At 38.8% G+C, this 128,130-nt stretch overlaps 8 protein-coding genes and 1 pseudogene across 9 annotated transcripts in view; all 9 read left to right on the plus strand.

Moving 5' to 3' along the window:
• Positions 1-2,035, plus strand: part of LOC118800608 (H-2 class II histocompatibility antigen, A-Q alpha chain-like) — a 4,883-nt gene extending 2,848 nt beyond the window's left edge. The window contains exons 2-4 of the mRNA XM_036560871.1: positions 1-114; positions 583-864; positions 1,500-2,035. The exon at positions 1-114 is cut by the window's left edge and continues 135 nt beyond it. Coding sequence (XP_036416764.1) covers positions 1-114; positions 583-864; positions 1,500-1,750 — 647 coding nt within the window. The 3' untranslated portion in view covers positions 1,751-2,035. The remainder of the gene's footprint in view (positions 115-582; positions 865-1,499) is intronic.
• LOC118800609 (DLA class II histocompatibility antigen, DR-1 beta chain-like) overlaps positions 1-8,924 on the plus strand; it is an 18,959-nt gene extending 10,035 nt beyond the window's left edge. The window contains exons 2-6 of one of the 2 annotated variants that reach the window (XM_036560873.1): positions 4,737-5,006; positions 7,419-7,700; positions 7,860-7,973; positions 8,068-8,090; positions 8,181-8,924. In XM_036560873.1, the coding sequence (XP_036416766.1) occupies positions 4,737-5,006; positions 7,419-7,700; positions 7,860-7,973; positions 8,068-8,078 (677 nt within the window). In that variant the 3' untranslated portion in view covers positions 8,079-8,090; positions 8,181-8,924. The remainder of the gene's footprint in view (positions 1-4,736; positions 5,007-7,418; positions 7,701-7,859; positions 7,974-8,067; positions 8,091-8,180) is intronic. The other variant, XM_036560874.1, reaches the window with a different exon arrangement.
• Positions 8,925-18,292: 9,368 nt separating this feature from the next.
• On the plus strand, positions 18,293-22,149 carry LOC118800610 (annotated as a pseudogene).
• A 7,617-nt stretch (positions 22,150-29,766) lies between these two features.
• LOC118800611 (H-2 class II histocompatibility antigen, A-Q alpha chain-like) lies at positions 29,767-39,627 on the plus strand. The gene is made up of 4 exons (XM_036560875.1): positions 29,767-29,821; positions 34,148-34,390; positions 37,791-38,072; positions 39,506-39,627. Exons 1-4 carry the CDS (start codon positions 29,767-29,769, stop codon positions 39,625-39,627), a joined length of 702 nt encoding a protein of 233 aa, XP_036416768.1.
• Positions 39,628-42,565: 2,938 nt separating this feature from the next.
• Positions 42,566-59,729, plus strand: LOC118800606 (H-2 class II histocompatibility antigen, E-S beta chain-like). Its single transcript, XM_036560869.1, has 7 exons — positions 42,566-42,617; positions 43,339-43,608; positions 48,544-48,825; positions 49,262-49,384; positions 51,983-52,001; positions 57,079-57,391; positions 59,718-59,729. Exons 1-7 carry the CDS (start codon positions 42,566-42,568, stop codon positions 59,727-59,729), a joined length of 1,071 nt encoding a protein of 356 aa, XP_036416762.1.
• Positions 59,730-67,956: 8,227 nt separating this feature from the next.
• Positions 67,957-73,697, plus strand: LOC118800602 (H-2 class II histocompatibility antigen, A-Q alpha chain-like). The gene is made up of 4 exons (XM_036560865.1): positions 67,957-68,026; positions 70,182-70,430; positions 72,941-73,222; positions 73,576-73,697. The coding sequence occupies exons 1-4, from the start codon at positions 67,972-67,974 to the stop codon at positions 73,695-73,697; spliced, it is 708 nt and encodes a 235-aa protein (XP_036416758.1). The 5' UTR covers positions 67,957-67,971.
• Positions 73,698-78,393: 4,696 nt separating this feature from the next.
• LOC118800604 (beta-2-microglobulin-like) lies at positions 78,394-83,750 on the plus strand. Its single transcript, XM_036560867.1, has 4 exons — positions 78,394-78,496; positions 83,007-83,288; positions 83,485-83,598; positions 83,685-83,750. The coding sequence occupies exons 1-4, from the start codon at positions 78,394-78,396 to the stop codon at positions 83,693-83,695; spliced, it is 510 nt and encodes a 169-aa protein (XP_036416760.1). The 3' UTR covers positions 83,696-83,750.
• A 12,115-nt stretch (positions 83,751-95,865) lies between these two features.
• Positions 95,866-104,489, plus strand: LOC118800603 (H-2 class II histocompatibility antigen, A-U alpha chain-like). The gene is made up of 4 exons (XM_036560866.1): positions 95,866-95,920; positions 98,931-99,179; positions 102,555-102,836; positions 104,368-104,489. Exons 1-4 carry the CDS (start codon positions 95,866-95,868, stop codon positions 104,487-104,489), a joined length of 708 nt encoding a protein of 235 aa, XP_036416759.1.
• A 5,166-nt stretch (positions 104,490-109,655) lies between these two features.
• On the plus strand, positions 109,656-120,642 carry LOC118800607 (SLA class II histocompatibility antigen, DQ haplotype C beta chain-like). Its single transcript, XM_036560870.1, has 6 exons — positions 109,656-109,707; positions 109,977-110,255; positions 117,418-117,699; positions 119,209-119,322; positions 119,421-119,449; positions 120,572-120,642. The coding sequence occupies exons 1-5, from the start codon at positions 109,656-109,658 to the stop codon at positions 119,441-119,443; spliced, it is 750 nt and encodes a 249-aa protein (XP_036416763.1). The 3' UTR covers positions 119,444-119,449; positions 120,572-120,642.
• Positions 120,643-128,130: the final 7,488 nt, after the last annotated feature.

Genomic DNA, 128,130 nt, shown 5'->3' on the forward strand with positions numbered 1-128,130 from the left:
ATCCTTTCACCTATCCAGAAGGATCCTATGAGGCGGCTGTTGCTAATGAGGAATTCTGTAAACAAAACTTGGCTGTTTTTGAAAAAGCTTACAGATACCCTGCCGAACCAAAGGGTGAGACACGAGAGACACTGTAGCACAGAATTAATAACAAGAAAATAAAACACAGAAGAGAGATGGTGCAGAAAAAAAAAATATTTACCTAAAATAATAAATCATATGTATTAAGAACTGCAGATGTTATGGCTGCATCATGTCAGTTTAGGGAAAAAGATAGCACCAGATACAGACATGGTAAATTTTTCTGGTAGTATCTGGTGCTCATCTGATAGTTGCAGGTGCTCACCAAACAGTAGCAGGTGGTCACCTGATAGTAATGGGCACTCACCTGATCAGATCTGATCTGAATCAGATGCTCACTTGATAATATTGGATGCTCACCTGATAGTATCAAGTTCTGATCACATAGTATCGGGTTCTCAGTATCACAATATTAACATAAATAATGTAAACATTAAAAGTTGCTTCTTACGAACAAATATTCTTGATGATTAATGTTGAAATTGTGTCTTTATCCACAAGATGCTCCTCAAAGCTCACTCTACTCAGAGGACAATGTGGAGCTGGGCTCTAATAACACCCTCATCTGTTACATCACTGGATTCTACCCACCACATGTTGGAGTTTCCTGGACCAAGAACAACATCAATGTGACAGATGAAGCTTCTCTCAGCAGATATTATGTTACTGATGATGGAACCTTCAACCTGATCTCTCGTCTGAGCTTCATCCCAAAGAAGGACGATGTTTACGCCTGCACTGTGAACCACGCGGCCCTGGACAGACCACTGACCAAAACATGGGGTGAGATTTAAACCTGCTTATAGACCTGATTCTGTTAGTGGGCTTCATTAATGAATCTCTGCTTATCACAGTGAAAGCTGCTGATGGCAGTTCAGATGTAGTGTGATAGAAATCTGCAGATTTATTTATTTTCTGCCAAAAAATGTGTGATATAGATCATTATGGGTTCAATAATTACCTGATGAGCTGGATCAGGTGTGTTGTGGTAGGAAATAATTAAGAGTTTGCAAGACAGTCAGTAAGAACAGGATTGGACCCTTATATGATTATCGCTGCTGTCGGAACAAAACCTCATATCTCCATAATGGTAACTTTACAGGAGGAAAAAAAAACCTACTTTACTTTTAATGTAAGTCAATGGAACCAGACATTTTTCCAAGTCATTTTGGGTCATTTCTTTTGGGCCATTCTTCATGAAATTTACATACAATGTAAAGAGGAACAGGCATTTTCAAATTATGTCAAAAACTGAAAAACGACAAAAAAGGAGATACGAGGTTTTGTTCCGACAGGAGCGATATAATGGAGTAAACAGGGCCATTGAGTCTATATTGTGAATTAAGCTAAAAAGTGGTGAAAGACTGGGACTCCAATCTGTGTATGAGCATATTTTGTGTGTTTTCTGTGTTGTTCAGATATGCAGGTCACTCCTCCCAGTGTGGGTCCGACTGTGTTCTGTGTAGCGGGTCTGGCTGCAGGACTGCTGGGAACCGCTGTTGGAATCTTCTTCTTCATCAAAGGAGGCCACAAAGGAAGCAGCAAAGGAAACTGCGGGAAACAGACTCCTGACTTCGTGCGGTGGGGTTTACTTTCAGAACAGAAATTACTTGAGCTCCTCGGGAAAAAGAAGCTGGTTCAGAAAACGACGCCTCTGACTTTTAAATGATTATTTCAGGTTTTACAGGGAGACTCGCAGCAGCGCACGCTCATCATATTTCAGCCTGTTTTTATTCTCCTCACTCTGTAATGATGCTTTTTACAGCTTTAACAAAATCTCATAGTGCTACTTGAATAGAAAACCAATTTGGTTCCAGATGATTAATCACTGCTGGATGATAAGACATGAAGCGTATGATAACAGATGATTTGAACACATGAACTTTGTTTGGAATCAGTGTTTTCAAAAATAAAAAGCCTGTGGAAAAAACACAGCATCAGTTTTATAATAACACTTGATGACTGTATGTTTTCATGCCTTGAAGAAATCCTGCTGTCTTAACTGAAAAATAAATGACATCATATGCTCACTCAATTTATTAGGTACACTTCGCTGTGTCTACATTTTTTGTCCATTTTATCAGCTCCACTGACCATATAGGAGCCCTTTGTAATTTTTCAATTGCAGACTGTAGTCCATCGGTTACCTTGTTAGCCCTGGTATTGACCACTGAATAACAGGCTGAAAACAAAATATGCATGGAATCAAATGGACTACAGTCTGTAATTGTAGAACTACACCCAAGAGATTTGAGTAAATTTTACCCAAGATCTCAGACCTTAATTAGCTTGTTAGGGCTGTGGCTTCTTCTCAGTCATCACTAGGAAAGGCCAGTTGATGGAATTTTCACAGCTTTATAAACTTTCTGACTCTCTGACCTCTTCCCAACAATCAGCAGCCTCACACTCCTCTAAGCAGCTGCCCAGCACTCTGAAAATTAAAATAATTGAAAGGAGGAAAAGGTTATAATAAGTTAGCAAAGCAGTTTTAGATTTACATTTTCTCAGTTTGTAAAGTAATTAAGAAATAGCAGTTGAACGTCATCATGTTTAGCAGACTCCGGAGTGGTGGTGCACTGAGCAAAGGTTAAGAAAAAGGGTGCAGAATTTCATGATAAGCACACAACTCCAACTATTAAACATGGGGTGGATCGGTCATGCTTTGCGCTTGTGTTGCAGCCAGTGGCACACGGAATATTTCACTGGTAGAGAGAAGAATGGATTCAGTTAAATACCAGCAAATTCTGGAAGCACACCTGACTGTAAAAAAGCTGAAGATGAAAAGAGGATGGTTTTACAGCAGGATAATGATCCTAAACACACCTCAAAATCCACAATGAACTACCTCAAGAGGCTCAAGCTGAAGGTTTGGACACCCAACCAAAACATAATTCAAAATCTGCGGATAGACCTCAAAAGAGCAGTACATGCAAGATGGCCCAAGACTAGTTCACAGAACTAGAAGCTTTTGTGAGGAAGAATCTGTGAAAATCCCACAAACAAGAACAGAAAGACTCTTAACTGGCTACAAAAAGGGCTCACAAGCTGTGATATTTGCCAAAGGGGGTGTTAGTAAGTACTGACCATGCAAGGTAAGGTTTTATTTTGGCATCTACATTGATTTACCTGCCATTACCAAATGAATGGAAGCTGATGTGGGCCCAAGAACAATAGCACCACCAAAAAGTAAGAAATATGTAAATTGGCTAAGATGCAGTTGAAATACATCCAGTCCATATAGTAGATTCACTCAGTCTCTCTGTGATTCTGTGCCAAACGTCCAGCTCCACCTTCCTGCAGTCTGGAATCAGTACTCAGTGGGGAGGACAGATCTGGTTCTGAAATCTGATTGGCTGAGACATGCTCAAAGTGGATGTGAAATAATTTTTTAGAAATTTTATTCATGAGAAGACTGCATTTTTATGATTTTACACCACTGCAATAATGATAATTTTTAAATGGCACCTTGTTGGATTGACAGTATCATGTTAGCTCCATGATAAAGGGCTGCTAGATTACTGCTTGTAACAGAAATCCAGGTAAGATGTATTTTTTAATGAGTTGAACTTAAACCTCATCATGTTCTGTTCATATCGTATTTGATAAAAAGTGCAACGCTGCTGTGAATCATACTGTGATTGTGCTTGACCACGAATCACTGCTGTTGGCTGTATGATGCACTGCTAACTATAAACTGCTTGGACATTTGGAAATCCATGAAAAAAGAAAACAGATTTAAGTCTTAATTTTACTTTTTAAAGTAAATGTGTCCCAAAATCTGAAAATCAGTCTGGAACATTATGAATTGTCATTACTGAAACACAGATTTTCTGCAGTTAAGTACATTTTTTGTGTTTTGATGAAAAATATGATGATTTTATGTGTGTTCAGCTCTTTAATCTGTTTTGCTGGTCATGCACTGGCTGCGTTTTTTTAGTTCCATTCAAAATGAGCTAAAATTGAAACGGTCACTACAGAAGCTTTTGGTAGTTTTAGTAGTGTTAGAACTGTTTTGTTAGCGACAAAATGAAATGTTCAGTTATTTATTTTAATAAAATAAACATAATTAAGGTAAAGGGTCACTCAAAGCTAAAGGGTTTTAAAGCCAGTTAAAAGTCCGAAATGTGTTTGAATTCAGAACCAGTTTAGTAGAATGAATCATATACACAGTCTACAGATAAACGCTTTGGCTTAAGAATTTAACGCTTTTTAAAACATTTACATGAAAATGTACTCGTATCTGCTTAGTAACATGTGATGCAGTAGTTTAGCAGATCCTGATTGGTCAGTGAGTCTGTATGATCAGGAAGTCACTCTCTTAAACTCTCACAGTTGTTGTTGGATGTCAAGACAAGATGATCCTGATTCTGCAGCTGCTGCTCGCTCTGAGTCTGAGTTGGAGAGCAGGTCTGTTTACATTTACAATCATATTATCAGCTTTTTAATTGGAATTAAGTAGATTTCCTGTTAGATTCTTTATTCTGTAATGACTGTTAGAGAGGAAGTATTGCATTTTATTTTTACATACAAATTAGAGGTTCATATATTTATAAAATGTTTATTTCTTACTCTGTTTATAAAAATCATATATTTATTTATTTGCTTGTCTTAAAACACACAACTTTATTTGTAACTATTCTTCAAATAATTTCCAGATGGATATGATTCGTATCAAGTTGTAGATTGCGTCTTCAGTTCATCAGATCTCTCAGATCTGGAATACATTGACACATTTTATTTCAATAAGGATCCAGTGATACGGTTTAACAGCACGGTGGGCGAATTTGTAGGGTTCACTGAGTTCGGCGTGAAGAGTGCAGAGCGCTGGAACAAGGGACCTATTCTACAGCAGGAGAGAGCTCAGCTGGACAGATACTGCAAACCTAATGTAAAATTAGACTTCACTCATGTACTGGAGAAAACAGGTGAGACACAAATGTGGCCTACACTGATAAAAAGAAGATACACGAGAGCTTTAAAAGCAGCGGAGAGCTGATCTGTATAGACAATGTAAAAATAACAGGGACACTCCTGTATTTTGAAGAAGGCCAGTAAGCAGTGCAAAACGGCGATGGAAGTGAGGGGTCCTAAACTATTAAATCATACAGCTGATTACATGCAGATAAATACTGATGATCACTTTTAACATGCATGAATTTACTGTTTTAGTAACTATACAGCTAGTTGCTATATTAGCTAGCTGCTATTACACATGCTATATTTTATGCTTCCAATGTGGTTTCTATAGATAAAATTATCCAATATTAACATGAGCAATTTAGTAGATGCAGTGTGATACAAACTGAACTGTTATTTAAAGAAATTTTATATTTAAAAGATGCTTTTTTTTAGCTCTATTAATGTCTACACACATACTTTTTCATTTTTGTAATGCAACAGCTCTGTGCATGACACTAAAGGCCCTCTGAATGACCATGCCTCCAAAGCCTCTATAGCTGCATTCACATTACAAGCCTCGTTGCTCAAATCCGATTTTTTGCTCAAATCCGATCTCTCTGACACGATGGTTCACACTCATTTAGGTAAGTGACTCAAATCTGTCATTAATGTGACGAACCGGCGTCCTGAAATGACCCTCGTGAGCTCATCCTACTCAGTAACGTCACGTGAATGAATCACGTCCATCATCAGCACAAACTAACGAGCAGAACGAGCTTCGCTGAGAAGATCATTAACTCTGATCAGCTCTCAGCTTCATTATTAGAGCGAGACGAAGGAGAAAAAGGTGAGATGTGTTGCTTTTCCACCGTTTACAGGCTTCTGTTCGGCGCTGTTGCCATGGTAACACTCAATGATGGCGCACGTGCAGTGGAAAAAAAAGCACATGAATTCTGATCTGAGCGTCACATTAAGGTCACATGGCCACAAATGTATCCAATCTAGCACCATATATGAAAATGTCTCAGGTCGGATTTGAAAAGATCGGATTTGTGCCACTTCAACCTGGTAATGTGAACATAGCCTATGAGCCAGTAGCAGGATGATACATAGTCGCCCCTCCCCCTGAAAGAGGGTGAAGCACCAGCTCGTGCCACGCCTGCACAAACACCACTGTGCACTCTCTCCTCAGCGGTAAGTCCCCTCAATCCTTGCCTGGGGCTGTGTCCTTGGCATTGCAGCTCCTCCTGCCTGTGGCAGAACTCGCCACAGTGTGCTGCGTCAAGTTATGCACAGCTGGGGGGTAATAGCAGCAATAATGGCGCTCCAACCAGCCGCCATCTGCTTTCTCCACTTCCCACCGCGCCATTGACGATGGTGTGAGCATCGTTGTGCGTTCTGGGGTCCCAATTCCGGAGACCGACCTAAGCTGGAATATGGTCACCTTCTAGCCATCTGCTGTCCACTCTGCACTCAACCCACAGCCTGCGGTCACTGCTGATTCTTCCAGCCAGCATCTGTTTACCCGCCAACTCAGGCTCCCAGCACTTCCTCTCTCTCCGCCACATCAGCTCACCATTGGTTTCCCAGCTTGCTTTGGCACTTCCACATTGTGGCTTTTGAGGTTCTGCTTTTGCTTTCACTGGCCTCCCTCTTGCCAGCACGGTCATTGTGCCTTGCTGCGCTGCCTCCAGCATCAGGCCTTCTCATGCCAGCACCATCGTTAGGTTGGCTCTGTCATTGAGCCTCGCCATACCATCTTTCCTTTGATGTCCCTGACATCACAATTTCTTGCCAGGCTCTGCTTCTATCACCATTTGCCTTGAAGTTCTTTAAAGTGATGCTCTACTCTAGACCACTGGGGCACTATCCCACTTCTGACCCCACTGTGGCATTGGCATAGAGCAAGGATGTCCAGTCTTACTGGTGTGGCTGCAGGTTTTCACTCCAAAGCAGGATGTCATCTGATGAAACGTCTGAAGTCTAAGACCAGCTGATTAAACAAGTGGAGTCATGTGTGCTCCACTTGTTTGGAGTGAAAACCTGCAGCCACACCGGTCCTTTGCGGGTAAGATGGACAACCCTGGCTAACTAACCCCACTGACCAACACGAAGTTACACAACAAATACCAACACACACCTTCAAAAGACTGAACAACAACATAAACAACATAAAATGTCCCTTTTTATGAGGAGTGAATGCCTCTTTGCATGGCCCTTGACATGACCACTCCTCCAGAGCCTCCATAGCAGTGTGAGACAGTAGTGGAATACTATGATATTTATGAATTCTGTATGGTATATTTGATATTTGGTATATAATTGGTATAAATCTCCATATTCCATTATCAAAGTTTACTTTATTAATATTAAATGATTAAAAATTGTTGCTTTAAATATTATTTTATGAATGCACTAATAATATTTGATATTTGCAGTGAAGCCAAAGGTGCGTCTTACATCAGAAAAGCAGGCCAGTGAGGGTCGTCCAGCTCTGCTGATGTGCAGCGCGTATGGCTTCTACCCCCCAATCATCGATGTGTACTGGCTGAGAGACGGTAAAAAGGTGACCTCTGATGTGGTGTCCACTGAGGAGATGGCTAATGGAAACTGGTACTACCAGGTCCACTCCCACCTGGAGTACACGCCCACATTTGGAGAGAATATCTCCTGTGTGGTGGAGCACGCCAGCTCCAAGGAGCCCATCATCATTGACTGGGGTGAGAATAAACACACATCCATACAGACCATGCTTGTCAGTAAATATCAATAAAGAATAAACAGAACTCAAAGTCAGTTTATAATAAGGCTGTAAAACTGGTTTTATATTCATAACAGTATGTTTATCACATTAATGAAATGGTGTTTTTGTCCCACAGGAGGTTCTTTTCGTGATTCTGATAGGGACAAGATTATCATTGGAGCTTCAGGGTTTGTGTTGGGGATCATCCTGTCCACTGCTGGATTCCTCTACTACAAGAAGAAATCTCCAGGTCAGATTCGAGAGAGTTCAGCTGACATTGATCCATCTGGAGTATTGATGAATGACTGTAATGTCTGTAATACACTTCTTCTCTTGTTTTGCAGAATTCGTGTGAAGTTCACTGCTGGTAAGTTTTATACTGGTATATTTTATACTCTTTTTTTGATGGCTCACTTCTGTTATAAAACCTTTTACACATGTATTTGAATTCTTGCAGCTTCTTCTGAAGATATAGAGGAGTCATCTTTAATATCAGGAGGTGAAGCAGTGAAGTCTATAATACAGCTTTAATTACCTGCATTATGTTTACAGAATTAATGTTAGATATCTGTTTCATTTTTAATAATTTGTGACAAAACTAAAGATCAATGTTTGCTTAAACATAAGCTGATATTTTGCTTTGTGGAAGTCTTTCTGTTACACTGATGATGAGAGAAACGTGTTTGATTTGGTTGCTGGGTAGGTTTTGTAAAAAAGAGCCCATTTTAAAGCACATATTGAAGTTTTAAATATTCAGTTGGTATATTAAAAAGTAGACCAAGCAGTGTTTGAACTGGATCTATGTACTTTTAGACATTGGTCCCTCTTTTACTTTGTTTTTGGAAGTAATGCCTTTTTAAATAAATGAAGTATCCATGATTTAGGATATGTATGAGATTACATTTCTCATTTTTATACAAACAGGTCAAAGGAAAACGCAAGCACACGTACATCACTACACCAATAGTTACAAAGGTCCAGAGTGGGTTATCCAGGATACCTCTTTATGCGGCTAATATAAAGTCCTTAAGAGCCAGTGTATTAGCAGTCCATGCCATTTTAGTAGCAGGTTTAGCTTTATTAATCACTGCAGCAGCTTTTTACTTTCTATTGTGATCAGTATATATAACATTATTGAATAAGCTGTAAATTGGCTATTGACTTTATATGTATTTTACTGCTTTTAATAAAAACATTTCTTAATAATTTCTTTGTGAAGCGTCAGTGTTTTAAGTCTCTCTGTGAAAGTCGATTACGCTGATTATATGAGTTGACAGAAGCAAACGTTTTATTAATGTAAACTTCAGGGTCACAATTACTCATTTGTAAACAACTTGTTTACCAGTTTATCTGATGACACATACAGATACATTAGCATTATTTTCCTCAAGAATCTGAGACTTGTTTGGCAACCTATCCAAAGCAAACAGCAGATTATTTTCTCAGTGTCATCAAAGAAAGGCTGGTGCTAAACTGCTCAGTGCTAAAGCAGAAACAAACCAGCAACACACTTGATTTGACTCATTAAACTAGTATTTGATTAAAAAAATCCTGACCTATACTAAGCAGTCTTCCCACCATGGGTGGGGGTGGGCAGTCAGTCCTCAGTAGGAATACTGTGCCTCTCAGATATGAGCTCTCAGTTGATATTGCCTGATGCGGCTTCCAGATGTTGTTACAAGCTACTGTTTAAAATGGATCTTGCTGAAACATCAACATTAAGACTTAAGTAATAACGTCATTTTTTTACAGTCTACACGTCTTTGTTTTGTTGTTCCTTTATTGTTGCTCCAAAGTGGAGCTCAAAATATGCCTTGATGCTACTGCAGTATGTCCTCATAATGTAGAGAGAACATAATCTCACTGGCAAAATACACTGACAATGCAATTTACTATCAAAACAGCCTCAAGTCTTCATGGCATGGATTCCACAAGATTCTGGTCCATGTTGACCTGATTGCATCATGGAATTTCTGAAATTCAAACTTTTTTTGAGTGTGTTGCAGGCGTGAAATTCAGAATTTGTTTATATTTACAACAATACAAATCAAGTTTGTCAGCCAAACTATTAAAAGCCATTTCTTTTTACTTTTGTCAGTTGAATAAACGTTCAAGAGCATCAACAAAACCACAGATTCTTGTTTTTATTGCATTTTTTTCAAAAACAGGGTTTGTAAATCCGTGTCGTGCCGTCTGGTAGTCAGGAAAACATCTTCCATGTTATGACCCTGAAGCCTGTCTGCGGGTTTGTATGGAGCTTTTTCTGTTCTAAAATGTCAGAACAGTCTTTAGTCTTTTACTTTCAATTCCTGTTTTCTTCACTGTTGTGGGTTTTAGGTGCAGATATGCAAAACAGACAAAGCTGTTTAATTTAGGCAGTGTGTGATCATCAGAGCTTTACCTGAGTGTGTTCAGAGTAACACTGCAGTACATGTAATAAAAGAGGAATGACTTCAAACTGTAATCTGTTCTGTAAGAGTTTCAAAAGTAGTGGCAGAGTTACAGTTTAATCTTTTACTGACCAATTAAAGAGATTTTTTAAACTTTTTTTAAAAACTTGTTTTTGTGTAATGACTACAGTGTTGGAGTAAGTTTCAGTATTACTCATATTGAACATTGGTTGTGTGGTTTCACTAGTCAGTGGTTTAGACTCAGCAGTTCGGAAAGTCTGAAGCTTCCAATTTTAGTGAGATTTTGAAAAATCATATGACAGAAAAAAAGTGCAAATGCGCACATTCAAATGCTGAAGCATATTAATCTATGTTGAAACTAATGTTTCTGAAGGTCGTGGCTCATCAGACGTCTAATTTATACAGATCTGATTATGACAGTGATGTAATATCACTGCTGCACTTCTATGCATTTAAAATGAATTTCACAATAGGACGGTGTACAATTCTTACTCTGCCATTCTGGTGTCATATAAGCATCTTCTATAACAGCTGCACTGTTATAATTAAATAAAGCAGTTTGCAGATTCTTAAAGACTAAACGTGGGCTACATCACCTTTACATTGATACATACATACATACATACATACATACATAAATAATTTAGCCTCTGAATAAAAAAACATTGTCAGTTAAGACAAACATCTGCGGTGTATCAGGAAAAGAGGAAGTGTGTGATTGTATCTTTATGGGAATAAGTTTAGTTTTACCTCTGAAAGCAGAAAGAAAACTGCTCATGTGGTCACTGATTATGGTAGCTGAACTGAAATGAGTCCTGCTGTCTGGGGGATTCAGATCTCTGATCATCACAGGCCTCTTACAGATGTGTTCCTGATCTCCACATTTCACACAGATCAACCCTAACTGTAATTAAGAGTTGGCTGGTCATGCATATTTCTGTGAAATCAAGCAGCATCTTCAGCTTTCACTTTTAAGATCCTTTTTCCGAACCACAAAACTAGGGAAATTCTATACAAATGCTCTTTTGCTAAAAGTACTTGTGAAAAAAATCTTAATTTTCTGATTTTTCCAAAGCTGCAAATTCTTTCATTCATGACCATTATTAAAAGAAATACTCATTAAAAATTCAGTACTGCAATCAAATTTTAAATGTTCCATATTTTAATAATGTGTGATATTTTTGTTTGCTGTCCTACAGTGGATAAAAAATAAATTTCAATAAATGTCACTGTTTGCCATTGTTCATCATTGTTTGTCTCATGTCAGTGTTCATATATAATAAAATAACTGTAATTAAGAGTCAGCTGTTCATGCATATTTCTGAGCGATCAAGCAGTATCTTCAGCTTTCACTTTTAAGATCCTTTTCCAAGCAATTCTTGGGAAGTTCTATGCAAACACTCTTTACTAATAGTACATGTGAAAAATATCTATTTCCTGATTTTTGCAGCGTTCAGATACAAACAAATGAAAAAGAGGAGTCAGGAGCTCCACATTACAACAAGGGTTCTGTCAAAGACCATCCCTAGTTCTTCTATCTGTGCCTGTTTTTGCCCCTGTGTCGTAGCCATGTCTTCTCTAGCCACACGCTTTTGTTTTGGTCCTTGTCTCTGTTCTGTTCCCAACTTACTATTAGTGCCACCACCTTAACATCCATGTGTCATTCATTTCTCCTCCTTCTCCCAGGTGATTATTGTTTCAAAGCCTTGTCGTATGTTATTCTGGTATCATTCTCAGTGTTTGTTTTGTTTTTTTGTCAAGAAAACCTGCTCTCAACTACACCCAGCCTCATCACTCAGCACATGTGATTAAAAGAGACCTTTAGAGACTCTTTGCTCTAAACGAGTGGCTGAAAAGGTGGACTGAGGTCAATAACTTGGATTTTATTGACAATCGCAACACTGGAAAGGACGCCTGTTTATCACAGAGACAGACTGCACCTAAGTAGTTGTGGCTCTATGTTTTTATCATCGAACTACAAGAAGGCAATGAGTAAAATGTGACAGGAAAATAGAGAAGTAAATAAAATAAAACAGTAACTTATCTGGCACTAGCGGTTACTTACCTATTCAAACTATATCGCAAAACAGCTCTTACTACAGGAGCTAAAAGGAATTAATATTGAATAGAGAAGTCAGTCCAGATACCCAAATGTATGAGCACAAACACTGAAAAAAGGATGTTATTATGAAACCTCTAGTGGTGAGAACCCCCCCCCCCGTTTATGGTGGTTGTCATGGTTTCTGCTGTCACCTCAATTTTACGGTTACTTTTCTATTGAAGCCATAGTGAACAATCACAATACAGCACATCCTGCAGGAACTAAAAGGAATAGCAAGCAAGTTTATTTATATAGCGCTTTTTATAACAGGTGATGTCACAAAGCAGCTTTACAAAGAAATCAGCATTACAGAAAAATCCCGGTCCGAGCCCCCATGAGCGAAACCTTGAGAGGAACCGAGACTCAGAAGGGGAACCCATCCTCCTCTGGTCGACACCGGATAGTAAACAGTCAGTATAAAGTGTTATACATTACAAAATGGGGAAAAACAGGTGAAGCAGTGGTTAATTAGATTAGATTAGATTTAGTTCATGCAGCAGCAGCATTATCGGGAGGGTCAGTTCATGAGGGTGAGGTTTGCACAGCATTGTTCAGCATGAAGCTCAAATGGTGGTCAAGCCGGTCCAGAAGGCTGGCGAGCAGTGGCACCTGATCAAGGCAGAAGAAGCAACAGCATCAGACGCACAGGATGGGCAGCTGTTCAACTCGGCAAAGTAAAACACAGAGAGTCAGTTCTGTAAACAGTGACTGATCACAGATTACAGTGTAACAGAGCAGCAGAGACTCCAGCAGGTCTGGATCTGACAGGGAAAACTAATTACCAAAGGCTTGACTATACAAGTAAGTTTTTAGCCTAGACTTAAACACTGAGGCTGTGTCTAAGTCCCGAACATTGATAGGAAGACTACTCCAAAGCTGGGGGGCTTTGTAAGAGAATAAATATTTGCAGGCCAGTTGAAGTTTGTTAGCCTATTTATTGCTCTGTAACAAAGCCAGATTTTAGAAATTTTAGAATAGCCCTGATGAATATAAGAGCACTAACAAAACCAGCACCGTCAATGATCTTATTTCTGAACAGAAACTGGATTTTATGATCCTTAATGAAACCTGGCTCAGTTCAGATGGAGCAGTTTTCCTGATTGAAACTGCTCCAGAATTATGATTTGATCCATACTGTACAGGAAGGTGAGAAGGGAGGTGGTGTAGCTGTTGTTTTTTCCAATATTGTTAATTGTAAAAACATTTCATTTGAAACAGGTTCTTCATTTGAATATCTTGCTGTTCTAAAGGTCAGGAACCAGTTTTGCTGGTCTTTGTTTATCGTCCACCCAAATACACTCCCTCCTTCTTACTTGAATCGTCTGAACTGCTATCCATCTGTGTAACTAATCATGATGGGATTCTTCTAATTGGTGATTTCAATTTTCCTGTTGATGAAGCCTCAGACAAAACAGCTACTGAACTCATGCAGCTTTTAAACATTTCATTTTACTCACCACATCTGACACATATTCATGGTCACACTTTAGATTTACTCATGTTACCAGGTTTAATTATTAACATAAATGCAATTTTGGATTTCACCATCTCAGATCACTACTGTTCACATGAAAGATAGTAACAAAAATGAAGAAAAGAAAACAGTATTTAACACTACAGCAGCTGATTTTAGTAACGTTCTACATTACAAACCTCCTCTACATATTAACTCAACAGTGCATGATGTGGTCAGCAACTTTAACTATAAGCTAAGATCTATTTCATATAGTGTTGCACCAGAAAACTAAAAAGAAGTACTTAACAGATTAACCAGCTGAAAAGGGACTGAAACAGAACAGCAATGGAGGAAAACTATTCGCTATGAAGTTTTTAAAAATCATTCTCAAACAAAACTTAAACAAAAAAAAAGGCAAATAAGAAGTTGGATTTCAGAGCCAGAATGTAGCTTCTGCACCATTTAATGTGGAACAGGAAATTATGAACAAGCAGGTGAATAATAAGCCATATTTTTAATGCTTGTAGAATATCCTTCCTGGAGTTTTACATATGGAGCTACCAATAAATACACCGATCAGGCATAACATTATGACCACCTCCTTGTTTCTATGCTCATTGTCCATTTTATCAGCCTCACTTACTATATAGGTGCACTTTGTAGTTCTACAGTTACAGACTGTAGTCCATCTGTTTCTCTGATACTTTGTTAGCCCCCTTTTACCCTGTTCTTCAGTGGTCAGGACCCCCATGGACCCTCACAGAGCAGGTACTATTTGGGAGGTGGATCATTCTCAGCACTGCAGTGACACTGACGTGGTGGTGGTGTGTTAGTGTGTGTTGCGCTGGTGCAAGTGGATCAGACACAGCAGTGCTGCTGGAGTCCACTGTGTCCACTCACTGTCCACTCTACTAGACACTCCTACCTTGTCAGTCCACCTTGTAGACGTAAAGTCAGAGACAACAGCTCATCTGCTGCTGCACAGTTTGTGTTGGTCATCCTCTAGTCCTTCATCAGTGGTCACAGGACGCTGCCCACCGGACGCTGTTGGCTGGATATTTTTGGTTGGTGGACTATTCAGTCCAGCAGCGACACTGAGGTGTTTAAAACTCCAGTAGCACTGCTGTTGTTGTTCTGATAGTCTGTTTGTTTGAAGGAAAAGTGAGGATTAACCGTTATTTGCACACAAAAATGACCAACGTCGCTAACCTGTAGTGTCCATATGCCCGTGAGACGCGTGTGCACGTGAGTCAGGATTGTGCACAACACCGACAAACAAGCCTGATTTCACCAGATTCTGCACCTTTATTTTTAATTAAAGTGACAGGATCAGTTTATGTGAATCAATTAAATATGACTCTTTATTTCCTTGTTCTTTGATTGTATGATAAGTTTGTGAAACTGTAAATGAAGCTATTTCTTGATTTTTCCAGCAACAATAACAACAAGAACTGACCCATTTTCCTGTTTTTGAAATGAAAATCGAGTGACCAAAAGATAGACGGACCCCTAAACCCCCCGAAATCTGGCCCAGCGACGTTCCCGACTGTTTCTTCCAGACACTGCAGAGAAAAGCATCCTCAATGGACAGTTTTCCCCCTTTTAACCCTCTCGTTTCCAACCAAAACTAAAAAAGAAAGACGAGCATTCCTACAATACGGGCAGAATCTGAATGCAGCAAGTAAAACTGAATAAACTACAAATCACAGAATGGCTATTTATTTTTTATTACTCCACAAATCATTAGACCTATAGCTCTGGAGTTTCCTGATGCGAGTGGACGCAGGGGTTTCTAATAAAGTGGACAGGGGCTGTATCAGCAGACAGTGCAGAGACTCAGCCCCTTTAGAGGAGAACGAATCATTGAGGTTCAATTCACTGAACCAAACAGTTTGTTCGTAAGAACCGAATCAGTGGAATGAAGTGAACTCTCCAGCGCTGTTAGCGCGGGAACATCGCCGTCTAGCGTCTGACTGAGGAACTGCACAGGCTTTCTTTTGAGAAACTGAGTTTTATTCAGCTCTCATTATTTAAATGTGTGACTTTGTGTTTACATTCATGAGCTTAATACTTTTCTTGTGGGTTTGATTATTTTATAACCATTTTATAACCGTTGGCACAAAATTAACTGCTTTATGACAACATTGCTCCGGAAATCTATAAATAGGGGTGAAAAACCTCCACTTTCCATCATTGCACTTCAGCTCTCTGTGAGATCTAAGAGAAAAGTGCTTTGTTCAGTGATTTACTCGAACCAGTGTATATAAAATAGTATGGAAGCCCTAAAACCTGATATTCATGATGTGCTACAGAGCACAGCTCATGTGCAGACATGCCGTGCAGCATACAGTCAAACCCTGGAGAAACTGGAGAAGGTCCAGGCAGAAGTGTGCCAAGAGAGAAAGCTGCTCGAGATCGCTCAAACTGTGGAGAGAAAACAGCGCCTCCTGCTGGTGGATCTGGTGGAACCGACAGCCGTGCAGGAGCAGGTGCATGAGAAGACTCAACGAGTAGGAGAAGTCGACCTCCTGACAGACCACCAGGACCTGGAGAGAGAAAACAGTCAGCTGAAAGACAGATGTTCAGGATGGAGAAGGAGAGACAGGAGGAACGAAAGCGGTGGGGAGCAAAGAAGGGGGAGATGAAGAGGACAGCACAGGAGGTCCTGGAGATACTGAGCAGATCAGAGGAACACATGAAGGCCATGTCCAGCAACAGGGTCATGATGGAGGTGAGAGATCTGGAGAGTGAAAAAACGCCAGATGAAAGACTGTCCAGGGTGGAGATGGAGATGCAGGAGGAACGAGAGAGGTGGAGAGCAGAGAAGGAGGAGATGAGGAGGACGACAGCACAGGAGGTCATGGAGGCCATGTGCAGCTACAGGGCCACGATGGAGCAGAAGATGAGGGTCCTGGAGGGTGAAAAGGAGAATAGAACAAAGAACCGAAGGAAAGTAAGAAGGAGCTGAAAAAGCAGATGAAGGAGGAGGAGAAGAGGGTGAGGAATTTGGAGTGTGAAAGGGAGAAAGAAAGGAAGAAGGAGCAGAAAAAGAAGGGTAAGGAGCTGAAAAAGCAGATGAAGGAGGAGGAGAAGAAGGAGCTGCAGGAGGAAAAGAACTCAGGAAAGAGGAGCTTCTGGAGAAGGAGACCATGAAAGAATGGATATGAGTGAGATTTTTCACTGAAATGAGCCAATAAAAACATATCTAGAACCATTGTGTTGTGTTTGAGTGGTTTCTGTACTCAGAAGTGCACCCGGCACCATGTGTGCACTGTGTCTGATTAATAACATTAATGGGTCATTCTACAGAAATGTCCATTTACAGCGTTTACAAATATTACACTTGAAAAACATGTTAGGGTTATAATTTATTTATATTTTAATATAAAACAATGTTATTTTAACAATTACACCTTCTTGAGCCTCAATTTAGCAATATTGGTTTTTAAACCAATCATATACAAGTCCAGGCACCACAGAAGAGCTCGTTCCCACAGTCATGTGTAAAAGCTGAGGCCATATTTTGAAGAAATCTGCAATTTTAACTACAATAATCTATGCATGACTATGGAATATATAAATTAAATGACAAAGAAAACAAAGGCCAAATAAATATTACAAAATATATAATTAAAGTTGTGGTCCCTAGGAGTGGTGTCACTGGTGTTCCTGCACAATAAAAAAACTCTTTATTTTGAAATAAAAGTCACGCTGATGGCATCACTTGACTTCCTTTTACTGGTTTTCTGAGGATCTCTGAAAAAGCTCATGGTGAGTCCACTGTGTCTTTCAGTTATCAGAGATTCTCATTTAGCTGTGAAGCTTTTAGTTGACGTCACTGGTGTGTGTGTGTGTGTGTGTGTGTGTGTGTGTGTGTGATGAGATATATATATATATACACACACACACACACATATACATACACACACACACACACACACACACCTAACCTTAACCCTACATTTTTTTTCATTGTTTTTTTTTTAAATAACTTTTTGATTTTAAAGTAAAAAAATTCATTTAAAAAAAATCCCAAATTTTCTTATTACTACAGAAATAGAGTTTTAGTAGGTTGTGAGCAGTTAGATCCCATTGTTTTGAAGTAAAAGTGTCCCAAAGTCTGAAACTCAGTGTGGAACATTAAGGATTGTCACTACCGAAACACAGATTTTCTGCAGTTAAGTAAACTTTGTGTTTGAATGAAAAATATTATGATTTTATGTGCCCACAACTTTTCAACGCTGCGTTTGCAGGTCATGTACTGGACAGTGATTGAGTTCTGCTCAAAATGAGGCAAAATCGCAGCAGTCACTACAGACGCGTTTGGTAGTTTCGGTATGTTTCAGTCCTGTTATAACGGTTTTGTTAGTGACAAAATGAAATGTTCAGGTATTAATTTTAATGGAATAAACATCATTAAGCAATAGGGTCACTCAAACCAAAAAGATTTTGAAATTTATATACTTTTAATATTTACATTAAACTGCATGACTGCTTAGTAACATGTGATGCAGTAGGTCAGGAGATTCTGATTGGTCAGCGAGTCTGTATGATCAGGAAGTCACTCTCTTAAACTTTCTCAGTTGTTGTTGGATGTCGAGACAAGATGATCCTGATTCTGCAGCTGCTGCTCGCTCTGTGTTTGAGAGCAGGTCTGTTTACATTTACAGTCATATTATCAGTTTGTTTTTTTTATTGGAATTAAATAGATTTCCTGTTAGATTCTCTATCCTGTATTGACTGTTAAACAGAAGCATTGCATTTCATTTTTACATACAAATTAGAGGTTTAAATATTTTCAAGAATGTTTTTTTGTTTCTCACTGCGATAAAAAAAATCTAAATTCAAAAATTCAGTTATTTACTTTGAGACTAAATGGTTACTGTGTTTAACAGCAGTTATATTTTTTGTTGTTTGACACATTACTGCTTTTGTAACAAATTTATTTCCTCTCTTCATATTATTTCCAGATGGATATGACGTGTACAGAGTAGTAGACTGTATCACCAGTTCACCAGATCAGTCTGATGTTGAATTAATAGATTATTATTATTTTAATAAGGGCCCAATAATACAGTTTAACAGCACGGTGAGGGAGTATGTAGGGTTCACTGAGCTGTAGTGAAGAATGCAGAGCTCTGGAACAGCGGGAGAGAGGAGAGCTGGAGAGATACTGCAAACCCAACCTACAAATAGACTACAGTCATATTCTGAATAAAGCAGGTAAGAAACAAATATAGTCACCACTGATAAAAAGAAAATACACCAGAGCTTTAAAAGCAGTACAGAGCTGATCTGTACAGACTTACATAACAGGGATAAATATTCCTGTATTTTGGAGTAAGCAGTGCTCAGAGAGGTGAGGGGTCCTAAAATGTCCTCAATCATGCCTCAAAATGTTTATTCCCAGATTTTTAATGTCTACACAGGGACTTTATTAATGCAAAAGCACTGAGGATGACACTAAAGCTAATTTATAAGCATTTCTATCTTATGCATGGCATCCTTTTGAAAAGGCAACATAAACTTTAAGTATATTGTTCCCTCGTGCATTTTAGATCATTTCCACCTCTAAAAATGTCATGAATGCATAATGTTCAAACGATGTCAACACTAACAGTTTATATTATGTAGATAGTAAAACAGTATTGACAGATCAGAATTAGTTGTTTTAAACTGATTAAGAAATAATAAATGTTTCCAGTCATAGATAAACTCATCTAAGAGTCAAAACCGCTATTAATACTCTGTAGTTTGACCCTCCAGTGTCAAAAGCTTGGGGTTCTTACTGGACAACATATGACCTGATTAAAAAACCTATAAATGTCTGGCAAAGTGTTAACTATCTTGACTTGAAGACACAGGTAAACCAGTTTTCTGCTGTGAGAAGTGCTCTTTTAGTAAACGCCAGGCAGAAATGCACATAACACAGCACAAATAGTAGGGAAGTCATCGTCATACATCTCTGCTTCATGGTAGACACTCAACCCAAGTACCTAAGCCCACTGCCTGACACACAATAACACAGGCAACATGTACACTTCATTTAAGCTAACAAGCAAATACATATGAAAAATGTAAGTGAGCGCATGCCATGCCATGGCCATGCCTCCAGAGCCACTATGGCAGCATAAGCCAGTAGCAAGAGGCTAGTAGCTGGGCGTGCTCAGCCCTAGCCTGCACAAACGTTGCCGGGCCCTCTCTCCTCAGCAGCGAGTCCTTGCCTGGGACTGAGTCCTTGCCATTGTGGCTCCTCTTGCGGGTGGCAGAACTCCCTAGTATGCCGCATCTGCCATATGCTTTCTCTGCCACCCACTGTGCCATCAACACTGGTGTGAGTGCCGCTTATGCATTCTGGGGCACTGACTCCAGTGGCTGACCCGAGCTGGATGATGGTCACCATTCAGGCTTTTGTGAGCACACTTGGTTGCAGTAGGGCTGTCGTTGATCCCGGCACCACCCAGAACAGTGGCCTCTCTCCACAATGTCGGCTCACTACCCTTTCCCCTGCTCACCTTGGCATCTCCACACTGAGGCCTGTGATGGTTTCACTTTTGCTTTCAACAGCCTCCCTCAGACAGGCAGCAGCATTGTGCCTTGCTGCACCACCTCTAGCATCAAGTCTTGCCATGCCGGCACCATCATCAGATTGGCTCTGCCGTTGAGCCTGGCTATGCCATCTTTGCCGTTGACCTATCCCACTTCTGACACCACTGTAGTGTCAGCATAGAGTAAGACACAGAAGAGGGAATGATTCTTCTGAGATAAGTGCTCTTTTCACACCCACAGAAAGGCAAATAACATGGCAGAGGACAGCAGGCACGATCGCTGCTAGCCATAGTTCTTCACTCCATGATGCTACAGAGTCGACCAAACTCCACTGGCCAACACAAAATGACACAGTAAACACATACACACATCTTTAAATGCAGGAACAAGAACAAACAACATAAATGTTTCTTTATGTGGGAAATGCATGCCTCTCATGAACCTCTTTGCATGGCCCTCTGCATGAGCACTCCTCCAGAGCATCTACAGCTGTACGAACCAGTAGCGGGATGCTACAATATTTATGCATTCATCATTTTTGGTAGATTTACGTATACACTAATATTGTTCTTAGGTTAAGTAGGTAAATTTTCAGGTGCTGTTAAATCAGTGACTAAACAAACTGGCTGTTTTAAAAATGCTTTTATGAATGCACTAAAAATATTTGATATTTGCAGTGAAGCCAAAGGTCCGACTCAGGTCAGAAAAGCACGCCAGTGCTGGTCATCCAGCCCTGCTGATGTGCAGCGCGTATGGCTACTGCCATCGATGTGTACTGGCTGAGAGACGGTAAAAAGGTGATCAGTGATGTGGTGTCCACTGAGGAGATGGCTGATGGAAACTGGTACTACCAGGTCCACTCCCACCTGGAGTACACGCCCACATCTGGAGAGAAGATCTCCTGTGTGGTGGAGCACGTCAGCTCCAAGGAGCCCATCATCATTGACTGGGGTGAGAATAAAACACACATTATTATATTAATAGTATTATAAAGCTGTGAAAATGGCATCATATTCATAACAGTATGTTTATCACATTAATGAAATGGTGTTCTTGTCCTGCAGGAGGTTCTTTTACTGATTCTGACAGGGACAAGATTATCATCGGAGCTTCAGGGTTTGTGTTGGGGATCATCCTGTCCACTGCTGGATTCCTCTACTACAAGAAGAAATCTCCAGGTCAGATTCGAGAGAGTTCAGCTGACATTGATCCATCTGGAGTATTGATGAATGACTAATGTCTATAATACACTTCTTCTCTTGTTTTACAGAGTTCCTGTGAAGTTCACTGCTGGTAAGTTTTATACTGGTCTGGTGAAGGTTTATACTGGTCTTACTCTTTTTTTGATGGCTCACTTCTCTTATAAAACCTTTTACACATTTATCTGATTCTTGCAGGTTCTTCTGATGATACAGAGGAGTCATCTTTAATGTCAGGTGGTGAAGCACTGAAGTCTATATTACAGCTTCAATTACCTGCATTATGTTTACAGAATTCATGTTAGATATCTGTTTCATTTTTAAGAATCCTTTACAAACGGAATATCAATGTTCGCTTAAGCGTGAGCTGATATTTTGCTTTTTGGGAGTCTTTGTTACATTGATGATGAAAGACATGTTTGATTTTGGTTGAAAGATAATAATATGTCTGGTACCATGTAAGTTAAATGTTTACGTACATTAACCTCTTAAAATCCCAGGCTTATTACACACTACTGCTTATTATTCAGTAACTCCAGGGACTTTACGGCAAACTTGTTGAGCTATTGTTAGATTATAGAAGTGTGTAATAAAACTTTGGGGCTGCCGGCTGGCCCTGGCCATGTAAGGGGTTAAATGTTTTCGATGAAAACTGACCCTTAGGCCTTCTACATGTTTTGTAAAAAGAGACTAGACCAAGTATAACGAAACCAAAATGTATTTAAATGAGATCTCTGTACTGTCAGTGACTGGTTTAATTTTAATGCTCCCTCTTGTACTTTGTTTAGGAATCAATGCCTATATTTTGAATAAATATAGTATCCATAATATAGAAAATGTAGGAGATTTGTCTCATGTTTAGACAAACAGATCATAGAAAAATGCAAGCATGCATACACTATACAGAGAAAAGTATAGGGACACACCACCTAATGTAAAACTGGACCCTGGAGCAGTGGAAACATATTCTGTGAAGTGACTAATCACACTTCTCTCAGTCTGATGGACGAGTCTGGGTTTGGCGAATGCCAGGAGAACGTTACCTGCCTGACTGCACTGTGCCAGCTGTAAAGTTTGGTGGAGGAGGGATGATGATATAATGCTATGGGGTTGTTTTTCAGTGGTTGGCCTCGGAACCTTAGTTCCAGTAAATAGTTCCATCTTAATGCTCGTAAGGGGAATTGTAAGGGTCAATGTTTTTGCAGTCCATGCCATTTCAGTCGCAGGTTTAGCATTAATTACCATTGCAGCAGACTGCTTTATAGTTTTGTTGTGATCAGGGCCTCAATATGGGTAACAGTATTTAATTAGCTGTTGAATTAGCTATTGATTTTGTATGTGTTTTGCTGCTATTAATAAACACATTTCTTGATGATTGAATATAATATTTCAATGAGCATTCTCTCTCACACACACGAAGAAAAAAAAATAAATAAAAAAAATCTAGGCCGCTTATCCTCCTGGGTTGTAAAGGGGTGCTGGGACCTATCCTAGCTGTCATCAGGAGGAAGGCAGGAAACTCAAATGACATTTTGAAAAACCATATTCAAAACCTGAAGTCTGTTCTTGACTTCACTAGATGCCACAAAATGCATTATGTTGATACTTGTGTTCTTTTAACACATGCAATTATTAATTATCACCCACCCCAATTCTTCTCTGATATGAAGCTGAAGTCAGATATTCACCAGCTTCTTGTTCAGATTTTCCCATTCCACCTTAAATGAAACAAACATTTAAGGTGGAACGGGATATTTAGCTGGCTAGGTATTGAGATTTTCTATGCTTGTTATGAAGAAAAGGACCATAATACAGTTTAATGGCCTTAAACTAAAATAATACAATGGTTATCATTTGGAGTGCCTCTGAAAAATCTCTGTTTGGAGGGCCATGTAGTCCTAACACTTCGCCCTACCCCTCTATCTCAACAACGATCAGGACACACTACCCCTAGACGTAAACGTGCAAAACGGAGGGCTAAGGGTTCAGTGGTAGGGGCGAGGGGTGAAATGGGATTAGGCCTAATCACTTTTACATTGACTGTAACTAGACTGACAGAAGCTCTAACAGTTTGTGATTTTACAACAATTTAGCATTTGAAAAAACACACACACCACTGTCAGTTAAGACAAACATCTGCGATGTATCAGGAAAGAGAAACCGTGATTGTATCTTTATGGGAATAAGTTTAATTTTACCTTTGAAATCAGAAAGAAAACTGCTCATGTGATCACTGTAGCAGAATTGAAATGAGAGAGATTCAGATCTCTGCTCATCACAGGCCTCTCAGATGTGTTCACATTAATTACGGGTCAGCTGGTCATGCACATTTCTGAGAAATCAAGCAGTCCTCTTCAGCTTTCACTTTTAAGGTACTTTTCCAAACTATTTTAGAGGAATTCTATACTACCTATAACAGTGGACGGCTCACCAGACAGAGCCAGGCCGTCTGAATTACATCCCAAGCCTACCAGGTGAACCACCACAGGTTTTAGGAAGACAGGACCCAAATGCCAAGCGAACGTACAACAGCAGTATAATAGAACTCAGAACCATTAGCCAACTGTGTTTGTACACAGAGGAATTAGACCTCCACATTTAACCCATCCGTGTAGTAAAACACCCACATGCATGCACACTAGTGAGCACAAACACTAGGGGGCAGTGAGCACACTTGCCCGGAGTGGTGAGCAAGGCGTCTTGCTCAAGGGCACTTGAATCACATACTGTCGGCTGAAGGTATCGAACCAACAACCTTCTGGTCACAAGGCTGGTTCCCTAACCTCCAGCCCATAACTGCCTCCAAGAGCTTATCTAAAGAACTCAAAACCATGATGAGTCCAGGGATTGAACCCAGACCCTATTGATGCCACTTCACCACTAAAGCCTTGGAGAAGACCACTGAAAGGAGCACCCCCTGCTTCTATTGGGCAGGAAAAAAGAACAAAGGATGCCAGGGGAAAACTGTCTTTCTCAGAAGTTGAGAGAGAAATTAGTAACTAAAAGAGACAAATGACTTTCCAAACAGAAACAGGACCAAGACTGAACAGAAGGAAGAAGAACTCCTTCACATTTGTTTTTTTATGAGACAGAGAACAGAGAAGGAACCTCGAGTCGAGGCTGGAGAACTCTAGAAGTGAGGGGGAGTGCAAAACTCTCAGCCCTCTTACCCAAATTACCAGCTGTTTCTGGTGACTCAAGATGAGACAAAGACACAGCAATGTGTGTCTCCTTCTCTGGCCTTATGAAGCCCTCTGCTCAGGTGTAGGACGTTGGGCTTGATTGGACCTGGGAGGTGCACGTTGTCTCCCTCAAGTGGCTGGGAGTGCCGCAGCCCTGGAGCCAGCCCATACACAGACTCTCATTTCCTAAAATTCATGTGAAAAATATGTTTATTTTCTGATTCCTCCAGTGCTCAGATAAAGGTTAGCCATTGAAAAGCCACACATGTTAGCCCTGTGATCACTGTGGAGCTCTCGGCACTTTTCCTTTTACAGTTTTACCCCACTGCTCCCAGTTTACTACAGCTTGTAAATAATAGATTTGTCCAGCTCAGAAGTTCCTCATTGCTTTCATTTAAAGAAATAACCTTGTAATTTAGCAGAGCTGCCCAAACTGAGGCCTACAGCTCATGTTCCAGATCAACTCTACATGAGAAATGGTTCAAACAATATAACAGTCAAGATCTTCACTGTACATGTTCTGATGCCTGCATCCTCACACTGAGCACTGCTGCTGTCCTCTTCAACTCCTTGAGACCATCGGTGGTTCCAAAATGCACTTCGTCATATTCTTCATAACTTTCATATTTCATAAGCTACATTCAAAAGATGGGGGTCATATGAGGCTGTAACTGTCTTCTTTCCAGTCAAATAGATGGGTGATGTAATTATAAACCCTGAACTTATAAAGCTGAACTCACATTTTTTTTTCTACTGAAAGTCGACCCATTTTTCCACAAATCTGGGCTATAAACTATAAACAGATGGCGTCTCTTCAGTGATCTGCTCTGTAAACATTATTTTTATAAAATAATACAAAGAGCGTCTAAGATTTTTGGCTTTCAGCAGTAAATTGTAAGCATATAGCAATATGTGTGATCATAAAACTGTTCTGTTAATTTGAGGAGAGCTTTTAAAAAAAAATAAATAAATAAAATAAAAATGTACATTTATTTCATGCAGTTACTGAATAATTTGCCTCACAATTTGGTCACGTATATTCAGATGGAAAAACCAAAATATACCATGGAGTCCTCAATTGCCACACATTAGATAAATACAAGTGAATGAGTGTTGTGACCTGGTCTAGGGTCAGGCCATAAAAGAACAGTGTGATGTGAAATGTGCACTTTGTGAATGTGTGTAAAATGGCAAATGGCTCTTAATAACAAATCCAAAGTGTATTATACAACAGGTACAGTCTTCAGGTTTGGCCAGGAGAGACAGGAACCCCAACCAAACAAAAATAATAAACAAAATACAAACAACTCACCTCACTGCTATTATGCTCTGTGTGCTGCAATGTGGTTTCCCTCTGCACCTCAACTTTAAGAGCAATTCAGAAGAAAATTGAGTTTCATGGTCAAATACTGTACAAATAAAGTTTAGAAGTTGTTACCCAACCAGACACACAGATCACTTTTTGCAGCAGGGGCTGAAATGTGGAGCCAATAAATAGAAATGAGTGACATCTAGTGGCTGTGAATGTATATTACAATTTATATTGACGATGCTTTGCAAAAGAAACTCATGTTAAAGAACATAAAACAATGAAAAAGAAAGCTCAAATGAGAAAAGAACAGTAAGATAGCTTGACTGCATAATACTGAACACTTTAAAGTCACAAACTAAAAGCTTTTCTTCAGAGGTACAGAGAGGCCATGAGCTGTTGTTAGAATTTTCTGGATTGTTTTCTTGAGATAACGAGTTAATTTTCTTGTGATTTCAAGATGACAACTTTGTTATCTTGAGATCACAAGACAGTTAACTTGTTATCTCAAGATAACAATCCAGAAAATTATAACTACCTCTCTGGACTTTCGTACTTTTCTACTAAACATAAAAGTCTGTTGAAAATGCTCTGAAAAATAGCTTACAGTAGGATTATGTGTCTATAAAATGTCCACGTGGCACCTCAGTCCATTTGGAGTCAGCTATGTCCAGTTAGATGGAAATCTAATTATCTGTTTTTTCCTTGGTGAAACAAAGATTTTTGAAAAAAACGACAATTTTCTGTAAACATATCGAAAAGACGTCTAGCTCAAAGTTTTTAAAACCAGTGAATGTTAGTGGCATCACTGAACTTTGCGCCATACGAGGAAGTTTTGTATGAGTTTTGTAAGTACGATGAAAAAACAGTAAATGTGATATTTTATACACCTTTTTTTACACATTTCTGTTATTTTACAGTATGAACAGTTTATTTTATGTATTTTCACAGAGTTCCTGTCATTGGAGTTGTCAATATGTATGTTAAAATCACCAGCAATAACAAAATGATCAGTGGAAATGAAAGCTACATATCTGTAAATTCATCAATAAAATTAGCATTGTACTTCAGAGGCCTGTAGACAATTACTAGGAATATTTTGTGCCCCTTTCAGAACCACACAAAGAAACTCAAAGGATGTGAGATCACCAAATGATAACCGCTTTCACTGGAAAGAATCCATAAAAAGAGCAGCTACACCTCCACCTTTCCTGACAGCATGTGAGACATTTATAAAGCTAAAGTTTGGTGGAGCCGACTCGGTTCATACGGCTTTAGCGCTGCATTCAGGTAACCATGTTTCTGTTAAAAGCATAAAATCAAGCCCATGTAATAAAATCATTAATCAAACTGGACTTGTTTGTGGAAGATCTAATATTAAGAAGAACTAACTTCATTTCAGAAGCTGTGACTCACATTTTACATACTGCAGATTGGATAAGTTCCCATTATCGGACATGTACTCCCTGTTCTTTCTGTCTTTGAGAAGTACTGGAATGGGAGAGATTTCTGGGACACAGGGTCCGAGCTTGTTTTGAAACCTCTTCCCTTTCAGCATGGGAGGGTGGGTGGAGCTCCTGTTGACAATGAGGAAGAGAGCGATGCTGCCTTTTTATTGCTACATTACAGATACATTACATCAAATTTCTCAGATGAAACATTTTTCCCACACTTCAATTCATTGCTTTCAATTCATAAGATGGAATAATCATTTTGTATTTCCACAAAAGTCCTGAAGGACGCAGCAGTGCTGGTGGTCAGAGGGCCCTGGATACGTCGGCCCACACATGAAACGTTCCAGCTGTCCAGGTCTGGAAAACCACTGCTGGAAAAAACACAGTCATAAAGTAAATCAGAATCAGAATCAGAATCAGAATCAAGCTTTATTGGCCAGGTTTGCTTACACATACAAGGAATTTGGTTTTGGTTACAGGAGCTCACAGTGCACGGTATCAGACAGACATTTACATGTAGTGAATAAAATAAATATAAAATAAAATACAATAAAATACAATAAAATAAAATAAAATACAATACAAAAAAAATAAAAATAAAACATGCATTCCTACCATCACTCACTCATACACACACACACAGTCATACCTGTGACCTTTAAACCATCAAACATAACCACAAGAGGGCGATATCCACCCACAACCAAACCCACCTCAGTTTAGAGACACATTATATGACCAAAAGTCTGCAGATGTCCCTCCTTATTAGTGAATTCAGCTGCATAAGGTCGACACACAGCTTGTATAATCTCCATAGAAAAGCCACAAGAGCATTAGTGAGGTCAGGTACTGATGTTGGATGGTCAGTTCTGGCCACTCCAACTCATCCCAAAGATATTGGATGAAGCTCCATCAGTCCAGAGAACACAGTTCCACTGCTCCACAGCCCAATGCTGGGGGCTTTTTCCCCCCTTAGCCCACGCTGGGCATTGCCCACAGTGACCTAAGGCTCATGCACAGCTGCTGCAGAGCGCCTCATCCTATTGGTCAGTGCTTTTCTTGCGAGATTATACAAGTGTATAGTGTACAGTGTATATTCATGTAGTTTGCTCTATTTAGTACAGATTTATGGAGGGATCTGTCCAAACAACCTTCTGAACTTCAATAAACAGCAACCAACATATACAGTTATCTCTTCTCTTCAACTGTGTTTGGTAAATAGCAAGTTTGAATAATAAACTGCACAGAATTTCTCACTGGTTCCGATTCCCAAGTGCCTACTGTAATAAGTCAGAGATAATATGCTACATTAGATTAGACTATATTACAGGCTAGCAGTTTCAAAGCAGTTGAAATTCGCCGGCTGTTCAAATCATTAATTGAACTGCAGACGTTTTTAATCTAAAAATTAATGCAATTGTAATTTTGAACAAGTGAATTCTAACTGATGGACACATGAGGTTGCAATGTAACTATTTATTTGCCTTGCTAAGTGAGTACATAGCTAATAAGATATATTGCTGTTGTCGGAAGAAAACCTTGTATCCCCAAAATGGTAACTTTACAGGAGAAGTAAAAAACATACTTTAGTTCTAATGTGAGTCAATGGAACCAGACTTTTTTCCAAGTAATTTTGCACTGTTTCTTTTAGTCCATTCGTCATGAAATTAACACACAATGTAAAGGACAACAAGCATTTTCATCTTATGTCAAAAACTGAAAAACGACAAAAATAGAGATACAAGGTTTTCTTCCTACAGCAGCAATATGCTTGTGTGAACATCTCAAATAACTGTTTCTGAGCTACTGTATGTGCAATGGTGTTGTGATGCAATATGATATTAAATGCAGTAAACATTTTTTCAGGTGAAACTTAACGCAGAAGCAGCTACTGTATCCATCTGTTCTCTCGCTCCTCCAACGACTGCCCTGCAGTGTGGCGTTATGAGTGGTCCCAGCTGGAAAGGGTCTTGTGTGCACATAGAGGTGTCTTGATTTCTTCCGAGGATGATCTATAAATAACAGACATACTTTTTACATCATTTCATGAGTTTTGAGACTCCTTATGCTGTGGAATGGGGGTAGTAAGTGGGGTGTCTGAGGAAGGGGTGGCAGCCTCCATCCCATAGATGCACCCCTGACACCCCTAAGTCCTCTGACTTTTAATCCAGAAGTGTCCTGTATTATGTATATGAATTAAATGAATATCAAGGTCTCTGAGAAGCCAAAAACTAAACCTACCCAGAAACTGCAGTGTCACTGAAGCAATAATCCTATTGGATGATTTACTATGAGGTCATAGTGAGAGAGAGGGAAACAGAGAGATCGCGTTCTGTCAGCTCTCACTCATGCATGAGCTTGTTTTGCTCCTACGGTGACAAAATGAAGCTGTGTTTGATTCTCGTCTGGGCAGCTTTTCTCTCCACAGAGGCTAAAAGTAAGAAACTGCTTTAGTGTTTAATAGTGAACTGAGCTGTTGGACTGTAGTTAGTGTATTATGTATTATTGTAATGTTGTACAGAGCTCTGAGACAGATAAAGATAAAGAGAACAGTATCTGGTTTAGGGCTTTTGCTGCATAATGTTAATATACCATACCTTATGAATATTAATCAGCCTCATTAAATACTCAGTCTTATAATTTAGTATATCAGTCTCATATATAATCAGATAGAATTCCACAGTCTCTAATTTCTAACTAAAGAAATAATGTCAGTGGGCCTCATTCACCAATATATTCTGAAGTTTCTTTAAAAATGTGTTCTTAAGAAAAGTCGGTAACACTTTCTATGAATGTCACCTTTGTACGCATCTATAAACACGTTCATAACATGTTATAATGCGTTCATAAGGCATTATGAACATGGCTATAAATATTTATAAAAATGCATTACATGTTATAGCCATGTTTATTATGCATTATGAATTGTTAACATAATACATTATAAGTAGTGTTCATACCAAATTATAAGAGCTCATAAGTGGTATTTGTCCGCTCTAAGTAAAGTGAAGCGTACTGTACTAAAGCCTCCTCCAGTGTTCAGAGTGAGGCTTCAAGTTGAAGTATTTACTGAAGGATTTACTGAAACACTAAAACATTCACAGTAAAGCACATTACAGGCTTCAAATGTCAGAGTTTAAACTAGAGCTGCCATCAGTGTTTTACCCAATGTGGGAAAGGTAATGTTCACCACCGTTAGCTTGGTATTTGTCTTTACTTTACGCTCTCCAAGCTGGGACTGACTTCTTTGGCACTGACATTATAACATGTTATCAACACTACTTATAATGCATTATATTAACAATTCATAATGTATAATAAACATGGCTATAAAGTGTAATTCAATTTTATACATGTTTATAATCATGTTTATAATGCCATATGAATGCATTATAACATGTTATAAATGTGTTTATAGATGCTTACAAACGTGACATTCATAGAAAGTGTTACTGAAAAGTCTTAGGATAGACACTATGTCAGAGTCATCATATTAAACCGCAGAATTGTTCATACCTTTGTTCATTATCTTGAGCCTAAGAACAAATCCTGAATAAGAAACAGCATGAAAGGGAATTTTCTTCTTAAGAATGGTTAGTGAACGAGGCCCGATGATCTGATTTCTGAAAGTTTTAATAAGTGTAATTTCTTTGATAGAGATATTGACAGGAACCAGTGTTTGATATCAAGGTAGACAACTTAGTTGTCAGCTAACTTAGAAAATAAATGAAACCTTTATTAACACATTATCTGTTCTTAGACAGAAATAAAAGAATCACCAACAAACATCAGTGCATTTACAGTGAATTTGAGCTAAATGGTGTTTAAACTAGTGTGTGTGTGTGAGAGAGAGAGAGAGAGAGAGAGAGAGAGAGAGAGAAATTTAGAGAGGGAGCGCATGTGTGTGTGCATGACTACTTCAGGGGAGAACTAGGCTGCATCCAGAAGCTTGTTCTGCTGCTCCTGCCCTCACTTCTTACCAGACATAAAAACAAGTCACTAAGTTGCAAGTAACAAGTAAGGCCCAACCCTGTTTCACCCCTCACCCCTACCACTGAGCCCTTAGCCCTCCGTTTTCGTGTTCACGTCTAGGAGTAGGGTGGCCCAATTTTTGTTGAGATAGAGGGGTAGGGCAAATTATTATGGCTACATGCCATCCCCAAATGGAGGTTTTTCAGAGGCACACTCCAAACAGAGTGTTATAAGAAAAAAACAAAAACGACAAGATGGAGCGCAAATGACCAAAGAAACCCACAAATGTGAGTATTTTCTTCGTTAAAAAGTATGATGACTATCCAAAAAGTTTCAATATATTATGGTCCTTTTCTTCATAACAAGCAAAAAAAGAAATTAATAATAGTATGCTAATGGCTCAGTAGCTAGCTAAATTTCTTGTTCCACCTTAAATAGTCCAGCAATACCTACACCTGAAGCACCAGAATGTAGCCACTGCTCCATTTAAGGTGCAACGGGTAAATTCGAATATTGAAAAATTGAAGCTGGTGAACTTCAGCTTCATATCACTGAAGAATTAGGGGTGGGTGATAATAAATAGTTGCCCCCCTCTTTGAAGGCATATGATGCCCTAAATGTAACTAAAGCCCAGCAGTGAGGAGCTGAACTTTACCCTCCTCTGCCGTCACTGCAGACTGGCAGGGTCGCCTACAGAGCAGCGCTGGTAGCTGTTAATGAAGTGATGCTCTTTTTATTTAAGGGTCCCATTTCAGAGGGAAGATTTCAACCACTACAACTTGTTACTCAGTTCCAAGGGGCAAGGAGACACTCGAAAACAAGGGGTAGGGGTAAAAATAAGAAATGGGATTGGGCTACAGTCTCAAGTCTTGACACTCGAGTCCCGAGTCAAGTCCCATATCAAGAAAGTCAAGTCTAGATTTAAGTCCCATGTCAGTACAGGTAAGTCTCAAGTTGAGTCCCAAGTCCTAAACAAGTCAGTTGGCATTCTTCAGGTTATATGAAGGCTTCAACACTGAACACCAAAAATGGTAGTAATACAGTCTTTTAATGACAGCATGTTAGTAGTGTGTAGCTGTATATTATTTACCCTTAAAATTAAAACACAAAATCCATGGTACACAGATAACCATGACAGACATCCTGCTATACACAAAGAGTAGTGCAACCACACACAAGAAGAATTTTCAAAGTACTATTAAACCTAATTAAAAATTTATATTTGAGATTTGTTTGTGATTTTTAGGAGCACTGTGAGCATAAGATTCAAATAAAAACTAAAACTAGCTCAGCAAACTAAAAACAACTGCTAGTTTCAATTAAGTTTAGACGACAAAAGAAGTTAAAATGTTCAAGCTGAGCAAAGTTTACAGAAAAGACAGCAAACGATGCTAATGAGAAAACTTGGTGGTAAACTGTGCAGTTGGCCTTGTATATATTCTCTCTCATGCATTTCAGGCAATAGTAGTGATATTTTTATATTTTCCTATTCTCTTCAGTATTTTTGTAAACTTCTTTTTTTCACCAGTGATCATGACTCACGACCAATGAGAAGCGCATTCTCTGTTTTGGCAGAGGTGTGGACTTGAGTCATATGACTCAAATCCGACTCGAGTCGCAAATTTGATGACTTGAGACTTGACTCAAAAAAATTGAGACTCAACTTTGTCTTAAACACCAATGACTCAGACTTAGGACTCAGAAAGACTCGAAGGAAGAAGAAGCGTGGAGAGAGTCTGACTGCGGACGGCTACACAGTTGGTCACTTTTCATTACCTTTACATTTATGGCATTTGGCAGACACAGGTAGGCAAAGGTAGTGTTAGGAGTCTTGCCCAAGGACTCTTACTGGAATAATGTAGGGTGCTTACCCAGGCAGGGATTGAACCCCAGGCTATAGCATAGAAGGCAGAGGTGTTACCCACCACACTATACCAACCACATTTTCGTGTGAATGTATTCGTTTCCCGCCGTAAATCTGATATATAGCACCATCGTCAGATGTCTGTCACTGTGCTTATGCTCGGCCTATTTTATTTTGGGAAAAAAGTGAAGCATTTAGAGTTCAAGTTTACCTCCATAACTTGGAAACAAATGAAGCATCAACAGCATCAACGTGGCCTCGCTCAGCACTTAAACTTCTACTGGAGAAACTAAAACTTCTATTAGCAGATGAATGCATACTGACTTGTTTAGGACTGGAAGATTAAGACTATTGACTTGGGACTTGACACTCGCCTGTACTGACTCTGGGCTTGAATTGAGACTCGACTCTCTTGACCTGGGGCTTGACTCGGGACTTGAGTGTCAAGACTGGAGACTTACTTGTTCCTTGCAACTTAGGGACTCGTTCCCATCTCTGCTGATTGGTTCTGGAACATAACATGACAGACACGCTGATGGAGAACAGTAGGGTTTCCTTCTGTCTCATACAAACCACCCTGTCTTAATAATGTAACCTGTAATATTTCTCTCAAATAGATTTGCAATGAATTCATCTCAAATATATGGAACAAAGCACGTTCCATGTCTGTTCAATGCGGTTTCCATTCCGTATTTGTTGGTAACCCCAATAAGATGCAACCAAAGAGTGAAGTTTATTCCCACAAGGATGAAGTTTGCAGGGGCAGTTTGGGTCAAAAACCTATGAATGCTCACTTTTGGCAGGTCCTGTTACTTAAGAAAGAGAAAAAGAGAAGAGATGAATATGTTTTGTCCAGATAACGAGGGTTAAACCAATAAAACAGTGTTTCTGAATGCAGGCACTGACATGCTGTTCTCTCTTCCTCAGCTCGGCACAGGGTCGTAGGACTAATCCTGTGCTCTGATACAGAGCGAGAGGTCATGTATGGAGATAATGAAGAAGAAATGTACCACATTGACTTCAGCAAGGGTAAAGGAGTGATGACACTGCCGAGGTTTTCAGAGCCCATTTCCTATCCAATAGCTTATGAGTCAAGTATGGGTAGAATGGAAGTTTGCAAAAGCAGCTTGAAGATTTGGACAAAAAATTACAGCAATCCTGAACCGCTGGGTAAGACACCGGCATCACTACATCACACGTTTACTTTTTCACAACTAATTGAAACATATGCTGTTAGAAATAAAGGTCCAGTTTTGGACCTTAAATAAGTTTATCCAGGTGAAAAGTTTGTATTTGTACCTTTTCATAACCGAATGTTTTAAAACAGAGCAATAAAATCAAAAGCCTGGAGACGAGACGGGGGGTGTGGAGTCAACTTCAATGGATTATGGTTCAGTTATGTTCCCTGATTAAAGGTACTAAGATGTACCCTTGAGGGTTCCACCCCAGTGACAAGAGGGGCACTGCCCCAGTGAGAGTTTAGTACCTTTATTTCTGAGAGTGTAGACGTGGAACCATGTGGAGAAAACCAAAAGTAGTAAATACATACATATACAGTCTTATGCAAATATTTGGGCACCGCTGCTCAAATTACACATGCTGATTTTCATTTCAGTGAAAGGAGGTTAACACATCCTCAGAGAACACACTGAAGTATGTCATTTTCTGCTAACTGTAGTGAGAGTTTCTGTTTTCTTGCTGAGTTTATCAAATTGATCAAATCAAAATGTGCAGTAACTTTTGCACAGAGGTTACATGTTAAATTCAGCAAATAAACAATAATTGTGTATTAAAGTGTGCAGAAGTGTGTTCTCTTAGTGTTAACTCATTTACCCTTAGAAAATCCAGACAACATGTTCTGTGACTCTGGTGCCCGCAAACTTTTGCATATGACTGCATCTCAAAAAGTCTTGTATGATGAGATTGAATGCCTTTACATGCACTCAATAATCTGATCATAATCAGATTTCTGCAGTTATCTGATTATTCAAATGGTCATGTAAACAGCACACTTTGATTTCTTAGATCAGGTCTAGAAATCTGATACAGAGGCTGGATTTTAGTTCAGTAATCAGATTTCTCAGTGCATGTGAAACACTTTTGGAGAAACACTAAAACCGACTACACGCTTAACCAAATGAAGGATTTAAAAATGTCTGTTCATATTTTTAGGTAAAGTGGCCCAATTAAAAAAAAAGCCATGAAGTTTGAGATTTTTATGTCACGTCTTCTTCTGTGAATTTATTGGCTGGTTGCAAAGCAGAAATCCGATTACTGTCTGACTCACGAGTTTCCCCATTGTCTGATTACTCAAGTGCATGTAAACGCATTTAACGGATTACTGACAAAATCTGATTTTCTGGAGTCATCGGATTGTTAAGTGAATGTAAACACACTCATTGTCTTGTATGAATTGTGACAGTTCTATGAAGAAGTTACTGTGCAAGTTTATACACTGAGTTCTTTTCAGTATCAGATCATTTTATTGAAGTTAAATTATTTTTGTCTGAAGTGGTCAAGTATACATCTAAACACACACACCACAATGGTCACCTCAAGAAAAGAAAAAAAACAAGCGTTTTAAAAGTTTTAGACTGAAAATATGGGATTTTTTTTTATTTACATCTGTAAATAAACAACAAACCATTTTAGAATTTTTAAAAAGAGAAAAGCAATTAAAGGGCATGAGAAGACTATTAAAATTTAAGCCAAATTGTGACAGTGACCATGATCAAAAAGGTCAGATTGTTTTATTCTTTCCAGTGAAGCTTTTGGTCAGACCATGAGATTTAGGCCCAATCCTATTTCACCCCTCGCCCCTACCACTTATCCCTTAGCCCTCTGTTTTGCGCATTCACATCTAGGGGTAGGGTGTCCCATTTGTTGAGATAGAGGGGTAGGGTGAAGTGTTAGGGCTACACTGCCCTCCAAACTGAGGTTTTTCAGACACTCCAAACAGAGAGATATGAGAAAAAAAGAAAAACCGGCAAGATGGAGAACAAGAGACCAAAGAAACCCACAAATGTGAGAATTTTCTCTGTTAAAAATTGTGATAACCACTGTATTATCTTAGTTTAATGTCATTTCAACGTATTATGATAGTTTTCTTCACAACAAGCATAAAAATAGCTAATAGGATGCTAATGTCTTGGTAGCTAGCTAGCTAATTTTAAATAGTCTAGGAGTATTGACGCACCATTTAAGGTGGAACGGGAAAATTCGACCAAGAAGCTCGTGAATATCTGACTTCAGTTTTATATCACTGAATAATCACTGTGCTGATAATTCAGATGTCACAGAAGAACTGGTAACTGGTGACTGGAGTCAAGTGCAGGTTTATTACACACTCATGGTCAAAGATAGATGAGGTCAGTACCGGGTAATCAGGCAGTGGATCCAAGTATGCAGTACATAAACATAAAATCAAACAAAGATGAGGTTCATAACCAGAAAATAAGAACCAGTTGAATACCACTCAGAATCATAAGGCATGGCGGAAACAAGACTTTGCAAAGAACTAAAGCAAAGCAACGTCCGTTTATACAAAACGGCTACCAATGAGTAACAAGTGCCTAGGCTAGAATTCTAGTGAAAGAGACCTCTGGTGGCATGGAGGGCAATCATCAGTGGCAGACGTGACAGCAGTCGCCTACTCAGGAGCCACAGGTAGGCCAGTTTAAGCCAAGGCCTACCCAAACTGACCACAGTCCTACCCAATCAAATAGGGAAAAATATTTATTGAGCTACATTTTTGAGGTAATGCAGTTTGATTTTGTTTTCCATGAGTGTGATCACTGTATTATGGCCAGTAGAATCATTACACTTTCCCCCAAGCTTCACCTTATTTTCTCAGCCCTCCAATCACTGCTAAGTGCAATAAATGCCATGAATGTAAATGCTAAGCAACAGTTGCTATCTGCCATTGCCTCAAGCCTTTGGTTTGTTATCAGTGCTCGTTGTGCTTCTTGACAGTTTCGGAAGACTTTTATGAGATTCAGCGTGGAAGCAGTGACAAAGTTATCCAATCAGCACTGACTCCTTCTTAGTCTCAGAACAGCTGTAGCCATAGACTTATCAAGACAATATGCTACCTAGAGCGACTGACTTCTTGTGATGTCCAGATATGCAGCATATGTAGTATAGGATAGATAACAATATAGCTATATTAACCTGACAGGTTTTGAGGTTTATTACAGATTATGCTCATAAAATGCAAACCCCATAATTTATAGCTTTTGGATGGACCACTTATAATATTGCTAGCTAAATCAAAATGCTTCAGCTTTTAGTCTAGCTTCAGTAGGCGCTCAGTTCAGGGTACAAGCTCCACAGCTGCTTGATTTTATTTAAATTGTAATGTGAAACATTATTTGTAATTTTAAAAAGTTTAAACAATAAAGTATAAATGCAAGTGTAATGTAAAGTAGAAGCATTTTCACTGGTCATCTCAGACATTTGGAGCCCACTGTACGTCTCACAAAGTCATTTTTACAGTCTTCTAAATTTGATTATTCCATTTTGAAGTCTAAATGTTGCAACATGAGTAACAACTGAATAACTTTATCCACAGATGCTCCACAAAGCTCCATCTACTCCAAGAATGAAGTGGAGGTGGGCTTTGAAAACACCCTCATCTGTTACATCACTGGATTCTACCCACCTCATGTTAAAGTGTCGTGGACTAGGAACAACGTCAATGTGACGGATGAAGTCAGTCTCAGCAGATATTATCCAACCAATGATGGAAGTTTCAATGTGGTCTCCTTTCTGAAGTTCATTCCAGAGAAGGGTGACATCTACACCTGCACTGTGGAGCACACAGCGCTGGACAGACCACTGACCAGAACATGGGGTGAGATTTATACCTGCTTTGGGGGTTATTGGGTGAATTATTATGTATTCTGTATTAGAAATTACGCCGTCTGACCACTTCCTTGTTTCTACGCTCATTGTCCATTTTATCAGCTCCACTTACTATATAGGTGCACTTTGTAGTTCTACAGTTACAGACTGTAGTCCATCTGTTTCTCTGATACTTTGTTAGCCCCCTTTTACCCTGTTCTTCAGTGGTCAGGACCCCCATGCACCCACACAGAGCAGGTAGTTAATGTGTGTTGTGCTGGTATGAGTGGATCAGACACAGCAGTGCTGCTGGAGTTTTTAAACAATGTGTCCACTCACTGTCCACTCTATTAGGCACTCCTACCTTGTCAGTCCACCTTGTAGATGTCAAGTCAGAGATGATAGCTCATCTGCTGCTGCACAGTTTGTGTTGGTCATCCTCAGGTGTCACTGGGGGACTGATAGTAAGTGGAGCTGATGAAATGGACAATGAGCATAGAAACAAGGAGGTGGTCATAATGTTATGCCTGATCAGTGTATTAGTATTGTTAATAACAATAATATTACCTAGTTATCAGGGCACTGGTCCAACAAGAAAACCAAGTTAGATGTTAGATGTGAGGAAACAGGAGGTGTAGTGACATTATATATTTTAGTAATATTATTATTATTATTATTGTTATTATTATTAGTAGTAGTAGTATGCATGTATTAACACAGCTTTTTTTGCATATCTACACAGCTGGTATACCATATAAATCATAATTTAATAAAGATTGTACAAAAACCATAAATCAGATCAAACAGCTGTCTACAACCACTTGATTCCCGATCAGGCTGAACATCCCAGAGCTGGAACGTTGTCGATATCTCAAAAACTGTTAACGGACAAAAATCTGGTAGAAAAATTAAAATATCCTGTATATATTTCAGCAGGAAAAAAATAAATAAATAATAATAATACGTTTTCCTAGTGAGCTAAATGTGAATATTTCTGGTTAAATAAAGTGTAAATAATATTACATTGTCACTGAAATGATTTAATAGGACATTTATCAGAATTAGGTCAGACTTGAATATATGTTACATTTGTATAATTAAAATCAGATCTACACACAGAACAACCACTCAAAACAGGAAGAACTTTATAACAATAGTACCCCCCCCCCCAATAACAGCTGGGATAGGCTCCAGCTCTGCCCACGACCCAGAAGAATAAGTGGTTTAGATGCTGTGTGTGTTTGTGTGTGTGTGTGTGTGTGTGTGTGTGTGTGTGTTTGTGTGTGTGCGTGTGTAATGCTAGTTTCACATACTACAAAACTCCTATTAGTACCTCATCAAACACCCTGTTGAAACACCTCAGCCTTGCCCTCCACAAAGTCTGTGCACACCACTGTAAATTAGCAGAATATTCATGCTTTTATTTTTCTGTGTGTTCCACAGATGTGCAGGTCACTCTGCCCAGTGTGGGTCTGTCCGTGTACTGTGGAGTGGGTCTGACTGCAGGCATGATGGGAGTCGCTGTTGGAGTTTTCTTCTTCATCAAAGGAAACAACTGCAAATGAGAATCTGACTGTAAACATTCGAGAAAACTATGTGTGGTCACCTTCAGCTCATTGGTGTTTTTTCTTTTGCTGTCTACTTTGTGCAGGGAACAATTTTTGTTTAAACGTTTTAGCAGTTTGTTTAATGTAAACATTATTCTGTACTATGCAGGGGTGGAAATGACCAGGTTTTACTGGGGGAGCCCTTTTAAAGGCATAAAACTTTAGATAATTGTTCTTATGTTGAAATGTACCTTAAAATCAACCTTTATTTTCAGCCATAAAATCCTTTATCTATTGCACTTCCTGCATTAAGATTTAAGATTAAGATGTATTATCCTGAAATATGGTTATAGTTAACTGTACATTACTTGTAATTAATTATATGTATTTAATATGTATAATACAAAATAGTACTTTATAACATATTTTATAAAATGTAGCATTAACCATTGTGTGGTGTTGATGTGTGTTCAGTGGTCTGGTGGACCCACCGCATTATTGTTTTGTTTTGTTTTTTTTTAATCAATACAACCATAACAATTGATGTAAAAAATACCAGAGGTTTAAAACATCATAGTGTCCACCGTAGGATTCTCCTTTAGCAGCTGTAGCCAGTCAGCAGCCTGTCCATGTTGTCCACCCTCACACACACACACACACAGACACACACACAATAACAGCAGGCCATGTAGGAGGAGAACAGAGTGAAGGACACAGCACCTCCACACCTTTATTCCCTGCGGGTTCAGCCCAACACCACATGTAATATAAATGTGTAGGGGGTGAACAGAGTGAAGACACTGAAAATGGGTTATTTTATACACCGATCAGGCATAACATTATGACTTGTTTCTACGCTCATTGTCCATTTTATCAGCTCCACTTACTGTATAGGTGCTCTTTCTAGTTCTACAGTTACAGACTGTAGTCCATCTGTTTCTCTGATACTTTGTTAGCCCCCTTTTACCCTGTTCTTCAGTGGTCAGGACCCCCATGGACCCTCACAGAGCAGGTACTATTTGGGTGGTGGATCATTCCCAGCACTGCAGTAACACTGATGTGGTGGTGGTGTGGTAGTGTGTGTTGCGCTGGTCTGAGTGGATCAGCAGTGCTGCTGCAATGCACAGTCAGACTAGCATTGGTGTCATTTGTGCAATACACACACAAACACACACACACACACACACACACACACACACACACACACACACACACACACACACACCCTGGTTACCTGACAAAGGAATCAGACCCAGGCCCTTCTTGCTGTTATCACCAATTGTTTTTGTCAGCACAATACCTTGTATCTCCACTTTTGTCATTTTTCATTTTTTAACACTGTATCAAAATTTCATGATGAATGGACCAATAGAAATGGTCCAAAATTACCTAAAATAAATAATTTCTCCATTAACTTTAATTATAAGGTAGGAAACGTTTTTTCCTTCTCCTGTAATGTTGCCAGTTTGCAGATACATGCTTTTGTTCCGACAGCAACGATAGCTATTGTGAAAACTGGGCCTCTATGTCACTGTAGATAAACACAGACCTCATTAGACATTTGAACTACCATACATACGTCTTATCTCTTCTTAACCCCCCGAACTTCAATGTTTCTCATGTTTATTTATGTTTCTCTATCTTTGTGATAAAATGGCACAGAAATATGGTTCAAACATTCCTGAATCTGTAGAGTCGCCCTTTCCATTCCGTCTTATCATGAAGGAGTTATAAGCCTATGAAGAGGGGCTGAGATACACACCATCTGCCTCTCACCGTGTAGAACTGGTGGATTCGTGTGTCCGTCTACATTCTGTGTGAAACTGACCAATGGACACTCAGGAGATCACTAAGGACTGACCGTCACACCGGAAACCGTTCATTCTTCATTTAGTCCACATCGGAGACTCATGTGAAACGGCATGCAGAGAGTTTACAGCTGCTGAAGTTGCAGCAGAGGTTTTGGAAAGTAGTGATGAAGATAACGGAGCATTTTGATATGAAACATATGTGTATTAGTTTTATGTAAGAGTCTCTAAAAGGTGAGTTTAACTCTCATAACCCCAGGATAACAAGAGACAGCCACACATGGCACATGTTGCTATTTTCAGGATACTGAGCTACTCAGATATGTCATTATTTGACGTATAAATGCTAAGAGATTTTTGATATCTTTATAAATTTGGCTCATTTTTGATCAAAAATTTCGCTTAGCACCTGCAAAAGTTTGTACATTTTTGCTTATACAGATCTTACAAACAAGTGTCAGCTCAGATACCTTTTCAGAAATTGTTTTAATATTACATTGAGCTGCATGTTTACTGTCCTTATATGAGAATCACATCAGCCTTTAAACCCTGTGTTATAATATGGAGCCTGAAAGCTAATAGAGGGCTAATATAATGGTAGCAATTGGATTTCGGGCGTTGTTTGGAGCTGCGTTACTGGCTGATGCTTAGCCCCAGCTGGATGTAACTATGCTGGTTAGTGAGGGCGGAGTCTGCTGAGTGTTCCCATCTGCATACAATGTTGCTATTTTAACCTTTTGTTATAAAATGAAGGCTAAAAAGCAGAGATCTAAAATCAGGATTTGGGGTGATATTTAGAGCCATATTACTCACTGATGCTGACATCGATGAACTCACACTGGTCCAGGTCTGCTGAGTGCTCTGATATGTGCGCCATGTCTGTAGCTCAAACTGGTTTAAAGTTATAAACGCTAGTTTATGTCGCATATTCAGCTTCTAGGTTTTAAGAAGATATGCAAAAATTGAGGAAATGCCCCAGAGGGTTAATTCCCAGCTCATCTAATCTGAACTGCAGTCATGATGCAGCCTAGTAACATGTGATGCACTGGTATGTAGATTCTGATTGGACAGTGAACTGAAGAGTCTGTACGAACTGGAACTCACTCTCTTAGACTCTCTCAGTTGTTGTTGGATGTAGAGCGAGAAAAATGTTGCTGAACCTCCTGTTGCTACTCCTGCTGAATCAGTCTATACAGACAGGTACGTTTACATTTAGAACATGTCGTTTTCCACTGAACTGAATGTACAGACTGTGTGCAGTTTGAAAATGATAACTCTACAGAACAAAGTTCTTAATGTTGAATAAATGAAATTTAATAACCTAAACCAAAAACGGCAGTTTCTGTATAAAAATATGATGGCTTATGTTATTTGGGCGGACATATTTTGTGACCTTGATTAAACTGTATACATTTTTTTATTTATACACTCCTGGGCAAAAAAATGGGCCAAGCCCAAAATAGCAAAACATTAAGCTTTTTAACTACAATAATTAAATAAATAGATGCAGCAAGTTTATGTGGAGGAGCTTTTCTTTTTGACTACTTTAAATGTTGAAGGTTTGTGTTTAAACAGTCTGTTACAGAAAGAAGAGTCAATATTGATCCATTCAACTTTGACGGCTTCAACAGCTGAAAAACAGTGCCAAGCTAGTTTGTGTTTAATCTGAGACCAAATATTTTCTATAGGGTTTAAATCTGGACTCTGACCAGCCAAAACCATCAGTTAAAAACCATTATATTTGGGGCTTGGCCCATTTTTGTGCCCAGGAGTTCACTTATTCGAATGTTAATGCTAATGCTAATGCTAAAATCTAAGTTATAATAGTTATAATAGTACACAAAAACTGTTAGGACAAACAACCTCTTTAGATATTAGGTATTTCTGTTATTGTTACCTGTGTCTTCCCCTCCATTGGCAGATGGATATTATTTTTCCATGGTACATGAATGCACCTGCAGCTCAGAAGATCTGAACGACATAGAATACATCTATAAGGTTTATTTTAATAAGGAACTATCGGTGCAGTTCAGCAGCTCTGTGGGGAAGTTTATAGGCTTCAATGAGCTCGGAGTGGCGGATGCGGCGCGCCGGAACAGCGGCAATTCACTACAGTTTCACAGAACTCTGCTGGACGAAGTCTGCAAACCCGGCCTAAATATTATGTATTCTCATTTCCTGAATAAGAAAGGTAAGTGGCACTAATGATCCGCATGGTATGAATGATATGACTGTTGAAAAGAAGACACGAGTGCTTTAAGTGCTTTTATTAAACTAAGCAAAATCTCTATTATCTATTATTATCTATATTATCTCTGTTATTATTTTATGTGAGTAGCAGTGCAGTTGGGTTTCCTGTATTGCATATGCTAGTACATTTAGCATGGAAGTCAATTCAATTTTACAATGATTTCAAGTCTTATTTCTAAGGTTCAGATATGAAATTAGGCACTGATGTACATCAAAATGCTTTAGTGTAAAATATTAATATTATATTTTTGGGCACACTATTTTAAGTGGTCCTTTTTAGATGAAATAAACACTCAACAGACTCTCAATAACATAAACAACAATATATAAATGATGTAGTAGCAGTAAATAAATTCAGTGGATTATCAGGAGACTTTTAATAAACTGTGTAAACAAAATGTGTTTCTAATATGCTGAATTCAGCTGTTTTTAATTTTATTTGGAGACCATGGTCAGATCTGTAGATTAACTGGATTAGGGTTTGGTTTAAATTAGGATTAGGATTAGGGCCAGGGTGAGGGTTAGGATTAGGTTTTGGGTTGAGGTTAAGGTTAGGTTTAGGGTTAGGGCCGGGGTGAGGGTTAGGATTAGGTTTTGGGTTGAGGTTAAGGTTAGGTTTAGGGTTAGGGCCGGGGTGAGGGTTAGGATTAGGTTTTGGGTTGAGATTAAGGTTAAGGTTAGGATTAGGGCCAGGGTGAGGGTTAGGATTAGGTTTTGGGTTGAGATTAAGGTTAAGGTTAGGATTAGGGCCAGGGTGAGGGTTAGGATGGGCTTTGGGTTGAGGTTAAGGTTAAGGTTAGGATTAGGGCCAGGGTGAGGGTTAGGATTAGGTTTTGGGTTGAGGTTAAGGTTAGGTTTAGGGTTAGGCCAGGGTGATGGATAGGATTAAGGTCAGGTTAATGGTTAATGTTAGGATTAGATTTTGAGTTGAGGTTAAGGTTAGGGTTAGGATCAGGTCCAGGCTGAGGGTTAGAATTAGGTTTTGGGTTGAAGTTAAGGTTAGGGTTAGGATTAAGGCCAGGGTCAGGGCGAGGGTTGGGTTTTGGGTAAGGTTGGCTAAAATTCTTAATGGAATAACATTAAATCTACTTCTTGTAACATAACAGTGCATCTACTTAATGTAGTAATGTATCAACAGAACATCTTAGATATTTGCTTTGATGTATTCAGATGCTTCACTACTGCTACTTCACTGATATGTTGTTGTTGTGTTACTGATGATTTGTTTAGAGTGTATTAATTACAAAGGACCTCTTAAAAAATAGTTACCACATTTTCTGCCTACATGCCTTTCTTAATTTTCCTAATTCTTTTACATCTTATCAGTTCACATTTGGTGCCAGCGTTAGCATATTCTGTCCACTGTACACTGAAGTTTAGTAAGAACTATGTACTGCCACTTTGAGCCATGTTTTTACTGGGTTTTAGCAAAACTCATTTATTTTCAGAACATATCATGGCTGTTGGTACAAAACCTCATATGTCCATGTTTGTTGTTTTCATTTTTGACATAATTTCAAATCGCCAGCTGCTCTTTACATTCTGTTAAAATTTCTTGATGAGTGGACCAACAGAAATGGTCCAAAATTACTTGGAATAAATAGTTTTTACTTAATTTCCATTTGAAGTTAAGAAGGTTCCTTCTCCTGTAAAGCCACCTTTTGGAGGATATGAGGTTTTGTTACAACAACAATAATATGTTATATGTTTTGAGACATTTTGAGTTACCATTTCCACATGTCATCACCTACTGTGTCCATCTTAACATTCATTTCACTCTGTTTTGGTGATGTGATAACACTTCTGCCACTAACCTCTCTCTTTCTGATTACCTCTCTCAGTTTAAATGCCCTGAAGAGCTTTGCCAATGGTCTTATCTGTCACATCTTTCTATGTAAGCAAAGTTGATTTATCTTATATGCACCTCATGTCATCTGTTATATCAGCTGATGTCCAGACAGAATTACTTTAAACTGTTTTTGTTGAGATTAGGCTCCATTATGAGTTACGAGCTCAGGACCCACTGATGCCAAAAGAAACAGCAAACTGTCTGGGGTCTGATTCATGTATTCTGGTCCTGACTGTGACAAAGACACACTGTCCCTGCGTGTTGTGACTTAGAGTGAAACATGATGCCTAAGTGAGAATGTATGCCAAAATCTATTTGGACTGGCAACAGCCAGTCGCGTGAAACATGAGGAGCCCAGCTTATTTTTCAACAAAGGAAAAAAGAAAGTCCAAGAGCTGTTTACACCCTGGAACAGGTTAGATGTGCAGCATGTTAAGAAAGTTCAGACATACTTCAAACTAAACTTAAAGTTAGCTGGCATAGTAACAAGTAATCCTGCTTTGTGAGACAGGCTCAGTGTCAGCCTGTACTGCTAATGAAAAAGGTAAGTAATTGGTAATTAGTGGTCAGCCTCCAAACAGTAATTAGACTGGCACAAATACACAAAACTAAAGGGCTCTTGAATCCAGATAGGCAGCTAGTCTGTGCCTCTCATTGCTATTCCTGAATAAAAAAGTGCTGTTTTGTTTTTATTCAACTGCAGAAAGTTTTGTCCCGTCCAGTTAGTGATGAGCTCAAGGCACTTACAAAGTGAGTAAAGGGGACTTGTTTGGTTGTTTGGGCCAAGAAAATCTGAGTTTATCTGCATAGCTGTGGTGAGACATCCTATAGTCTTCTAGGACTTGGCCAAGAGGAAGCATATATAAATTAAATAAGAGTGGCCCAAGAATCAAACCTTGGGGAACACCACACATCACTGGTACTCTCTAAGAAACATTATATTCTATTTTGACAAAGAAAAGACTGCTGAAAATAAAAAAGTGCACTTTTTAGTTCTTAGATCTGTTTCTCTGCATACTTTGTTATACCCCTTTGATTATGTTCTTCAATGGTCAGGACCCCCACTTGACCATCACTGAGCAGGTACTATTTGGGTGGTGGATCATTCTCAGCACTGCAGTGACACTGATATGGTGGTGTGTTCATGTGTGCTGCACTGGTATGAGTGGATCAGACACTACAGTGCTGCAGTAATTCAAGTTCTTCAAACCCTTGGCTTTTGAGTTTATAAACATCAAGGATATAGATATTTATAGATAAATTGTAACCCAAAGGCTATTATTAGCAAAGGCCCCTGTCCGCATCGACCTAATAAAGCAAGAGTGACTGTGAGGAGACCTCATCAGTGTAGCAGCATGTACTGGGTCTACGTCACATGGTACCAGCTGGTATCGGATCTCGGTGTCAGTGCCTTTTTATGAGGTCAAATACAGGCAGGTAATGGGCTGAGACCCGATACCAATGTCTGCATTGATGCATCCCTAGTCTATACCAGATGACTTGTCAATCACAAAAATTCTCAGATACATCTAAAACAAACTGTACACTGTGAAGAAAATCAGTAGAAACTATATTGATCAGCTGTCACTAACTGAACTTTTTATCCTAAATTTAGTTTAATTAGCTTAATTAGCTTTAACTTTAACTACAGAATTTAATTAACCTGATTGCCTTAAAATGTTGAACTTACCGAACTTCAAATAATAAGTTCACAGAATGTAAAACAGGTTTTTGTTTTGTAAACTTACTATGAGAAGTTCAATGAACTCAAAAATTTAAGATGACCAGGTTAAGTATTTTATATTTATACAGCAGTTAGTTCCAGCCACGCAAGCTGGTTGGTTGAGAAGCGTTCTAACTGTGCTGTTATTTCGCCATAACATTACGTTTTTTTCACAAACACTGTATCACTCCGCTGAGACTTTGACAGCTGTAGGAGACGCTCCAGCCATTTGATCGTTTTTACTTCTTACTTTGCCACAAACAGAAAACGGACACTTTTAAGATCACATTTGACCGACAGCCGATTTGGTCAGACTCTGAAGATGAGACAACACTAAATTCCCAAACTGTCATCACCACTGAGCAGCTTTTCAGTCGGCAGCTGTGACAGAAGAACAGCTGAACAACCTGGAATCAGCCAGAAATAAACCCAACACCATTCGCCAAACTAAATGGGCTGTAAGATGCTTTACAGACTGGCTGGAACAAAACAACATTAATACTGATCTGGCAAAGACGGACAAAACTGAGCTAAACTTGATATTGCGGCAGTTTTATGGCTCAGTCTGATTTGGTCAGACTCTGAAGATCAGACCACACGTTTGGCGAATGGTATTGGGTTCATTTCTGGCTGATTCCAGGTTGTTTAGCTGTTCTTCTGTCACAGCTGCCGACTGAAACCTGCTCAGTGGTGATGACAGTTTGGGAATTTAGTGTAAGGAGCTGGAGAACGAACTGCCGGCTGTGCAGCGAGTGGGCGGAGCTCGTTACTCTGACGTAGCAACAAGCTGCTTGTTAAGGAACTATAATTTGGTGAAGGAACTGCGAACATTAAAACATATTAAACGCCGCGTTCACGACCCAGTTTATTAATTTATTACTTTATTTATTTAACTGCTGTATAAAAGCAGTAGAACACTCGAGGAGTGTGTTATCAGGAATAACATCACGGCTGTGATGATCTACGGTGACCAAATCACAGCCGTGATGTTATTTCGCGATAACACACTCCCTCTCGTGTTCTATTGCTTAAATATAATTTTTTTTTACTTTAAACAGTGAATCATGTTTTAAAGTGCAGTTGATATAATTAATATAATGAACATGATTTAATTATTAATATATCCACTGATGTAGATATGTTCATGATTAATGAATGATGTTTGTGATTCTAGGCTGATGTTCCTCTCATTAGTAAACTTGAGTATTACTTAAAGTTTTATCATTTAAATCAGCGATTCGCTAATAATCATGTTTTAAAAATAATTTTATAAACGTATCAATAATATCTGTACTTGTTTGTAGTGCGGCCCAAGATCCGGCTCAGGTTGCAACAGGAGGCCAGTGGTGGTCATCCAGCTATGATGATGTGCAGTGCATACAGCTTCTACCCCCCATCCATCGATGTGTACTGGCTAAGAGACGGTAAAAAGGTGACCTCTGATATGGTTTCCATAGAGGAGATGGCTGATGGAGACTGGTACTACCAGGCCCACTCCCACCTGGAATACACGCCCACATCTGGAGAGAAGATCTCCTGTGTGGTGGAGCACGCCAGCTCCAAGGAGCCCATCATCTACGACTGGGGTGAGAATAAACACACATTGTTTATAATATATTAAAAAATCAATCATGAATTTGCAAAATTTGAGGTCACATTTTATGACCACCTCCTTGTTTCTACACTCATTGTCCATTTTATCAGCTCCACTTACTATATAGGTGCACTTTGTAGTTCTACAGTTACAGACTGTAGTCCATCTGTTTCTCTGCATACTTTGTTAGCCCCCTTTTACCCTGTTCTTCAGTGGTCAGGACCCCCATGGACCCTCACAGAGCAGGTACTATTTGGGTGGATCATTCTCAGCACTGCAGTAATACTGACGTGGTGGTGGTGTGTTAGTGTGTGTTGTGCTGGTCTGAGTGGATCCTGACCACTGAAGTAATATTAACATTAGGTGGTTCCATGCTGCTGGTGATATTCTAAGTACTTAACATTACTGAAACCTGTAAAATTCCACAGAAGTTTCCACTTTTTCTGAGTTTGAGTGGAACAAGATTGCTCTCGGAACTTCAGGGCTGGTGTTGGGGGCCATCCTGTCATCTGCTGGATTCATCTACTACATCTACAAGAAGAAATTTCTAGGTCAGTGCAAATACAAGAGATTATTATTAATGATCCATCTGGAGCAGAGGTTGAAAACACGTGCCCACATGTTGGCCAAGACAATCACGCAATTTGGTCTAATCTCACGCTCTCACACCACACTTTACATTTCTCACACATTTTTACAGAACAGCCTACCAGTGAATCTTAACATGTGGGCATGACAAAGTCACATGTGGACCAAACCTTGCTGTCATGGACAAACTTTAAGAGGTTAAAAGAAGCAAGATTAAATTCAAAAGGTAGAGCTCTGAGAGCAACACAGAGCAGCTCCCAAAAACACTTCATGAGTTGATGAAACCCTGATGAGAGGTGTCCAGTTTAGAGGAGAAAGAACAAGGAACATACTTTATCCAAACTGTCATCTACATTCATTTTCAAATGAACCAAAGAAAACAGTGACATTGTCAGCTGCTGCTGAAACCTGCCCAGATCACCAGTCTTCACAACTCAGCCTCCACTCTAAGGAAGCAGCTATTAGCTGACTACAAACTAATCCTTGCTAAACAAGTACAGTGTACTGTTTTTGTCTAACTTTGTTCTTTTAGAATAAAATAGCAGCTGTTTTTGTGGCAGTTTTGGAGCCGTATGAGGCTGTGATGCAGGAAACCTCCTCTAATACAGGTTCACCGTAAATGCACCGTGGACAATAATTCCAGTCTGATCACATTGGCTGCGGGTGATGGAGTATGAAGTATGCGCACGCTGTACATAGTCAGACAGATATGGCCTCAGGTCTGAATTATACTTTCACTGTGGTGTTGAGGCTCCACAGACAGCACACGAATCTGAAGCAAACATGTAGCACTTATAGATAAAAACGAGCTGCAAATGCAGAAAACACTTTCATCAAAATGACATCATGGGCGCTGCTTTTTACAAACATGCTGCAAATTAAGAAAACGGTCTCATCAAAATGACGACACCAATGCTACATTTTAGAAACGCAGTGCAAATACAGAAAACACATGCTAAACACTGATAAGCCAGTCACAACACAACAGAGACGTATATGGAGAACACTCAAAGAGGACGGAGCCATTCAGACTTTTAAATTCTATGCAGCACAAACATTGACCAGTAAAAGTAAGTTAACTTCTATTTGAGCAGATTATTACTATCTTTGTATTGTAATAGGAATTAGCTGTAAAGACTAACTGTAGAAGATTAACTTGTAACACCACAGAACTACCACAGCACAGGTATAACAAAAGATAGCAAAGCCGGCCTGGTTAACCATGAACTCGGGATGTGAGTGTCAGTGGTCTGATCTACTTCTGTTATTGATTTTCCATCATAGATATTTCATCCCCTTTGAGCCATTTGAGTCTTACAGAAACATTTCAGTTGTGTTGTGGCTTGTTTACATTGTGTTGTGGCTCATTTCTGTTGTGTTGTGGCTCATTTCTGTTGTGTTGTGGCTTGTTTACATTGTGTTGTGGCTCATTTACATTGTGTTGTGACTCATTTCTGTTGTGTTGTGACTCATTTCTGTTGTGTTGTGGCTCATTTCTGTTGTGTTGTGGCTCATTTACATTGTGTTGTGGCTCATTTACATTGTGTTGTGTCTCATTTCTGTTGTGTTGTGGCTTGTTTACATTGTGTTGTGGCTCATTTCTGTTGTGTTGTGACTCATTTCTGTTGTGTTGTGACTCATTTCTGTTGTGTTGTGGCTCATTTACATTGTGTTGTGGCTCATTTCTGTTGTGTTGTGACTCATTTCTGTTGTGTTGTGGCTCATTTACATTGTGTTGTGGCTCATTTACATTGTGTTGTGACTGGCTTTGCAGCGTTTCTGAAGTTGCATGTTTCTGTATTTGCAGTGTGTTTGTAGTTATGCTGATGAAAGTGTTTTCTGTGTTTGCAGTGTGTTTATGAGTTATGAGCAAAGTTTTTTAAATTGTGCTATGAATAGGGTCGTCCTCCGTAAATCTGCCTTCAAATCCATTTATTTTGAATGAAGCGACGTGCTGGAAGTGCATGACCACGCAGATGCTGTGCAGAGCGAGCGAGCAGAACCCAAACATTTGTCCCTCAATCCCACCTTGCAGATGATACTACATAATCAGAGACTAGTTAGTTTATCCCAGAACACAGCCTGCCTCTCTCTCTCTCTCTCTCTCTCTCTCTCTCTCTCTAACAAACCACTGCACAGTCTTTCATGGACTCTTTGTTGGAACTAGGAAATCTTAATTTTAAACGCAAACCTTGTTCCTCACACAGTTCACAGAAAAGTGTGTGAATATGCACACTGTGTTCAGTCTCAGCACTCAGAGCTTTTTTCTCATATAGTATTATGTTTCTTTAGTTTTGTTTATTTCCAATGAGTCAATTCAGAAATATTTTCAGGTTGTGATGCTGGATATACAAAAAAAAGTAACTCACTCACTGAAGAAGTTTCCCAATAAACTACTTATTTACTCTTACTTGAGTAACGTCCTTTATTAATACTTTTACATGTTACTTTAGTGATAACTTGAGTACAGTACTTTTACTTAAGTAGGGATTTTCAATACTTTTTCCAACCCTGATTTTAAGGTATTTAATTAATATATAATTATTACTGTGTTTTTACAGGAAAGATCCTGATGCCAAGGTAAGAGCTAGTAAACTATTTTTGCCTTTTTGTTTGTCATTTATGGACTGGTTTTCCTGACCATTATTTTTTGGATAATACTCACTGATTGTTTACTTCAGTTAAAAAAAATGTACGCTCTTACACGTTTATCTGAATCATTTCAGGTGCGTGTGTTGATGTAAAGGACTCATCTTCAATCTCAGGTGGTGAAGCAGTGAAGACAAACACAGCTTTAATTCTCTGTACTTTAGTCACTCTATTCAATGAATAGCCGTTTTACTTGTATTTCTGTATTTAAACTTGTACTTCGTTACAGTACATTAAGTGTCAATATTGTTTGACTTAGCATCAAAGGTCAAAACCATCTGTAAAGACCATAATATATCGGACTTGGCTCATTTTTTTGTTGTTGTCATTTTTTGTTGAGTTTAAGTCTATTGTGTTAAAAGGCAACATATACTTATTTATTTTTTTAATTGTCCATTTTGCTTTGTTTATTAAAAAAGTTGTGGACACGTTTCTTTGTCTTCTCTGACCTTTTTAATGCATATCAGTAAAATCTGACATAATATACAGAGCATTATTAATTAATATTGAGCAGTTTGTTGTAATTCTTATATCTTGGCCAATTAGAACTAATAGTGCAAAAATGAGAACTGCTCAGATAATGTAAAGCCTGCCCTTCTAAGGGGCCATAGATGTGGGAGAGGGGATGTTGAAGTTGAAACCTGTTTGATGGAAAACATCTGAACTAAATCCTTCAGTTGTGGCTTATGCCGTTGATTTGTTGTAGGATGCATGATAAAAATCCTGTCAGATGATATGATATGTGTATATTTGTATATTTGTTGCTGTAAAACCCTGGCTTGTGTGAGAGGAGTGAGGAAACTTTCTTTTATTATAACAAACAGAAGCAGGCTAAGCTTTTCAGCTTATCTAACGTAATTAGGACTCATTTGCCTGTGACTTTTCAGTCACATAGTTTGATTTTTTTATAATATGTCTGTGTATATGAATAATATTCAGAAAAGAGGATATTGTTGATTACAGTAATATATTGCAGTCAATATGTAGTCTTAAACATGTTTAGCAGGACAGAATTTTTTTTTGGTCTGGTGGCTGGGATGTTTTTTGTTTTTTTTTTAAGTATGACCTCTTTGTTTAACCTCTAGACAAAGTACAGTGAAGGATATAGTATCATGCAAAAGTTAAAATGTATATAGGCCAACAGTATTTACTACAGTGTGTGTAAAACATATTACTATGCAAAATATAGTACAATGCATGCAGAATATAGTACAGTCTATAAAGAACATATAACGCTGCATGCAGAATATAGTATAGTGTGTGCAGAATATACCATCCCACATATAGTACAATGCATGCAGAATATAGTACAGTTGGTGAAGAATATAGTACCATGCAAAATATGGAACAGTGTGTGCAGAATATAGTACCATGCAAATTATAGTACATTGTGTGAAGAACATAGTACCATGTAAAATACAGTGCAGTGTATGCAGATCATAGTACCATGCAACATATAGTACCATGCTTGCAGAATAAAGTACAGTGCAAAATATAGTACAATGTGTGCAGAATACAGTACAATGAACACAACATGTAGTACGGTGTGCAGAATAAAGTACCATGCAAAATACAGTAAAATGTGTGCAAAATATAGTACAGCGTGTTCAGAATATAGTACCATGCAACATATATTACAGTGTGTGCAGAATATAGTGTAGTGCAAAATATAGTACAGTGAGCACAAAATATATAGCACAGTACATTCAGAATGTAGTACAGTGTGTACAAAATATAATATTGTGCAGAAATAGCACAGTAAGAATTTAGTACAGTGTTTACAGCATATAGTATTGTGTAAAATATAGTGCAGTGTGTGCAGAACATAGCATGGTGCAAAATGTTTTACAGTCTGTGCAGGGGTCAGGGAAAAAACAAGGACACTAAAGCTTTGTGATCTGGCTTTATAAGCACATTAATATTAGGGAAAGACAGCATGGAAACAGGAATGGACAGAGGCTGAAAAGGAAATCTGCCTTTTCAGACCTTTTCTTTTAGGGAACTTTTGCATATGATGAATTTCTTTGTTTCCTGATTCTTTCAGGCTCTCTGGCTGTTTCCAAACCCGTTTTGCCTGGTTGTGCCTAAACATCTACAAACTATTTTTACTCTATCTTTTTGAACTCAGAAGTTCCTCATTGCTATGAAAACTTCTAATTATTGTCAGAGCCACTATCAGGCAAAACAAGATGCACCCAAGTCTGTGATGAGAGGATAAGTAAGATATCTTGATGTAAAAGACTCGAAGAATGAGAAGAAACTGTTAAAGCATCATAACACTGGCGACTTTATACCGACAATGGTGTTTTCATTCTATTCCAGTAGAATCACACCTGATCCCACTTGTTTATTCAGTTGGTTTTAATCTTCAAACAGTTGATCATTTATACATTTGTAAGCAAATGTTGGGCCCTCATTTGCAGTGCATATTATTACCAAGCTAACGGTGGTATATATTCACTTTATCACACTAAATGTAATACTACACAGCTGTACCTGAAACATTGATTGTTGCAGCTTGTAAGATGTACATGTAACATCTTTTAACTTTGTATACTGCAATCCTTAAAAAAATGGTATATTTGGACAACCCCAGCCAAGTCACATATTTTGATAAGTAAAAATCTTTGTAGCCATAAAAGATTAAAGTACAATTGATTACAATAAATTGATTATACACATATATATATATATATATATATATATATATATATATATTTTATTGTGGCATACACAAAAGTTTGGATGTCCTTCCAGGTGTTCCAGGAGTTCAGCAATGCAAAACAACAAGACAGAGAATCCTTTCAACAGAGAGTTTACAGACTAATGATGTTGTTTGCTTTGCAGATCAGTGGGTCTGAGTTTCAAGAAGACAAAAACTTAGTCCAAGGCAACATTCTTCTCTCATCATATGAGGGTCTGAACTAAAAACATTCCTATGCTAAGATAGACATTAATTCAGTCATATCAAATTCAACCATTACTGATGACTTTATATCGGAGCTCATAATGATAACTCTACCTGGATAAACCAAGAGACAGAGGTGCCTAGGTCAAACACATAAGCCCAAATTATCCAGCACTAGTTTAAGAAAACATAATGACAGTAATGGGCGGAGGGGTGCAATTGTACTGCCATACATGAACTGACTGCACAGGTGTAAAATTCATTTTAAATAAAGGGAGGGAGGGAACTTTCATATAACTTCAGATATAAGTTATATAAGCATCTTAGTATCTGGATAAACAGCACTTTGCAATTAAAGACATCTTCAGAGGGACAAGAAAGGAGAAATAAAGCAAATAGCATGTTTGAAAGTTGTAAGGCTGCCTTTGATTATGGTAGCATAATGTCAATGAATGTAGCGTACGAATTACAACTATTTTCACACATAGTCCTCCTTTTTTCGTGGCTCATGAGTAATTGGACAATTGGCTGCTTAGCTATTCCATGGCCAGGTGTGTGTTATTCTCTCATTATTTAATTTACAATAAAGCAGAACAAAGTTCTTGAATCCATTTGGATTATGTTGCTGTTAACTTTCAATATGAAGTTTAAAGAGCTTCACTGCCAGTGAAAAAAGCTCTTACTAGGCTGAAAAATAAAAACAAACCCACCAGAGAAAGAGCGAAAGTGTGAGAAAGTGTGGCCAAATCAACTATTTAATACATTCTTAAAAAGAAAGAATGCACTTGTCAGCTCTGAAACACCAAAAGGCCCAGAGAACCACAGAAAACAACTGTGGTAGATGACAAAAGAATGAATTTCCTGGTGAAGAAAACCCCTTACAAGCAGTTGACCAGATTAAGAACATGTTCCAGGAAGTCAGCGTATCAAAGTCAACAATCAGGACTTATCAGAGTAAATAGAGAGTGCTTACCTAAAGATTTAAACCACTGGTAAAACATCTAAAAAAGTCTTTACATTTCTAGAACAATGTCTTATTAATGCAGATCAACTTGCACCAGAATGATTAGAAGAGACGAGTATGGAGAAAGGAAGGAGCTGCTCATGATCCAAAGCATTCCACCTCATTCGCGAAGCATGGTGGAGACAGTTTTATGGTGTGAGAATGTATGGCTGCCAAAGGAATTGGTTCCCTTGAATTTATCGAAGTGGAATGTTCTGCAATGTTCTGCAATGGCCAAAGTAATCACCTGACGTCAGTCTAACTGAGCATGAATTTCACTTACAGAAGACCAAACTGAGGGTCCAAAACGCCCCAAGAACAAGAAGGAACTGAAAAAAACTGCAGTAAACGTCTGACAGAACATCATCAGGGAAGCAACCCAGCATCTGGTGATGTCTGTGGGTTCCAGACTTCAGCCAGTCCTTGACTGAAAGACTTTGACTGCAACCAAGTATTAAAAATGACAATTTGTGACCATGTTAGTTTGTCCAGTTACTTTTGAACCACTAAAAATGAGGGGTGTATAAAAATAGCTGTAATTTCTACACCGTTCATCTGATTTGGATGAAACTGCTGTCAAATTAAAGCTGAAAGTCTGCACCCATATTCATTAGTTAATAAACTCCAACATGCTGTGGTTAACAGTTAAAATAACAATAATGTATGTATTGTCCAAATATTTATGGACCTGGCTGTATGTGCTTTTGGTGTCTCTTTTTTATATAAAGCACCGTTAATACAGACAAGCAACTTTTATGTAGACTTGCCTGTTCATTCACATTTCTGAGAAATTAAGCAACACAGTTGTTTCATGAGGTCCATTTCAGAAACACTGTTTTGGGGAACTTTTATACAAACACTGTTTTGCTATTAATAGACCTATTGTAAAAAAACATCTGTATTTCCTGATTCCTCCCATGTTCAGAAATGCAGACTAGCCTTTGCAAAGCCTTACAGATTTTGCACTGTGATCACTGTGAAGCTCGCAGGACTTTTCCAAACTGGTTTTTCCTGATTCTGCTCAGCTTTCCACACCACAGCACAACTCTAAAGATACTTATTGCTTTGATTTTCTGTAATTGTTGACCTTTGCTTAGGAGACTGAGGTCATTTGGAGCGCAGGGGGCGCTCCTGAGGACCTTCTTCAACACCGTTGTGGCAGCAGCCATCTGCTGGTGTAGCAGCATCTCAAATGCGGACAGGAAGAGACTTGACAGCCTCATTAAGAGGGCCAGATCTGTCCTGGGAAGCCCCCTAAACCCAGTGCAGGTGGTGAGAGACAGGAGGATATTAGCCAGACTAGCATCCATGCATGAGACTCTGGCAGCACTGGGCAGCTCCTTCAGTGACCAGCTGCTTCACCCCAAGTGTGTGAAGGAGCACCATGACAAGTCCTTTCTTCCTGCTGCTGTTAGACTGTACAACCAGTACTGCTCCCAGTAGAACCTCCTCCACCCTCCATTAGACCTCACACACCTACAGAAGGTAAACTGTGGAATTCATCACCATTTCCTGTGTGGATCATTCTCAGCACTGCGGTAACACTGACATAGTGGTGGTGGTGTGTTAGTGTTTGTTGTGCTGGTACGAGTGGATCAGACACAGCAGTGCTGCTGGAGTTTTTAAACACCTCAGTGTCACTGCTGGACTGAGAATAGTCCACCGACCAAAAAATCCAGCCAACAGCGTCCTGTGGGCAGAGTCCTGTGACCACTGATGAAGGACTAGAGGATGACCAACACAAACTGTGCAGCAGCAGATGAGCTATTGTCTCTGACTTTACATCTACAAGGTGGACTGACAAGGTAGGAGTGTCTAATAGAGTGGACAGTGAATGGACACAGTGTTTAAAAACTCCAGCAGCACTGCTGTGTCTGATCCACTCGTACCAGCACGACACACACTAACACACCACCACCACGTCAGTGTTACTGCAGTGCTGAGAATGATCCACCACCCAAATAGTACCTGCTCTGTGAGGGTCCATGGGGGTCCTGACCACTGAAGAACAGGGTAAAAAGGGGCTAACAAAGTATCAGAGAAACAGATGGACTACAGTCTGTAACTGTAGAACTACAAAGTGCACCTATATAGTAAGTGGAGCTGATAAAATGGACAATGAGCGTAGAAACAAAGAGGTGGTCATCATGTTACGCCTGTTCGGTCTATATTGTCTATAAAGTAATAAGTTACAAACTGTAACCATGTTAAGTAATTAATAAGGTTAATTACTGGCTTGTTAATTCTCTTCCTGTTACTTCTTTTCTTGAGTGCCCTGCTCTCCCTTTGCTGCTGTAACACTGAGAATTTCCCCGTTGTGGGACTAATAAAGGATTATCATATCTTATTTTATCGTTTATTGTAGAGCTGCAGGTTATAATGTCAGCATTCTCACTGCTGTTATGCTGTGAGTGCTGACATGTGGATTCCCTCTCCATCTCCACTTTGAGAGCAGTTGAGTTTCATGGTTTCAAATACTGTGTAAATGAAGTTTAGAAGTTGTTACCAAATTCTGGATAAGACTGCAAGCACTACACAGGCTCACAGATCTCTTCCTGCAGCAGCTGCAGAAATGTGGAGCAAATGAGTGACATCTAGTGGTTGTGAGTGTATATTACACTTCATAGTGAGGATCCTTTGCAGCTGAAGCTCATATTAATAAAGAAAAAAGAATCAAGGAAAAACTCACATGGAAGAAGAGAAGCAAACCAAGCTGACTGCAAAATACTGAACATATGGAAGCCACAAAGCTCATAAAGTCTGTTGAATATGTTCTGAAAAATAGCTTACTGTAGGACTGTGTGTCTATAAACTGTCCAAAATGGCACCTTGACCCATTTACAGTCAGATATATCCAGGTAGTCTAAAATGCAATTTAAGTGTGACAAAAGCAGTATGTGACAATAGTTTGTGTATCCAAATACGTGGTGTTTATCAAACAGTATGCGACAATTTCCTAGATGACATAATTCATGAGAAATTTTGAAGTATGAGACCACAGCCACAGACCCTCCTCCAGGGGGAAGATGGCAATCTTTGGTGTAAAAAGCATAACAGGGTGCGAACAGAGAGACCAGAGGCTCTGAGTGAATGAACAGCACTATTCAAAAAACCATACGGTATACTGTATACTGCATCAGTATATTCTGAATACTGTATGCTACTCTTCATCAGAAGTATACAGAACACAAGCTGTGTGCCATACTACAAGGGGCGAGATTAGCCTTGCCAACATCAGTGAATGAGCCAATCAAACCTATCTTAAGTCCCAGGGGTGCCACCAAGGATTTTGGACCCCATGAAAAGATATCATACTGAGCCCCACCACCCTACCACTACAGGCCACACCAACCCTGAAAATGTAACACTGTGTATGCATGCATACAACACTCTGCATACTAAAAACATCTAATGGGCAAGTATTAAATTGTTCAGAGCTAATTTTATCGCATCCCACACCAGTACTGTACCTGATTTATCTTTGTTTATCATTGCAGTGCACTGCTGCAGGGAAACAATATCATAATAGAATAGTAACAATTGTTGCCATAGTTACATATTGGGATGAAACCAATTATGTATAATAATCTTTTCAGCAGGGGTTAAGCCAGCAGACTGGTTCAGCGGTAGGAGTAAGGGGATGAGGAGACGGGGCTGGTTTATTAGTAGGGGCATGAACCAACCATGTATTCCCATACCCCTGTCAATGAACCTGCCCTACTCCCCTTCCCCATAGCCCTACCAATGAACCAGCCCTGTCTCCACATCCCCATACCCCTACCAATAAACCAGCCCTGTCTCCACATCCCCATACCCCTACCAATAAACCAGCCTTGTCTCCTCATCCCCATACCCCTACCAATAAACCAGCCCTGTCTCCACATCCCCATACCCCTACCAATAAACCAGCCCTGTCTCCGCATCCCCATACCCTACCAATGAACCAGCCCTGTCTCCTCATCCCCATACCCCTACCAATGAACCAGCCCTGTCTCCTCATCCCCATACGCCTACCAATAAACCAGCTCTGTCTCCCATCCCCATACCCCTACCAATGAACCAGCATTGTCCCCTCATCCCCATACCCCTACCAATAAACCAGCCCTGTCTCCCTTTCCCCATACCCCTACCAATGAACCAGCACTGTCTCCCCATCCCCATACCCCTACCAATGAACCAGCCCTGTCTCCTCATCCCCATACCCCTACCAATGAACCCGCCCTGTCTCCTCATCCCCATACCCCTACCAATGAACCAACCCTGTCTCCCATCCCCATACCCCTACCAATAAACCAGCCCTGTCTCCCATCCCCATACCCCTACCAATAAACCAGCCCTGTCTCCCATACCCCTACCAATAAACCAGCCCTGTCTCCCCATCCCCATACCCCTACCAATAAACCAGCCCTGTCTCCTCATCCCCATACCCCTACCAATTAACCAGCCCTGTCTCCACATCCCCATAACCCTACCAATGAACCAGCACTGTCTCCCCATCCCCATACCCCTACCAATAAACCAGCCCTGTCTCCCATCCCCATACCCCTACCAATTAACCAGCCCTGTCTCCCATCCCCATAACCCTACCAATGAACCAGCACTGTCTCCCCATCCCCATACCCCTACCAATAAACCAGCCCTGTCTCCCATCCCCATAACCCTACCAATGAACCAGCACTGTCTCCCCATCCCCATACCCCTACCAATTAACCAGCCCTGTCTCCACATCCCCATAACCCTACCAATGAACCAGCACTGTCTCCCCATCCCCATACCCCTACCAATGAACCAGCACTGTCTCCTCATCCCCATACCCCTACCAATGAACCAGCACTGTCTCCCCATCCCCATACCCCTACCAATGAACCAGCCCTGTCTCCCCATCCCCATACCCCTACCAATGAACCAGCCCTGTCTCCCCATCCCCATACCCCTACCAATGAACCTGCCCTACTCCCTTTCCCCATACCCCTACCAATGAACCTGCTCTACTCCCCATCCCCATAGCCCTACCAATGAACTAGCCCTGTCTCCTCATCCCCATACCCCTACCAATGAACCTGCCCTACTCCCTTTCCCCATACCCCTACCAATGAACCAGCCCTGTCTCCCCATCCCCATACGCCTACCAGTAAAGCAGCCCTACTTCAACTGAAGAAGGAGGTGAGCTGCATTGTATTTAATGACTTGTCCATTGCTATAATTGCAGGAGATGTGTGGGAATTTATTTTTTAAACTGTAAAAGATGGCCTTTAACACATTACTCATAGAGGCTATCAGTATCGAATCAAATAGTCAATTCCTCTGTATGCAAAATGTTGCATGCGTGTCTGCACAGTGTAATACTTTCAAGGTTGACGTGGTCTGTGGTGGTAGGCTCATGGGGCCCAATGTGATATCTTTTCGAAATCCCTAGGGGCGCTTCTGTGTCTGACAGAGGAAATTGAGAAAATAGCAAGTTGCCACACTGCACATTATCATGCAACCTGGGCAGATAAACTCAGTTCTGGAAAAAATGAACAAGAGGATAACAGTACTAGCCTTATAATCACATATACAGTGCAGGGGTTGACCTGTTTAGATGTAATAATATCTATATTTATTGATTAGTAGCATACAGATTAACACAGACTAAATGAACTTATCAGAAAAACAGCAAGTATATTATGAATAATTTAACTTTACATTAATTCACATTAGAAAATCTGCCCTTAGAAATCTTGTTTCGGTGAATATACGAAGTGAATTACAAAATAATATCTTTTAAATCTACAATTCATTGTAGACACACACAGACTTCAAGTGGCACTAGGGGAGCATGGGGAGGGGAATGGAGAACGAAAATGACAGATAACCTGTTTTAAATGTTGTGTGTCATAAGCCCACAGCTTGGTCAGAACATTCAAAAACATTTTCTTGCACAGCTGCAAGTCATCCTTGACTTGTTAACTCTATCTCAAAGAAACCCCTTTGTTTGGTTTAGAGGTTGTGAAGTCTCTGTGTTGTTAACCTGGGTTTCTGAGCCTGTTCCTTTTGCATTGTTTTCTCTGTTTTGACCCTTGTTTGTCTCCTGGTTTTGTGAACATAAATCTGGCTTTTGCTATTGCCTGTTTGTGTTTTGGCCTCTGCCTGTTAAACGGACTTTAGGTATTGAAATACTCCTAATGAAGCCTCTTCACATTTGCAACCTGCTTCAGCCCTTATGTTACCACTGTTAATATGCTGGCATCATGGTACTGCACCAATCTCATATAACTTGCTGTGATGCTGTGATAAAAATTTCCTTGATCACCAAAGAAAAAGGTTCTAGGTAAGGGCCCACTAAACATTTGTGCCCCGGGGGCTATAATTTAAAGATCTGTGCCTGATTCCTGCCTGATCCATGTCAGAAAACTTGCTTCCCTTTACTGTGAGGAAGCTTTTGGAAGCTTTTTTCATATTTTTCATATCTTCTGGATTGATATAGAGCTGCTATAAACAATTTATTTAAAAATGGCTTGCTAATGAGTAATGCTAAATAGTAAGACATAAATCATATCATAATGGGTGACATCCGTATGAGTATGAAAAAGTTAGGATTGTAAATATATTTTATGTCTCAGGTCCTATGCTTCTACACTGTTGTGTAATGATCTTAACCTGGGACACAATTACTTGTTGTATTTCTGTAATTTGACAAGCGTACACAGGTGTCATTGGGCTTATAATAAGAGGGCTATGAGGTATTTGCATAATATCCTTGCCTGAAATTATCATCAGTCACTGTAAACTGAGAGAAAAGCAACAGATATTTAAAAATATCACAGTTATTATGGGATAAGAAACATTGATAACACCTTCTATGAATGCCACGTTTGTAAGCATCTATAAACACATTCATAACCTGTTATAATGCATTCATAAAGCATTATAAACATGGTTATAAATGTTTATAAAAAATTAATTACCATTTGTTGTACATTATGAATTGTTAACATAATGCATTGTAAGTAGTGTTAATAACATGATATATTGTCAGCGCCAAAGAAGTCAGTCCCAGCTTGGAGAGTGTAAAGACAAATACAGTTTTTTACACTATTGGATTTCCAATATTTTATTTCCCACCACTGGTGCTGTTAGGGCTGCATTTTCGGGAGTAAAGTCCTGAATATTTGGATGCTCCAAACAGGCTGTCCTAGAATTATTGCTACAATGTGCTTTTCTTAACCAGCATTCTCACTTTAAATGTTACATTACATCACAGCACACCAGACCCTCCCCTCTGACATCACACCAGGCATGAAGTTACTGTGGAATGAAGTCCTGGTGAGATGCTTGAACTTTATTACATCACTACACTACAGTAATGCTAATTTCTGCTAGCACTCTATTGGATATGCAGTGTTACGTTAGTGCCAAGCTAACGGTGGTGTACATTGACTTAAATTGGGTAAAACACTATTGATGGCAGCACTAGTTTAAAATCTGATATTTGAAGCCTGTAATGTGCTGTACTTTTACATTGCAGGTTTGCAGTAAGTCCTTCAGTAAATACTTCAACTTGAAGCCTCACTCGTAATACTGGAGGCATTATGTTAACAACTCATAATGCATTATGAGCATGGCTATAACATGTAATGCATTTTTATAAATATTTATAGCCATGTTTTGATGCCTTATGAATGCATTATAATGTATTATGAGTGTGTTTATAAGTTCTTATAGACATAACATTCATAGAAAGTGTTATCGAAATATTATACAGTATAAAATACACGAATGGAAATTTGGCTACATTCATTACGCAAGTTGTATACGCCTGGTGTATGAAGTGCTTATTACTGTAAGCTGGCATTCATAACAGTTGAAACACACACTGGCAAAGAAAAAAAGTAGAGATACTACTGTGGGAAATTAAATATAAACAACTGCAGAAATATTGGGACATCTTAGAACATCTCAACTCTGTACTTAACTAGTAACCCCTTAAAATCCCAGGCTTATTACATACTAAGGCTTATTATTCAGGAATTACAGGGACTTCAATGCAAACTGGTTAAGCTATTCTTAGGTTATAGAAGTGTATAATAAAACTGAAATGGCCATGTAAGATGTTAAGCCATCTAGTCTTAAATGTGTCTATGACTCTACTTAGTAATCTGTGATGAAGTGGTGTAGCAGATTCTGATTGGTCAGTGAACTGAAGAGTCACTATGAACTGGAACTCACTCTCAAACTTTCAGCTGATGTAGAGCCAAAAACAATGTTGCTGAGTCTGCAGCTGCTGCTCCCACTGACATTTTTACAGACTAGTATGTTTGCATTTAAGCACATTTGTATGGAATATAGATCATATAGTCTATTGTATTATTTCTATGTTTATGAAGCATGAATTTATATCTGTTTGACTGGCCTACTATTGTTTTGTAACGTATATGTTTATTTGCCTTTTTCTCAGTTTCATTGCCAGGTAGATATTATTTGTCCTGGTTAGATGGATGCATTACCAGCTCTCCAGATCTGACAGATATGGTATATCTTAGAACTTCATCCAGGGGTTCCGTTCACCAGCACAGTGGGGAAGTTTGTCGGATTCAGAGAGTGTGGAGTGAGGACTGCAGAGTACTGGAACAGTAGTCCTTGTGTAAAGTCGCTGCAAGGTGAAGTGGTGTTGGGGTCTATGGGACCAATTTTCAATGTTTACCGAAAGAAAAAAAAGACGTGATTTATTATTTCTTCAACCTCAGATTTATTGACCTTTGCTAACTTCCTGTGAAGAACATATAAAATAACCCATTTTCAGTGTCTTCACTCTGTTCACCCCCCACATATCTCTGTTACACATGTGGTGTTGGGTGAACCTGCCGGGAGTAAAAGTGTGGAGGTGCTGTGTCCTTCACTCTGTTCACCTCCTACATGGCCTGCTGTTAGTGTGTGTGTGTGTGTGTGTGTTTGTTTGTATATGTGTGTGTGTGTGTGTGTGTGTGTGTTTGTTTGTATATATGTGTGTGTGTGTGTGTGTGTGTGTGTGTGTGTGTGTGAGGGTGGACAACATGGACAGAACCTATCAAAACCTAATCCTAGTCCTCACCCTGACTCTAATCCTAACCTTCACCTGAACCCAAAACCTAATCCTAACCCTAACACTGGCCCTAATCCTAACCCTGACCTTAACCTCAACCTAAAACCTAATCCTAACCCTGGCCCTAATCCTAATCCTAAATTTAACCTCAACCCAAAACCTAATCCTAACCCTCACCCTGGTCCTAATCCTAACCCTAACCTCACCCAAAACCTAATCCTAACCCTCACCCTGGTCCTAATCCTAATCCTAACCTCAACCCAAAACCTAATCCTAACCCTCACCCTGGTCCTAATCCTAACCTTAACGTTAACCAAACCCTAATCCGGTTAAGATCCAGGGGCCGTATTACAGAAACGTCTTAAGTCTGAAATCTTATTTTATCTGTTTAGTCACCATGACAACTTCAGTTAGGACAGAAGCTCATCATCTTATCTATTAACTCCAGATAGGAAAACAGTATTACAGAAACATCCTACCTAGACTAAATCTCCTAAACTCTGTCCTAACTTTAAGGTAAACCCCTGAGCATCTTAATCTCTCTTTAACCGTCTGTTTCTATTGTTTTATGCAGTGACAGTCAGCTCAGTTCACTATAACTGGCATAATGATGCTACATTTATCGACACTGGAAACGGCGCTTTGACTTGTGAAGTTTTTTTTCTAACAGCGGTTTAAATCCCCAGACGTGGCAGACACGATCAACACTGCCCCCTCTTATCACTTTGGTGCGTATTGTCAAGGAATGAGGAAAGTGGAGTTTCCCAGGGTGTCCATATGCCTTCATGGCTGACCTGAGCCTAAGATATACAGGATTTTTTTTTCATCTTTCATATCTGAATATATGCACAGACCCCTTAAAATCCCAGGCTTATTGCATACTAAGGCATATTATCCAGAAACTACACTGTCAGAAATAAAGGTTCTATGCAGGCTCATTTTTCATTCATCAAGGTATAAACAATCTAAATGTTCCCTCAAAGGTACAACAGTAGTTTTAAGGTCTGATTGTGAACCTTAAATAAGTTTTTCCAGGTGAAAAGTTTGTATTTGTACCTTTTCATAACCGAATGTTTTAAAACAGAACAGTAAAATAAAAGCCTGGAGACGAGACGGGGTGTGTGGAGTCAGTACAACTTCGAGAATATCCCTTCAGTGGATTATGGTGCAGTTATGTTCCCTGACTAAAGGTACTGAGATGTATCATTGAGGGTCCCGCCCCAGTAACAGGAGGGGTCCTGCCCCTGTGACAGTTTAGAACCTTTATTTCTGAGAGTGTTCAGGGACTTCAGTGCAAACTGCCTGAGCTATTCTTAGGTTATAGAAGTGTGTAATAAAACTTTGGGCCTGCTGGTGGGTCCTGATCATTTAAGCAGTTAAACAAATCACCAAAGGCAAATACTTTTTTTCTCTCCAGGGAGCTCTTGAGTCTGTGTTTAGTCAAATGGCTGCAGTCTTATATAATAGAGATTTCATTTATGCTAAGACAGACTGCCAATCTCTTTCTACCATCTGCCTTAATCCTTATATATAAATTTAGATATCAGGCAGTTCACCTCGTCAGTGTATTTGAGGGCACAGAAAGAGAAAACAAAAAAAATGTGTAAAAATGTAAAAGTTAATTCAAGGAAGGATATTTATTTTATCCCTAAAAGAGATTTTAAAAGCTGCTTCAATCCAGATCAGCTGAATATTATTTTTTTTATTATTGGGCATAAGGATTGATAAATTCTGATTCCTAAATAAACAAATGAGTTGAAGATTCCTAACTAAATAAATCAGTTTACTTCACTATGTTATTTAATGGCCCTGCTTTAGTGGTCAGGAGCCCCATGGACCCTCACAGAGCAGGTACTATTTGGATGGTGGATCATTCTCAGCACTGCAGTAACATTGATGTGGTGGTGGTGTGTTAGTGTGTGTCGTGTTGGTACGAGTGGATCAGACACAGCAGTGCTGCTGGAGTTTTTAAACACCTCAGTGTCTCTGCTGGACTGAGAATAGTCTACAAACCAAAAATATCCAGCCAACAGCGTGCTGTGGGCAGAGTCCTGTGACCACTAATGAAGGTCTAGAGGATGACCAACACAAACTGTGCAGCAGCAGATGAGCTATCGTCTCTGACTTTACATCTACAAGGTGGACTGACAAGGTAGGAGTGTCTAATAGAGTGGACAGTGAGTGGACACAGTGTTTAAAAACTCCAGCAGCACTGCTGTGTCTGATCCACTCGTACCATCACAACACACACTAACACACCACCACCACATCAGTGTTACTGCAGTGCTGAGAATGATCCACCACTGAAATAGTACCTGCTCTGTGAGGGTCCATGGGGGTCCTGACCACTGACGAACAGGGTAAAAGGGGGCTCATTCCAGGCTTATTACATACCAAGGTTTATTATTTAGTAACTACAGGGACTTCAATACAAACTAATGGAGCATTTCTTAGGTTATAGAAGTGTGTAATAAAACTTGGCTTGGTAAGTAGTTAAGTGCATAGACAAAAGAGTTTTGTATCAGGACCCCCACAACATCCCATAAGTCTAAATGCCCTCTTTTACTGGTGCACATTGTGACCCTGCACTAAAAAAGAGAGAGAAAAAAAATATATATATATACAGTCATATCATACATATACAGTGTTTTGTAGATCACAATACTTTATTGTATTATGATACACAATCATTTTTGTATATCAAAAGAGAACAAAAATGTATTTTATTATTACTGTAATGCTTGTGCTGCTTGTGCTGCTTGTGCAGTCTAAAATATCAAGGGACTGAAAGCTTAACTTACCCAGATATTGCAGTGTCACTGAAGTAATAATCCTATTGGATGATTTACTGAGGGGTCTCAGTTAGAGAGAGAGGAACAGGCAGACTGTATTCAGTCAGTATGAGTTTGTTTCCTTTACGCTGATCAAAATGAAGCTGTGTTTGATTCTCGTCTGGTCAGTTCTTCTCTCCACAGAGGCTAAAAGTGAGTAAGAGTGAATATTACACTATTTAATAGTGAACTGTAGTGCTGGTTGTTGAGTATATACTAGGTTTACTGTCCTGACTCTGAACACTGATGGAAGCTATTATCTTATCTGAGTGAATGGTCTGGTGGTCTGTAGTTGAGGGGAAAGTCAGTGGAAACTTTTCCCTACAATGCACTTACTTAGGCTTTGCTTTGTAGCACTTCACTTCATCAGCTGAGCTTTTCCTCCACTGTGATGTCGCTCTATTGGAAAACATATAGAGCAAGGACATGTGTACAGTATCTGCTTCCAGCCTTTAGCTCTACGTTTTTTAATGCACTTATATTCAGAACAGTTAAATCAGTAGAAATGAACTCGATTTTCAAACAGATCTGCCCTGAAACAAATGTTGTTAGATGTTGTTGTTGTACTGTGAGGTTAAGGGAGTGAATGAGTAGTTTCAGCATCCTAGACTAGATCTGGTAACACGTTAGTTGAACATAACACATTCATAACATGTTACATACACACTTCATAACATGTTAATGAATGTTTCAATCAACATTTACCATATACCTTTATTGAGATACATTTTTCAAAATAAAAACACCTTATATATATATATATATATATATATATATATATATATATATATATATATATATATATATTAATTATAAAAATATATTTTGTTAAATGAGAAATGAGGCATAATATATTATTAAAAATATATTATGCCTCATTTCTGTACAGCATATATAAAAATGACCATGTATGTTACACCTGCTTTTTCTTAAACATTAAGCATGTTAATTTACTATAATCATATCATTATAATCAGATCATAATTGGACTTCTGCAGTTATCTGATTATTCAAATGGTCATGTAAACACCATACTCCGATCTAGAAATCCAATTAAGGAATTTGATAAAGAGAGCTGGATTTTAGCTCAGTAATCAGATTTCTCAGTGCATGTGAACTCTTACTCTGATTTCTTTCGGATTTCTCAGTCTGCGCATGTGTGAAAACAGATGGCAACACCAGAAATAAGTGAGCAATGTTGCCCCGAAATGCAGGAAAACACTTTTGGAGCAATGCTGAAACCGACTACATTCTCAATGTAATGAAGGACTTAAATATTCTTCATCTTCTAGATGATGTATGTTCATATTTTCAGGTAAAGTAGCATGATTATTAAAAAAAAAGCCGCAGCATGAAGTTTGAGTTTGACATTACATTTACGTCACGTCTGCTTCTGTGAGTTTATTGGCTGGTTGTAAAGCAGAAATCTGATTACAGTCTGACTCACGTAGACCCAGAGTTTCCCATTATCTGATTACTCAAGTGCATGTAAACGTGTTGATCGGATTACTGAGTGCATGTAAACGCAAATCAATGAAACAGACAGGTTTAAACACAGTTATACAGGTGATGACAATCAGTATTCAGGTGACTTGGATCTGCTGGTTGACAGATGATTGATGATATATTAACCTGAGGGATCTTGGGAACTGGAGTTCATATTGAAGTGAGTCTGGTTGAGAACCGGGAAGCGTGACAATTTCCACAAAGTACAAATGTGAACTGGAGTTTAGAATCTGCACTTTCAGCACTCAGGTTAGTGAGATATGAGTGGCAAATAACCCAGATAACTAATTCATTTAATGAGTGATTCACATATTTATAAACAGACATGATATTATTATCACTAGTCATGACTGTGACTCCTTGGGGAGTGTTTATTTTCGAGCCGCTACAAATACAGCATCAAGACACATTGCAATGATAATATTTCATTTAAAAAGAGTAAAATGATGCACTAAGTGCACAAAAACTCACACAATGTGCACATTTCAAGTAGAGACTTGAACAAAAAAATCTGAAAAAATAAGTTAGTGGTTTTTATTTATATTCCTACTCAATCATAATATTTAGAAAGTAAGAACACATTCTACAGGAAAATGATTTAAGTAACTAAAGGCTGATATTTATTCATGAATATGTTTGGGAAAAGACCTAGGAATGCAGATCCTGTTCCACAATAGCCACCAATAATAATAAAAAGAAAAGTTATGAGCAGAAATAGCCATTTATTGTCCATTCACAAAGGGTTAAACCAGTGTGTGTGAATGTGTGTACTGATGTTCTTTTCTCCTTCTTTTTTCCTCAGTTCAGCACAAAGACACCTACATACTCCTGTGCTCTGAGACCGAGAAACAGTACATATACGGACTTGATGGAGAAGAAAAGTGGCACGCCGACTTCAGTCAGGGGAAAGGAGTGATGACCCTGCCAGCATTTGCAGATCCTTTCTGCTATTCCAAATCAACCTATGAGATCGCTCTTATTGACGTGGAAACCTGTCAGAAAAACTTGGCTAACAGTGTAAAATGTTACAAATACCCTGCCGAACCAAAAGGTAAGACATGAGTGTCACCGCAGGACAGTTATTCACAGGTTCATGAAACATAGTCAAGTTATCATGCACAGAAAATGACTTATTAAAATCATACGTATCAATAGCTGTGTATGTTACAACTGTATCACGACAGTTCAGGGAAAAAGTTACTTTGCAAGGTTAACTATAGGGGGAAATGGAGGAAGAAGCCCCCTTTTAAGTAGCTTAATCAGATCTGCGTAAGAGTTTAGTTTATTTTTATTATTGTTGTTGTTTTTACTGGTAAGTAAGTTCAAACTTGAGTTTGCACACAGTCTTTGTGCTTCTTTGTCTATGTTGCTTCTATTGGTTTACCGACACTTATTATAAATAATGCAGTAATACAGGAGAGGGAGTGCTATCCATCAGTAACAGCACTGAAAAAAACAGCGCTGTGTTCAAAACACAATGATAACTGGGTTTGAATTACAGATTATATGGTTACTGATTTTAAGTCTTAACTACTGCAATGTGGCCCAACACAGGAGAGGCTGGATATTTTACCGTTCAGACACAAACATGTTGCTGTTATACCAGGAAAAGTACTTTCACATGACTCCTCATGCTGCACTTGCCCACCTTTTGACATCTGTATGAATAAATGTGTGAGTTTATGACCTAAATGTAATGTTCGCAGACACATATGTAATATTTAGTAAACAGTTTGTCCCAGTGGTGTCGTTGGGATGCTTTTTTCTGATTGTTTTATTTGTTGTTGTTCTTGCGTACTCCATCAAAAAAAATCAATAGAAATATTTTAGTAATAAGAATATTCAGTTTGATCAGTTCACCTGTAAGAAACATCTAAATAGCACTAAGATTAAGAGACCCTTATTAGTCCCACAACGGGGAAATTTTACCTCCACAATTAACCCATCGGTGCAGTGAAACACCACATACACACTAGTGAATGCACACACACTAGGGGGGCAATGAGCACACTTGCCCAAAGTGGTGGGCAGCCCTATCCACAGCGCCCGGGGAGCAGTTGGGGGTTAGGTGCCTTGCTCAAGAGCACTTCAGTCAAGTACTGTTGGCTCAGGGGATCAAACCAGTGGCCTTCCAGTCACAGGACTGGTTCCCTAACTGTTCCCTGACAATCTGTTGATGTTTAATCTGAGAGGAACTGAACATGTAACAGGTTTAATACTGACCACCTTAACATCCTCACCAAGCTGTTACAGACACCATTCAGTACCTGGAGCTTCACTGGATTAGGTTTTGGGTTAAGGTTAAAGTTAGGGTTAGGTTTGGTTTAGATTTAGGGGATTTGGGATTTAGGTTTAGATTAGATTGGATAAGGTTAGGGTTAGGATTAGTTACTGCATTACTGATACTTCATTGATATGTTACAGATACTCTGTTAAGATCTTATTAATCATCTACAAAGGACCACTCAGAATACCTTGACATGACAGAAGTCATGGGATAGCAGTGTGTAAACTGACTACGAAGTGGTGTTACCTCAGGCTGGGGAACACCAACACCTGTATAAGTTGTGAGGTGTTATCTTGTGAGTGAGGCTGAACGCTGGTCAGTGTGCTCATAGCAAGGCGACGGGAATTATCAGAGTTTGAACAAGGCACAGAGTTTGATGTGCGGCTATTTAACTTTCCTCGATCCACAGTGTCACATGTGTACCGCGAATATGTCATAGAAGGCATTACCACCCACAATGGACAGCACAGTGGCCATCCATGGGTGCTTAATAATCATGACCAGTGGCGTCTGGCTAGAATCGTCCATGCGAACAGACAAGCAACTCCACATTTAATGCAGGAGGCCCCACATGCATATCCCACAGGTCAGTGCAGCGTTCTAGGTTATGAGAGCAGAAGACCCACCAAAGTGCCTCTGTTAACACCACAACACCGGACACAGTGCCTCACCTGGGATCGTGAGGTTGCCAACTGGACTCTAGACGCCTGGCAACATGTAGCGAGGTCCAACGAGTCATGGTACCAATTGTTTTGGGCTGATGGTAGGGTTCATGTGGGGCGCAGACCCCATGAAGCCATGGACCCCACTTGTCACAAGGCACTGTGCAGACTGGTTGGTAGTGGTTCCACACTGGTGTGGGGGTGTTCTCATGGCATGGGCTGGGTCCACTGGTCTGGCATTGACTGTTCCACTGCTAGATGACCATTTGCAGCCCTTCATGGACTTAATGATGGGATATTTCAGCAGGATAATGCACTGTGTCATCAGGCCCAAGCATGGCTCAGCATCCCTCCAGGCGTCTTCTTCAACTTGTGGCATCGATGCCATGTCAAGCTGCTGCACTTCGCCGGGCTAGAGGGGGTCCTGCACGATACTAGTTCCTGTCCCATGACTTTTGGCATGTCAGTGTAAATTATTACTGAAAAAGAGTCAAATTTATTTAGACCCAACATGTGTGTCTGTAATGAAACTGTAGGTTTACTGAACAGAATGATATACGATCGCAATATTAACATAAAAAATGTAAACATATATAACTTCTTTACCCACAGATGCTCCACAAAGTTCCATCTACTCCAAGGACGATGTGGAGCTGGGCTCTAAAAACACCCTCATCTGTTACATCACTGGATTCTACCCAGCACATGTTGAAGTTTCCTGGACCAAGAACAATGTCAATGTAACAAGTAAGGCGACCCTCAGCAGATACTATGTGTCTGATGATGGAACCTTCAACCTGGTCTCTACTTTGAGCTTCACTCCAGAGGAGGGTGACATCTACACCTGCACTGTGGAGCACACAGCCCTGGACAGACCACTGACCAAAACATGGGGTGAGATTTATACCTGGTTATAGACCTGACTCTGTTAATGGATTTCATTAGTATAACAGTGAAAGTTATATGACAATTCAGATGTAATGTGAATGTGAAGCGTAGGTTTATTTATTCTCTGCCCAAAAACACCTGACTTAGCTCATTTTGGGTTTGATAATTACCTGATTAGCTGGATCAGGCGTGTTGTGGTGGGGAACAGTTTAAAGCTTGTAAGACTGGGGGGTCTATAAGACCAGAGTTGGACCCTTTGATTATAATGGAGTAAACAGGGCCACTGTGTATATATTGTGAATAAAGCTAAAAATTGGGACTCGTATATAGTTTATTTATGTGTTTTCTGTGTTGTACAGATGTGCAGGTCACTCCTGCCAGTGTGGGTCTGACCGTGTTCTGTGGAGCGGGTCTGGCTGCAGGACTGCTGGGAGCCGCTGTTGGAATCTTCTTCCTCGTCAAAGGAATCAACTGCAGCTAAAAGTCAAACTTTAAACATTACAGTATGATTTTGTGTGACTTGCTTTTTGAGCTCATCATCCACTTTGACATTTATCCATGAATGTACCTGTTGTTTTCACTTTCACATGTCAACTCTATGCTGTAACTCGGGACCTGTTAACATACTTGAATATAAAACCAAGTAAATTTGTATATGACTCAATATTAAAAAAAAAAATGTTTGCAGACAAGGGTGATCACTAGGACATTAAGCATACAAAAGCAGATGACTTTAATAAACTTTAAAATCTTTGTTTGGAATTAGTGTTTTCAAAAGTCTTTGATAAACCAACTGCATCAATGTTATAACAACATAAACACTGGTGACCTGTCCAGGATGTTTCCTGCCTCTCGCCCAGCAGTGGTGGACGAAGTACACAGATCATGTACTTGAGTTAAAGTAGAGACACCCAAGGTAAAATATTACTCCAGTAAAAGTAGAAGTTCCTCCCTTTAGACCTCCACTTGAGTAAAAGTACAAAAGTATTTGCCTTCAAATGTACTTAAGTATTGAAAGTAAAAGTACTAAAACATTAATTATGACTTTAATGTCATAATCATTTTTGTAATGAGACTCGTTTCATCAACTCATTTTAGGTGAAAATACTCCAGTGTCTCTCTTGGTAAACCAGTCTTTTAATAGAATGTCATTAATTAGTGACACTGATGTCTATTAAAATTATCATAAGCACAAAACACTGAAGGCAAACAGTTTCCATCAGGTAGAACTGAGTGGCTCTGAAATCACTTTTTACAAACAAGCAAAGTTTCAGTTTAAGATTTATTTACAGTTACAAGTTTAAGTTTAATAAAATCTTTAAACTCAGATTCACAAATGAGTTTCCTTTACTAAACTGCATCTGTAGGTCTCTGTTCATAAACATAAACTAGCCAAAACTAATCTACTATAAAATGAAAGTGTTTGTATAAATTCAGAAAAAAGACACGTCAGTCACGACTGCATATGTGTACATATTTCTTTATTGTGGTCTATTTACACAAAGTTAGATTAGTTCATCATTTATGTTGAATAGACTCTCCCAAACTCTTACGCTGCTGCACTGATGTTGAACTGTGTGCTGCACTGGGTCGGTATGACCAACAGGTCAAAACAAGCTCAAAACAAAGTGACCGCTGTGCCCTGATTGGTGTTCTTACTTTGCTCTTCTTTTGTTTTGATGTTACGTTTTTATTCACACATAAACCAAAAGGAACAACAGATTTCTCATAATGTAGTGGAGTAAAAAGTGAGATATTAGACTTTGAAATGTAGTGGAGTGAAAGTAAAAAGTCACTCAAAATGGACTTCAGTAAAGTACAGATACACGAAAAAACTACTTAAGTACAGTAACCAGTTACATTTACTTAGTTACTGTCCACCACTGCCACCCAGTGAGCGCTGGGATGGACTCCAGCTCCCCCTGCCACCCAGGAGAATAAGTGGCTTAGATGACGTGAGTGAGTGAGTGTCCTAAATGATTAATAGAGCTATAGAAGATCATAAAATGACTGCAGAAACTGTACAACACCAAGAATCACCTTACAACAAAAGGAATACCCAGAATTCATCATTTTCAAAAGCAGAGATCAAAACTTGACCAAAATAATATAAATAGGTCATTTTAGTACTTATTTTGCACAAAACTTTAACTTCTTGAGATATTGAATAAAACATCTTTGAAAGTTTTTGAACTCTCTATCATTTTGTGAATTTCTACATACTTGTAATCTAAACTATGATCAGGTCTTCATTTACCTCATGACAAAATAAAGAGAACCAAAATAAATAAAATAACACAAAAAATATATCGTTGCTGTCCAATGAAAATCTCCAAAATGTTAACTTTACAGGAGAGGGCAAAAACACTCTTACCTTTCAATGTAAGTCAATGTAAAAATATTTAGTTCCAAGTGATTTTAGAACATTTCTATTGGTCCATTCATTATGATTTTTTACACAATGTAAAGGACAGCTGGAGTGTTGAAATGATGTAGAAAACTAAAAATCAACAAAAATGGAGATACATGGTTTTCATTGGACTGCGACGATATTGCTGTGACCCGCTTGAGCAGCAATGAATTCAACCAAACACTTCCTGTAACTGTTGATCAGCCTTTACTTGGGGGAACCTTGGGCTGTTCCTCCTCACAGAACTGCTTCAACTGTGTTATACTAGTGGGCTCTCTTTCATGAATGCCACACCTTAGATTATGCCACAACATTTCCATTGGATTAAGGTCTGAACTTTCCAAAATATAACATTTCTTCTGCTTTAACCATTCTTGGTAGACTAACTGGTGTTTTTAGGGTCATTGTTTTTCTGCAAGACCCTCTTTGATGGCAAGCTGCCTTGGCAAAATGACTCCAAACTGTGATGCTGCCACCACCATGTTTCAAAGTCGAGATGAGGTTCTTATGTTGGAATGAAGTGTTCGGTTTTGCCAAACTTAATATCTGGCATTTTTGCCTTTTCGAACCACATAACATTGTTTCAGTGGTCTTCTGGCTCACCCAGGTGGTCTTCTTCCTAGAGAGTAGTGGCTTTCTACATGTTATGATTCCATACATATTATTTGTGTGAAAGAATAGTATGTATGGAATTATAAAGCCATTATACACCAAAGTTAGCTTGGTGCTAACTTAACACTGCATATCCTATAGAATGCTAGCAGAAATTAGCATTACTGTAGTGTAGTGACATTACAAAGTGAAGGTTTCTAGTGGTTAATGTTAGAACCAATGAGGAAGCAAATTTCAGTGATAGCGCTCTACTAACTTGCCTCTCACTCTCCATACTTTCACTGCACAGTACCTTCATGCTCAGTGTGATGTCAGAGGGGGATTCAGGGCCTGGTGGGTACTTGGATTGCTGTGATGTGATGTAATTTTTAAAGTGAGAGTGCTGGTTAATGAAAGCACATGGCAGTAATAACTCTGAGCTGGACAATTTGTTTCTGGTATCTGAATATTTAAGACTTAAGCCCCAAAGGTCCAGCCCTGACAATATAATATGCTATTAACACCCCTTGTAATTCATTATGTCAACCCATCATACTGCATAATAAATTTGGCTATAAAGAGTTGTTCATTTTTATAAATGTTTAAAACCATGTTTTTTAATACTTATGAATGTTATAACATGTTATGAATGTGATTATAGATGCTTATAGACATACTATCATTACTTATCATTCTACTGAATTAGTTCAAGCTGCAGTCTCACGGTACAAAAATGAATAATAATAATTAAAAAAGTATTCAATCCTTAGATATTTACAAGGATTTTGTTATGATCTATTTAAACACAAGGCTTTAATACAGACATATTATATAAATATATACAAATATATATAAATATATACAAATATGTATAAATATATACAAAATCATAATTATAGGGTACTTTTTGTTAGGAGGTGTCTGTCCCAAATTCTAACCACTACATTTTTTTTTTGTATTTTTTCAAAGATGTTTTTTAAAATATATTTTTGATTTAATTTAAAGTGTAATTGAAAGACTTAACATGAATTTTAATTACTTGCCTAGCCACATCTTCACATCACTACTGAAACACAAAGAGTTTCAGTCGGTGGGCGGATCCTTATTTCTAGCCAGGCCCCTGCATTTTAGAAAGGAAGTGAGGCTGCATCCCTGTCCCCCATGGCCAAATAGGAAGCAGTTAGATCCCATTATTTTGAAGTGAATGAGTCCCAAAGTCTGAAAATCAGTGTGGAACATTGAGAACTGTCACTCCCGAAACACAGATTTTCTGCAATTAAGTAAACTTTTGTGTGTTTTAATGAAAAATATGATGATTTTATGTGAACCCAACTGATCACAGCTGTGTTTGCTGGTCACGTCCTGGCTAGCATTTCTGAGTTCTGCTCAAAATGAGCTAAAATTGTCACCACCGAAACAGTCAATACTGAAACATTTGGTACAGTTTCAGTACTATTATGATTATTTTGTTAGTGACAAAATGAAATGATACAAACATAAACATAATTAAGATAAAGGGTCACTCAGAGCTAAAACATTTTAAAAGTCATGTGTTTGAATTCTGACTTTGAACCAGCTGGATAGAGCGATTAATATACATAGGCTACAAATAAACTTACACTTTGGTTGAAGAATTTAACCCTTTTTAACTTTTTAAATCTATTTACCTTATAATGTAATTATAACTAGTGACATGTCAGTTTACAATAATGGTTAGTAACATGTGATGCAGTAGTTTAGCAGATCCTGATTGGTCAGTGAGTCTCTGTTATCAGGAACTCACTCTCTTAAACTCTCTCAGTTGTTGTTGGATGTCGAGACAAGATGATCCTGATTCTGCAGCTGCTGCTCGCTCTGAGTCTGAGTCTGAGAGCAGGTCTGTTTACATTTACAGTCATATTATCAGCTTTTTATTGGAGTTATGTTTCTGTCCTTGTCTCAGACAAAGCACTGCATCTCGAACTAATCTATTTGTTTTTCTTTTCTTTTTTTCTTCATATAATTTCCAGATTCATATGATTATTACAGAGTAGTAGACTGTATCACCAGCTCGCCAGATCTGTCAGATGCAGAACTCATTGATACCTACTATTTTAATAAGCAGAAATGTGTACAGTTCAACAGCAGTGTTGGGAAGTATGTAGCGCTCAATCCGCTTGAAGTAAGGACTGCAGAGATGTGGAACAACGGACCTGAACTACAGCGCGAGAAAGGCGAGCTGGACAGATACTGCAAAGACAATCTACAATTTGACTACTCACATATTCTGGAGAAAACGGGTAAGACACACATGTGGTCTCCACTGAGAAAAAGAGGATGCACAAGAGCTTTAAAAGCAGCACAGAGCTGAGCTGTATAAGTGTTGTAAAAATAATAAGGAAAAATACACCGATCAGGCTTAACATGATGACCACCTCCTTGTTTCTATGCTCATTGTCCATTTTATCAGTTCCACTTACTATATAGGTGCACTTTGTAGTTCTACAGTTACAGACTGTAGTCCATCTGTTTCTCTGCATACTTTGTTAGCCCCCTTTTACCCTGTTCTTCAGTGGTCAGGACCCCCATGGACCCTCACAGAGCAGGTAATATTTGGGTGGTGGATCAGTCTCAGCACTGCAGTAACCCTGACGTGGTGGTGGTGTGTTAGTGTGTGTTGTGCTGGTGCGAGTGGATCAGACACAGCAGTGCTGCTGGAGTTTTTAAACACCTCACTGTGTCCACTCACTGTCCACTCTATTAGACACTCCTACCTTGTCAGTCCACCTTGTAGATGTAAAGTCAGAGACGATAGCTCATCTGCTGCTGCACAGTTTGTGTTGGTCATCGTCTAGTCCTTCATAAGTGGTCACAGGACGCTGCCCACAGGATGCTGTTGGCTGGATATTGTTGGTTGGTGGACTATTCTCAGTCCAGCAGTGACACTGAGGTGTTTAAAAACTCCAGCAGCACTGCTGTGTCTGATCCTCTCATACCAGCGCAACACACACTAACACACCACCACCACGTCAGTGTTACTGCAGTGCTGAGAATGATCCACCACCCAAATAGTACCTGCTCTGTGAGGGTCCATGGGGGTCCTGACCACTGAAGAACAGGGTAAAAGGGGGCTAACAAAGTATCAGAGAAACAGATGGACTACAGTCTGTAACTGTAGAACTACAAAGTGCACCTATATAGTAAGTGGAGCTGATTAAATGGACAATGAGCATAGAAACAAGGAGGTGACAATGTTATGCCTGATCTGTGTTTTCCTGTATTTTGATAAAGGCCAGTAAGCAGCACAAAACAGTCCAAACTGTTTATTCTCATGCGGATAAAATAAAAACGATCACCTTTAACATGAATGAAACTACGCAGCTAGTTACATATTATCTAGCTGATATTACATTTTCTAATGTTTACTTATTTATGCTGCCAATATGATTTGTGTAGATGAAATTGTCCATTATCAAAGCAATTTATTAGATGAATATTAATTGAGAACTTAATATTAATTGAGTGATTTTGTATTTATGGTTGCTTTAGAAAAAAATGTTTTCAGCTCTATTCATGTCTACACAAGGACTTTATTTGTAATATAACAGCTCTGTGCATAACACTAACGACACAGTCACAAGTATTAATATCTTACGCACTCTATTTTATCAAAAAGGCAGCATAAACTTTCAGAATCTTATAAGGTTAAGCTGTTAGGCTGTTATATTTAAGTTTTTTGCATGCTTCAGATAATTTCAGTGTCTGAAGTGTTGTCATAACCATAGGGGGGAAAGGAGTCAGGAGGGGAGATGCAGTGTTTTAGTTGATTAAAACAAACAAAAACTGTCAACTCTCAGTCGTCTCGGACTTGTCTTGCTTCTGCACCTCGTGGCTTCTCTCTCTCTCTGGTCTCTCAACACCTACTGAGTGAAAAAGAGGGTATTAGTAGGCAGAGAGACAACTACACACAGGTGGACATCATGACTCATCAGTCTGCCGTGCAGCCAGAACAAGCACCCCACCCCACAGTTGGTGCTTGGCGACCGCTGCCACAGTAACATTATGTGGATTGTTTGAGTGATACAATATTAACCAATCAGAAGTGTTGTTTTAAACTGATTAGGCTAGAAACAGTCGGTTATACCATTCTTTACAGTCTTCCAGTCATAGATGAACACAGAGTGACTCATCAATGACTCAAAACTGCTATTAATACTCTGCAGTGGCTCTCTGGAATCAACAGCTTGGGGCTTGACATTAACTCTTATTGCACAACATGTGACGATTCAGACCCACAAAAAGGCGCAAACAGTGAGGCAATCACTTTTGGTTGTGACATACTATTATTTGCAGTAGAGAAAAACAGAATATAAACAAGAATTTTGCTGCTGGGCCTTATAAAGAAAGCACAAATATTACATATTTGTGAATTTGGTCTGATGATTATTATATTCACGAGTTTGAGATGTGTGGTATTTGTTATATGTGTTGTTCTGTGTTAGAGAGTGGGTTATTCAGGGGTTATTTTGTGGATATTTGTCTGTAAGTTGGGGTAACCATCAGGGCGTGGGCCAAATTTTCAGTGTTCTGCCAGGAGCGGTCGGGAAACCGGCCTGCTGCAGGCGGGAGCGGGACCAGCACGCATGAAGAGAAATCCTGCGAATGTATTAACAGCTTAAATAAAACAGAACACACATTAAATCATAGATAAACAATATCATGTGAACAACATGTGGTCCAACGGCCACAGCTGCCCAGCAAAACCCCACAAATTACCGCTCTGTAGTTCCTGCTCTGTGTTTACTGGGAATAAATAGCATTTGGTGAAGTTACTGACAGTGAGCCTGATGGTCATGACTGCTGTGTTATTTCAGCAGAGAATAATGTATTTGTGATTAGACTGTATCAGATACTGGATGTCAGTTCACTTTGAAGGAACTGCGCAGGTGAGAACAGGACAAAACATTTCAGTTGCAGGCAGGACCGGGCCAAATGATTCCAATTTTTTGAGGGAGCAGGTGGCTGTGAGACTGTAAAAACAGCCCCACGTGGACCTCTAGTGCTGACGTTCCCCATTGGTTCAGCATATGTATGTGCCTTTCTGCCTGGTTGCACAATAAAGACCTGTTCTTGATTCAAAACTATGGTTTCACATTAATCTTCTTTTGACCTGAAGTAGCTGGCGGCCAATAATGCTACCTAGAAAACCGACTGCAAAGAAGAAGAAGAAGGAAAAAACGAGAAGCTACTGAGCTGAAAGCAACGTGGCAAGGATTGGCTGAGCCCAGCAGGAGCGAGGAGGAGCCTCCAGTGCTGTCAGTCAGGAGGCTTCTCCTGCACAGATGGAGGTGAGAGGGAGAGCCGATGCATGCACTGGTACTGGAGCTGTGCAGCATGGTTCTGCAGGCATACCCTAGGCTTGAAAGTTGATGCTGGAGTATTTCCTGAACACGCTGCACCCGGAGAAACTATAGTGGCAGGGGTCACTCGCCCCCTGGCTAGCCTTCGAGAGGCCATGGCTGATGAGATGAGGGCACAGCTTATCCTTAAAGAAGAGGCACAGCTCGATGTGGCGTGCAGCCCCCCGAGTGAAGAGCAACATGGCAACTGGTATGTTGGCAAAGCAGGAAAAGGGGACACTGCACCAAGCAATGCCGCAAGCCTATGTCAGCGGAGAAACAGAACTCGGCCAGGAAGCCCTTCTGCTGTTATGGGCTGTTGATCTAGTGTAGCATAAATGGCAGATGTCTCACCACGCTTGTTGACATGAGCTCATCAGTTTCTCTGCTACATCCAGGTGCGCTCCCACATGCTGAGAGAGGCACATCATTAAAAAGTGGCTCTCGGTCGCTCTGGGGGGTCTGAGCCGAGTACGTTTTGACCCGCACCTGCCACGGATATGGCCTAAGATAGAGATGACTGTATGCATAGTGTGGGGGGCAGGGTGGCATGCCCTCTTGTATGCCAGGGATGTTGTTTGGATTGTGTTGGGTCACTGGAATGGTAGGAGGGGGCAGTGTGGTGAACAGGGCACAAAGCCAAACAGGAGCTGGCATCGCAAAAAGATACTCATGGAAGGGCTAGGTCCCGGTTAAAAAGGTACTATTTATTGTTGTTTGTGTTGTTTTGTTAGTTTGAGATGTGTGGTATCTGATGTGTTATTCTGTGTCAGGGACTGGGTTATTTAGGGGTGTTTTGTGTGTGAGGGGGTCACCGTCAGGGTGAAGCCTGTGGCTAGTGCTAACCTCCCCTTGGGTTTGACATTGAGCATGTGCCATTCTGTCTGGTTGCTCAATACATAGCTGTTCTGGGATCAGAATTTTGGCTTCACTTGAATCTTCTTTTGACTGCCGTTACAGTTATGAGACATGCTGGATCGAACGTGAGGTGGAGTGAAGTGGCCTTGCTGCGGAACAGGGGGCGGTGCTCAGGCAGCAGAGTTCGGGACTCGCTTGCCGCTTTCGTGCCTCTCGTTGCCGTCATTGTCGTTGTCCCCTCTCTCACGGCTGACATCCTCCTCCTGCCGTCACTCGTGTCCCTCGGCGGTGGTCGGGAGTTGTGCGCCGTCCCCCACTCATTCGCGGCTCTCTCCCTGACGTCCTCGCCAGGGTTCGTCGCCACTCTGTGTTCAGGCCCCACCTTCCTGCAGGCTCTCGTGGCCAGGGGACGCTTGCCCACAGTCTAATATTGCTCTTAGGTTTAGTAGGTGAATCTGTCAGCATTGTAGTTTACATTATTAATATTAATATAGTGATAAAAAAACAACTGTTTGAAAAATGATTTTGCACTAATAATATTTGATGTTTGCAGTGAAGCCAATGATCCGCCTCAGGTCAGAAAAGCAGGCCAGTGAGGGTCGTCCTGCCATACTGATGTGCAGCGCGTATAATTTCTACCCCCCAGCCATCGATGTGTACTGGCTGAGAGACGGTAAAAAAGTGACCTCTGATGTGGTGTCCACTGAGGAGATGGCTGATGGAGACTGGTACCACCAGGTCCACTCCCACCTGGAGTACATGCCCACATCTGGAGAGAAGATCTCCTGTGTGGTGGAGCACGCCAGCTCCAAGGAGCCCATCATCTACAACTGGGGTGAGAATAAACACCTATTATACCTTGCTTGTCAGCAAATATCAATAAAGATTCAACAGAACTCAAAGTCACAGTATCATAAAGCTGTAAAAATGGCATTATATTCATAACAATATGCTTATTATAATAATGAAATTAGCGTATTTAATTTTAAAGACACTTCACTTTCATGAAATGGTGTTTTTCTGCCCCACAGATGGTTCTTTTCCTGATTATGGGAGGAGCAAGATTATTATCGGAGCTTCAGGGTTTGTGTTGGGGATCATCCTGTCAACTGCTGGATTCATCTACTATAAGAAGAAATCTCCAGGTCAGTGGAGATGAGAAAGAGTTTAACTGATATTAATCCATTTTGAGTATTGATGAATTAATGTAATTTGTGTAATTGTTTTACAGGGGTCCTGTGAAGTTAACTACTGGTCAGTTTTATACTGGTTTTACTGTTTTTTTGTTTATAATTAAAGAAAACTGTTTTACTGTAACACTGAGTGACGGTTTACTTTTGTTAAAAAAAAACTTGTTTCACATTTATCTGAATTCTTGCATGTTCGTGTGATGATATAGAGGAGTCATCTTTAATGCCAGGTGATATTACGCGCAGTGAAGTCTATTACACAGCTTTAATGACCTGTAATGTGTTTATAGAATTAATTTTAGATGTCTGTTTTATTTTTAACAATCCTTTACAAAACTGAATTTCAATGTTTGCTTAAGCATAGGCTTGATATTTGCTTTTTGGGAGTTTGATAATTAGAGAAACATGTTTGACTTGGGTCAATATACATATTTCTGGACTTGGTACTATGTAGGCTGAATGTTTATGTACGTTAAATGTTTTAGATGAAAACGGTCACTTAGGCCTCCAACAGATTTTATGAAAAGAGGCCATTTTACAGCTCAGACTCAAGTCTTAAATAGTATGTTTTAATATTAAACAAGTCCTGTGACTGGCAGCCTGCCCCCACGACCCATGAAGATAAGAAGCTTAGAAAATGTGTGTGTGTGTATTAAACAAACCTACACCAAGTGTGATGAAGCTTAAGACTTTTTTAAACCAGATGTTAAGACCTTAAGACTTTTTTAAACCAATGCCTGCATAGACATTGTATATATTTTACTGCTCTTAATAAACACATTTTGTAACGATTTCTTTGTGTAAGTCTGACTGTAATATTCAATTATACTGATAATATAAGCTCGAAGCAATCATTTTATTAATCCTATCCTATTGGCTAATGCTTTTCTATGGAGATTATACAAACTGTGCAGAACCGAACACCTGGGTCCGACAGTCACTCACTACAAGGGCTGTCTAAATACTTTTGGACACCAGGGCCATGTATGTGTATAAGAAGGTGGAGGTCATTGTGCCTTGATGCTAACACAACAGGCCCTCACAGTGCATTTGAAATGAGTATTCTCCCTTATAGTGTAGAGAGAACAACATTTCTTTGACCCAATGATTGAATGCAACACTTTAAAGAGCATTTAAAAATCCATGCTTGAAGTAGCCATTAGAAGAAATTGTAAGTGTTTGGCCATGAAGGGATGCACATGGCCAGCAACCATACTCAAATAGGCTGTGGCATTCAAGTGATGATTTATTGGTATTAAAGGGCACAAAGTGTGAAAACATTCCCCGCACCATTACACCACCTACACCAGCCTAGACGTTTGACACAAGGTAGGTTGGGTCCATGGATTCATGCAGTTGGCACCAAATTATCATCTAAACATCTGTGTGCCTCAGCAGAAATCGAGATCCGTCAGACCAGGTTGTGTTTTTTCAGTCTTCAGCTGTCCAGGTTTGGTGAGCCCATGCCCACTGCAGCCTTAGCTTTCTGTTCTTGGCTGACAGAAGTGAAACACAATGTGTTTCTTCTGCTGTTGTAGCCCATCCACCTAAACGTTCAGTGGTTTGTGCAGTCTGAGATGCTTTTCCACATGCCACAATTGAGTGGTTATCTGAATTACCATAGCTTTTCTGTCAGCTCAAATCAGTCTGGCTATTCTCCATATTGCACCATTCTGAGTAAACTCTGAAGACCGTTGTTTTTCCCCATTCTGATGGTTGATAAGAACATTATCTGAAGCTGCCGGCCTGTATCTGGGTGATTTTATGCACTGGACCATTGGCACGATTGGCTGATTACATAATTGGATTGATGTGTTGGTGTACAGGTGTTCCTAATAAAGTGCTTGATGTGCTGATGAGTGTTTACTACAACTTAGCTCTTGAGTAGAGTAAACTAAAAGAAAAAAAATATGTTGTCATATATTTTATTCACCTGGAACCAATGTACAAATTTGAATAAAGTCAGTGCAATGAAGTGTTGTTTTTTAGAACTAGATTTAAAAAACAAGACTTGGTTCCTGTCTTGGTTCCTGAACACTGAGTGCAAGGCTACTAAGCTTGGGGGGGTGCTTTGTAAGGAAAAGCTCTACCTCTTGCTGTAGCTTTATTAACCATTTTGTTGCCATATGAAGGCTAAAGCAAAGAGCTAATAGCATGTTTTACAGTGATCTAGCTGTGTGGTTGTGCTGTATTTCTGGATGTTAGAGCTGGTTTCTCTCACTCCAGCTAGTGATGGCAGGTTCCTCTGTTCTGGTGTGAATCATGTCATTATTTTTAACCCTTTGTTTATAATATGAAGGCTAAAAGCAGAGATGTAATGTAACAGTAGCGAGTGGGTTTGGGTGGTTTTGGAGCTGGATTGCTGGCTGATGGACGGTCACAGGTGGATAAAATCATTTTGGATGGTGAGGCAGAGTCTGATGAGTGATCTGATGTGTGAATCGTGTTGCTATTTTTAACCCTTTGTTGGAGTATGAAGACCAAAAAACAGAGCAATAATATCAAGATTTTGGGTGATTTTCCAAGCCAAATTACTCACTGATCCTGATGTCACATCTTGATGATGCCATGCTACCTAGTTTGGGCCAGGTCTGCTGAAAGATCTAATATGTGTATCATGTCTGTAGCTTAAACCGTTCTGAAATTACGAAGGCTAGAATTCAACTACCGTTTTGCCCGTAAATTACGGGCTTCAGGTTAATTCTAGGCACTAACAGGAAGCAAGCACTTTGTGATCTAAGTAGGTGTGATGGTTCATAATAGGAGAAAGGTATGGAGGGGTCAAACTTTGGAGCTTTATATGTCAGTAGCATCATTTTTTTAACATTATGGAATTCTAGCCAGTGTAGTGTCATTAGGAACTCAAAGTCACAGTATTAGGTCAAATTTCCTAGCTCTTGTAAGAACTCCAATGGAGAAGTGGCTAAGGGATCCACCAACCACGAGGTGTCTTGGTGAGACACCACAGGCAATGTACCTAGGGGGGGCCACCACCTTGCTGTTCTGGGCAGTGCTGTGGAACCAAGTGCTGGCTTGCAGGTGCTCTCTGGAGTTCTAGGTAGTGCTGTGGGATCCTCCTCTGCTGTCAGGGACTCTGCATCTACCGTGTCCTGACTGCTCCAGTCGGGGACAGAGGGACTGGCGCAAGAGTGATACATTTCCATGTTTTGGAGGAATGAATAAATGTCATTTTACTAACAGTAGACCTAAAATGAAAATATCTTCATGTCCTAATTCCTTCGTTGTGCAGATACACAGTGCAGGTTAGGCATATGATCATGATTTGCAGTTGAACTCTCTGTATGAACTTTACCCAGTGACTGATAATGCAGCTCTGTTTCTGCTCTTTCATTGGTTCAACTTGGTGAAAGTGGTTTAGACTCAGCAGGGACTTTTCCACACTGCTCTGATCAGTTCATGGTTGTGGTGTCATTTGGCTCTCACCAACTCTCCAAAACTAACACCATAACATATTTTGTGTTAGCCGCAGCTGTCAATCACAGCAATTCTGAAAGTTGAAGCGTCCAGTTTTTAGTTTTGCAAGGTTGAAGTATCATATCACAGCCATAAGTTAAAAAAATCCATATCTCTACAAGTCTGTCGTAATGTCTCCCCCCTCTGGGGAGACTCAATTTGACACGGCCTTATCTGGAATGGCTCATTCCAGCTCTTGCTCCTCCCTGGCTCCGCCGCTCCATCATTACACACACCTGCAGATAGTTTATGGACTCATTTACTCTCATACTCTCCTACAATCTCATTTGTTTAGCCTGTTAGTTTGCAAAGTCTTTCAGTGTGTCCCAGTTCAGGGGCTGGACCCAAGAAGGCTGAACTGAAATGAGACAGTCTGCCCTACGGCGGATTTTCTGTTTGCGTCACAGCACCGCTGTTCCCACCCCTACTGTTGTGCCATGAAGTCATGTTCTTGTAAAGTTCTTTAAAGATGGAGCCAAAAACTTTGATTTTAGTTGTTTAGTTTCTTTTATTAGAGCTGGAGATGCTTCAACGCCGGCTACTGATGAGATTGTTTTTTATATATATATATATATGTATCATTAGCCATTCAACTCAATTTAAACACACACACACACACACATCATCTAAACTGTTTATCCTACTGGTGCTGGAGCCTACCCCAGCTATCATTGGGCAGAAGGCAGGATACACCCTGGACAAGTCACCAGTCCATCACAGGGCAGACAGACAGACATATTCATTCACACACACACCTACTCCACACAGAAATGACCCTGGTCGCCCGGCCGGGAATCGAACCCAGGCCCTTCTTGCTGTGAGGCGACAGCGCTACCCGCTGCACCACCGTGCCACCCTCAATTTAAACACAATATGTATATTTAAAAGTGTATCTTCAGTCGCCATTCGCTTCTCTGTTGATGCCACCATGTCTTCCAATCCTCACTGGCATGCAGTGAACCTCGGGATATGTTGGCTGGCAAAGGATGCACCCGTTGGATCCTTCGTTGCCACGGAAAAGAATGACACATTTCTCAGCTGCATATGAAGGAGGCTTCGAAATAGGACAGCTTAGTCGCGCTGCTGTGACGCGATCAGCCTTCAAATACAGCCTCCGAAGGATGCAGCTCTTGAATTGGGACACACTGTTTGTGTCTTTACATGGATTCTGAGTCATTCCTTTGTTTGGTATATTCTCAGTTTTGCCTGCCTGTTTTGACTCTGATTATTGGACTGACCTAATAAAGCCATTCTGCAAATGTAACCCGCCAAAATGTATTAACCCCTTAAGGGCAGGCAAAAAAAGCAGCAATATTTGTTTTGACAATGAGATGCATCTCATTGTTTCAAGTGAGTTACAAGCATCAAAGTAAGCAAAGATGATCAAGGATGTCTTGTAAGATCTCGTTTCAATGATGATGTACTTATAACTAAAAACTGCATTGATGTAAACCATTGGTAAGCCCCAAATGATCTAAAAAAGCTGTACAGTTCTGGAGCAACATTTTATGGACAGATGATACAAAGATCAACTTGCACCAGAATGATGGGAAGAGAAGAATATGAAGGAAAGAGCTACTCACGATTCAAAGCATAACACCGCATCTGTCAAGCATGGTGGAGGTAGTGTGACGGTGTGGGCATGTGTGGCTGCGAATGGATTAGGTTTCCTTGTGTTTACTCATGATTTAACTGCTGACAAGTGTATAGGGCTCTATTATCTGTTAAAGTTCAGCCAAATGCTTCTCACTGGACGGCGTTTCACAGCACAGAGGGACCGATTGTCACGCCTCTGCTGGTTTAGCAGAGACTAACACTCCTCACTCCGTTCAGGACTCCAACTCCCAAAATCCTCTGGAGGATCACATGACCACAAACTCTCAACCATCCATTTATCTATGCTCTTGTTCATCTTCTTATTGATTGTTCACACCTGTTGTAATGACTATATATACCTGTTTGAGGCAGTTGCTTCTTTTCGAATGGCCTCTGTGCATTACTGAGCCTTTATTTCTGTGTTTGGCTTCCTGGTTTGTTTTCCTGCTTGTTTTCTGACCTCTTTTTCTTCCGTGTTTTTGCTCATGTTCTCCTGTTCTAATTTGGCCTAGCCTTTATTGTCCCATTTTCTTTACTGTCCCATTTGCCAAGGTGTATCAACCTTTGCTGTTTTTGTACCAGGATTCTTAAACTTTCATGATTATTAAACTTTTTTGAACACAGCCTGCTCTGTGAGTATCTGACTCTTTCCAAAGCCATCACAATGATGCAATTGGATGGGAAGCATACTGCGAAAGCAACCCAGGGCTTTTGTAGCCTCTTAAGCTCTTTGGAACCACCAGTGGTTCCAAAACGCACTTCGTCATATTCTTCATAACTTTCATATTTCATAAGCTACATTCAAAAGGTGGGGGTCGTATGAGAGCTGTAACTGTCTTCTTTCCAGTCAAATAGATGGGTGATGTAATTTTAAACCCTTATAATAAAAGAAGCTGAACTCACAATTTTTTTTTGTCTACTGAAAGTCGACCCATTTTTCCACAAATCTGGGCTATAAACTATAAACAGATGGCGTCTCTTCAGTGATCTGCTCTGTAAACATTATTTTTAATAAAAAAAATACAAAGAGCATCTAAGATTTTTGGCTTTCAGCAGTAAATTGTAAGCATATAGCAATATGTGTGATCATAAAACACATGTTCTGTTAATTTGAGGGGAGCTTTCACAGAAAAAAAAATAAATGAATAAAATCAATTTTGCATTTATTTCATGCAGTTGCTGAATAATTTGCCTTACGATTTGGTCGTGTAAATTCAGATGGACAAACCAAAATATACCCTGGATCATAAGAGGTTAAGGCAAAGAAGTGGAGTGATCTGCAATGGCCAAGCTAATCATCTCAATCTAACTGAGCATGAATTTCACTTACTGAAGGCAAAACTGAAGGTAAAATGCCCCAAGAACAAGCAGGAACAGAAGACAGCTGCAGTAAAGGCCTGAATGAAGAAAAAACTCACATGGGAAAACATGGTGTACACGGTGAGCAGTTAGATCCCTTTGTTTTGTAAACGTGTCCCAAAGTCTTAAAATCAGTGTAGAACATTTGTTTGATTTGTCACTACCGAAACCAATATTTATGCAGTTATGCAAAACATTTTTGTGGGGTTTTAATGAAAAATATGAAAATGTATGTGTGTACAACTATTTAAAGCTGTGTTTGCTAGCTGTGCACTGACTAGTGTTTTTGAGGTCCGCACAACATAAGCTAAAATTGTCACTACCGAAACACATCTGGTAAAGTTTTTGTAGTGTTATGATTGTTTTGGTAGTGACAAGATGGAATGTTCAATCATTTCTATAAATGAAATAAACCCAGTTAAAGTACAGGGTCACTCAAAGCGAACAGATTTTAGTCTAAACTCCAAGTTGGTTGAAAGTCCAAAATGTGTTTTCAGCTGTGACTTTAAACCAATTTGGTACAATGATCCATATCTGGTGTCATCTCATCATAAACATGTTTGATGTCTGAAGTTATGATTTCACAAGGTTGAATATCTTACATATACATCACTGCAATATGTGCACATGTGTATGTGTGTGTGGTTGTAAAGCAGGAGGATTAATCCCTGAGTCAGTACAGGACTGTAAAAAGTAATAAGAATTGCTGCTTTAGACCCTTGAAGGCTGTTATTTTGGAGCTATTTCACTGGATATTTCTTCTAATTGATATTTCTTACAAATAAGCATTCATTACCGTGAATTACCAGGGTATGATGGAAAAGTGCTCAAGGACACAGGAGCACTGGCGGTCCGATGGTTTTGGCCCCATGGGCCCACAAGCCCTTCCAGCTGCCCAGGTCTGGAAAACCACTGCTGAAAAAAGAGCAGATATGAAGTAAACCTGCAGACACACAGTGATGTGATTTACCACAAATGACCACAAATGAGTGATATACATCCACGACTAAACCCACCTCAGTTTAGAGATACGCTATATGTCCAGAAATTTTATTAAAATCTTATTAGTGAATTCAGCTGCAATAAAGTGCACACACAGCTTTTACAATCTCCATAGAAAAACACTGGGCACTCTAGAGCAGCTGCACACAAGCCTAAGATCGCCAAGTGCATTGCCACATGAGGAGCTCAAGGGGTACAAAGCCCGTTGCTGTGAGGATTTGATTGCATTCAACCCCAAGAGCGTTAATGAGGTCAGGTGCTGATGTTGGATGGTCAGTTCTGGATCATTCCAACTCATCCCAAAGATACTGGATGGAGCTTCATCATGCGAGCGAGCACAGTTCCATTGCTCCACAGCCCAATGCTGGGGGGCTTTATGTTCCTCTAGCCCATGCTTGGCATTGGCCATGGTGATCTATAGGCTCATGTGCCACTGGTCCAGCATCCCATTCTGTTGATTAATACTTTTCTATGGGGACCCAAACTGTATGTTTACTTGTTTAAACTAAATCTGTAGGTTTTACCTTTCTCTTCTTTTTAGTGCTAATAGGCTTCAGAGAGATCATGTTATATGTATTTAGAGTGAAAGGTCAGTACAGATAAATACACACACTCTTTTACCTAGCTGCTTATCCTTCTGAATCAAAGGGGGGAGCTAGAGCCTATCCCAACAGTCATTGGGAGACACCCTGGCCAGTCCATCACAGGGCAGACAGACCTTCACACACCCACTCACACCTAGGGGTGATTTAGCGTGTCCAGTCGGCCTGACTGCATATATTTGGACTGTGGGAGGAAACCCACGTAGACATGGGGAGAAAAATTCCACACAGAAAGGACCCTGGTCACCTAGCCGGGAATCAAACCCAGGTCCCTCTTGCCCAGTACAGATGAATAGTGAGAGAATTTTCAAAGCTTCTATCTGGTTCACAGCTATATACAGATGTAGCATTGATATAAAGTATTGCATATGAAGGTTAATGGAGTGATTATGCAGAACATGTGTATCTAAGTGTTGCTTAGATATATACATAAGTTTCTTGAACAAATGTTGTTCCACAAAGTACAATATCCACATTAGTGCTACAGAATTTCCTTTGTGTGAATGAGTGGAATGTTGTCTTTTGTGTGCTCTTGTCCAACGGTTGGCACAATGGCATGCTACAGCCCTGTCTACACTGCAGATGCAGTTATATCTGCCATGTACTTTCCATAGCCTGTGTGGCTTTCACAGAATTTGGCTTTCATTTCTGTTGGTCTTGTTTAATACAAAATCTTACCAGCTCTGTCTATTTCCAGTTACCCCCAAAAAACATCACTGGGGGCTGTTTTTTTTTTCAAAACATGACATTTTCATATATATATTTTTTTGTTGTTGTTGTTGTTATTTGTCGCTTGTGTATGTGAATTGAAAATCACCCCTGTAATGTTACATGTCAGTAGCCTCCACAAGTCCTAATCACTAAATTCAATAGAGTTTGAATAAAAAGGGATTTTGGGTTCTGTTTTTATGGAGGTTTTCCATGAGCTCCAACATTTTCAGTGTTAAGCACTGCAAAAACAGAAATGACATTAAGCTATAAATACATTATACAAGTTCAGGCAAACAAAATCCAATTAAAAGTATTAACTAAGTGAACACTTGAAAAGTTGAATAATTTAACTATTTGCTATGAGTAAACGTATTAACAGTTTTTAATGATCTCAGTAATTCAGTAAGTATTAATTATTTGTATGTCACTAAGAAAATTATATATAATTACAATTGAAGCATCTATACATGCATATGTAGTGATTATATCTATAAACAATGAATATTGAACTATTATATGAGGATTAATATTATTTATAAGTGTAAATGTCTTTTGTTTGCAGCAGAGGGTGCCATAACTCCATGCAAGTCAGACGTGAAGTGTTAAATGATTCGGCTCCATGAAGTAGGCCTTTGCAGCACTAGAACATAGACTAAAACATGACTGCATGAAATGATCACAGAAAATATATATGACTCTGCCATTGCAGTATCATGGCAGTACCATAGGCCTTCATAAGTTTTATAATGTTGCTGACACAGTAAAACCTTGCGTAATGAAATTTGAACACACTGCAAAAGGTAAACTGGAGCTTTCAAATTTTGCAAAAACATAAAAAGAAAAAAATGGAACTACAAGATTTTAGCACAACAGTGATGAAAAGCATAACTGACACTCACAGTACCCCTCCTATAACCTAATGAGCATTAGACAGCCTACCTTCATGTTTCTTTCATTACAGTGTTTTTTTATCATAAGATTTACAGAACAAGTTTTATCAAAATTTTAGAGAATCTAGAAAACCAAACCCACAAAACGAACCATTTCTTATTAACTGGACAACATTGTTATTGCTGAACTACATCTCAGTGTGTTATAGACATCATTTTTCCTGTTTAATGCTTTAATCTGCATGATTTTCTCCCTGATTTTGTCGGTTGTGTCTTCTCGACACCTGTCATACATTCTCACACCGATAAACATGAGGGATGCTCCTTTAATGATGAATATGAAAGCTCTTAAACAAACCAAAAATAAACGTTCTCTTTGTTGAGAACAAAAACATATATATTCCATATAAATATATACATTCCATATAAAGGTCAGAAGATATGTAGGTTCACTGGTGGTTTTGGATAGTAAATGAAATGTCTATATCTGTGTTGTAGTCATGGCGACCCCTGGTTCCTATCACCACCACTGTAAAGAAATCTCAGTCTCTACAATAAACCATTTCACATCAAACCGCTCTGAATGACTTTGCTTACGTCACAACCAATTGCAAAGAAATGTGAAATGTGAAATGTGATTTCTTGTTTCAATGTCAAGTTACATTGATAAGTATTTCCAGGCTTTACAATGGCAATTTAACACTGTAATTTAATTTACAAGCAAAAAATACTGCTAATGCCAGCAATAGCAGTAATTCAGCAGACTACACTGCACAGTGCAACTATGGATAAATCAACAAGCAGCAAACTAACAAAAGCAACAGCTTCATGGAGCTCTAGTTGGAACATATTTTTCTATTATTATTCACTGATTATTTAAACTAAAAAAAAAAAATCAAATAATAGTATATTATTAATTAAAATGTAATATATCATTGTGTCTTTCACAGAGTGGTGAACCCCTCCTCATCTTTACTTCTGAAAGACTCAGACTCTCTGAGATGCTCTTTTATACCCAATCATGTTACTGACCTGTTGCCAATTAAACACCAGTTGTTTTTTAGCATTACACAACTTTACCAGCCTTTTGTTGCCCCCGTCCCAACTTTTTTGGAAAATGTTGTTGGCATCAAATTCAAAATGGGCAAATTTTTTTCAAAAAAACTATAAAATGTCTCAATTTTAACATCTGATATGTTGTCTATGTACTATTTTCAAATACATATAGGGTTTATATAGGGTCTAAATAAGCATCTCAACTTTTTTGGAAAGGGTTGTAAATAAAATCAATTTGTTGTTTTGCAAAGCACTGTAATTTGTTAAAAGCTGAATGGAATTATTATTATTTTACAGATTTTAACCATGATTGAGAAAATACACTTTTACTGTTAATTAAGAGGCTTTGTCAGACAAATATCCTAAACTCTATCATATAAGTGCCAATTCTATTTTGGACTTATGTAAAACCTCATCAGATTTCTGCTTAGTTCTATTTGAAACAAAAGTGGGGCCAGTTACACTGGGTGTTATTTCCCAGGTGATAGTCACCTAGAAATCAGTGGCAGCTAATCGAGGGCTTGAGCTGATGAAGATGGATAAAGCATGCAGAGAGAACAAATTTATACTTATTTATTTATATAAAACCTCATGATAAAAAAGTAAAGCCTTCACATCCTGAATTCCATTTGACTATATTCTTATTGTAGCTGAATTTGCTCTTTTAACTCTAGCTGAAGATAATTCTTAATAAAGGATATGTAAAACGGATTGCAACCAGTGTGCAATTTTAAGAGTGTGAGCATTGGGCATTTCATTTTTGACAGCGGTCAGGCCTGCCAACTACAGCTTATGTAGTCTCTTTGCAACAGGAAAAGTGGAGTTGTCAAGCAAAAGAAGCAGATATGGGCTTATTGGGAAGTTAATGAAGAGATCATTTTAATTACCTTGTTCTAAAAAAAAACAACGCCTCTGGACAATCCCAGAACATGTGCACAAATGTGCTTTATAGAATGTACAGTAGGGATGGGAGGCCAGGCCCATCAGATGCCTTTTTCATGGAGTTACATGAATTCTGTGACACATTTCAAAAAGTAGGAACTGATGGTTTGGATTGCTAGAGGAATCAGCAACATATTTCGATATATGATTCCAATTTAACTCCATATCTCTATGGGAAAGGCCTGCTTTCCCATCTGTAATATATTTTCAGCGTTTAGAACATATGATATTGCAATGACTCATATTATCATGACGTGATAATATTTATATTTACTACAATTTAGAAATCAAGCTGAGAAATAGCACACAGTGTTTCATAGATCATAATACTAGACTAATGCTCAAGAATCCTAAAGAACAAGTTGTACAGGAATGTATTGTACTGTCACTCTAGCACTGCCGCTCTGCTAAAACATCAAGAGACACAAGGATCTGAAAGCTTGACTTACCCAGATACTGCAGTGTCAGGGAAGTAATGATCCTATTGGATGATTTACCTGAGATATCTTAGGTAAAGTGAGATAATCAGACAGACTGTAGTCAGTCGGCTCTCACTCATGTATGAGTTTGTTTCCTCTACGCTGATCAAGATGAAGCTGTGTTTGACTTTAATCTGTGCAGTTCTTCTCTCCACAGAGGCTAAAAGTGAGTAAGAGTGAATATTACAGTATTAAGTAGTGAACTAATTATTGTATTATTACTGTAATTGTGTTCAAGGTGAGAAGATGATGAGTTTTTCTGGTGATTATGATTAGAGCAAGGAGACAGAGATGAAAGAGAGGGATAACGATGTCAGCAGCATTTAGCGTGTAATAACCAGATCTGGTTCATACAAATCTGAGCTTTCTGTGTGTTTGGCTTCAGATGCTGCTTCCACACTGGTCCAAATTCATAAAATGCAGCACCAGATTTAGCTTGATGTTAAGAGCAAATAGTGTGGCAGTAACATAAAAAAGAATTACCAGCACGTTTTCAACACATGCGTGATGACAGGTGTGGCTGCTTCTCCTCATTCACATGTGCTGACAGCGATTCATAACACAACACAATCCCACAAAACATAACACCTCAAACACACACACCAGTAATTGTTCCTACTAAGAAGCCGGTGTGGATTAAGTGATATTTTCTACAATGTTTCCAAACATGTTTGCTCATGCATGCAAGTAATCAGTAAGTTCTGTACGTTCACCCGGTCAGCTGATTAACCCATATATTTAGAAGACACATTTTGGTCAGTTTGGACGAAATGTGAATCATGACAAACCTTCAAAGTGCTTTTGTATGAGAACACGAGGAGGATTTCAGAGGAAGACATTATTAACAGATTCCTTTCACACTTTTAACTAGTATTATACTTAAAACAGCCTCTTATTCCTGCATCGAATCCAGTGTTCAGTGAATCTCCTACTGTGTTTAAAAGCAGGTTTAGCTCATGATACAAATAAGTAAAGAATTTGACATGTTGAGATTTTAATTACATGTTTGAATTGATTTTTGCTGCAAGAAATTTTAGCTCTGAATCGCAATTTACAGAATTTTACAGAAGAATTCAATTTACACACTTGAAAATGAAAATTTTACTGTTTTTTTCTTACTAGTCAAACCAGAATTTTTTATTTAAATAGTCAGGCTTTAATATTTACTAGAAGAGTTTATATTATCATGTGCAAGCTGAACTCCTGAGAACAAGAATGAAATATTTACTACTTGACATTTAATTAATTTAATCACATGTGTAAATTGAATTCAATAGGCAATATTAATTAGAATTCCAGTATGTCAATTTAATTTTTAATTGGGTATGAAAAAATACCCCATGCTAAACTTTAATGCATGTTTTAGTTCATGTTAGTAAAAAATTCTACTGCAATTATAATAAGTTGGAAAAAAGGCTTCAATTATTACTAATGAGAAATTAAATCATTAGATATCATTTATACAAGTTGAATTTTAAAATGTTAAATTTTTTATACATTTTATACAAAATTTTCTGATAAAGAAACTTTGTTTCTTGATTAAAAGTTAAGTAGGTTTTCATGCTTGTGCACTTGGACTCCTGCTAATATCTGAACGCTTTTACTTTTCTTTTTTCTTCTGGCCCGCATTTGACAGTCGACAGCAGTTTGTGTTACATTTGCTACCATGCTTATATGTTCCACAACTGTCTCCTATATCTTTTCCTGTTGTTTATTTTTTCCTGCATATTTACCAAACAATTAGCTATTATTTGTCAGCATTTCTACCTTTAAAATTTGTAGCTCTGTTTCTGAGAACTTTTGTTTCCTTTGTTCTCGTTTTTTTTTTTTTCATCTTGTCCATTTTGGCAGCCAATCAGAGCTTCACCTGGATTAAGTCTTTTGTATGACCTCATATACATGTGGATTTTGATTGGCTCTTGACTACAACAGATGTGAAAATATAACAGCGTTAAAGAGACACTGGTGTGCTAATACAGCAAACAGCAAGAACATGCAATGCAAATCAGCCACTGTATCGTGTGTATCAAAATGCTTTATTTATTTAAAACAAAAAAAACAAAATAATTAAATATCAATCATACTATTTTTAACTGTCATCAACAAACTATTAGATAATGACTAAGTTGCTATTCACAAGAGCCTGTTATTATAAAATGTTACCAATTTCTTGTAATAAGCAATGTGTAGTTCATCACACCATAAAATTAATAAGAAATTATGTAAATATATTATTTTAAATATGATATATGTGAATGTCAATAATAACGTACATAATAATACGATACTCAAAGACTCAATATGTCTATTTCTTTAATCTTTGTCTCATTGTAAAACTATAAAAAAAAACTGAGGAGGTAACTAAAAATGATGATGATAATGCTAAGTAATTTTTTTTCACCTAGTTCAAAAAGAGTTAGGGAAAACAACCACCTGCTGGTTGAAGCTGGTATAACAAGTTTTAACCTAAGTATTAACCAGTACTTTTTTTTTTTTTCATAAAGTTTGCTCAGTTGTTTTTGGTTTGTTTTACAGGCAGAAAAAATAAATAAAGTGAAACTAGAAGTGGACATAGAAACACTTTTTTCATCTTACCCTTCAATACTTCCATAGTAACAATAATTAAAACATCATAACACTTTGACTTGCACAACATACACAGTCACAGAGAAAAAAGTCAACCTGTTTTTTTTTCAGGTGACTACCAAATATCAAATGAAAAAAATTAAGTCTATTTAAATGTATTTTAAAATTGCTATTTCTGTTATATTTGCTGTAAAAATGATAATGATAAAAACTAATAATAATAATAATAATAATAATATAAATTAAGTTTTTTTCTTTCCACACAAAGTGGAAAGAATGGTATTGATATTTTAGATTCTGCACTTTCCACTCAATTTCCACAAACAAAGACTTGTTTAAATGAGCTACAGGTGAGAAATAATTGATATGTGGTATGGTTTTGTTGTTAAATCATAGACTAAATGCATAATTCACAAAACGCATATAGTTTACAAAATTCAAGAGACTTGAAGGTTATAAGTTTTTATTTCTAATTATTGCTTTATCAGATTAACCGTAAGAGTGTCGCTCCATCTTCAAAGGGTTAAACCAATAAAAAAGCATGTTGGAGTTTGCACACTGACATACTTTTCTTTTTCTTTCTTCCACAGCTGTGCACAAACACATTGCTGTAGACCTGTGCTCTGATACAGATCAGCAGAGTTTGTATGGACTTGATGGAGAAGAACTGTGGTACGCTGACTTCGAGCAGGGCATAGGAGTGCTGACAATACCACAGTTTGCCGATCCATCCTCCTTTGAAGAAGGAGCCTATGAGAACAGTGTTATTAATGTAGAAATATGCAAACAAAACTTGGCTAAAACTATAGCAGCTAACAATAACCCGGCAGAACTAACGGGTAAGTTATTATTATTACTGCAATGCACTCACATTTACATGTAAATGTAATGTAGAAGTAGGATGATATGGTGGAAACCGTCCAGCAAAACTAATAAAACATGTATCAAAGCCATATTCTGATATTTGTATAAAGACAGTTCTTGGGGAAGAGCCGAGTTAATTTAATAACACTATTTCAGTATCAGACCGTTTTTTTTGTTTGTTTGTTTTTGTTTTGTTTTTTTTTTTCCTTCCAAAGTTAGTTATTACATCCATGGTTTGGTTTGTACAAGTGTAAAATGAATTTATATACGGTATCACATTTCAAAAGGACTTGATGTATTACTTGTATTAGGATGATATAGGTAAATGTATAGGTTTATAATAGAACCTAAGATACAGTTAAGTACAATGTTCTGTCGCAACATAAACATAAACAATATAAACAGTTCAGTTTATTAGGACCTGCTGTTATGTAAGGATCAGGTGGTTAGCCTTTCTATTTACAGTACTATCTAAAAGTCAAATATCACCCTTTTTAATTGTAATTTCCTGTCATTAAGTGCATGCTGGATCCAGATGTGGAACCTCACAGATTTGATGCAGCATTTAGTACATTTGTGCAATTTACCCATGTGTGCCCATAACGTAGCTTTATTTTGACTCAGCAGTCAGATGACAACAGAACAAACAATCACACTTATTACCAGAGGGAGGAAATATGCTTTTTAAACGTCTAGTGTGGACGTGGGTGCTATGGTATGGTATGCTATCTCCCCGGAAGTTATGAATCAGGACCCAAACTTGGATGATGGTAGCTTACACTCCCAAACACAGTACCTACCCAAACTGCTCCAGTAATTCACATATTTCATAGTTCACATAACCTGTAAAACATTACCATCAGATACTTAAAAACACAATGAAAAACCTTTATATACTGTTTTAAGAACTAAGTACAGCCTAGCTAAGCAAGAGCAAAGCATCATGGGATTGAAAAATGATATTGTTCATTTCTGCTAGCGTCCCTATGGGATTCTAGTAGTTTATAAGCGCTAGCTACACACAGCAGAACTTCAGTGACTCACATTTTGACTTGGACTTGATCTGTATGACTCAGAAAGACTCAAGACCCAAAGTGACAGAAATGTGGAGAGGCATCTGCAGATGGGACTCTACACAGTTGTTTATTTTTCATGTGTATCAATTTGTTTCTGCATCACATGGAAATTTAATATACAGCAAAGTCATCAAATGTCTTACTGTGGTTATGCTTGTTATTTTAGAAGACAAGCAAGACAAGTGTAAGTTAGCATCAATGCATAAGTAGTGTCATTAAGCCCTGGCATAACAAATCAAAACAAGCCTCTATGTTTCTATTTATTATATATTATATATATTCTAATTATATATATATATATATATATATATATATATATATATATATATATATATATATATATATATATATATATAATTAGAATATTGAGATTAGAATATTGAGATGTTCTTTGACAAGAACAGTTCAAGTGGGATTCAAGTCAAGCACCTTCTTTTTGAAGGGAGTTGTTTTCATGGTGAGCCAGAAGTGGCCCATGGCAGCATTGCTTTTTTTGAGACAATTTAATGGTAGGGAGCAATAAGAAACCAAGCACCATTTTAGAAAATAATTGCCAAATTTTATTTATTGTGATTGAGTAATATAAATAAAACTATTCAAACACATTATCTAAGCTGATTATCCTTTCCTGGGCGAAAGGTAGGAAACACCCAGGACAGGTCATAAGTCCATCACAGGGCAGACACACAGACATATACATTCACATACACGTTCACACCTAGGGGCAATTTGGCATCTCCAATTAGACTGACTGCCTGTCTTTGGACTGTGGGAAGAAACTGGGGCACCCAGAGGACGGTTATAATAAGACAATCACAAATGTATTTGTAGTCCTTTAAATCAGAATAAGTCAGGTCACACCAATTTGTTCAAATCGTACAGCCAGACTATGCTCAAAGGCCATGATGTTTTTAATAATTATTTATCTTCAGACTCCACAGATTGTTTTAAGATATAAGGTAATTTAATTAAAAAAAAAAAAAAAAACTCTAGGAGTAGTAAGAGTTAGTAGCAAGTAAAATTTCCAACTTTTGTCAATCACAGGACAACTGTGACTTTTTGTTACTCGTTGCACTATATGACTTGGACCAATTTGTTTTTCCACAAAATATATACAGCAAGATGCATGACTGCCTCTATGTTTTGAAGTACACCAATTACTGTTCCCTCTAGTGACTGGATAAAATAATTAAAAAAATGGATTGAAATCAATTTACCTTATTTTAGAAAGAAATAATGATATTTTAGGTTGTTAGCAGTACATTTAGTATCATCAGAGCCAGCTGAGGCCGATTCAAGCCAAATTTTAGAGGCTTCCTCAGCTAATTATTGTGTATGTAGGTACCAAATTTGGTCACAATCAGAGCATCGCTAATGGATTTACAGCCCCTTGCGTCAGAATTAGCCAGGCCAAACTAAATGATTCATATCTTGCTGCTATATCACAATTAAAACGCGATTTTTAAAAAAATAATCAGTGACATTGAGATTGACTGGTTGCTTTAAGACCAAGTTTGAGCGGATACAATAAAAACAACACTTTATCAAAACACTTGTATTTTTATTTGTTCAAACTTGCAACCTCGTGATACAGGGGTGAGTGCATTGCTGCTACATTACCACGGCAAAGGGAGAAAGCGAAGGCCAAACAAACGAAATGCCAGAACAGCAATTAAAAAAAAAAATACTTGCGCTGTGATCTTTAAAATCAAACAATATAAACAAATACCCAGGGAGAACAATACCAGATACCAGCTTGGTCAAGAGCACTTGCATGTAGCAGCATGAACTCAAGACTTAGCGTAGAGCTGCGTGTGAGCTCTTCTTAAATAGCATGGTGAAAAGCTGACAAAAGTCAGCTCTAATCAGCCTAGTCAAGTTCTCTTTCTGCCTTCGGTGGCCGGGGGTGGCCTAGCAGGAGGTCCGTCAGATTGATTTGGTGGGGAAAGGTCATGGATATTACCACTAAAGAGGGTGATATCTCAGGCATCAAATATTCTCATACATGGCAGGCCCAGCACTAAAACTAAATTAAGAATGGAATATCCAAAAAAGGTTGAGGGTGTGTGTGTGTGTGTGTGTGTGTGTGTGTGTGTGTGTGTGGGTGCTTGCTTTAAAGTTGTCAAAATGACATAACTGAAAGGGTGGTCACTGACTTTTGCACGGTACTGTTCTCCATTTACTTAATGTACATATTTATTTATTAGTTTTCCAATTGCTTTTAGAAAGCTAAATATGATGTCATGAGTAAGCTCAAATGCCTTTTTTCTCTAGATGCCCCTCAAAGCTCACTCTACTCCAAGGACGATGTGGAGCTGGGCTCCAATAACACCCTCGTCTGTTTCATTACTGGATTCTACCCACCACGCATTGGAGTGTGGTGGACCAAGAACAGTATAAACGTGACTGGTGGAGTTAGTTTTAGTAGATTTTATCCACTCAGTGATGGAACCTTCAACCTGATCTCTCGTCTGAGCTTCATACCAGAAAAGGGAGACGTCTACACCTGCACTGTGGAGCATGCGTCCCTGGACAGACATCTGACCAAAACATGGGGTGAGATTTATACCTGCTTATCAACCTGTTGCTATTATTACATTGGTGCATGAAAGTTTGTGAACGCTTTAGAATTTTCTACATTTCTGCATAAATACGACCTAAAACCTTTTCACTCAAGTCCTTAAAGCAGATAAAGGGAACCCAAATAAACAAATGAGACCAAAATGTTATGCTTGATCATTTATTTATTGAAGAAAATTCAATATTATATATCTGTGAGTGGCCAAAGTATGTGAACCTTTGCTTCAGTATGTGTGAAGAAACTCCAACTAAATGCTTCCGGTAACTGTTGATTAGTCCTGCACATTGGCTCTGAGGAATTTTAGCCCATTCCTCCATACAAAACAACTTCAACTCTGGGATGGTGGTGGGTTTCCTCCCTTGAACTGCTGCTTCAGGACAGAACATTTCTAAAGGAACAAGGTCAGGACTTTGACTTGGCCATTTGTGCCACTTGTTGCCAATTAATGCCATCGTCATGCAAAGCCCGAGCTCCGCCAAAGGGCCGCGAGTGATGGCGGGAGGAGGAAGATGACGCAAGAGAGGGTACGATGATGATGGCAACAAGAGGCACGGATGCGGGAAGCAAGGCTAGTGCTCCGCCTCCCCGTCACTGCCCCCTGCGCTTCAGCTCATCCACCTGGATTGAACGTGAGGTGGAGTGGAGCGGCCTTGCTGCGGAACAGGGGGTTTATCTACTTTTAGGACTGGTGTGAAAGTATGATTATTTTTTAGGTCATATTTCTGCAGAATATAAAAAATCCTAAAAATGGGTTTACAAACTTTCAAGCAGTCCTGTAGTTTTCATTAATTGCTCCATGAGTGCAACAATGAAAAGTGTTTATTACCATGTCCATTCAGCAAGATTGTATTAAGCTTTTTTGCACAAGTTCAGGTACAATAAATGCATTTTTCCCCATGTGTTATATACGAAATTTGCATGTGTGACACAGTTTGTGCAGCACTTAAATGAAGAAAAAAAAAGTTTTTGTCTCTCTTCATACTTATGCATCTAAGGAATTTTCATGCACTCTCTCCTACAGAAAAATAATGTGCAAAAAAGTTCTTTGTTATTTTATGTTGACAAACGTTATTCTTGAATTGTTGTACTATTTGATCGTGCAGTCTTTCACAGAGTGATGACTCCTCCTCATATATACTTCTGAAAGACTCTGAAAGAGTTTTTTTTACACCCAATCATGTTACTGACCTGTTGCCAATTAATCACCAGGTGCTTTTTTTAGCATTACACAAACTTTACCAGCCTTTTGTTGCCTCCGTCCCAACTTTTTTGGAACATGTTGTTGGCATCAAATTCAAAATGGGCAAATACTTTTCAGTAAACAATAAAATTTCTCAGTTTCAACATTTGATATGTTGTCTTTATACTATTTTAATGAAATATAGGGTTTAAATGATTTGCACATGATGGCATTTTGTTTTTATTTACATTTTGCACAGCGTCCCAACCTTTTTAGAAAAAGGGGTTGTAATAATATACAGGCTTTTTTTGTGTGTGTTTCTACAGATGTTCAGGAGGCTCTGCCCAATGTGGGTCCCATTGCGTTCTGTGGAGTGGGTCTGGGTGTAGGACTGATCGGAGTCATTGTCGGAATTGTCTTTCTCGTCAAAGGAAAAAAATGCAACTGAGAATCTGACTGTTAATATTACAGCAAACTTTACACTGTATTTTTCTAGGGTGTGCTTTCACCTTCAATTAACTGCATTTGTGATTTTAATTGTACTATCCATTCTTTATTTAGCCATCAAATTACCTTTGTTTTTTCAGATCTATTTCACAACAACTTTGTGCTGAAATATAGGACACAGTTTAACAAGGCATTTGCCAGTTAAATAAATAATTGATAGAAACAAATAAAAAAAACTCTGTTAAAATACAAAAAAAATGCCTTTTTTCAATGGATGCTAATTTTACTGAACATAGAACAAATAACATATAATTTACAATGTGGTGTGCTAGCAGTTAAAACCAAAGTAAATATGAACTAATTTGAATTTAATATATAAGAAGATAGCCAAACACTCCCAACTTACAGTTTCTGTTTGTAAGTTATACATATATGGAAGTAAAGAGGAACTTAAGAGGAAATTTGATTTGTCAGACCACAGGACACTTTTCCATTTCACCTCAGTCCATTTTAAATGAGCTTGGGCCCAGAGAAGGTGGCAACATTCCTCGATCCTGTTTATATTTGGTTTCTTCTTTGTGATTTAGAGTTTTATCTTGTATCTTTGCTAGTTTATGTTGAGAAACGTTATTCTTGAATTGTTGCACTATTTGACTGTGCAGTCTTTCACAGAGTGGTGACTCCTCCCCATCTTTATTTCTGAAAGACTCCGCCTCTCTGAGATGCTCTTTTATACCAAATCATGTTACTGACCTGTTTTTTAGCATTACACAATAACACTTCAAAAGTTTCAACATTTGATTTGTTGTCTTTCTTCTATTTTCAATGAAATATAGGATTTAAATTATTTGCACATCTTTGCATTTTGTTTTTATTACATTTTGTACAGCGTCAGAACTTTTTTTGGAAATAGGGTTGTAGATTAACATTAGCACCTTCTTACATGAAGCTTAAGTCAGCTTCTTATGTGCCAGCTTCTTGTTTGAATTTTCCTGTTCCACCTTAAATGGTGCAGCTTTAGGCACCAGAAAGTGACTGCTGCACCATCTTTTTTTGATTTTAACTTAAACATACTTGAAGTTTTTTGTAGTTCTATTGTTTTGATGAATAATATTAGAGTTAACTCTTCAAGTCTGGAGCCACTGATGATTGATGGAGAATGTGTTGTATGTTGTTCTATATAGAACCCTTTTGAAAAAGATTTGGTAACACTTTCTATGAATGTCATCTTTGTAAGCATCTATAAACACTTTCATAACATGTTATAATGCATTCATAAGACATTATAAACATAGCTATAAATGTTTATAAAAGTGCATTATACATTATAGCCATGTTTATTATGCATTATGAATTGTTAACATAATACATTATAAGTACTGATCATAACAAATTATAAGAGCTCATAAGTTGTATTTGTCCGCTCTAAGTAAAGTGAAGCGTACTGTACTAAAGCCTCCTCCAGGGTTAAGAGTGAGGCTTCAAGTTGAAGTATTTACTGAAGGATTTACTGAAACACTAAAACATTCACAGTAAAGCACATTACAGGCTTCAAATGTCAGAGTTTAAACTAGAGCTGCCATCAGTGTTTTACCCATTGTGGGAAAGGTAATGTACACCACCGTTAGCTTGGTATTTGTCTTTACTTTGCAGTCTCCATGCTGGGACTGACTTCTTTGGCACTGACATTATAACATGTTATTAACACTATTTATAATGCATTATATTAACAATTCATAATGTATAATAAACATGGCTATAAAGTGTAATTCAGTGTAATTCTTTTTCATAAGTATTTATAACCATGTTTATCATGCCTTATGAATACATTATAACATGTTATAAATGTGTTTATAGATGCTGACAAATGCAACATTCATAGAAAGTGTTACCAAAGATTCTATAGAGCACCAAAGAGGGTTCTATTGTTACAAGCTTGGCATTATAACAATAAAAGAACCCTTTTTGCTATATAGCTATATAGAACACTTTTCAAAAAAGTGCAATATAGAACCATTTCCTACAAGGTTCTATACAGAACCATATATGACACATTCTCCATCAATCTGAAGAAACATTTCACCATACAAAGAAACTTTGAGTGTCCATGGTTCTACATAGAACCATTTTCTTTACTAAAGAACCCTTGAAGAACCATCTTTTATAAAAGTACAGTTGCTGTTCCAAGTTGTGCACAAGTTCTGTATATTTTGTTTATAAAATTAAAGAAACTGTTTTGAAATGATTTCTAATGTAATCAATTCATGCACGCATACAGGTGAACACAGGGGAGCTTTAAAAATTGTTAACTTTACAAGACATGAAACAATACATAGTGGCTTAATAAATGATAAGGAACATTTTTTTTCTTAAAACCCTGCCAGACGGTTGATTGTTCAGCTGTGTTTACCTGTGTTGTGCTGTCTCCATTAGGGATTGGTCTTGTTGCCTGATCTCTACTTAGAAAAGTAAAATGGCTATGATGCTGTGAGTTGTATTGTTCTTTTTGCCTCAAATGATTGAGTAAATAATTGAGAAGAACAAGCTGGTTTTCTTGTAAGGATTTTTAAATCCTCTGCTATCCTCTGTTATTTCTCAATTAATGTTAATGTTACATCTAAGCAAATACATGCTTATGATTGGGCTGCATAATTAAAACATAGAGAGGTTTAGACATACAAAAAGTAATTGGAAGCGGAAAAAAAATTTTGTTTACCACTTAATGGTGATTATTTAAATTTAGCAGAATCTTCAGTTTATTTAAGTTTACCAGAATTGAGCCAGTGCTGGCCCAGTGTCATTAAAAGATATGGTGGAAAACTGAAACTCAATTTGAACTCAACTTGTCATGAATACATTATAGAAGGCATTACCACCAACAGTGGACAGCGCTGTGGCCATCCATGGGTGCTTAATGATCATGACCGGCGACGTCTGGTTAGAATTGTTTGTGCAAACAGACAAGCGACTCAGAAATCACATCCACATTCAAAGCAGGAGGCCCCACACACATATTCCACAGGTCAGTGCAGCCTTCTTTAGCTCCCATTGGACATGGGAGCAGAAGACCCACCAGAGCGCCTCTGTTAACACCATGATACCAGACGCAGCGCCTCACATGGCTCACGTGAGGTTGCTAACTGCACTCTAGGGTTAGGGTTAGAGGACTCGCAACATGTGGTCCAACAAGTCACAGTACCAATTGTTTCGGGCTGATGGTAAGATTTGTTTGTGGCACGGACCCCATGAAGTCATGAACCCCAGTAGTCAACAAGGCACTGTGCAGGCTGGTGGTGGTTCCGTACTGGTGTGAGGTGCATGATGTGGCCTGCACGTTTGCCCCACAGCTCTTTAATGAAGAGTAAAGCAATGCTTCATGGTGGGATGGTGTGCTTATGATGATATGTGAAGTCTCATCAGATTATAGACGTTCAGACTCTTGGTTGCCTCCCTCACTAGTCTCCCTCTTGCATGGTCACTCACTTACAGCTGTGCTCTTTCCATTCGTCAGTGATAGATTTAATTGTACTTCAAGGAATATTCAGTGATTGGGAATGTTCTTGTATCCATCCCCCACCTTTTCAATTACCTTGTCATAGAGTTGCTTGGAGTGTTCTTTTCTGTTCATGGTGCAGATTATGCCACTGATTCACCAGAAGCTGGACAGCTTGTTTTCTCACCTGAAAAAAAAACAAAGGAAGTGTTAGCCACTTGCAGCAAGGATAGTGCCATTTTGCTGAAATACAAATTTGCTGTTGGCTTATGCAGAATCTTTATAAACATAGAAAGCAGCAGCAGCCGAGGAGCCGCCAGTAGGGTTAGCATCCTCTTCACGTCAGCTGCAGTGGCAAACAACTAGAACATATCAATTCAAGTGTTTAGTTTAGTTTAGGTTAGGCAGAATAACAACAGCATCAGACACAGCAGTGCTGCTGGAGTTTTTAAACACTGTGTCCACTCACTGTCCACTCTATTAGACACTCCTACCTTGTCAGTCCACCTTGTAGATGTAAAGTCAGAGACGATAGCTCATCTGCTGCTGCACAGTTTGTGTTGGTCATCCTCTAGTCCTTCATCAGTGGTCACAGGACGCTGCCCACAGGACGCTGTTGGCTGGATATTTTTGGTTGGTGGACTACTCTCAGTCCAGCAGCGACACTGAGGTGTTTAAAACCTCCAGCAGCACTGCTGTGTCTGATCCACTCGTACCAGCACAACACACACTAACACACCACCACCACATTGGTGTTACTGCAGTGCTGAGAATGATCCACCACTCAAATAGTACCTGCTCTTGAGGGTCCATGGGGGTCCTGACCACTGAAGAACAGGGTAAAAGGGGTCTAACAAAGTATCAGAGAAACAGATGGACTACAGTCTGTAACTTTAGAACTACAGTGCACCTATATAGTAAGTGGAGCTGATAAAATGGACAGTGAGCGTAGAAACAAGGAGGCGGTCATAATGTTATGCCTGATCGGTGTAAAAGAAACTTACTTTGCCCAGTAGCACAGGAGGGAAAGGCAAACTTAGGGAAACAGACAGCTGAAATGTTACAGATGAGTTTTGTATTTCCTCACAAGCAAAATGAAATGCCATGCTATAATGTAAAACATGAAGGTGGATATAAGTCACAAGAATTGCCATAAGCTACTGCTACACTAGCTTCACATCACACAACTCCTGTAATGCATTAGTTTTCTAAGAAATAGCTGTTTTTAACGGTAATGTGATAATACCGTAAAAATGGCTATGAATTTACAGCTGCAATTCATTTTACAGTGAAGAGCTGTTTTTTGTGTATAACAGGATAATACCATTGAAAACTGGCTGTTAATTTACAGCAATTTTTACAGTCTACTTAAGTAATCAGATACTTTGTGTTATATTTTTTTAATCAATTTAAATAATTTTGCTGAGATCTGTTTTCACTTCGACATAAAGTGTCTTTAAATCCACTGGGATTTGATGTTCTATGATAATAAAACATCAAAACTTCCAAGGGAGTGAATACTTTTTATAGGCACTGTAACTTTTAATCCATCTGAAGTGCATTCATAAGCCTGCCTAGTAACATGTGATGAAGCAGTTTAGCAGGTTCTTATCTGTCATTACACCGAAGTCACTCTCTTAAACTCTCTCAGTTGTTGTTGGGCATAGAGACAAAATGCTTCTGAGTCTGCAGCTGCTGCTCCTACTGACTCTGTCTATAAGGACAGGTATGTTTACATTTCTTATAATTTTATGAATCCTATTTGAATGAGATACATATGTGAGTAAGTGAGAGACTCACACTACTGAATCACTTTGTTTTTTATAATAGTTTGAGTAAAAGATTAAATTTTACCCCTAATGCATTATTTAAGATAATTACGTGATTTCATCATTTAACAGTGTATTTGTCTTACGGTACCTACCACGGTTTATTGTTAGTGTGATGATTTGTTTTCTTTACTTAAAAAAGAATATTATTTTATTTCACTACCAGATGTCATTGCTGGATATTACATGTCCTCAATAGCTGAATGCACCACCAGTTCTTCTGATCTGTCTGATGTGGAATTTGTGTATACCGATTATTTTAATAAGGCTCCACACCTACAGTTTAACAGCACTGTGGGGAAAGTTGTAGGCTTCAGTGACTTTGGAAAGATACTGGCTGATAAATGGAATGACAGTCCTGTACTACTGGAGCTTCAGGCTGAGCTGGATAGATTCTGCAAACACAATCTACAAATAGACTTCGGTACTATTCTGGGAAAAACAGGTAAGCTGCACATACAGTGAACACCAATTGAAAGAAGACCTGTGAACACTTTAACAGCAGGAGCTGAACTGATGAGATATTGAAAAAACCCGGGGTAGATACCCTAGAGGGTTTTGTTTATTTATTTATTTTATTTTTTCTTACTTTTTTTTTAAAAAAGCTGAAAGAACAAAAACACTTCAATTATGGTTGTTGCCGACAACAGGACTTTTGGATAATTGATTGAAAATGTTTTGTACATGGTTCTATATAGCACCAAAAAGGGTTCTTCTATTGTTACAAGCTTGACATTATAATAAAAGAAGAATTCTTTTTCACCATGCATAGAACCATTTAAGCATGAAATGGTTATGAGTGTTGATGGCTCTATATAGAACCATCTTTTTTAAGTGTGCACTGTTAACTAGCGACATTACATAAAGGAATCCAAACAAACTTTTAAGCAATGCAGAGACTGCAAACAAAATGTCAAATGCTTATCAAAACAACCATTGTTGCAAGTTAAATATGAAAAACTACCTTTTTCATGATGTGACCTAGACTGTCTAAAACATCCAGTGTCCTATTACTTTTACCTTAAATGGGTTTATGTCATAGACTGTTTATATTCACATACCTAGCTATGCCCATCCATCAAATATGACTGTACCATAATCAGCTCACTCACATAAAACCTTTTTCGGAGACTTTGATACTTCTGAGGGAAAAAGTTAGCTAGCTGTATGTCAGACTGCTGATGTGAGTACATGTGACAGAATGACTCATTTTGAGCACACTTTTCCTCTCAGCTACACACTGCTTTCCATTTTGCAAAGAACTAAGCTTGCCAGTGAGGTACCTCTGGTATGTTTAGATTGGTTTAGGGCATTTTACTTCATAAACACACAATCTGTGATTGCATTAGTGAGATTCTGCTGGTGTGAGTGTCTTTTTCAAGAAGTGTGTTTTTCATTGATGCACAAAAAAGCGATTTGACCACTACTAGCCCTCTTATGTGAAAAGTTTTCAGTCTGCAATTTGAATGACAATCAGAATACCCTGATAACACTGATAAATAATAATTATAGATTCAAGGTGGAAAATTGGTATCTTTTGTTAAAAAACATTAATAATTAAGCCTAGTGCGACCTTGTGCCTCATACACATAAAGATGTGTAATGAAGTGCGCTAACAGAGCTTACTGTAATCAATTTCAGGACAAAATATTGAAATATTTTCCAGTTGTGATATATGGGTATACAAAAAATGAAATCAAGGTAATTACTCAAGTAGACCATTAGTAAATAACTTATGTACTCTTAGTTGTGTATATTCATTTCGCTACATATTCATAACACTACAATAACAGTGCTCATAAGTAGGAATATTTAACAATGTTGTGGAAGCTACTTTAAAATAGTAGCTTTTCAAGCTACAAGTTATTCATGATAATAAAAACTAGTTATAAAAAATATAAAAAATTATGTATATATAAATGAAAAAATAGTGAATCTGTAGCTAAGCAGTAACACTTTGTATTAAGAGTTGGAAATTAATTGATAATTGTGTGCTAATGAGTAACTAAATACTAATTATTTATGTATTAACTAATAGTTATTTACACATTAGTTAGTCATCAAATACCTAGTAATTAGTAATAGAGTAAACCACTAACTGATTAACTGTGTACAAACTGCTGCTGTAACAGTGGCAGACGGAACCAGACACTCATAGACATGACTAGTTTTAGGAGTTTTATTAACAAAGGGATCAAACCAAAAACACATTCGTAATCCAGACAGAAAAGGTCGAAAACTGGAGATCAACAACAGGGCAAAAGGACAAGGCAAAAACCAAGGTCAAAAAACACCTATCAAATTGCATTCTGGACTACCTCACCAACCGACCACAGTATGTGAAGGCACGGGACAGTGTGTCTGACATGGTAGTCAGTAGCACAGGGGCCCCGCAGGGAACAGTCCTGGCACCGTTCCTCTTCACCCTGTACACTGCAGACTTCATGTACAGCTCACCAAACTGCCATCTACAGAAGTTCTCTGATGACTCAGCAATCATCGGACTCATTACAGATGAGGACGACAGAGAGTACAGAGAACTGACCCAGGACTTTGTGGACTGGTGTCTGAGGAACCACCTCCTGATCAATGCGGGGAAGACCAAAGAGATGGTGGTGGACTTCCGCAGATGCAGTCACCTCCCTCCACCAGTGAACATCCAGGGAATGAACATTGAGAGAGTGGACTCTTAGAAGTACCTGAGTTTTCACCTCAACAATAGACTGGTCAGAAAACACTAGTGCACTTTATATGAAAGACCAGAGCAGACTCTATTGACTCTACCTACTCAGGAGACTGAGGTCGTTTGGAGTGCAGGGGGCACCATGGTGGCATCAGTCATCTTCTTTGGAGTGGTCTGCTGGGGCAGCAGCATCTCAACTGCAGACAGGAAGAGAGTTCACAGGCTCATTAAGAGGGCCAGATCTGTCCTGGGAAGCCCCCTAAACCCAGTGCAGGTGGTGGGAGACAGGAGGATGTTAGGCAGACTAGCATCCATGCCTGAGAACAGCTCCCACCTCATGCAAGAGACTCTGGCAGTACTGGGCAGCTCCTTCAGTGACCGGCTGCTTCACCCCAAGTGTGTGAAGGAGCACCATGACAAGTCCTTTCTTCCTGCTGCTGTTAGACTGTACAACCAGCACTGCTTCCAGTAGAACCTCCTCCACCCTGTTTGTTGGTTCAGTATATAAGCCCGGGCTTTAGCTTTAGTTATTTGCAAAGCATCATAACTCATGTGCATACCGAACGTTTCCTTGGTGCCATTTTCTGTGTATGACCCATATTTTGTTTCTGATCACAGTTCTAGTCTTGCCTTTTTGTCCTGTACTGATTCTCTGGTTTTCGACCTTCTGCTTGTGTTTATCTTCTGTGAGTTTGGTGTGCCCTTTTGCTATTAAAGTATTGTTCTCAAGCCTGCTGCGAGCGTCTGGTTCCATCTGCCACTGTCACAATGGGTGCCTCCTGTAAACTAAAGTAGCTGACAGGCACTTTTAATAAAATATGCACAATCCATTTCAAATGTAATAAACAGAATCTTTATAAAAGAAAGAAGAAACCCGTAAACACGGTACCTGTTTAGTTCGGATCAGGTAGCTCGGCTAATGCTGCCTTAGGTTGGAGTCGAGGTGTGAGAGCGGATCTCAGCAGGTTTCGTGTTCGGCCGCTGATAATAACACCATTTTCTTTAGTTCATGTTAAATGAACACAGATGGCCGTTTGAACGTGGTCTGTTCCTCGTATGTGCTGGTTCAGTTCTCCTCTGTCCTTCTCCACTAAACTGGACCTCTCTGTAGTGTTTTTCCTGCCAGAGCTGCTGTTTTTTGGTTGGTGAATCTTTTGAATTTAACCACACTTTTGTTATTATTGGTTTAAGAGCAGATATGCTCATAATTTATTTTTACTCTGTAACGTTATTAAAAATAAAAGGAGCAAAAAAACATATTTCAGTAAAAATTAACTAAAGTAAGAGTAAAAATACTATGATTTAATTCTACTCAAACACTGTACTCAATTACAGTAACGAGAGTAAATGTAATTTGTTACTTACACCTCTTAAGGATGAAAATGTAATGACAGCTTGGCAGCTCTGAGGATAGAGAAGCAGCTGAATATGTGGAGGAGAAGGAAAGTGTCCAGTAGAGCCCAAGAACTGTGTTCCATACAAGACTGTACAGTGGAGGAAAGCATAATGATCAGTAGATTAATTAACAGATAATTTAAGGGATGTTATTTATATATATGAGTAAACACACTTCAGTTCATCAGTTCATTATCAGTGTAATAAGCAGCAGTTAGTACACAGTTAATCAATAAGCTGTGAACTGATGACAAACTAAACTATCAGTTAACAGTGTATTCAATTACTAAGTAATTAATCAGTAACTAATGCTTAATGAGCAGTTAATTATTTGAGTAATGAATATATAAATACTTATTGGCATATAATGATCAATTAATTTGCAATCCTTATTATAAAGTGTTACTGCTACTTGAAGGGGCAACGTTAAATGTATGTGTTTTACTCCTGAAGCAAATTAAGAACACAACGTAGGAAGTAATATGAACTATTAGTGATTAAAAAAACCCGTAAACATAGACACAGAACCTATATAGCCTGTCCTGCACACTTGCATGCCCCAAATGCATGCTTTTATACCTAGCACTCTCAACTCTCTGCCTTCTGTGTCCGCACATTGTTGGCATCACCAAAGTGTGGGCTTTGACTTAGGGCACCTTTGGGACAGGGCCTATCTCTATGTCAGGCAGATTATCCTAGGTGCGCTCTCATGCTGGCAACTCACACCTCACAAGATTAATCCACTCAAACCAGCCAATCTGATCAAACCAGCAGTCACTCATAGCATAATTACTCATAATAATAGCACACATGCATAATAAATGTATGCATGGTTCCTCTTCCGGGGGGCTTCACAGTGTGACTTGAGTAGCCTACCTATCTTGTTTAATGTTTTTTTATTTTCATTTATTTAAAGGTTAATTTTACGTGTGATGTCCACGTGGGTTTCCTCCAGGTACTCTGGTTTCCTCCCACAGTGCAAAGACATGCAGTCATGCTAAATTGCCCCTTATTTCCCTTAAAAAAAATCAGCAAAATGTCTAATTTTGTGAGGGGTGCCCAAAATTTTGAATAAAAGTGTATATTTCCAGTGCACAATCGTTTTGAGTATGCCCTCCACTGGAAGGGTCAACAAATTTACTACAGTGATTCACAGTGAAAAACGTATACTCTTTATCATGACTTGATAGTGTAATTAGCACTTGTGGAGGGATATACACATTAGCTATGAAAGATTAAGTAATATGAAGCTAGGAGTGATTAATAGTGAAAATGTAAAGACTGCTCTGTACATAGTGAGACAGCAGAATATTTGGAGGTGAAGAAAACTAGCTGCTAAAGCCCAAGGGCTGTTTTTTTTTACAACAAAGCAGAGTGGAGGAAAAGTGTAACAATAAATCAGCACCTCAAATAACATAAAATTAACAGTGTTTACATATTAGTCAGTGCTCGTTTCTTCTTTATATGAGTAAATACAGTTCATTGACAGTGTAATAAGCAGTAGTTAGCACACAGTTAATGAGTAAATAAGCTATGAATTAATAATAAATTAAACAGATAATGTACTCAGTTATAAATTACTGTCCTTGATTAGTTACAAAGTGATAACCATATTTAATCAGATATAAAGTAATAACTAATACTTTATGAACAGTTAAATAATAAATATACAGTCATGTGAAAAAATTAGGACACTCTATGAAAACCTGTGTGTGTTTTTAACATATTTGGACATGTAGAAATAAAATAAGTTCAAGTAATATAACTAAACAATTACAACTGAAGAAAATACTTTAAAACTTTCTGTAAAGTGTAATTTAAAAAAAAAATGCAATTTCTAGTGAGGAATAAATTAGGTCACCACCATATTTATCCCCACTTAAAATGGCTAAAATCACACACTGCTGTATCAGATTAGGTGCACATGATTAGAACATCGTTATTCAGCATTTTGAAGGAGGCTTGCCTTGTTTAAACCTCAGACATTTAGTTTGCTGTGCTCCTGACTGTTGACGTGAGAGTGAACACCATGGTGAGATTGAAAGAGCTGTCTGAGGCCATCAGAAAGAAAATTGTAGCAGCTTATGAGTCTAGTAAGGGATTTAAAAAGATCTCAAAAGAAGAAATCAGCCATTCCACTGTCCAGAAAAAGGACATTCAAAACAACTGCCAACATGCCCAGATCTGGCCGTCCAAGCAAGTTCACCCAAGAGCAGACCGCAAGACACTAAAAGAAGTCTCAAAAAAACATGTCATCACGGGACCTACAGCAGGCTCGTGCTACTGTTGATGTGAAACTGCATGCCTCTACACTCAGAAAGAGACTGCACAAGTTTAACTTTCATGGGAGGTGTGCAAGGAGGAAACCTTCGCTCTCTAAGAGAAACACAAAGACCAGACTGAAGTTTGCCAGAGAGAATGCAGACAAAAACCAGGACCAAAAACCAGGACACCATAACAGAAGGTATGTTTGGTGTAAACCAAATACAGCATTCCAGGAAAAGACCCTCATACCAACTGTGAAACATGGAGGTGGAAGTGTCATGGTTTGGGGATGCTTTGCCGCAGCAGGACCTGGCCAGCTCACCATCATAGAATCCACCATGAATTCTACCGTGTATCAGAGGGAGCTTGAGGAACATGTGAGACCAAAAAAAATGAAGCAGAACTGGACCCTGCAACATGACAACAACTCAAAACATACCAGTAAATCCACCAAGGACTGGCTGAAAACTAAGAAATGGAGAGTCCTGGAATGACTGAGTCAAAGCCCAGATCTTAATTACCTTGAGATGCTGTGGGGTGACTTGAAACGGGCTGTACCTGCAAGAAACCACTCAAACATCTCACAGCTGCAAGAATTCTGTGTTGAGAAGTGGGGCAAACTTTCCTCAGGCTGATGTTAGAGACTGGTAGATGGCTACAAGAAGCATCTCACTGAAGTTTCAGCCAAAGGGGGTAACACTAGCTATAAGGGGGTAGAGTGTCCTAACTTTTTCCTCAGTTAGAATACGCATTTTTGTTAATATTTTTTGTTCAATGAGTAAAACAAGGTTACTTTTTGTTGTTTACCTGCAATTAAATCCCTTTCTTTTCCAGAGATAAATAAAAACAAGATTGGACATCGATATGCGAACATTTCTTAATAAAGAACTGAATATTTAATGGATTGTCCTAATTTTTTCATATGACTGTATAATAGTGAATAATTAGTGACTTATTTATGACATAACCTTTAATTTGCCACCCTCAGTATAAAGTCTTACAGTGTGTTTTACATCATAATTGTGATGTGAATTTTTTTCACAAGAAAAAGAATAATGGGTAAAAAGCTTGCAGTTTTGCAGCATGCAAAAAATGTTTGTGATTGTTGATATTTCTGTGTGAATGTCTCTTTTTATAGAAATATTTAGTCCTTATTATCTCACAGTATTATAATTTACATTATCAATACTAAATCAGTAATAGAATGACTTTTTTTTTCAAAGCTATTTTATGAATGCCCTAATAATATCTCTACTGTCCGCAGTGCTGCCGGAGATCCATCTCAGGTCAGAACAGGAAGCAGTTGCTGGTCGTTCAGCCATACTGATGTGCAGCGCGTACAACTTCTACCCCCGAGACATCAATATTTACTGGTTAAAAAACAATAAAAAGGTGACCACTGATTCCATTTTCATTGAGGAGATGGCTAATGGAGACTGGACATACCAGGTCCACTCCCACCTGGAGTACAAGCCCAAATCTGGAGAGAAGATCTCCTGTGTGGTGGACCACGCCAGCTCCATGGAACCCATCATCACCGACTGGGGTGAGAATATTGAGTCAGATTATTGCAGACCTTACTGCCTGTTTACACCGAGCCAGTTCAGGAGTCTTGAGCTGATTGGATTGTAATTGTGGGTTGTAAAAAAGGCCAGTGTAAATGCAGCCGCTCAGTGGCTCAGACATGTCAGGAGGAGGTTTGGGGCACATGATGCAGATGACTAAGCACAACTATGTCGTTAGTGAAAAATATTCACAAACTGTACAGAACAGAGCCAAACCCTTAGTTCCTACAAAATTCATAACTGCATGTGCTCTTAAAAATAAAAGTGCCACAAAGGTTTCTTTGGAGTGGTGATATAGAAGCAGGCCAGGATCATCAAGTTATTGGTCCCTGGGCACAAATGCTTGGAGGGCCCCCACGTGGCTAAATTTTTTGGACAGGCAGTGAATTTTTATGATATCGCAGCTTGTTACACAAGTTCCATATAACACCACGATGCCAGCATGCAAACTACAGTTTTGGGCACATCACTGCTGTAAATGCAGTGATTTATTTTCGTTTGAGACACAACAACAGAAAGATTACACACACATTACTGAAAACACAGGTTTACATAAACTCAACAAACAATGAGACATGTCCTTATGAATAATTGTGGCATGCGTCCACTCTTCCCACACAACACATTGACTCCAATGAAGACAACAAATTACAATTGAACTTTTTCATTTATTCATACCTTATCTCTGGTGACAGTTTGCACAACATTTTTTTTTAACTCAGGTGGCTGACATTTTATATTTACATAAGGAAATGGGCATCCTGGGAAGCTGTGGAGAGCATCAGGATTATGATTGGCTGTAATACACTGATAAATTAGTTATCTTTTTCACTGTCCCACTACAAAAGATGCCACCGCAAGTTAAAGCACCTGTTTATATTTTCTCATAATCGCTTGCAGGGGCTCTCTACTTGCTTGGGCCCCTGGGTACATGCCATACAACCCACTGAATGATCCAAGCCTGCATAGAAGGATCACATTTGATCCCTAAAGAACCTTTCAATGGGTGGTTTTTCAAAGAAGCATTTGAACAAATGAGATGTGTGAAAAATTTCTTCGAAGGGTAAAAGATCTCCACATAATGTAAAGGTTCTATAGCATGTTTAAAGTTCTTGTTAGAACTGTACATTTAAGCCAAGAATCATTCAAGAAGCTTTATTTTTGAAGGTCTATGATAAAATTTCTGGCACATCATCATCTCAGGAGATTTCTTGGATTTGCATGGGAAAGCACTGACGCTTATCAAATTTCTGTCTGTCAAGATAAATCTGTTCTGTTCATCCTAATATGAGACATAAAATACAAGTGTAAATAGTGTAATCAAATTTCAAATGATGTGTCAGCAAGACTCAGTATTTAATAATCACAGAGTTGTGAAGATGAGTCTGTGTTCTTGATAACATGTTTTAATGAGGATAATATTAATATATTTTTTTTTTTGGAAACTCTACATTATAAAGAAAAAATGATGAACTCTTAATGTCCCACAGATCCGTCTCTTCCTGATTCCGAAAAGGGCAAGATTGCTGCTGGTGCTGCAGGGGTGGTGCTGGGGATTGTCATGGCAGTTGGTGGATTCGTCTACTACAAGAGGAAATCTCCAGGTCAGTGGAAAGAACAGAGGGTTTAATTATTTTTGGTTTGTCTAGTATATTCATATATTTATGTGATTTACCATACAATTATTCATGTGTTTTTACAGGGAAGTTGCCGGTGGCAACTTAAGTTCTGGTAAGCCATATAGTTTTTATCCTTTTTTTGTTTTTAATGTATGAACTCATTTTTGGTAACACTATATAGTAACAGTACATGAACTGACAGTAATTAAGACATCTACTAAGGAATAATAAAAAAAGTAATTACTCATAAAGCAGGAACAAAAGAGTATCATATATCCACAACCATTATATTAAATTACTCAGTGTTAACTACTGCAAAGATAATGGTCATGAAAGCTTTACGCATGTTGTTGTTACGCAAGTCCCCCCCCCCCAGGTCTTGTGTTTGTTCTTGTTTTCCAGAGTTACGATGTCTGTTTCTTCAGGCTCTGTGTTTAATCAATAAAACAAAACAAGTCAGGCTTACAACCTTCAACCTGCAGTCCTCATTTGGGACAGTTGCTATAGTTTGTACTTGTATAAACTGAATGGAATAAAACATTCATTATCTTTAAATGGATTTATCACAAAATCACTGCTTTTGAGTTAAAAGACAAAAAACTATGTTAACAATACATATGAGGTAAACATTAGCAGTTGTCTGTTTATTTTAAAGACTTTAAAATTACTGCCTTTCTTTGTGTACTTAATTCCAAGCCACGTCACTTACTATGGCTTTTTGTGGACGCAGTCTGGGTTTAATTTAACTGTGGAGAGAAATAGAAAGCAGTTAAGGAAGTCATTGAGTGTCAGCATGCATCAACACCAAACGGTGGTGGTTGTGCAATTTTGTTAAAAACAATTGTTTTGAATATTTGGATGCTGCACGACATGGCTGTAAACCTGCTCAATTAAAATTAAATTACCTCTTTCGGGGTAAAAAAATCTAAATAAACACAGTTTACATTTGTGCTTTCTTGCTTTTTTGTATGCTTATTGTCAATTTCTGAAAAAATCACACACTGAAGAAAGCCTTCATCTTCATACATTAATAGATGCATTAGTTAATGCTGAGTAATTTAACTGTATGTTTGTTGATATACTACTCATTAATTTGATCTGCTTAGTGCCTTATTGGTTTCTGATTAATTGTTATTTTGTAAATGCCTTAACTACTGTTGGTTCAGGTACTCTTGCCAAAGTGTTATTACTGTTAAAAAACCTATGCATTCCATGTTTCTCTGAATTCTTGCAGGTCCTTGGGCTGATGTAACAGACCACTATAAATTGGAGTCTATGGAAGCTGTTTATCTCTAAGAATCCTTAACAAATACAAATGTCAATATTCATATCTGCTTCAACGTGATGCTGAGGCCATATTGCTCAGGTCGTAAATATGTGTACTAGCACTACAAAACTAGGCGGAGTATGATTATACCAAAAATTATCAAAGAATAGTCATGGGGTAAATCTGACCTCTTTAATCCTGCTTTTAGTATCACTTATATATTTCCTTTCTGAAGTAGCATAAGGTTTTTTTTCTGCTATGATTGCATATTGATCCAATAGACAAAGTTTCTCTTAACTGACAAGTTATTTTTTGTGAGCGTGTATTTTACTGTTTTGAATAAAACTTCAGTAAAGTGTTCATGTGTCTCTGTGAAGGCTGTAGAATCTGTAGTCCAGTACTCAACCAGCAAAAAAAAAAACATTGAATAGTTAATAAAAGCCAATTGATGGAAATGTGTTTTGAGCTTGAATTTAAAAACAGTCAATTTCTGTCTGATATCAGTTGGTATACCATTCCAAAGTCTTGACACAGCAAGACTTTACAATCTACTATTATTTTAGGCAGAAACCGTGGAACAGTCAAACAGACTCTCTCAATGATCTTGAAGGAGCATATAGACAGAGCATGTCCACGATATATTTAGGTGCAAGGCCATGTAATGCATTAGAAATGATCAAAGACACTTTTTATTGGATTCTGTAATGAGCTGGGAGCCAGTGTAAGAGACCCTTAAACTGGAGTATTCAGAACTCTTTTCTTTATATCAATTAATAATCATACTGCAGCATTTTGAACCAGTTGTAAACAAGCAAGAGACGTCACAACATACACTGCATTACAATAATCCAATCAGATTGCATCAAAAGCATGAATAATTATTTTTATATTAGATGGGGTAGGAAATTATTTAAGTCTGGAGATTGATCTCAGCTGAAAAAGAAAAAAAATGCTATTAACTTGCAAGAGAGTTCACATTGGCATGTCTATCACATCATCTCGCAGTCTACTGTAAATCATTGTTCAATGTGATTACGGCCAATGTTAGGAGCTGCTGACTTTCACTGATAAATTAAAGTTGACATTGAAAATTCAGCTTCACCCAAAACAATCAGTCTGATTGGAAAATCAACAATGAATCAATGTCACCCTGCTATCTAAGAAGCCAGCTCACTGAAATTTCAGCCAGAGAAAGAGATCATCCCTCTATCTTGCTGCTGTCATGCTACTTCCAAGATGGGTATCCAAGATGGTGCCAGTGTGTTTGTTGGTGTATCATCGGTTTCTATCTGCTATACACTTGATTTCTTGGTTTTATTTTTCAGAGCACTTAAAGAAAAGGGAGACCTTGTTAAGTGAGCCAGTCATCTGTTGTTTATAATTTACTGTTTGAGTCTGTGACTACTTTTGCACTATTGAAAAGTCCTTTCAAGGTTTTTGTGCTATTTTGTTATCTAATAATTCTGAATAAAGAAATGAATGAAGACTTTTGAATTTTTATGAAATCTTAACCTAAGATTAGAACTTTGATTTAATGAAGTTAAAGTTGACACTGTTCATGTAGGGTAGTTCACATATAGCCCCAATACAGCATGGTACTAATAAACAGGCCAAAGTGTAACCAAGGCAGATTTAAGATCTGGTAGGTCATTTTTCAATTTTAATCTGTCAAACACATCTGACATACCCCCCAATCCCCAACCCTACCCCAGTAAAGACTGTCCGACGTTTGGCATTCAACACATATGAGAAACATTATCAGTTTAGTGTGTAATACCCTGATTCATATGAATGTATGAAATCAAAAACAAAAAAAAACACAACCCATACAAATACAGCATAAAGTGAAACTAAAGAAGAGATTGAAATCATTTAACCCCTTAAAATCCCAGGCTTAATATTTAAGGCTTATTATTCAGTAATAAGCAAACTGGCTGAGCAATTGTTAGGTTATAGAAGTGTATAATAAAACTTTGGGACCTGGCTATTTAAGAAGTTAATCCACTTCAACAGACAGAGCTAATTACAATTTGTCCTCAAGTCTTTTACTTGCATAGTCCAATTCCTGCAGCCGTGAAGAAATTTGACCAGAATTGATAAAACCTCTTTTATCAATAAAAAACTCTTGTTTGTTTTGTTGTTTTGGCTATATATGAAAAAAAAACCTTTAATTAGCAGTAATTTAGTCAAGTCAGTCAAGTCAAATTTATTTGTATAGCACTTTTTACAACTGATGTTGTCACAAAGCAGCTTCACAGAAATCCATTAAGGACAAAGTTTTAACATGAAATGTAAATCCTCCAGGTGAGCAAGCCAGGGGCGACAGTGGCCAGGAAAAACTCCCTCAGAGCTGAGGAAGAAACCTTGGGAGGAACCAAGGCTCACATGGGGGGACCCATCCTCCTCTGGTCAAACTACGTACAAAATTATTATATGACTAATATTAATAGTAGTAGTAGTAGTAATAGTTAGGAGGTAGTAATAGTTAGGAGTCCACTTCAGTGTAGAGTGGGCAGCCAGTCCAAGGCAGGTGGCGGTGACTGGGGTGTGGGCAACTGGTCTGAAGCGGGTAGCCGGAGAGCTCTACAAACAATCATCCAGCAGTGTCCGGCCGGACATGTGGGCAGTTGTTTTCTCGGGAAAAGGTAGGGAGATGGAATTAGTTTTGTTCTGTATGGCTGTATGTATAATAATATGTAAAACATTTCCAGAGTGTGGCTAACGACTCCGGCAGATCTGACTATAACAGCTTAACTAAAAGGAGAGAACCAAAAGGGCACACAGACACGGGAGCACCCTGAGACAATCTGGCATCCCTCCGCTCCACCGTCCACAAACCTGAGTGATCGCGTGCGAGCGGCGGGACGACAGCACCAGTCTCAGTTTATTATAATTCCCTGTGTCCATGGACCCCTGGATCTGCTGCCTTTATCTAAGGGGAAACATTAACTACCAAAAGCTAAACTAAACAAGTGAGTTTTCAGCCTAGATTTGAATATTGCGACTGAGTCTGAGTCCCGATCATTTTCTGGAAGATCATTCCAGAGTTTGGGGGCTTTATAAGAAAAGGCTCTTCCCCCAGATGAAACCTTCTGAATTCTGGGAACTATTAAAAAGCCAGCACTCTGTGATCTGAGTAATCGTGGTGGCTCGTAATGGGAAATAAGGTCTTGCAGGTACTCAGGAGCCCACGTAGGGCTTTATACGTCAATAAAAGAATTTTGTAATCAATACGGAATTTAACAGGCAGCCAATGGAGTGATGATAGAACTGGACTGATATGATCAAATGTTCTAGTTTTAGTGAGAACCCTGGCTGCAGCATTTTGAACTAGTTGAAGTTTATTTAAATTCCTGCTGGTGCATCCTGATAGTAGTGCGTTACAATAGTCTAGCCTTGAAGTAATAAAGGCATGTACTAATGTTTCTGCATCATGCAGAGATAAGGCATTTCTTATTCTGGCGATGTTGCGAAGATGTACAAAAGCTGTCCTAGTGATGCTGCCTATGTGTTGATCGAATGATAAATCTGGATCGAGTATTACACCAAGATTTTTTGCTGCTGAACCAGGTATAACTGAAAAGTCAGCAAGATTCAAAGTTAAATCAGATAATTTATTTCTTGCCACTTTTGGACCCAGAAGGAGAACCTCTGTTTTGTTACTGTTTAGAAGGAGGAAGTTACGCAACATCCAACCTTTCACATCTTTTACACAGTCCTCTAGTTTCTTTAACCTGTATTTGTCATCAGGCTTGGCTGATATGTATAATTGCGCATTGTCTGCGCAACAGTGAAAGTTAATGCCATGGTAATTTAGACTTTTATCAAGAAATTTTAATGCCTATGAGCTATCAAATTATAGAACTCTCTCAAATATTCCCTTTTTATCTAAGAATTTGGTAAAGGCTGTGGCTCAACAGCAAAATTCATACTTGCATAAGTATCACATACATGAAAAATGTTGGTGAGGGTTTAGACCTCATTATATTACAGAGACAGCACTAGTAAAGATAGTATGTCAAGTCAAGTCAAATTTCATTTATATATCACTTTTTACAACAGGTGTTGTCACAAAGCAGTTTTACAAAAAGAATCCAGGTCTGAGCTCCCATGAGCGTCGCCAATGGTGACAGCGGCAAGGAAAAACTCCCTAAGAGCAAGAGGAAGAAACCTCGAGAGGAACCTCTGGTTGACACCAGATAGCAAAACAATAACGCAAGAGCAATATGAACAGAAAATAATATACCATTAGTATAAAATATTAAAGTACAGAAAAGGGGAAAAGCAGGTGAAGCAACAGCTCTGATTAAATAGTTTGAGTCCTCCTTGAGCATCAGGAGGGTCAGTTCATGCAGGTGAGGTTTGCACAGCGTTGTACAGCAGGAAGCTTCTGAGTGGCCAAAGGCTGGCAAACAGCATCAGATCCACTGGATGGGCCACTGTTCAAGAAACACACAGGCAGTTAGGAGTGGCTGAGAACAGTAGACAATGCTTACAGAGTAGCAGAGACTCCGGCAGTTTGAGATATTACAGCCGGACTAAATGGGAGAGCCAGAAGGTAACAGACATGAGGACTTCCTGAGATGAAAAGCTGAGTGAACGTGTGAGAGCAGCAGGATAACAGCACCAACACTCCCAGTTTACCATAATACTCTATGACCATGAACCCCCAGATCTGCACCTTTTATCTGACAGGGAAAACTAATTACCAAAAGCTTGACTAAACAGGTAGGTTTTTAGCCTAGACTTAAAGACTTAGGCTGTGTCTGAGTCCCAAACACTGACTGGAAGATTCAGTCAGTGTATGAGAATCCCCCCCCCCCAATGTAACTTTATTAATTCTAGGTACTAATAGTGAGCAGCACCTTGTGATCTAAGTAGGCGTGATGGTTCATAATAAGAGATAAATTCACTCAGGTACTGAGCGGTTAGAGAGGCGTTTAAAGCTTTATGTGTCAGTAGAAGGATTTTGTACTCAGTGCTGAATTTAGCTGGCAAACAATGTAGAGTTGGACTGATATGGTCCAACTTTCTAGTTTTACTTTCCTTTGACTAATGCTATTTACCTTTATTGGTTTTGCTTGATATTATTGCGGCATCCTACTAGACTGGTTTGGGTCACATGAAAAGTCTTATCTTGGTTCAGATCCTAACTGACTGATTGCTATCAGCTTTTAAATGTCACCCCTGGTAAACAAGAGCAAAAACCTTTTGATCTTCATTCAAAACATTTTCTCAAATCTATATAAGCCGCAATGGTTGGCATCCCTACAAATTCTTATGAGTGAAATCTAACTAAAGCGTGTTCTCATTCTTTATTTCTGTTTTAAAGTTCAACTGAGTGATTAGGAACACTTAAATGGTCAGCCATGACTTACTGTTTTATGAGGGTATATATGAGGTGACACACAGGCCACATTTCCCTCAGTCATCCATCACTATGAGAAAAACCAGAGAAGACGGCAATGATGTGTAAAAAAAGGCTGTTGAGAGGGGGGGTTGTCAGAAGGAGGCCTCTTTGCCGAACTACTGGATCTTTCAGATGAGTCCAATATAGGTTTCTGGCAACAAACACCAGAGGTGTTTGGCATGGAAACAAAGATAGCCTCACTGTGAAATATGGTGGTGGATCTGAGATGCTGTTGGGCTGTTTTTCTTTCAATGGCCCCAGACAGTTTATTCAGATACATGGCATCACAGACTCCATCATATTTCTCCACCAGCAGAAATACAATCAAAACCAAACATCAAAAAAGTCTCAGCCAGGAAGCTTAAACTGGGCAGTTCTTCCAGTAGGACAATGATACAAAGCACACATTAAAATCAACACAAAAATGGTTCACTGACCACAGAATTAAGGTGTTGCCACAGTCATCCCAGTACCCTGACCTAAACCCAACAGAGAACCTGTGGGATGATCTGAAGAGGAGAGTCCACAGTGTGGAGCTCAGAATCTGAAGGATCTGCAGAGGTTCTGAATGGAGGAATGGTCTCAGAACATTTATCACGTGCCAAAGAACGTTTTTTACAGCCTTGAGCCAGTTTTGCTCATGTTTACTCCTGTGCCGATATTTGTAGAGAGCAGTGTAAGTAGCACTGGATATTTGGCAGGCCACTCTGTATTCAGTCCATTGCTCTGTGGAAAAGTGAAGGCACTAAATGTGACACCAAATGGTTGACACTTATATCTGAAAAGCTTTGTGTGGTTCATGATTTTAAGCAACTCTTCAGAACCTCTATGTGCAGAAAAACCTGGGAGAGGTCAGTTTTCTGAAACATTGTCCTGCAAAGAGTTAAAGTACTGTCAAACAGCCCTGGATTGTGACCTTGAAATTACCACAAATTCGGACTGAGTCACCTTTTTTTAAGAATGAGAACAGTGGTAGTTGCCTTCTCAGTTACACTTACTGATGCCAGAACACCATTTCTTCAAGGCAACAAGCAAACCAAAAATAATACTTGAGAACAGAGACTGTTCCCTAACTGATGTTTATCAAAACACTTCCGTACAGGTAGGCCTACTAAAAAAATCTGATTAAAAAATGAAAATCAGTTTCCGTAATATAAACAGTTGGACTCAGCAGGGACTTTTCCAGACTGGTTTGATCAGTTCACAGTTGTGGTTTCATTTGGTTCACGCTAACCCTATAAAACTTTGAACGAAAACCGAGTTGTGTTTTCTTTGTTAGCCACAGCTGTCAATCATAGCAGCTCTGAAAGTTTGATGCTTTCAGTTTTTGATGAGAGGCAGAAATATTATATCACAGAAACAAGTGAAACAAATCCACAGCCATTGCAATACCAATACTACATTTTACACTGATAAAATTCAAAAGAATTAGATAATCGGAGTACTGTGAGTGTGTGTGTGATTTGTGCTGTGTAGTTCTAGTGTCACATATTAATATTCTATAAACGGTGGTACTATTAAAATTAAAAAAAGTCGCTTGTACTTCATGAATAATTAATACATACTATTTGTTAATAAATTGACTTAACTGCTAAAGAAAACAAAAAGTAAGTAAACTACTCATTTTACCATCATGTCAGTGATTCATAGTGGAGGCACTGTGAGATGAATGCTGAATCCCTGTCTAAGAGTTTAAAGGCTCTGTTCTTAACAGGTCTCTCAGATGTATTACTGCTGTCTCTCTTTTTACATTCATCACCTTTATCTGTAATTATGAGTTGTCTGGTCATCCATGTTTCTAAAAACAAAAGCAAAACAGTCCATCATTCATGTTAGAGGTCAGCAGTTGTTGTGTATACAACTTCATTTTTCCCTTTTGAATGTAGTAGCTACAATTAAGTAGGTTAATTGAGTAGTTGATGGTTGTCACTGATGTCTCTGGGACATAATGCATTCTAGCCTGTCCCATCCCCCACTCCCGAAACTGTAACCAGCCCCCCAAAACAAAATTCAGGCTAAGCCATTGGTGCATAGTTTTGGCAGTTATATATCACCTTTTGTATATTTAGTTTAATAAAACAGTGCAGTTTCCCTGGTTGTCTTGTTTAAAGATGTC

This window comes from Colossoma macropomum, unplaced genomic scaffold, assembly GCF_904425465.1.
Source record: "Colossoma macropomum unplaced genomic scaffold, Colossoma_macropomum, whole genome shotgun sequence".
NCBI lineage: Eukaryota > Metazoa > Chordata > Actinopteri > Characiformes > Serrasalmidae > Colossoma > Colossoma macropomum.

Excerpts from the sequence above, each read along its gene's own strand:
- LOC118800611 (XM_036560875.1), top strand. The coding sequence starts at position 29,767 with ATGAAGCTGTGTTTGATTCTCGTCTGGGCAGCTTTTCTCTCCACAGAG. Across the intron at positions 29,822-34,147 it reads TCTCTCCACAGAGGCTAAAA|CTCGGCACAGGGTCGTAGGA; the intron begins GTAAGAAACTGC and ends TCTCTTCCTCAG. Across the intron at positions 38,073-39,505 it reads ACCACTGACCAGAACATGGG|ATGTGCAGGTCACTCTGCCC; the intron begins GTGAGATTTATA and ends TGTGTTCCACAG.
- LOC118800606 (XM_036560869.1), top strand. The coding sequence starts at position 42,566 with ATGTTGCTGAACCTCCTGTTGCTACTCCTGCTGAATCAGTCTATACAG. Across the intron at positions 42,618-43,338 it reads GAATCAGTCTATACAGACAG|ATGGATATTATTTTTCCATG; the intron begins GTACGTTTACAT and ends CTCCATTGGCAG. Across the intron at positions 48,826-49,261 it reads GCCCATCATCTACGACTGGG|AAGTTTCCACTTTTTCTGAG; the intron begins GTGAGAATAAAC and ends AAAATTCCACAG.
- LOC118800602 (XM_036560865.1), top strand. The coding sequence starts at position 67,972 with ATGAAGCTGTGTTTGATTCTCGTCTGGTCAGTTCTTCTCTCCACAGAG. Across the intron at positions 70,431-72,940 it reads ATACCCTGCCGAACCAAAAG|ATGCTCCACAAAGTTCCATC; the intron begins GTAAGACATGAG and ends CTTTACCCACAG. Across the intron at positions 73,223-73,575 it reads ACCACTGACCAAAACATGGG|ATGTGCAGGTCACTCCTGCC; the intron begins GTGAGATTTATA and ends TGTGTTGTACAG.
- LOC118800604 (XM_036560867.1), top strand. The coding sequence starts at position 78,394 with ATGTGGAACAACGGACCTGAACTACAGCGCGAGAAAGGCGAGCTGGAC. Across the intron at positions 78,497-83,006 it reads ACATATTCTGGAGAAAACGG|TGAAGCCAATGATCCGCCTC; the intron begins GTAAGACACACA and ends TGATGTTTGCAG. Across the intron at positions 83,289-83,484 it reads GCCCATCATCTACAACTGGG|ATGGTTCTTTTCCTGATTAT; the intron begins GTGAGAATAAAC and ends TCTGCCCCACAG.
- LOC118800603 (XM_036560866.1), top strand. The coding sequence starts at position 95,866 with ATGAAGCTGTGTTTGACTTTAATCTGTGCAGTTCTTCTCTCCACAGAG. Across the intron at positions 95,921-98,930 it reads TCTCTCCACAGAGGCTAAAA|CTGTGCACAAACACATTGCT; the intron begins GTGAGTAAGAGT and ends TTTCTTCCACAG. Across the intron at positions 102,837-104,367 it reads ACATCTGACCAAAACATGGG|ATGTTCAGGAGGCTCTGCCC; the intron begins GTGAGATTTATA and ends GTGTTTCTACAG.
- LOC118800607 (XM_036560870.1), top strand. The coding sequence starts at position 109,656 with ATGCTTCTGAGTCTGCAGCTGCTGCTCCTACTGACTCTGTCTATAAGG. Across the intron at positions 110,256-117,417 it reads TACTATTCTGGGAAAAACAG|TGCTGCCGGAGATCCATCTC; the intron begins GTAAGCTGCACA and ends TACTGTCCGCAG. Across the intron at positions 117,700-119,208 it reads ACCCATCATCACCGACTGGG|ATCCGTCTCTTCCTGATTCC; the intron begins GTGAGAATATTG and ends AATGTCCCACAG.